Below are 144,179 nucleotides of genomic sequence, written 5' to 3'. Positions count from 1 at the left end.
TCACAAAAATAATGCTTCATTGCTAGCCTGCAAACAAATAAATGTTTTTTAAAAAGGAGGGGTCAGGAGAGATTTCAATTTCAACCCCCTCTTCATTTCAATGACCGGTGAGAGCATTAGCAAAAAAACAAAAACTGCTTTAAAATTCAGCATATTTCATGTCAAAATCAAAATGGGTTTAAAAACATTGATTCTGAAGCTACCTATTTTATGGATTAAATTTCAATAGGAATTTGTGGATTAATTCAGCACATTTCTGTACAGTTGCAGAAAATGCTGCTGCATCTGTCAAATGGAACATAAATGTTTATAGATACAAAGTTGCAGTACAAACTTACTCTGGATCCTGCTTTTTGTGATTGTCACAAAAAAGTAGGCACGATAATGGTCCTCCATCATGGGGCTTCCACTCATGAAGACACCTGGCAAAAGATCCGAATGAGCAGGGAACAATGAAACAGGAGATGCATTTCAAAAGCATTTCACATAACAGGAATCATATGAATTTACTAACCTGGATAATTCTGAAGGTGATGAGTGATCAACAGATTCTTATCTTTGTCAGCTTTTCATTTAAACTGTGTATTGGAATTGGATGTATAAAATCTCTCTCTTACTTCATTTCTCCACTTAAGGGACAATTTAGCGTAGCCAATCCACCGACCATGCACATCTTTTGGGGTGAGACCCACGCAGACACGGGGAGAATGTGCAAACTCCAAACGGACAGTGACCTGGGGCTGGGTTCGAACCTGGGTCCTCAGTGCCGAGACGCAGCAGTGTTAACCATATAAAATCTTTCTCAACAGTCAGGCAAAATGAATCCTAACACCTGATCAGCATCCAGGAATAAAAAATCACTATGGCAACTGGCTAAGGAGCTCACTAAAGAAACCCTCACCTCAGGAAATTCATGCTTGTAAAATATTGTCTGCTGAAAGCTCACTAGCAGATCTCTACAAATAATGTTACAGTGAAAACAACTGGAAGAAGAAAAACAAGTGCTTCCATTTAAGGAATTTCAAGAAAATATTTATGTTAAGTATAAAACTGAGACAAAACCCACATCATTATGTTATATTCTTGGGCAGAGGTAATGGAGAATTGTTTGCAATAACTAGCCAGTTCCCATATTAATTGCATACGTGATTATAACGAAGAGGAATTACTCTATATATTTTATAAACAGTTCTTCTGAGAACAGGTCAGTTACCCAGTCTTGATTAGGGAATCATGCAAAGTGCAACTCAACCTAATTCAGCTGAAAATAAAATGTGCAACGGGGGTGCAGTGCACATAGGTTACAGAAAGTAGGAAACAACAATTTAGCTGGACAGAGGGCAGCACAGTGGTGAAGTGCTTAGCACTGCTGCCTCATGGCACCGAGTACCCAGGTTCGATCATGGCCCCAGGTCACCGCCCTTGTGGAGTTTGCACATTCTCCCGTGTTTGCGTGGGTCTCACCCCCACAACCCAAAGATGTGCAGGGTAGATGGATTGGCCACGCTAAATTACCCCTTAATGGGGGAAAGATAATTGTGTACTCAAATTTATTTTTAAAAGGGGCAAAAAAGCAATTTAGTTGTACAAAAATTATCCAATGGAATATTAAAAGATCAAAATTAAATCCGGGTTATATTTATACAAGTTGTTGAAAGCCCAGCAAATTTCAGCATCACCAGAATCCAGTATCCTCTCCAACAGTTGCAACAGACAAATACAAATCTCACTGTCGAGAAACAAGTGATGGCTGTATTTCACTCATCTAGAAAGTTGGGTAAATAGAGATCAAGAGATCAACTCTGAACTATGCACAACAAGAAGGTAGAATGGTCACTGGAAACAGCTTAATTAATTATATTTGCGACCCAATCTCAAACGAGCACTACCATCAGCTCTAACATAGAATCACACCACATAATGTCACAGTTGATTCTAACAGTTTAACTACATACCCCTTCAAGTCCCACAGAAAAAACTTCACAGGTAAAAAGATGTTAATGTTACCATGTGCACTAAATTGAAGTACAAATTAGAGAAGCAGAATACACTATGGGTTGATTGAGCTTTGCAATTTATTTTGTATAAACACACATCATGCAGTTGAAACTATTTTTTCTATCACGTACCCACACTGTGCTCAGAGCCAAAGCAAGATTACAAAAAATGTTACTAAGATGAAGACATTGTGATAAATAAAATGAAGGCTGAGCATTCCTCAAAACCCATTGCTCTGGCCATCATGTTCCTCAGCAGCTGAGACATCACTTTACACAATAGGATCAAATGAACGTGTTTTTCATTTTATAACCATGCAGAACTTTGTGCTAAAATTAGACTGGCAATTCACACTCCAAGGAGCATAAAAACAAGTCAAAGAAAGCTATTTACCACTATTAAACCTCAAAGGGTTTAAAGCAATTAAATATCCACCATGCATCTGCTCAAAATGTTGAAGTTTTCTTTGTGTAATCTGCCTTTACTTCTTTACATCTCAAAATTGCCTTTTTGAAACAAATTTTAATTTGCAGAATTTGTTAAATCAAAGAAACAGTTAGCTTTAGCCAAAATTACACATCAGTACCTCGGTTGATCTTGCCCCTCTATGTAGATTTGCCAGAATTTTACATATCCATCATGACTCGCAGTTGCAAGGACTGTTCCATCTGGGGATAATGCACCTTCACTGATTCGCTGGAAAGAAAGACTATTTAGAAATGTTTCTGCAAATACTGGTTACAATCATTTGCAAATGTATATACAGCACTGAAAGCTTTAGTAGCTATTTAGCTATTAACAACACAATGACACAAAGATAAGTAATACTGTCAACTGTGTAGACGGATATCATAAAATTATAAAGAGATATTGATAAAGTGAATGGGCAAAACTGTGACGAATGGATTTCAATGTAGGCAAAACCCCAAAACACAGGTCATAAGATTCAGGCACAAAAAGAACAATAAAAAGTCATGAATAGGTACAGAAAATAAGCAAAAACCGCAACAGAATGCTGGCCTTTATATCCAGAGGACTAAAATACAAGGGGCTAGATGTTACGATTCTGCTGTACAAAGTCCGTTTGACCACACTTGGGAGGACTGTCAGCAGTACAGGGCACCACACAATGTAAAGGAAAAAATGGTCCTGGGAGGGAGCGCAATGATACCTCAACTGAGTTAAACTTAGTGGAAGAGATTACAAACAAATGAAAGGCAACAGATTGGGGAAAAAAATCTATTTCCGCTGTTTGTGGAAGTCTAGGTCATGAAGACATAGTCTAAAAATTTGAGCTAGGCCGAACAGGAGTGAAATTAGGAAATGATTCTACATGCAAATGATGGTAGAACTGCATTCCGCAAATGGAAACTAATACTAGATTAATTGTTAAATTTAAAATCTGAAGTTGATACGATTTTTGTTAATCAACGATATAAAAAGGTGTTGGGGTAAAAATGTAGGTATATGGAGTTAAGTCGCAGATTAGCTTTGATCTCACTGAATGACCTACTCAGCTTCCTAAAAACTGGACAGACACTTAATTTGATTCTTTAAGTACTAAGCAGTCATTCTTTAAAGGCGTGTGGGTGCCTGCAAAGAAATCTACTTCAGAAATGTCAAAGACTTGTTTTAAAAAAACTTAGAAACACCTCAACAGAAAATGCAGGGTTCACTCTCAGTCCGCGTAAGAAAGGGTGTCCTGGTCGGAAAGAAAGGATTGATCAGAGCAATACCAACCACAAAACTGGGACTACATACTATCTGTAATTCTTGTTATGCTAGGTGTTCGCCAAGAAAAGCAGGCCTCACTTCTATGTTAGTCAAAGCTCAGTATTTCCAATAATGCAATCCATCATTAATGCACACACCTCAGAACCATGTTATTTTTGAAATCCATTCCCTCAGAAGACAACTCTTCTCAGTGTAAAGTTAACAAGAACCATCAGCACAATTGTTTGCTTTTTTTAAAAAGAGTAGCCAGTATCACAATATATATTTGTCCTGGTTAAGACCATACCTGGACTCCTGTATGCTGTTTTATTCTCCCTATTTCAAAAATGATGTTTAATTATTGAAGAAGGTACAGAGAAGGACTGAATGTTTTATCCCAGAACTTAAGGGACAGTATGTGAGAAAAAAAAAAAGTTAGCCAAATGAAGTGTTTTTAGAATGCAGACACTTTTACAAGGTAGAAAACATGGCAGCCAACTTACACACAGCAAGCTCCCACAAACAGCAACACAATAACAACCAGATTTTGAAGGGAAAAAATGGGGTTGGTTGAGGAATAAATATTAGTCAGAATAATAAATAATAATAACCGCTTATTGTCACAAGTAGGCTTCGATGAAGTTACTGTGAAAAACCCCTAGTCGCCACGTTCCGGCACCTTTTCGGGGAGGCTGGTACGGGGTTTGAACCCGCACTGCTGGCATTGTTCTGCATTACAAGCAGCTGTTTAACCCACTGTGCTAAACTAGCCCCTGGTTTACTAAGAAAAGTTACTAATACTAAGAAAAACTCCCTTGCTCTTCCCTTGCGGTGACGTGGGCTCTTTCTAGTCTACCCGAGGGAGAAGATGGGCCTTTGACATCTCCCCTGAAATATAGCACCCCCTATCCACGCAGCACTCCCTCAGTATCGCACTGGAACGTCCAATTAGATTGTGCTCGAGTGGTCAGGCGAGAATGCGATCAACTGAGCCACTGCTGACAGTAAGGCGGAACTAGCCACGTTCCGATTAGCAAGTGGGATTCAGGATTATCAGAAATACACCAGGAGCAGCATGGTGGCACAGTGGTTAGCACTGCTGCTTCATGGCGCTGAGGACCCAGGTTCGATCCCAGCCCCAGGTCACTGTCTGTATGGAGTTTGCACATTCTCCCTGTGCCTGCATGGGTTTCACCCCCACAACCCAAAGATGTGCAGAGTAGGTGAATTGGCCACGCTAAATTGTCACTTAATTGGAAAAAAAGATTTGGATACTCGAAATTTTAAAAAACAAAATAAATAAACCAAAGAAATACTGCAGATAGATGGACTAGTGGTCTTCTCCAACATGAAACAGTTACCATATTCCATCTCTCCAACACGTGCCTCAAGACACTTCGTAAAACCTGTGACTGCAATCAAACATTTGGTCAGCTGCCTTCATATCTTCCCACAGTTCACAACACTCCTGCAACTAAGTGTCTTAGGAAGTTTTGCAACATATAAATACAGGTAGTTATGTTACTCAAAAATCATATTGTGTTACTGGAAAAATCACCACAAGAGTTTCTGAGTTCTGTTTTATGGTAACCGTTTTCAACTATTCAACAACATGCAGGAAATACATTGTATGAAGCTTTGCAGAAAAATGTTTTGGCATAAATTTAGAGTACCCAATTCATTTTTTCCAATTAACATAGAACATTACAGCGCAGTACAGGTCCTTCGGCCCTCGATGTTGCGCCGACCTGTGAAACCCCTCTAAAGCCCATCTACACTATTCCCTTATCGTCCATATGCCTATCCAATGACCATTTGAATGCGTTTAGTGTTGGCGAGTCCACTACTGTTGCAGGCAGGGCAGTCCACGCCCTTACTACTCTCGGAGTAAAGAACCTACCTCTGACATCTGTCCGATATCTATCTCCCCTCAATTTAAAGCTATGTCCCCTCATGCTGGACATCACCATCCGAGGAAAAAGGCTCTCGATGTCCACCCTATCTAATCCTCTGATCATCTTGTATGCATCAATTAAGTCACCTCTTAACCTTCTTCTCTCTAATGAAAAACAGCCTCAAGTCCCTCAGCCTTTTTCCTCGTAAGATCTTCCCTCCATACCAGGCAACATCCTGGTAAATCTCCTCTGTACCCTTTCCAATGCTTCCACATCCTTCCTATAATGCGGCGACCAGAACTGCACGCAATACTCCAAATGCGGCTGCACCAGAGTTTTGTACAACAGCAACATGACCTCATGGCTCCGAAACTCAATTCCTCTACCAATAAAAGCTAACACACCGTAAGCCTTCTTAACAACCCTCTCAACCTGGGTGGCAACTTTCAGGGATCTATGGACATGGACACAGAGATCTCTCAGCTCATCCACACTACCAAGAATCTTACCATTAGCCCAGTACTCTGTCTTCCTGTTATTCCTTCCAAAATGAATCACCTCACACTTTTCTGCATTAAACTCCATTTGCCACCTGTCAGCCCAGCTCTGCAGCTTATCTATGTCCCTCTGTAACTTGTAACATCCTTCTGCACTGTCCACAACTCCACCGATTTTAGCGTCATCTGCAAATTTACTTCTACGCCCTCCTCCAGGTTATTTATAAAAATGACAAACAGCAGCGGCCCCAAAACAGATCCTTGTGGTACACCACTAGTAACTGGACACCAGTCTGAACATTTCCCATCAACCACCCTTTATCTTCTTCCAGCTAGACAATTTCTGATCCAAACTGCTAAATCACCCCGAATCCCATGCCTCCGTATTTTCTGCAATAGCCGACCGTGGAGAACCTCATCAAACGCTTTACTGAAATCCATATACACCACATCAACTGCTTTATCCTCATCCACCTGTTTGGTCACCTTCTCAAAGAACTCAATAAGGTTTGTGAGGCACAACCTACCCTTCACAAAACCATGTTGACTATCCCTAATCAAATTATTCCTTTCCAGATGATTATACATCCTATCTCTTATAAACCTTTCCAAGACTTTGCTCACAACAGAAGTAAGGCTTACTGGTCTATAGTTACCGGGGTTATCTCTACTCCCCTTCTTGAACAAGGGGACAACATTTGCTATCCTCCAGTCTTCTGGCACTATTCCTGAAGACAAAGATGACTTAAAGATCAAAACCAAAGGCTCAGCAATCTCCTCCCTAGCTTCCCAGAGAATCCTAGGATAAATCCCATCTGGCTCAGGGGACTTATCTATTTTAACACTTTCCAGAATCACTAACACCTCCTCCTTATGTAGCTCAAGCCCTTCTAGTCTAGTAGCCTGTATCTCAGTATTCTCATCTACAACATTGTCTTTTTCCTGTGTGAATACGGACGAAAAATACTCATTTAGCACCTCTCCTATCTCCTCTGACTCCACGCACAACTTCCCACTAATGTCCTAGACTGGTCCTACTCTTACCCTAGTCATTCTTTTATTCCTGACATATCTATAGAAAGCTTTAGGGTTATCCTTGATCCTACCTGCCAAAGACTTCTCATGTCCCCTCCTTGCTCGTCTTAGCTCTCTCTTTAGATCCTTCCTCGCTTCCTTGTAACTCTCAAGCGCCCTAACTGAACCATCACGTCTCATCATTACATAAGCCTCCTTCTTCCTCTTGGCAAGTGTTTCAACTGCTTTGGTAAACCATGGTTCCCTCGCTCGACCACTTCCTCCCTGCCCGACAGGTACATACTTATCAAGGACACGCAGTAGCTGTTCCTTGAACATGCTCCACATTTCCATAGTGCCCATCCCCTGAAGTTTTCCTCTCCAGTCGATGCATTCTAAGTCTTGCCTCATCGCATCATAATTGCCTTTCCCCCAGATATGACTCTTGCCTTGCGGTATATATCCATCCTTTTCCATCACTAAAGTAAACATAATCAAATTGTGGTCACTATCACCAAAGTGCTCACCTACCTCCAAATCTAACACCTGTCCTGGTTCATTACCCAGTACCAAACCCAATACGGCCTCTCATTGGCCTATCTACATACTTGGGCAGGAAACCCTCCTGCACACATTGGACAAAAACGGATCCATCTAAAGTACTCGAACTATAGTGTTTCCAGTCAATATTTGGAAAGTTAAAGTCCCCCATAACAACTACCCTGTTACTTTCGCTCCTATCCAGAATCATCTTTGCAATTCTTTCCTCTACATCTCTGGAACTTTTCGGAGGCCTATAGAAAACGCCCAACAGGGTGACCTCTCCTTTCCGGTTTCTAAACTCAGCCCATACTACCTCAGTAGTCGAGTCCTCATCAAACGTCCTCTCAGCCACCAGAATACTGTCCTTGACTAACAATGCCACCCCTTCCCCTCTCTTACCACTTTCCCTGAGCTTACCGAAATATCTAAACCCCGGCACCTGCAACAACCATTCCTCTCCCTGCTCTATCCATGTCTCCAAAATGGCCACAACATCGAAGTCCCAGGTACCAACCCATGCCGCAAGCTCACCCACCTTATTCCGGATGCTCCTGGCATTGAAGTAGACGCACTTTAAACCACCTTCCTTCCTGCCGATACACTCCTGCAACTTTGAAACCTTACTTATGACCTCACTACTTTCAACCTCTTGTGTACTGGAGCTACAATTCAGGTTCCCAATCCCCTGCAGAACTAGTTTAAACCCTCCCGAAGAGCATTAGCAAACTTCCCCCCCAGGATATTAGTACCCCTCTGGTCCAGGTGTAGACCATCCCGTTTGTAGAGGTCCCACCTAATCCAGAATGAGCCCCAATTGTCCAGGAATCTGAAACCCTCCCTCCTTCACCATCCCTGCAGCCACGTGATCAACTGCTCTCTCTCCCTATTCCTCGACTCGCTAGCACGTGCCACGGGTAACAACCCAGAGATAATAACTCTGTTTGTCCTGGATCTAAGTTTCCACCCTAGCTCCCTGAATTCCTGCCTTACATCCCTATCGCTTTTCCTACCTATGTCGTTGGTATCTATGTGGACCACAACTTGGGGCTGCTCCCCCTCCCCTTTAAGGATCCTGAAAACATGATCCGAGACATCGCGGACCCTGGCACCTGGGAGGCAACACACCAACCGCGGGTTTCTCTCGTTCCCACAGAATCTCCTATCTATCCCCCTAACTATGGAGTCTCCAATGACTAATGTTCTTCTCTCCCCCCTTCCCTTCGGAGCAAAAGGGACAGACTCTGTGCCAGAGACCTGTACCCCATGGCTGACCCCTGGTAAGTCCCCTCCCCACCAACAGTATCCAAAGCGGTGTACCTGTTACTAAGGGGAATGATCACAGTGGATCCCTGTACTGACTGCTTCCCCCCAGCCCCTCTCACCGTCACCCATCTATCTTTATTTTTTGACGTAACTACCTCCCTGAAGCTTCTATCTATGACCACCTCTGCCTCCCGAATGATCCGAAGTTCATCCAGCTCCAGAACACGGTTTTCGAGGAGCTGAAGTTGGGTGCACTTCCCACGGATGAAATCAGCAGGGACACGGACAGCGTCCCTCACCTCAAACATTCTGAAGGAGGAGCATTGTACTGCCTTCCCTGCCATCCCTAGATAAAAACAAGAAAAAAGAAGAGCTTACCTGATATTCCCTCAACCCCTTAGGTTAGAGGAGGTGGAAGGGTGGGGGACACTAGTGTAGTATCTCGGGTTTAGCAACTGCCCAACTTATATACAGGTACTCACCTTCCCGACAGGCCCTTGCTCCCGCCGAAAATCCGGAGACCGCTCCCGCTGAAAAGGAAGTGAATTTAAAGGCCCACACACCTTCCCGACAGGCCCCTGCTCCCGCCGAAAATCCGGAGACCGCTCCCGCTGAAAAGGAAGTGAATTTAAAGGCCCACACACCTTCCCGACAGGCCCCTGCTCCCGCCGAAAATTAAGGGGCAATTTAGCGTGGCATTCCACCTAGCTTCCACATCTTTGGGTTGTGGGGGCAAAACCCACGCAAACACGGGGAGAACGTGCAAACTTCACACAGTCAGTGACCCAGAACCGGGATCGAACCTGGGACCTCGGTGGCATGAGGCAGCAGTGCTATCCACAGGGCAGCACGGTGGCCTAGTGGTTAGCACAACCGCCTCACGGCGCTGAGGTCCCAGGTTCGATCCCGGCTCTGGGTCACTGTCCGTGTGGAGTTTGCACATTCTCCCCGTGTCTGCGTGGGTTTCGCCCCCACAACCCAAAAATGTGCAGAGTAGGTGGATTGGACACGCTAAATTGCCCCTTAATTGGAAAAAATAATTGGGTAATCTAAATTTTATTTAAAAAGCAGTGCTATCCACTGAGCCATCGTGCTGCCCAGCAATATAAAATATAAAAGTACTCCATTCATGCATATCAACATTTTCTTCCTTTTGTAAGATTTGTCATTGCTAAACCTGTCACAAAGATGATTAATCGGAAAATTAGCAAATATAACAACTCATTCATTTTGACAAAATGTTCAACAGATAACCAACCACAAGTTAAATTCATTTAAGACTATACTTACTGCGGTGTGCCCTTTCACAATGATAAAGCCTTCTTTTATATCTGTTGCTTCAATGGGCCAAACACTATTACTGTTTCTTAGTATATCCAGATCCCAAACTTCAGCCTACACAAAGTGACAAGCATAAAACAGTCAAAACATTAAAGAATTGAAAATTCAGCCATTCAACAACTCAAATTCTTCCAATGATTCATTGAAATGCTAAACAATGAAAATCAGGACCATCCAAAAGCTTCGACCTTATCAATTCAAACTTCAGGAAAATTTTGCTTCCTTAATGTAGTTATTAAAGTTACCATAAAAACGGGACAGGGGAGCAGCTAATAAAGAATAATATTTTGTTATCTTGATTAGCAGAAGAGCTTGTGCTCCAGATTCAAAACTGCCATGAGTAACAGAGATTAGCTAGTTGTTTTTTTTTTTTTAAATAGCCACTGTAAAAGTCCTAATCTTACTGATTTCAAAATATTCCTATTCAACTTACCCTATCTTCGTGCAAAACAGCAAGTGTTTGATTTCCTTCATCATTTTCATCATTCTCCTCTGGAATAAAAGGGCACCAGATGACCCTCCTATTTGTGTTTAACGGTGTTCCCTCAGGTCTCTTGATGTGCACTACAATTTTTTCCCTGAATATTAAGTATAGGAACCGTTTATTTACAACTGAATTGCAAAAGATGTCATTTTTTTGGCTGTTTCAACTTGCTCAAGTTTCTGACTTTCTCACAGTCAAAATTGGAGTCTGGATTCAGAAAAGGTGGTCTTGTCCCTGCAAACTCAAAAGCATCCAACTCATCCAAAATACCAGCCCGGTATTGGGGGCGGCCCTGCGGATATGGGGCCAGTGGAGGAGGTCTGTCTGGGCTCCAATATGTAATAATCATCGATTTGCCCCCGGAAACATGGATGGGGGGGTTTCGAGCATGGCGGCGGGTGGGGGTGAAGAGGATGGGCGATATGTTCCTGGAGGGGAGCTTTGCGAGTTTGAGGGGCTTGTTGGAGAAATTTGGGCTGGTACGGGGAAATGACTTTAGGTACTTACAGATGCGGGACTTTGTCCGCAGACAGGTCCCATCCTTCCCACGCCTCCCGCCAATAGGGATCCAAGACAGAATAGTCTCTAGAGGAGAAGGAGGAGAGGGTAGAGTCTCGGATATTTTCAAGGTGCTCATGATGGAGGAAAGAGTCCCAGACGGAGGAACTGAAACTCAAATGGGAGGAGGAGCTTGGCAGGGAGATGGACGACGGGCTGTGGGCAGAAGCCCCGAGTAGGATAAACTCAACCGCAACATGTGCCAGGCTCGGCCTGATTCAATTTAAGGTCGTTTACCGGGCCCACGTGACAGTAGCTCGGATGAGCAAATTGCAAATTCTTTGGGGTAGAGGATAAGTGCGCTAGATGCACGGGGAGGACCAGCGAACCACGTTCACATGTTTTGGGCATGTCCTAAGCTTAGGGGGTACTGGGAGGGATTTGCGAGGATCATGTCCCGGGTGCTAAAAACAAGGGTGGTAATTTTCGGGGTTTCGGAAGACCCGGGAGTCCAGAGATAAAGAGGCCGATGTTTTGGCCTTTGCTTCCCTAATAGCCCGGCGGCCAATACTGCTGGCATGGAGGGACTCAAAACCCCCAAAGACCGAACTATGGCTTTCGGACATGTCAAGTTTTCTGGGTATGGAAAAAATTAAATTCGCCTTGAGGTGATCTGGACTGGGGTTCGCCCGAAGGTGGCAACCATTCATCGACTTCTTTGCGGGGGAGTGAACGTCAGCAAGGGGGAGGAGAGAGATTAGAGTAGAGCAAGAGGGATAAATAGGCGGGTAATGTCTATGGGAGAGGAGGCCTGTGCAGTATGGTTGGATTGAAGTATTGATTTCACGTTGATGTTTGCGCATTTTTGCTCTTTTTTTTGTTATCTGTAATGTTTACATTTCCGAAAAATACCTCAGTAAAATGGTTTGTTTAAAAAAAAAAATCCATGCTGACTGCCCTTGATTAAACCACTGCTTTCTTCATGACAATTAATATTCAGGTTTATATTCTCAAATACTACCTGACAATTCACTTCACCCAAATTAGACCAAAGTTCCTAACTTCTTCCATACTCAGTCTGCAGCAACTGAGCTTCCTAGCTGCCACACATCTCTGCAAACCCATACACTTGCAGCATTAATACATGAGGAACTTTGTACGGTAACGATAGCAATCAACTTCATAACAAATAATGCAGATTAATTGTCTATACAAGGATACTGTATTTTCCCATTTTCTTCATTAAGTTGCCAGACGAACAGGTTGCCGGCCTCATCGACGCAGGCTAGTTGATTTGAGTTGAGGTGTGCAAAACTCAAATCAGCAACTCCCCCAGTAAATCCTTTCAGTAAAGTCCGTTCAGCCATTCCAACGCTCAATACACGTACCATTCCAATGCCATTAGCCCCTGTGCCAACCAAATTAAAAACATTCAGCTTCCATGTAAACATATAAATCAAAGCTGTTCAACCATATAAAACTATGAATTAACACAGTGTTCAAGTTACACTTTGATATAAACACTTTACATAACAGTAATTTAATTTCATAGTTATTCAATACACAAATCAAATTGCTTTAAATGTATCTATAACTAAATGTATACACTAATTCCAGAATACCAACAGGTAGGCTCTTCAGGATTTTTCCAAAATGTCTCAATGCTATTCTAATTCTCAAACATTACATAATTATTAAAAACTACTGCCAAATTCAAATGTAGTTTCATGGGGTACTCGTGGTATTCTCTCGGTTCCAGAGGAATTTTAGATTTTGCAATCCTAAATATTCCCACTAAAATAGCGAGTCTAGCCGACAGTTCATGAAACCATGCACGGTTCTTTTGGAAGAGCCACGTCTATTTACTAGGTATGCATCATTCTCACCTCTGATGACATATGCCAGATACTGATTGGACACTGCTATGAGATTACCATAGTAGTATTTCTGCTCCCATTCATACTTTGCCACGGGTTGTATTTTCACCTGAAAAAGAATACATCAGTTAGTTTGTCTGTCACAATAAGAACCTCCCAACATTCATGACACTCAATCTCATCTTTCTAGCCTTCCAATGTAGAACCATAGAATTCTACAGTGCAGGAGGCAGCCATTTGGCCCATCAATCACGTCTGCACCAACCCTCTGAAAGAGCGCCCTACATAGGTCCACCCCTCACCCTATCTCTGTAACCCAACCCAACTTGCACATCTTTGGACACAGAGGAGAAATTTAAGCATGGCCAATTCACCTAACCTGCACATCTTTGGACTGTGGGGGGAACCAGAGCCCATGGAGGAAACCCACGCAGACACGGGGAGAACGTGCAAACTCCAAAGCCGGAATCGAACCCGGGTCCCTGACGCTGTGAGGCAGCAGTGAAAGCCACTGTGCCGCCCCCAATATTTCTAGACCTGTTTTCTCACATCACTAAAAAAACTCAAGAGATAGATCATCTCTGTTGTTAATCTATCATGCTCTGCGCACTTCAGCACAAACTCGGGTGGAAAAGCTGCACATTTTTCTAATAATAATCAATAATCTTTATTATTGTCACAAGTAGGCTGACATTAACACTGCAATGAAGTTACTGTGAAAAGCCCCTAGTTGCCACATCACAGCGCCTGTTCGGGTACACAGAGGGAGAAGTCAGAATGTCCAATTCACCTAACAAGCATGTCTTTCCGGACTTGTGGGGGAAACCAGAGCACCCGGGAGGAAACCCACGCAGACACGGGGAGAACGTGCAGACTCCGCAAAGACAGTGACCCAAGCCGGAATCGAACCTGGGACCCTGGCGCTGTGAAGCAACAGTGCAAATCACTGTAATATCATGCCGCCCACTAAATTTATCCCATCATAGCAAGGAGGTTTAATTTGAGGTGCTGCAGTATGAAACCATTTGACCGTATTAAGACACGGAATGTACATTTCGAAGTAGTATTATTAAAATGTTAGTTTACATAATTTTATTTGCTCAAGCATTTTTCCTAAAATTCAGATCAAATATATCCTGCATCAAGAAATTGAAGCGTTGTGAACAAATAGGAGATTTCCACAGCAAACTCCCTGAGGAGTCAATCGCAATCTCTTCCAAGTTCATTGAAACGTACCAATGAAAGATTTTCCAATAGTAGGCTCTCCATTGTGAGCTGCAGCATGAACAGGACAATGCACATTCAACGGCTGGTCACAGTGGAACACAAATCAACATTGGCACTCACTACTAGAAAAGCACTACTCTTCAATTCTTGCAAATGCTTCACTCAAAATAATCAAGTTGAGATCAAACACTAAAATAAGCATTTTAATGTTTGGCTTCAATTTGTTTTCATCAACGCAGTTACAATTGAGCTTTCAGCCTGTGTAGAATACGAAAAAGGCTGCATTATACAGAGACTGTGCTGAGTTCATGCAAACATCACTTGAAGCAATATTGATTTTACATTGAAGATACATTACTATGTTGTTTGAAATCAGTACTGATTTACAGTAATCAACAATTTGGATGAACATTTTATTCCATTATATTGCCCTCAAAGATTACCATAGACCACAAAGTAAAGCCTCAAAAAAAACCCTTCCAGAAACAAGGTTTGATTTATACACCAAGGAGGAAACATGAACCAGCAGTGTTGGCATAGATGGTCACCATTTTTAAACGTGAAATTTTTAAAAATAGCACCGATCATTCAAATTAAATTATGTGACATTTTTATTGAATGAATTTATTCTTCAAGGATATCTTTAACCACCATGAAATAGTTTAAAAACCATCAATTTAATTGTCTTCGGCATCCAACACAAGGTTTGCATCAAATGAATTCCGTATCACTTCGGCTATGGCCTCATTCTGAGGATCCCACTCTGGATCAGATTTTGGTTTCAGAATCATCACTTCAGAACCAGTTATTTTCCTCTTCATTTGTCGAATTCAATGCTTTACATTTTTTTGAATAATCTGATGACAGCTTGGACATTAATAGCATTCCATGGTTTGATGACGAAACCATAAAACATCAAGCGGGGTTGCACAAATATTTCCAGTTTTTGAAGGTTTCCGCTGCATCAACCATCCATCTATTCGAATACTTGCCAAAGATCCCCCCCCCCCCCCCCCCCCCCGGCACCAAAACCCATTTTTAATGCTTGGAATTTGGTATGACCTCAGAGTGACGGCAAGGGTCGTGGCGGATCTGTTGTTGAGCATTGACAATTGGTTTTGTCCACAACAGTTTTGAAAACCTTGATGGGGCCGTGGACTAAGGGTAATGTAACGTCAGTACTGCTCCCGGGACTATCCAGCAGTGCACCAAGTACCTCCTCCAATAAGAGTATGTCCAAGGAAGTCCCTGATTGGTCAGAGCACTGAACGGCCAATCAAGGCACCGAAAAGATGACCAATCAGAGCAGCAAAATGCAGTCCCACAGAAACCATCTGAGAAGCAAAACTTATTGCCTGGCCAGAGTCTCCGCCTAACAATTGCCATTGCTGCCACAGAGCTTGCGACTCTGAATGATTGGCCCATGATCCCAACAGGGGAGGGGTCACAAGCCATGGATTGGGAACCCCCGACTTATTCCATGCAGTGCAAACATGACCCTTCAGATGCTTGCAGAGACACATATTAGACCCCCACCACCTCCCCCCAGGTTGAACTGCAATTTGGATGTTATTTCTTAGCAGGCCCCCTTAGATCTCATTGGTGACAAGCGATCTGAACAAATTGCTCACCCATAAGCCTTCTTTGCATGGGTCCTATGGACTCCTATTCCACATATTATATATCTAGAATTCCACTCCACCCTCATCTAACCAACTGCAGGGCACATGATTGCTGGCATGGTTTTACATTTGAAAATTACCACGGCTTTAATATTGTTCCATCAACCTCCTCTTCTTGGTCAGTCCCTCGACATCGAGGGTGACTGGCTTACACTCTGGGAATGGTTGGTTCTGCGGTGGCTGAACAGTTCAATCCTGGATCCGGAAGCTCTGCCACAGGTTTGGTAGGTGGTGCTTGATGATGTGGGACACTTTGCGCCCTCCTTCCGCTGCTTACACTTTGTTTCCACATGCTCCACCCTACGATGCTAGGAGGTGATTGGTGCCTTCGCGGATGTTTTTTCTTCAGTTTGTGCGTACGAAGGCAAGTGATTCCCACATATCGGTGGAGATGTTGCATTTATTTTGGGAGGCTTTCAGAGTGTCCTTATACCATTTCCGCTGCCCTACTAATGGTCTCTTGTATTGCAGAGCTCGGAGTAGACACTTGTTTTGAGAGTCTTGTGTCGGGCATGGGGGCAATGTGGCCCGCCCATCGCAGTTGTTCGAGAGTGATTAGTGCCTCGATACCTGGAGATATTGGCCTGTGAGAGGATGCTCACATTGGTATGCCTATCCTGCCAGTAGATTTGCAGGATTTTGCGGAGACAGCATCGGTGATATTTCTCCAAGGATTTGAGGTGTGTGCTGTACATTGTCCATGTTTTTGATGCATGCAGGAGGCCAAGGACCACGGCTGCTCTGTAGATCATGAGTTTGGTGATGGGTTTGAGGTCTTGGTCTTCGAAGACTCGGTTCCTCAAGCATCTGAAGACGGCACTGGTGCATTGGAGTCGATATTAGATTTCATCATCAATGTCTACTCGCATTGAGAGGTGTGGGAAATGATCCATATTGTTCAAGGGCTCACAGTGGATCTTGATGGTTGCCGGGGGGGGGGGGGGTTTGTGTGGCAGGAGCAGGCTTGTAGAGATCATTTGTTTTCCATATGTTTAGTCTGAGGCCCATTTTCTCATATACCTCAGCGAATGCATTGGCGATGGTTTGTTGCTCGGTCTCTGAATGTGCGCACACACACAGGTGACGTCCGAGTACTGCAGCTTGATGACAGAGGTTGGGGTGGTCTTGGTTCTGACCTGGAGGTGTCAGATGTTGAACAGTTTCCTGCTTGTCCAGTAGCTTAGCTCCACTCCAGCGAAGTGCTTCAGGGTGATGGGATGGAGTGTTACTGCAAAGAAGATGGAGAAGAGCGTTGGTGCAATGACGCAGCCCTCCTTGACCCAGTTTACACACATATTGGGTCTGTGGTGGTTCCGTTGGTGAGGAACACAGCTTTAATTTCATTGTGGAGCAGGCGGGGCATAGGAACGAATTTCCGCAGGCAGCCAAATGTGAGGAGGATGCTCCACTATCCCTCACGGTACACAAAGCTGAAGGCCTTTGCCAGATTGAAGGCGGCCATGTATACAGAGGTTGATGCTGCTCTCTGCACTTTTCCTGGATTTGTTGTGCAATGAAGATCATGTCCATTGAGCCACGGAAGCCGCGCTGAGATTCATGGATGTAGCTCTTCAGCCACTGGGAGGCAGCAGTCGAGGAGTATTCTCGTGATAACGTTTCCTATGGCAGAGAGTAGGGAAACCCCTCTGTAATTTCCACAGTTGGACCGGTCTCATTTCTTGAAGATGGTCACAATTAAGGCATCCAAGATCATCCGGCATGTTCTCTTCCTTCCAGACAAGGAGGAGGTTGTGGATTCTTGTCAAGAGTGCATCTCCGCCACATTTTAGCACTTCTGCAGGGATTCCATCTGCGCCAGAGGCCTTGTTGTACTTCAGCTGTTGGATGGCTTTTCGACCTCACGGCGAGCTGGGGCTACACTGGAGATGGTGGTGGGTAGTGTGTTGCAGGATGGCGTCGAGAACGCTCGTGTCAAAAGCTGTGTCTTGGTTGGAGGGCCTCGATGTGCTCTCTCCAGTGGGCGTTGCCTTTGGTGAGCGCCTCTGTTTTTGGCTCTCAGTGGAGTAGGTCCCCGAGTACTTGGACCGTAGATGGTTTTGATTGCACTGAAGAAGCCGCGCACATCATGGTTGTCGGCGAGTTGCTGAGTCTCCCGCGCTCTTTCCACCCACTATCTGTTCGTTAGGTCGCAGGTTCTTGGTCGCATCTCGGCCTTCAGTTGCAGATAGGTTTGTTTCATCTCACTCAGGTTTTAGTGGAGCTACCAGTTCAGGAACGCATTGCACTCAAGGAGATCCTGGATCTCCTGATCGTTCTCGTTGAACCAGTCTTGGTGTTTCTCGGTCGCGAGCCCAAGCGTCTGCTCAGAGGTGCTGCATGTCTTCACAGGTCTGCCCATTTCCTGTGGTTTTCATCAGAACTGTTTACGAACCTTTCCACTCCACTGGTTAGTAGCCGGGCTTATCAAAATTCATGGATATTTCAGCCACCTTGCCAATGTGACATAATGGAGAGTCCTATTTTTGCCGCTGTCTGATGATGAATCATTGGAAATTGGTCATTTTGGCACAGAGGCCTTTTCGTAGTCTCTGAGCGATGTTGGCCACCTGCTGCAACACTAAATGTACTGATCCCCTAAAGTAATGATGCCAGTTAATTGCTCTGAAATCTTTGCTGGACTCGGCATTTGATTTGACCCATGTAAGTGCCCATATACACACAGCATTTCTGGTGACAATGTGACAAATCGGACAATTTTCCAGAACCCACTGCGATACATGCTTCTCAGGATCAGGTCAGTGGCTGCTCCCTGTTCTCGTGGCACATTTGGTCTTGAGCATCTTTTTGGCTCGTTCTTTCTTCTTCCATTCTCACACCAGAGTTTCACTAACACCAAATTCCCTCATTGCAGCAGTCCTTTGGCAAGTTAGCAAATATTACAACTTTTAGTTTGAAAGCAACTTCACATTTGATTCTTTTTGCTGGAGGATCCTTTTCTGTTCGCTTTGTGTGGTCCACTGTGTGGGCACAGTTTAAACCCCTGCACATCACCTTGGCAACACCGCTCATATTACCTGCTTGATCCCATGCACCAACTATTAAATTAATGCATTTCGGAGGTGAGAAATTGAGGCCAATATTTAATGCAAGCATTGCAATCCTTGGCAGCAAAGAGGGGTTGGCATACCCAAAGTCTAAGCTTAAAAATTATTTTTTTGGCACCAAAGAGCATCTTATATGCCATGTGCTGCAGATGTGCCAACGTACAATATTTCAAATAAGTACATTACAGCACTAAATTTAAAAACAGTCAAAGGCTGTGTTTAGCATGTTGAACATTTAGTGTTGTTTAGTGTCTTACCTTGTTGCTACCCCTGGCCTTATTACTGATGCTAGAATCATTGCTTGCCACAATTTCCACTTCTTTAGCAGATATAACACAATTTGAACTGTCATCACCCGAGAGGTATCTGGAGAAAGATATAATCAAATTATCAGTACAGGCCTGCATCCTTAAAACAAAACAAGCATGCTGCCCAGTGGTGCAATGCATCGAATGATACATTAAGAACATTCTCCACAGAACAACAACATTTTAATTTTGGTTGGTGATTTCTCAATTCACATGAATGATCACAAATCAGATCTCAGCAGGGACAATATCTTTCCCGGGTAGGAAGTAGCAAAAAATTGGGAACCCAAACTCACAAAATGTGATTTTACACCCGAGAGATCACCAGCAAAACTCAAACAATCAGACTTTTGTGCACCCCTTCTGTTGGGGATTTATTTTCTCGGGAAGGACAGAGGTAGTAGGGAATAAAGTACATTAATTAAAAAAGGTACAATTTCCAAACAGAAAATTGTACATTTTACACTAAAATTTAAAAAGTATAACTCTTACATCTCCTGATTTTCCTGTATGTTCAGATTGTCCAAATTTGCACTGTTTGAGTCTCTAAGAATGGGCCCATCTCCAGCTGCAATGGGATCTGGAACCAGCAATCCATTCAGTTCTCCATTGTAAGACGCGGACGCGGATTTCTTTTGGTTGTCAATCGTAGACTCTGACGGAAGGAATTACATTAAATGATCAGAACTCTCAGTGCACCTCAAGTTTTTGATTTGCAAACCATAAAGCATGAAAAGTAGCAATGTTTAAAAAATGCAATTTTGGTTTGAATCAAGATGGTTTACAATTACAGCATGGAAGTGAATATGGATGTAATTATAGTCTTGGAAATTCACTCGATATCACAAATTGCAATAGCATACCATTGTAACTATTATACATTTGTCAAATAGAAGTCAAAATTTTAAGAGCTCAGAAGAGGAAATTTGGTCAGATTCCACAATGGAACTGTTAGACAAGGTATGGAGTTTGTGGAGGGACCAAAGGCAATTACATTAGTCCAAATAATGTTTGACCATTTTTTTTTTAATTTAGAGTACCCAATTCATTTTTTTATCCAATTAAGGGGCAATTTAGCGTGTTCAATTCCCCCTAGCCTGCACATCTTTTGGGTTGTGGGGGCGAAACCCACGCAAACACGGGGAAAACGTGCAAACTCCACACGAACAGTGACCCAGAACCGGGATCGAACCTGGGACCTCAGCACTGTGAGGCAGCAATGCTAACCCACTGCGCCACCGTGCTGCCCAACCAGACAAAATTGTGATTCATTTGAGATAAATAAAACCATACAGACAATTTTGGATGGCCACACTGGATGGAAGAGGGGAGCAGTTGGGTATCATAAACATTCACATGGAGGTTGACAATAATAATATTAATCTTTATTGTCACAAGTAGGCTTACATTAATACTGCAATGAAGTTACTGTGAAAAGCCTCGTCACCACATTCCGGCATCGGTTCGGGTACACAGAGGGAGAATTCAGAATGTCCAATTCACCTAACATGCACGTCTTTCGGGACTTATGAGAGCAAACTGGAGCACCTGGAGGAAACCCACACAGACATGGAGAGAACGTGTAGACTCCACAGTGACCCAGGCTGGGAATCAAACCTGGGACCCTGGCGCTGTGAAGCCACAGTCTTAACCACTGTGCTACCCGCTTGCTGACAATGTCATCAGGTGAAGCATGTAGATTAGGAAGAATAGACAGCAATGGTAATTCCATGGAGATTATGCAGGTAATGCTGCTTGGTTTGATTCTTCGTACTTGCAGCAATGACTTCTCTTCTGCATTACACCATCATCTCAGGACAAGCTTCATTTACAACATTCTGGAATGTTATGCCCCTGCACTCTTTGACCAGGAGGTGATGAGGTATAGTGGATTTCAATCCTAGCCCCTTTCTGGGATCAAGCATATTTCTCAGAAAATTTACTTGCAATTTAAGGTGAAGAAAGCAAAATCCAAAAGACACAATGGGTGTGGAGGTCTGGTCCAACTCTCGCCAAAGGAAAGAACAAGTTCAGAATATTACCACCCTCCAGACAGCTTTTTAACAAGTTCTAGTTAAATTATATCATCCCGGATATTGTAAGAGTCCAGGGATCTCTCCTTTGTAATGTACCTCTTCAGAGAAGAGTTTACATTCATGAGTTAATGACAAAGAAGACGATACAAATTCCAAGCTGTATAGAAGTCTATTAACTAACTGAATATGCAATTCACAGTAGCTAAAACAGTCAACTGCAATGCTGCCTTGTGGCATATTGGATGCAGGAGCAGAGTTATCCTGAAAGGGTTTTAGTCGTGAATGCTGGCAGCAAAGGTTGTCAAGAAGACTAGCCACAGACCCCAAAATCTGAAATTTTAAGATACAACCACAGAGCAAAAGTGAGACTTGAATTTATATGCTGCTTTTCACAACCACCGGACATCTCAAAGTGCTTTGCAGCCGATGAAAGGGGTCACTGTCGTAATGTAGGAAATAGAGTAACAAGTCTGTGCTCAGCAAAATCCCACAACAGAAATGGGATCTTGACCAGGCAATCTATTTTTATGATGTTGACTGTGGGATAAATAATGACCAGGGAAGCTCCCTGACTCATCAAAATAATGTTATGGGATCTATGGCGCTACACTACATACAGAAGCCACTGGGGCCTCAATTTAATGTTCCATCTAAAAGACAGAATGTTCGAAAGTACAGCACTGGAGTTTCAGCTTTGATTATTTTGTGCTCAAGCACTAAAGTGGGAATGTCTCCAAGATGGAGCAGTCGGACCAGAGATACGAAGTTCTAAAAAATAAACAGTAATAGAGAATTTGACATTCAATGTCTTCTACACCAGAAGCGCCATTTTATAGTGTAGAATGAGCCATTGAACTAGTAGCCGTGTTTTTATTTTGCATCGGTGCAAGTTGCAACAGCCTACCACATCTCACTCTCTTACCAGAAGGGTAGGTATGAGCTGGATTAGGAACTGTTGCCCTGATTTTACTAAAAATGAATCTGGAACTGCATGCAATTAATTTAAAAACACACCCAACTGCTTCATGCAGGGAGTTTCATCACTTCTCTAGGGCAATTAGGGATGGGCAATAAATGCTGGCAAAACCAGTGACGCCCACGAACAAATAAAAATAACAGGGACAGGAGAAGTGGTATTGCATCAACTCTGCAATTTCTTGGCAAATCTCAAATGCAGAATTCAACACCGCCCCATATCAGGGGATTACAGATCTGCATATGTTTGGCACTCAGGTCAACGTGCACACAAGGTTACTTTTCTTTGGTATTTTTATTTATAATAATCTTTACTAGTGTCACGAGCGGGCTTACATTAACACTGCAATGAAGTTACGGTGGAAATTCCCTAGTCGCCGCACTCCTGAGCCTGTTCATGCACACTGAGGGAGAATTCAGAATGTCCAATTTACCTTTGTATGCAAGATTGATTATTTTTAAACAAGTTGTGAGCTCCAAGTATAACCTTCAACCCCCCCCGCCCGCCGCAGAAAGCAAAGATATAGACCACAATCACATGCATGCCTATATAGTTTGCCTGTAAAGCACAGTGTGCTTGGAACCTTGAGGGTTTCCTTCACTGCAAATAAATTGTGTCCCATTGGAAAATACATCCACCTCATGGCCTGCTATGCAAATTTACTGTTGACTTATAATGGCAGGTCTATTTTGATAGGCACAATTAATACAGCATGTAAAATGAAACAATAAAACAAGGTGGCAAACATTAAGCAAACCATCAGTGCTTGTAATCATTTTCCACAAGGTTCAAAATTAAACTTGCTGAACACCCATGAGAATGCACAGGAGAAAAACACACAATTGTCTAGCAACATAATTCTAGATTATTTTGATAATTGTTAACCTCCAAGCTCATTGTATGTTGGTGCATACTGATCAACATTTTCTCCTTACAACATAATGGGAATCATAGAATCATTACAGTGCAGGAGGCCATTCGACCCATCAAGTCTGCACCAACCCTTTGGAAGGGTACCCTACCTAGGTACCTACTCCCTTAACCCAGCAACCTCACCTAACCTAACCTTTGAACACAAAGGGGCAATTTATCATGGCCAATCCCCCTAACCTGCACATCTTTGGACTGTGGGAGGAAACCGGAGCATCCAGAGGAAACCCATGCAGACACGGAGAGAACGTGCAAACTCTAAACAGACAGTCACCCGAGGCCAGAATTGAACCCGGGTCCCTGAAGCTGTGAGGCAATAATGCCAACCACTGTGCCACCATGATAACAATAATAATTGCTTATTGTCACAACTAGGCTTCAATGAAGTTACTGTGAAAAGCCCCTAGTCGGTTTCCAGAGTATGGGTGGGAGAGGGGAAGGTTTCGGACATCTATAAAGAACTCATGGAGTCAGTGGAAACGCAGACCGAGGAGCTGAAACACAAATGGGAAGAGGAGAGATAGAGGATGGTTTCTGGGCGGATGCGTTGACTAGAGTCAACGCGAAAACATCATGCGCCAGGTTCAGCCTGATACAATTTAAGGTCGTTCACCGGGCACATCTGACAGTGACCCAGATGAGCAGATTCTTTGGAATAGAAGACAGGTGTGCAGGAAGACCAGCAAACCATGTTTGTATATTCTGGGCATGCCCGAAGCTTAGGGGATTCTGGCAAAGGTTTGCGGATGTCATACCCAAGGTGTTAAAAACAAGGGTGAACCGAGTCCAGAGGCAACGATTTTCGGAGTGACGGAGGATCCAGGAGGAGAAAAAGGCAGACGTTCTGGCCTTTGCCTCCCTGGTAGCCAGTAGACGGATACTATTAGCTTGGAGGGACTCAAAGCCCCTGAAGTCAGAGACCCGTCTCACTGACATGGCTAAGGGTAATAATAATAATCGATGGCTTTTATAGCAGACCCAGGCAGGCCAGCAGCACGGTTCAATTCCCGTACCAGCCTCCCCGAACAGGCGCCGGAATGTGGCGACTAGGGGCTTTTCACAGTAACTTAATTGAAGCCTACTCGTGACAATAAGCGATTTTCATTTCATTTTTTCCAAATGTCACTATCGTCCCTGCTTCCACCACCTCCTCCGGCAGCGAGTTCCAGGCACCCACTACCCTCTGTGTAAAAAAAAAACTTACTTTGTACATCTCCTCTAAACCTTGCCCCTCGCACCTTAAACCTATGTCCCCTAGTAATTGACCCCTCTACTCTAGGAAAAAATCTCTGACTATCTACTCTGTCTACACCCCTCAATTTTGTCAACCTCTATCAGGTCGCCCCTCAACCTCCTTTGTTCCAGTGGGAACAAACCAAGTTTATTCAACTTCTCCTCATAGCTAACGCCCTCCATATCAGACAACGTTCTGGTAAATTTCTTCTGCACCCTCTCTAAAGCCACCACATCCTTCTGGTAGTGTGGTGACCAGAATTGAACACTCTACTCCAAGTTTGGCCTAACTAAAGGTTCTACATAGCTGCAACATGACTTGCCAATTTTTATACTCAATGCCCCGGCCAGTGAAGGCAAGCATGCCGTATGCCTTCTTGACTATCTTCTCCATCTGTGTTGCCCCTTTCAGTGACCTGTACACCAAGATCTCTCTGACCGTCAATACTCTTGAGGGTTCTACCATTCATTGTACGTTCCCTACCTGTATTGGACCTTCCAAAATGCATTACCTCAAATTTGTCCGAATTAAACTCCATCTGCCATCTCTTCGTCCAAGTCTCCAAACGATCTAAATCCTGCTGCATCCTCCGACAGTCCTCATCGCTACCCGCAATTCCACCAACCATCGTGTCGTCCGCAAACTTACTAATCAGACCAGTTACATTTTCCTCCAAATCATTTATATATAGTACGAACAGCAAAGGTCCCAGCACTGATCCCTGCAGAACACCACTAGTCACAGCCCTCCAATCAGAAAAGCACCCTTCCATTGCTACTCTCTGCCTTCTATGACCTAGCCAGTTCTGTATCCGTCTTGCCAGCTCACCTCTGATCCTGTGTGACTTCACTTTTTGTACCAGTCTGCCATGAGGGGCCTTGTCAAAGGCCTTACTGAAGTCCATGTAGACAACATCCACTGCCCTACGTGCAATCATCTTTGTGACCTCCTCAATCAAGTTAGTGAGACACGATCTCCCCTTCACAAAACCATGCTGCCTCTCACTAATATGACCCCTTGCTTCCAAATGGGAGTAGATCCTGTCTCCAAAAATTCTCTCCAGTAATTTCCAAACTACTGGCGCAAGGCTCACCAGCCTGTAGTTCACTGGATTATCCTTGCTACCCTTCTTAAACAAAGGAACAACATTGGCTATTCTCCAGTCCTCCGGGACATCACCTGAAGACAGTGAGGATCCAAAGACTTCTGTCAAGGACTCAGCAATTTCCTCTCTAGTCTCCTTCAGTATTCTGGGGTAGATCCCATCAGGCCCTGGGGACTTATCCACTATATTTTTCAAGACGCCCATCATCTCGTCTTTTTGGATCTCAATGTGACCCAGGCTATCTACACACCCTTCGCCAGACTCGGCATCCACCAATTCTCTCTCTTTGGTGAATACTGTGCAAAATATTCATTTAGTACCTCGCCCATTTCTTCTGGCTCCACACATGGATTCCCTCCCATGTCCTTCAATGGGCCAACCCTTTCCCTGGCTACCCTGTTGCTTTTTATGTACGTGTAAAAAGCATTGGGATTTTCCTTAACCCTATTTGCCAATGACTTTCATGGCCCCTTTTAGGTCTCCTGGCTCCTTGCTACTTTCCTTACATTCCACACAGGCTTTGTCTGTTCCCAGCCTTTTCACCCTGACAAATGCCCCCTTTTTCTTTTTTGGCGAGGCCTACAACATCCCTCGTTATCCAAGGATCCCGAAATTTGCCATATTTATCTTTCTTCCTCACAGGAACATGCCAGTCCTGAATTCCTTTCAACTGTCATTTGAAAGCTTCCCACATGTCAGATGTTGATTTATCCTCAAACATCCACTCCCAATCTAGGTTCTTTAGTTCATGCCAGTATTGTTGTAATTAGCCTTCCCCCAATTTAGCACATTCACCGGAGGACCACTCTTATCCTTGTCCACCAGCACTTTAAAACTTACTGAATTGTGGTCATTGTTCCAGAAATGCTCCCCTACTGAAACTTCTACCACCTGGCCGGGCTCATTCCCCAATACCAGGTCCAGTACAGCCCCTTCCCTAGTCGGACTATCTACATATTGTTTTAAGAAGCCCTCCTGGATGCTCCTTACAAACTCAGCCCTGTCCAAGCCCCTAGCACTAAGTGAGTCCCACTCAATATTGGGGAAGTTGAAGTCTCCCATCACAACAACCATGTTGCTTTTACTCCTTTCCAAAATCTGTCTACCTATCTGCTCCTCTATCTCCCGCTGGCTGTTGGATGGCCTGGAGTAAACCCCCAACATAGTGACAGCTCCCTTTTTATTCCTGATTTCTACCCATATAGCCTCGCTGCCCTCCGAGTGTCCTCCCGCAGTACAGCTGTGATATTCTCCCTAACCAGTAGCGCAACTCCGCCACCCCTTTTACATCCCCCTCTATCCCACCTGAAATATCTAAATCCTGGAATGTTTAGCTGCCAATCCTGTCCTTCCCTCAATCAGGTCTCTGTAATGGCAACAACATCATAGTTCCAAGTACTAATCCAAGATTTAAATTCATCTGCCTTACCTGTTATACTTCTTGCATCAAAACATATGCACATCAGGCCACCAGTCCCACTGTTTTCAGCAACATCTCCCTGTCTGCTCTTCCTCAGAGCCATAGTGGCCCTATTTCCTAGATCTCCCTGAATTTTTTCACCTTCTGACATATTGCTCTGGTGCCCACCCCCCTGCCATACTAGTTTAAACCCTCCCATGTGACACGAGCAAACCTCGCGGCCAGGATATTTATGACTCACCAGTTTAAGTGCAACCCGTCCTTCTTATACAGGTCACACCTGCCCCGGAAGAGCTCCCAGTGGTCCAGATAACTGAAACCCATCCTCCTACACCAGCTGTTTAGCCACGTGTTTAGCTGCTCTATCTTCCTATTTCTAGCCTCACTGGCACGTGGCACAGGGAATAATCCCGAGATTACAACCCTAGAGGTCCTTTCTTTTAACTTTCTGCCTAGCTCCCTGAACTCCTGCTGCAGGACCTCATGCCCCTTCCTGCCTATGCCGTTAGTACCAATATGTACCTCGACCTCTGTCTTTTGGCCCTCCCCCTTCAGGATGCCCACTACCCATTCCGAAATATCCTGGACCCTGACACCAGGGAGACAACATATCATCCTAGAGTCTCTTTCATGGCCACAGAAGCGCCTATCTGTGCCCCTGACTATAGAGTCCCCTATGACTATTGCTCTTCTGCACTTTGACCCGCCCTGCTGAATATCAGAGCCAGCCGTGGTGCCACTGCTCTGGCTGCTGCTGTTTCCCCTGATAGGCTATTCCCCCCCCTAACAGTATCCAAAGAAGTGTGCCTGTTCGAGAGGGGCCAACCACAGGGAATTTCTGCACTAACTGCCTGCCCCTTCTGGTGGTCACCAATTTCTCTGCCTGCACCTTGGGTGTGACCACATTTATATGACTGCTATCTATGACACTTTCCGCCACCTGCATGCTCCTAAGTGCATCCAACTGCTGCTCCAACCGAACCATGCAGTCTGTGAGGAGCTCCAGTTGGGTGCACTTTCTGCAGATAAAGCCATCCGGGACGCTGGAAGCCTCCTGGACTTGCCACATCTCACAGTCAGAGCACTGCACCCCTCTAATTGACATTGCATTAATTAATTAGTAAATTAAATTTTTTAAATTTTGAAAAAGTTACTGTTAACTAGATGTTTCCTAGCACTAGATTTCTACTACAAATGTAAAAGCTAAATACAGTACTCTCCGATCTCTGGCTTAGATACCCCTCTAAATGATGATTAAGTAATTAATTATTATGTTTAATTAGTTTAGCCATGTTTAATTTTTAAATTTAGTGCAGATCCCTATCAGCCATTCAGGTCATGGCTTTCTTGTGATGTCAGTTTTCAGTTCCCCAGGCGGATCACTCAGAATAGCAGAATATCTATCACTTACCTGTTCCCAAGCTGCTCCCCAGCTCTCTCTCTCCTCTGAAAATGAAGGCCACTGGAACCTGGGGTTAAGATTTTATGTCACCTACCTTCCCAGGGTGATCCCTGGTTTTCTCTCTGCTTCCCGGAATGCACTCTGGGTCTCTCCCTGCTGATTACCAGTTACAAAGCCAAACGAAGGAAACAGAACAAAAAGGGAAACAGCACCGCCCCCCACTCCACACCGAATTACCGCACTGCCCAAATTACCAAGTTCCAATCTAGCTGTACCTCACTCACTGAGGCTTTGTCTCCTTCACCTCCGCAAAGCTTATCGAGTACACTTTCTGGCTGTCTTTTCTACAGAACCCAGCTAAACAAGATGAGTCACACTATTTAAGCTTCAAACGGAAGAATACAATGTACACCCTTGTGCCACTAAACAGGCCTCAGGTGACTGATAACTGCCTCTCAGCAATTAGGGTGGGGGGCAGCTTCAGCCAATCAGACACTGACCTTTTAACTGAAAAACAGTTTTGAAGATTTGAATTCACCACTTGCCTCTTTAATTACCACACTGCCCAAATTATCAAGTTCCAATTCCCACTCTAGCTGTGTCTCACTCACTCAGGCTGTGTCTCCTTCACCTGCACAAAGCTTATGGTCTAATACCAAATGTCATGGGATATAGTTAGGACATTTCTGGCCATACGCAGGGCTATTAATACCGCTGTTCCAAAAATCGAAACTGAAAGTGAATTGTTTGATCAGGTAAATATGTTCACTCAATACCCGGCACCAGCCAAGGAACCTCCCCGCTGGAATAGGTCTGTTGGCGCCGCCATCCCACCGCCGACAAACGAACAAGAAACCTGGAGCAGGTCCCCCGACTCCAGGGGCAGGGAGCCTGCTGTCCTGGAGAGAAGTATCCTCTTTCAGGGTGAGTAATCCCGGGCAGGGCCGAGCCTATTGCCGGGAGAGGGGGTGGTCCGGTCCCTGTTATATTGGTCGGGGGGGTGGGGCGGTCACCCACCCCCTCCTGGGTCTCCGCAGCGTGTCTGTCTGGAGCCTCTAACCTGAGCTCCCGGCTCTATCCTTACCGCTGACCCGGTCCAGCTTCAGCATGTCCCGCAGGTGTTGCGTCGCGTTCTCGATGTCCATCTTGGAAGCCGGACTGGGTGGCGACGCCATGGCGGCAGCGGCCCGAAAACTAGGGAGTGCGCGCGCAGCCGCACCCGCCAAACTGCCGGCAGCGCCACCGGCAATCTCGTCCCTTCCGGTGTAACCATGAACTCTCCCTCCAACCACCAACCCCCCAGTGCAACATGTCCGCCCTGAACAGCGCAGCTCAGCTCAGCTCATCAATAAATGATAAACCCAGGAGGGATGGGAAGGGACAGGGATTGCAAAAACATTTTTAAAAATTCACAATGAACAATTTTATTTGTTTACATTGTGTTTAAAGGCTTTCATTTTTAAGGCACTTTTCGCAACATCAGGACATCACAATGTGCTTGGCCAAAGGGTACTTTTGAAGCGTAGCCACTGTTGTAAGAAAACCAGCCACTAAATTGTGCACAGCAAGTTCCCCACAACCAGCAGCATGATAATGACCAGATAATCTGTCCACTAAGGGATAAATATTGGCCTGGATACCAGAGATCACTTTCCTGCTCTTTGAAAAATGTCACATGATCTTTCACATCTCTCACCTGAGAGAGGCCAAGGGGTCTCATTTTCACGTCACGTTGGAAATACAGCACGTTCAACAGTGAAGAGCTAACTCAGTGTTGTGGTATAATGGTGTTTGGGTTAGTGAGGGTTAATGTAGGACTGAAGAAACAGGACCACCCACATTTTGATGTAGAGTCACATGATACGGTAGAACATAAGAACTAGGAGCAGGAGTAGGCCATCTGGCCCCTCGAGCCTGCTCCGCCATTCAATGAGATCATGGCTAATCTTTTTTGGACTCCGCTCCACTTTCCAGCCTGAACACCATAACCCTTAATCCCCGATTACCAGTTACAAAGCATGAAGATAGCACCTAGTTAGTGATACTATGGAGATAGATGTATAATTGTGTTAACAATAATTAAGAAAGGCAGCACAGTGGTTAGCACTGCTGCTTCATGGCGTTAAGGACCCAGGTTTGATCCTGGCCCGGGTCACTGTCCGTGTGGAGTTTACACATTCTTTACACAAGTCTACAAAATTATGAGTGGCATAGACAGTGGATAGTCAGAGACTTTGTCCCCAGGGTAGCAGGGTCAATTACTAGGGGGCATAGGTTTAAGGTACGAGGGGCAAGGTTTAGAGGAGATGTACAAAGTAAGTTTTTTTTTACACAGAGGGTAGTGGGTCCCTGGAACTCGCTGCCGGAGGAAGTGGTAGAAGCAGGGACGATAGTGACGTTTAAGGGGCATCTTGACAAATAATGAATAGGATGGGAATAGAGGGATACGGACCCCGGAAGTGTAGAAGATTTTAGTTTAGACGGGCAGCATGGTCGGTGCAGGCTTGGAGGGCCAAAGGGCCTGTTCCTGTGCTGTAATTTTCTTTGTTCTTCCGTGCCTCACCCCCACAACCCAAAAAGATGTGCAGGGTTGGTGAATTGGCCAGGCTAAATTGTCCCTGTGGTAAAACCACTAGTAACACATTGCATGTATTACGGTACTGCCACTGTATTACAGGTACCACAGTAAATCCCAGCCTGCTGGCTCCTCCCAGCAGGCGCATTCTGGTTCCAGCTGCAGGAGGCACAACATCTTGTGCAATAAAGCCTCGATTGTTTCACCATTCTCGTCTCGTGGTAATTGACGGTACATCTGTCCCTTAATTGGAAAAAAAAATTGGGTACTCTAAATTTATTTTAAAGATAGATAAATAAATAAATAAGAGACCTTAGAACATGAAGGCAGCTGGTGAGGAATCCCAAAAATCCATGAAAAAAATAAACAAACTACAGTCTGACCTGAGACAAGTGTACCTAAATTAAAGACTCAGCTGGAAGTTGCTTAAGAAAGCCCCATTGCAGATCTGGAAGCTGAAGGGCAGAAGAAAAGTCCAATGAGCAGCTGAAAATATACTCCACCAGAGCTCGTGGTGGTCCATTGCTAGACCTGATCGGATGTTGAAGCAAAGAACCTAGCCAGATCACAAAAGGGTGAGTAAAATTCACTAAAAGCCTGAACTAACCTTTGAAAAATAATCAGGACACTAATCTGGCGGAACATACCAATTTTTCAACGTGACCAGCTGGAAGAACACAGCAATCAGGTCCAGAGTCAGTGTCATGGCATGTGGTGGCCAAGCTCAAATGAATGAAAACAAATTTGAAACAGAAAGCGGAAAGAAAATCGCCTTCAAATCAATTTCCCAAGCTCAGACAGGAAAATTGCTTGCCAAAATTATTAATTTAATAGATTTCCTGCAGAATTGATAGTTTTTGTAGACAAATCTGAGATAACAATGGGAGCCCACTGAAACCAGGAGGAAGTAGAGGAAGAAGAGAAAGAAACGGTTACTGCAATACCATCTGGAAAAAATAAATAAAACTATCCTCCCCTGTTATGAAAAACACTCATAGATAGCAAATCAAAACTACCAGACAAATTTAAGCTCATGCAAGGGCCAAGCCAGAAGCAAAATTGGTCATCACGGAGAAGAAAATGTTTAGATTACAGGAGTACGTCAGGGTTCAATAGGAAATCTGACAAAGTACAAGTTAATACTTTCTTGTGCTCATTTGATTCTTGTATTTATTTGATGAAGTTGTCGAAAAGGTCATCCTAAGATGAGATCTAGATGAATCTTCAACCACACTTGGTGAGGGATTAAAAGCCTCTGACAAGTATTTTAAACTCTCAAGTTATGGAGACTGCATACCTTTAAAAAGGTATAGAACACACAGTAAAATACTAAACGGGCAAGAAACCCTTAGGTGAAAAACTTTCTGCTTTCTGTCCCTTAGCCAATTTCATATGCATGCTGTCACAGTCACTTTACTTCTCTGTGCTTTATAGGTATTTGGTCAAACGCCATTTGAAAATCCTTATACAAGCTTCTTTTTAAAGAAAATGAATTTAGAGTACCCAATTCTTTTTTTTTCCAATCAAGGGGCAATTTAGCGTGGCCAATCCACCTACCTGCACATCTTTGGGTTGTGGGGGTGAGACCCACGCAAACTGGGGGAAGAATGTGTAAACTCCACATGGACAGTGACCAAGGGCCGGTTTATATGAGCCTCTGTATGTTTGGGGCCAGGAGCACACTTGAGGGAGGCAGCACTGAGCGGTTTTTCGCATTGTGTCTGAACTCCAATGCACTCCAATAATGGAAATATTGAACATGGAATTTACTAAACAGGGGCATCCCACAGCATACCCCATTTGTGAGACAATTTCCCTCATGCTTCAGCTTGAAGTGTTTTGCCCTGGAAATTGCTGGAAGTGAAAGCCGATAATGGAGCATCTGAGACCTTGGGGAATGGCAGGAAAACAGACAATCTCCTTAACCAATGAGATTGAAGGATTGAGAAACAAACAAAGCAACAACAGAGAAGGAAATAGGATGGATGAGTTGAATTACGTACATAAGTAAAATATAGGGACAGAGTGATTGAATTCTGAGGAAAAAAAAGACACAAATTAAAAGCAATAAACAAATATAAAAAGCGCAAATATAAATGTTTTAAACACTTTAGGAACAATTTTATAATAATAAACTTAATTATTGTCACAAGTAGGCTTACATTAACACTGCAATGAAGTTACTGTGAAAATCTCCTAGTCGCCACATTCCACCCCGCCTGTTCAGGTACACAGAATTCAGAATGTCCAATTCACCTAACAGCACATCTTTCGGGATTTGTGGGAGGAAACCGGAGCACCTGGTGGAAACCCACCCAGACAAGGGGAGAACGCGCAGACTCCTCACAGTGACAGTGACCCAAGCCAGGAATCAAATCTGGGACCCTGGCGCTGTGAAGCAACAGTGCTACCCACTATTTTATATCCACATAAGAATACCATGCCGCCCGTACAAGAATGAGACTCCACAGATCAATAGCCAAACATATCAAAGAGAAAGAGGAATGGAGACCTATTGTATCAATGACACTGCCTTGAGATTTCCAGCCTTTTGCCAAATGGTGTGGTTGGGTCTGTGTTGGTGGTCACCGCAGGCCCAGCATTAAGCTGCAGATGATGTAGGAAAGGTTTCAGTGGTCCTTCCATCTCACTTCTCTCTGGCTTCATCTATGGAATGTCCAAATGAGAGGCATTTAAAAAGCTGGCAGTGGAGTTTTCACCAGGATCCACAGCTCAAGAGAGTTTCCACAGATGGGCTTCCAAAGATCCATCAAGGCAGAAGCCCAGGCAAGGTTAGTTAGTGATTTCCTGCCCCCAGCACTACGTTCAGCCATCAGCTTCAGCCAGAGGGTCCCAATGCCAGTTACCAGTATAGCAGTCACAGGCCAGCCACAATGCTCCTGTTTCTGCCGCAACCCCAGGGGGCAGACTGCACCAGGAGGCTGCATGGCCATGGAAATTTCCCTCGACAGGGATATCGTCTCACTTGTAGCTCGAGGGAAGATTTGATTCAAGTGTACAATACTAGGACAGGTTTAGATAAGATAGACAAGAAAGGCTATCCATCAAGGTTTGTGTCGCCTGCTCCTTGATGATACAAGGACTAGGGCAATACAGGTTACAAGTTTTGAGCAGTAGATAAAGGGAAGTTGTGAGGAAGAACTTTTTTCTGTAGTTAGCAGTAATGAGCTAGTAGTGTGACCCTATAAAAGGAGCAGTAATGGGCTGGGATTCACTCCCAATGAGGGTCATTGAAGCAAAGGTGATGAATGGTTTCAGAAAAGCAGCAAGATGGCACAGTGGTCAGCACTGCTGCCCCACAGCGCCAGGGACCCGGGTTCAATTCCAACCTTGGGTGACTGTCTGTGTGGACTTTGCTCGTTCTCCCCGTGTCTGCATGGGTTTCCTCCGGGTGCTCCAGTTTCCTCCCACAGTCCAAAGATATGCAAGTTAGGTGGAATGGCCACCTAAAATTGTCCCTTAGTGTCCAAAGGTATGCAGGTGAGGTGGAGTTGCAGGAATAGGGCGGGGGAGTGGACCTCGTTGAGGTGCTCTTTCGGAGGGTTGGTGCAGAATCAAGGGGTCGAATGGCTTCCTCCTGCATTGTAGGGATGCTGTGGAAGGAAATTGGATGAGTACTTGCCGGGCTACAGGGATAATATGGTGAAATGGGTCTGGATTGCTCTACAGAGAACCAGCATGGACTTGATGGGCCTTCCTCTGTGCCATTATGTCTCTGTAATTCTAAGTATCTGCATTTCACTGTACGTACCTGGCTCCTGGAACAGTTCAAAATGGAAAATTTGTCTCCATTTCCCATTTCAAAACTGGCTAACGAATGGTAGCTTCCATCTCCATTTAGCCATTTCTCCTTATTTTGTCACAATCGTGACTAGCTGCAAAATAGTGACAAAATGGATCACACGAGTCACCATACTTACTGCTCATATTCGAAAAATTGTAGGAACTTTCCTCTAATAAATGCCGACAAGTTTGTCCGTGTGCTAGATTGGTTGCACAGCCATGAGATCACAGGGATAAATGTAATACTTGCAGTTCATTGAGCAAGCCGAAGTGGGACATCTGATTCTGCTGTTGTAAATAAATATTGGCAGCAGATTCACTGGTGCGCCAATTTTGTGACACTTTAAATTTGGCTGACCTAAGTCATGTCCAGTGAGCTGCCCAAATATCTTACCTGATGTCAGAATCTCATCTTGGTTCCAGTGCAGCAAGTGGCTGAGCAAAATGGTTCAAACTTCTGTAGGGTAGCTCAACAAGCATTCAAATCATAGAATCCCTGCAGTGCAGAAGGAGGCCATTCAGTCACGAGTCTGCAGCAACCCTCTAAAAGAGCACCTTACCCAGACCCTAGGCCCACACCCTGCTCTATCCCTGTAATCCCACCTAACCTTCAGAAACCAAGGGGAATTTAGCATGGCCAGTCCACCTAACCTGCACATCTTTGGACTGTAGGAGGAAACCGGAGAATCGGAGGAAACCCACACAGACACAGGGAGAACGCAGACAGTCACCCAAGTTTGGAATTGAACCTTAGTTCCTGGCAGTGTGAGGCATCAGTACGAACCACTGTGCCAACGTGCCACCTGTTGATCTGTTGATCACTATTGTCATAAAGTCCAAATCATTTTAGGCCAAAATATTGATAATTAAGTTTTGGTGTTTAGTAAATTGGTTTCTTCCAAAATTTGGAGCGTTATTGTTTTCAAGGAACTCTTAAAGAAGCTCTTGCAAATGTGGGCAAGTATAACACTACTGGCATGAATGAGATAGTATTGTGCATTGTAACCCATTTACCGCAGCTCTCTATGTTGATACTGCCAAGGAAGATTGAGTGAAAGAAAACTGGGTGATGCAATGTTGTGAGAAACTGTATCAACATAGACTAGAAAAGTGGGCAGCACAGTGGCGCAGTGAGAGTAGTGGTGCCTCACGGCGCCGAGGTCCCAGGTTCAATCCCGGCTCTGGGTCACTGTCCATGTGGAATTTGCTCATTCTCCTCGTGTTTGCGTGGGTTTCGCCCCCCCCCCCCCCCCCCCCCCCCCAACCCAAAGATGTGCAGGGTAGGTAAATTGGTCACGCTCAATTGCCTCTTAATTAGAAAAAATGAATTGGGTACTCTAAATTTATTTTAAAAAACAGATTAGAAAATAGTAAAAGAAAAATTTGTAATTAAGCTCGACTGCACTGTAATATTTCAGAAGAATTATTATTGCAGAGACTCCAGGTATTACATCACAGTACAAGCTTAATTAATCAATTCATACTTAGATGCTAAAAATATTATTATGCACACATCTCCACCAAGTCCTAGCTCCCAAAAAACAATCAAACTTCAGAGTGTTTTGACGTACCTTCCAAATGGCCCCTTAGCTTCAACTTATCCTTATCTAATGCAGACTGGTTGTATGTGGAACCCCCTGCACTACAAATCCCATCATTAAACACTGTTTACACAGATAGTGCCCAGAAAAGTATTAATGCAATGACATTTGAGGTAAGACACGTTTTGCAGAAAGCAGTGAAGTAAGGCGCGAGTTTTCTGAGTGCTGTTGAAACAAAAATGTACTACATGTACCACATCCTTCTGCTCTTTCTTGTCCAAATAAGCAACAGTCTACGCTGCTTTAAACCCTGAATAATATGTAGATTATTGCTATTTTACCTGAGTATATTTTGTCAGTTATTAAAGAACAAGTACAAGTGTACCACCAATTACAATTAAGTGATTACAGAAATCGGCTCCATTATTAATTTGAAAATTATATTGTTTCTTTCATGCATTACCTTTGACCTATTAGAGTCTAAGCCATTTCTATTTGTTTCTGCTTTGCTAATTGTGCAGAAACTGTCCTTATAGTGTTTTCTCATAACCTCTTTTCTTGATCCAATATAATAATCTTGGAACTCTAATTTTTACCAGGAACATAAATTGAGGTGATCTTGAAGAAAAAGAAGGAGCTGGAACCCTATTCTCAGCCTGCCATCTAGTGAGAGGAGCTAGGAACTCACTATGAGGGTCATTGAAGTACTGATGATCAATGGTTTCAGAAGGATGGGCACTTCCCCGGGCTACAGGCAGAGTGCGGTGAAATGGCAATAGACCTCTCCACAGAGAACCAGCATTGACTCAACGGGCCCAATATCCATAATGCCTTTATGACTCTGATTGTTTGGCTTATGGGCCACTGAAAATAAATTCCAAGCATTTTGAAAAAAATAGATATGTTGTTTACCAATGCAATTACGTTACACATAAATCTAAGGCATATCTCACATTCCATCCCCAAAATGAATATAACTGAATTGAATTATAATGAGGTTTGAACAGTAGTATTCTTCCAAGATTAGACTTTATGAATAAATAGCTGATTTCTGACACCCATGTTTTCTTGTCCTTCACTGTTGCATCACACTGGGCATAGATCTTCAACATTATATTCTCGAGAAGTTACCTCTTCTGCTCACCTGGGTCCAGTTAAATGCCCATTAACATCTGCTAGTTCAGCCAAGGGGAACTATCTGAACGTGGAAGTGGGTTGGACCATGCACAATCTCTCTCCCTGAGCGAGAAGATATGGGCCCTGAAATTTCTGGGCTGGGAGAGGGTTTAAGTCAGGATGTGCAACTTCGTCCTATGTTGGTAATTTGGGACAGATCTTAGCTCCATCCCAAAGGCCCCTAATAAATTCTGTCAGCTTTCAGACTGGGCTGAAAAGTGGCAAATATATGCCCTATTCCAATTCATGCAAACTTTACTGATTGTACCATTTTGTACACCAAGTTTCACTTCTCCATTACTCCTTTCTTCACTGATTTACATTGGCTCCCAGTCCTCCCTTGCCTCAAAATTGTAATTTGTACCTTTGCTTGTCAATCTTCCTGGAGCTGTGCCTATCTCTATCCTTGTAACTCATCTCTAAATCCATCTTTGAGTTTGCCCCTCCCCCCTCTTCATCTCACCATACATCTCATTTATTATGGAACTCCATTCTCCAACTTGGCCTCCCCATTGTTTTCTCTCTCTCTCTCTCTCCTTCTTGAGGTACATCTCTGATCAAGTTTTCAGTCATCACTTTTAATCTCTCTTTCTTTGGCTAGGGATCATCCTTTTTCTTCCCCTATGTTTCCCCTTCATTAAAGGGTCCTATATAAATACAAGCAGCAGTTGTATTGGTGCTATTTTCTGATGGACACTAGCTTGATGGGACAGTGCAGACAATAAAAGAATGACATTGCAAACATATTTGGTTTGGCACATTTAGAGAGGTTACAAAAAATGGAATTTTGTTTAGGTAGGAAACCAATTTGACAATTTCAAGTAACTGTGATGCGTGTCAGGGAATCTGTTAAAAAATACACTAATTGGCATAACCAATCTTGAGGTGTTCCACTTCATGATCAAAACACATGATTTGTAGGGCACCACGGTGGCGCAGTGGGTTAGCCCTGCTGCCTCACAGCGCCGAGGTCCCAGGTTCGATCCCGGCTCTGGGTCACTGTCCTTGTGGAGTTTGCACATTCTCCCCATGTTTGTGTGGGTTTCGCCCCCACAACCCAAAGATGTGCAGGTTAGGTGGATTGGCCATGCTAAATTGCTCTTTAATTGGGAAAAATGAATTGGGTACTCTAAATTTTATTTTTTTTTAAACACATGATTTGTACATAATGGCAATGCTGCACATTGAGGGGTTAACGAATCAGAGTAAAGATGACATTAAAATCTTTGTTAGGACACAAGAAGTTTGTGGAATAGACAAAAATTGGTCGGGTGGTAAATCGTGAGGAGGATTGCCAGAGACTGCAGGAGGATATCAATGGACTGGTCAGGTGGGTAGAGCAGTGGCAAATGGAATTCAATCTGGAAAATGTACTTGGGGAGGGCTAACAAGGCAAAGGATTACATTATGAATGGTAGGACCCTGGAAAGTACTTTTTTTTTTTTTTTAAATAAATTTAGTGTACCCAATCATTTTTCCAATTAAGGGGCAATTTAGCATGGCCACCTAGCTTGCACGTTTTTTTTTGGGTTGTGGGGGCGAAACCCACGCAGACACGGGGAGAATGTGCAAACTCCACACGGACAGTGACCCAGAGCCGGGATCGATCCTGGGACCTCAGCGCCGTGAGGCGGTTGTGCTAACCACTAGGCCACCGTGCTGCCCTACCCTGGAAAGTACTGACAATTAGCAGGACCTTGGAGTGCATATCCACAGATCTCTGCAGGACAGGTAGATAAGGTGGTTAAGTAGGCGTATGGGATACTTGCCTTTTTTTTAGCTGAGGCATAGAATACAAGAGCATGGAGGTCATGTTTGAACTGTATAAAACACTGGTTGGATTACAACTGAAGTACTGTGTGCAGTTCTCGTCACCACATTGTAGGAAGGATGTAACTGTACTGGAGAAGGTGCAGAGAAGATTTATCAATGTGCTGGATGATCTGAGCTACAAGGAAGGATTTGATAAGCTGGGCTGTTTTCCTTAGAACAGCAAAGGATGAGGGGAGACCTGATAGAGCTGTATAAGATGAGAGGCATAGATAGGGTGGATAAGAAGGCACTTTTCCCATTAGCAGACGGGTCAATAACCAGGGGCATAGGTTTAAGGTTAGAGGTAGAAGGTTAAGAGGGGAGTTGAAAGAGAAGATCTTTCACTCGGAAGGTGGCGGAAGTCTGGAGCTCACTGCCTGAAAGGGTGGTTGAGTCAGAAACTCTCGCAACATTTAAAAGTGTTCAGGTATACGGGCAGCACGGCGGCGCAGTGGGTTAGCCCTGCTGTCTCAGGGCACCGAGCTCCCAGGTTCTATCCCAGCTCTGGGTCACTGTACATGTGGAGTTTGCACATTCTCCCCGTGTTTGCGTGGGTTTCGCCCCCACAGCCCAAAGATGTGCATGGTAGGATTGGCCACGCTAAATTGCCCCTTAATTGGAAAAAATGAATTGGGTACTCTAATGTATTTTTTAAAAGTGTTCACGTATTCACTTGCACTGCCATCACTTCCAAGGCTATGGGCCAAGTGCTGGAAAATAGGATTAGTGCAGTCAGATCTTTGTTGACCCAATGGGCCAAATGGCCTCCTTCTGTGCTGTAAAAGTCTATGAATCTATGATACATTGTTCATGATCCCATGTAGAAAAACAAAAATAGAAACACAGAGGGTGCAATTCTCCCAAAAGATTTTGAAGTGTGATCTCTGGCGGGAAACGCGGTGCAATTCCCGTTGGGTGGATCACAATCGCAATCCACCAACATTACAAAATTTCTTTGGGGGGTGCAGAGTTTTACACTGGCACGGAGAGGGGCAGGGCCTAAACACTTCAGCAAGTCCGCCTTCACAGAGATCGGATCTCAAAGTGTCAGTAAAGGTCCGTCTCCACCACCATCACCAGCATCAGGAATTCATCGCTTCATTGCACTCCTATCACCACCCCACACCCCCCAACCATCCATGACAGCACCAATCTCCACTTATCGTCGGCATTAGGGCCCTCTCAATGGGTCTCCCTTCAGGCCCCACTCCCCACCAGCATCTGGCCACCCACCCCCCAAAATGCTAGTACCAGCGCTCCCCACTCCCAGTTGAGGGAAATCATGCCATGGGGCCATGCCCCTCCCTTCATGCCCTGTCCCTTTCAGCTCTCTGCCTTGGCACTGTCAATCTGACATTTCCCCTAGCACCCTGACAGTGCCAACCTGGCAGGGTGCTGGGGTAGTGCCATGGCACAGCCCTGCCATGTCCCCGATCACCCGGGGGCTACAATGTCCTCAGAGCCCCCGGCATGGTCATCTCCGGTGGTGAAGACCAGTAGTGATACTCATTCACTTCACACCGTGCCAACAGGAAGGAGAACACCAGGAGCCGGGAGGATCCTGCTTCAAACTGTCCCGGGATATTTAAACAGTGATTTAAATATGCTAATCTGGTTGAGACCCAGCAAGAGCATGAACCAGATTATGTCAGCTGCAATAGGCTGGGAGCATCACACACTATTCGATGCTCGCCGCAAATCCCATTTACAGACTCTCCCGCTATTTTCCCGACACAGCAGGGTTTACACCGGAGAATCGACACCGTGTCAAAAACGGCAACCTCGGGACCAAGGCTGCACCAGATATCAGATCCTGCTGGATTTCCGGGTTCGTGGGATTGGGCTGTGGGCTCTTCAGGCCTTGCCAGGTTGGTTGGGGTCAAGGGTTGCTTTGATTACAGGAAGAGACCAGCACGCAAGTGGCGAAGCCACACCATGCCAATGCAGCAGCTACTGAAGTTTTTTTTTTAAACTCAATTAAAATTGATACATGGCACTTTCTAAAAATGTCTGGTTTTCGGATAGCCAGAATTGAGACTGTGTGTCTCTGGAGTAAGTGAAGGTTTTAAATGAAGGGAGCACAAAGTTAAGCGATACAAAACAATGATTGGAGGATACATTTGTCATGCTGGCAGTATGTCCCGAGAAGACTTTTTGGTTGAGTGTCGGAGAAAAATTACCAAGAAATCTGCTGATAAAAGGGATCAGTCGGATGCATGGGGGTGAGACACCTTCTCAACATGGTGACCTGATCGCTTCTCGGCCTTTTGGCTAAGGTGAGCGTGAGGTCAGGTGTAATGCCTGGATCTTGTCTGTCTCTCTTGTGGGAACCATGATTGGATTCAATTTGAATTTGAATTGTTTTTTTGGAGCAAGCAAGGAGCTGGATTCGGGGTTTCCCCCTGTCCACACTCTGAGCTCTGGCTTTGTAACTCTGATAAAGTAAAAAACATGGTGACCTGATCCTTGAGCAGGCTGTCGACCCGGCGTTTTTGAAGACTCTGCAAATGATGACCGCGAGTATTATCAGAGTAATCGATGACAAACTTGGCTTGTTGATGCAGAAGATAGGTGCCCTTGAGACCGAGCTGCAGAATACAAATAAAGGGCGCAGTGAAATGGAGGAAAGAATCCTGAACATCAAAAATGTTGCTTCCTCAGCCGTAGCTCACATTTAAATCCTTGGATGGCCAGATCAAAAAACTATTGTGATGGCCAGGAATCAAACCCAGGTCAACTGCTTGGAAGGCAGCTACGTCGCCACTACACCACCACCGCTCACCTTGGATGGCCAGATGCGTGGTATGTCTGACATCCTGGAGGATCTGGAGAACCAAGGCCAGAGGAAGAATGTCCCGGTTATTAGTCTGCGAGAAGGAGTAGAGGGTAAGATCCAGGCTAAGTTTTTTGAGTGCCGGCTACCACGTCTCCTTCAGCTGGATGTGAATGCTGGGTGCTTCAAGTTGGAAAGGGCGCATCGTATCCTGTCTTTGAGGCCTAGGGACAATGAACACCTCAGGGCCATAATCATTCGCTTTCACAACTTCAAAGATCGGCAGAAGGTTCTGGAGGTGGCGAGACATGGCGGGACCTGGCTCCATGAGGGCGGGGGGGGGGCTTAGGCAAGGATCTAATTTTTCCAAGACTTCTGGGTAATGACACCGCTGAAGTGTAGGAGGCTTCGAAAAAGTTAGGAAACAGCTCAAGGCAGTAGGAATGAATTATGCCCAGTTTTATCTTACAACATTGCTGGTGGTATCCAGCAACTCCGTTTAAGGTTTTTTTATAATCTGGCGAGTAAAGTCCCCAGGTGACAAGGATTTGAATTGAAAGTCTGCAGCTCGTTGAAATATTCTCCATTATAATGCCTTTTGTCTGATCTTATATTGTCATATATCATGTTTATTGGGAGGTGTTAACAATTGAGGGCTACACTGAAATTTTTATCCTGAAGAAACTCAGGGTCCTTCATTTATGGGAGCTGTGTGTTAGTTATCTGTCATTTTCTCTTCTTATCCATATCTTTATGATGGTAAGACTGACTGGTATCGTTTCGTTAATCATGATAGGATTGACCAAAATCATCGCTGGGAGATGGGTGAAATCTCATGGCTGGGCCCAAAATGAGGGAGGAACCTTTGGCTTCCATTCTCTTTTTGGCTGATCTCTTCTCCTTTTCAAGGAGTATGTCTTCTGCTGATAATGCTGGTATGGCCGTAGGGTTAGCCTTATGGGTCCTCGCTTGAGGAATATCCCTCAGAATTATTATGGTAGTGATTTTTTTTGTTTTTGTGTTGGGGTTTGTACGGTGTTGACTGGATCTTGTAATGGTCCAGACAAGTTACTTATCCAAGAAAATAATACGATAAGGACTTTGTGTGTTTCTGGTGTGAATTGAAACGGGGGAGGTGTGTTTTGGAGCACACCCAAATGTGGCGTGAAAATCGTATCCTATATTTCTTCTGGTGGATTGTGCAATGGCGGTAGTTAATTTAAAACTATGCTCTTTGTGGGGAATTAGTCATCCTATCAAAAGGAAAAAGATCTTATCCTTCCTTCAAAGGAAAATGGATATAGCCTTGTTCCAGGAAACTCATTTGAATGACAGGGAGCACTTAAAGTTAAAGTGGGAATGGGTGGGGCAGGTTTTCTTTGCCTCGTTCTCGACCAGTAGTCGGGGAGTTGCAAGTTTGGTCAATAAAAATGTTCCCTTCAAGGTGGAAAATTGTGTGAAGGGTAAGGGTCTTGTATTGAGACTCATACAGAGTGGGGATTGAAACTTGGTAATTTGGTGCAGTGAGGTAAATCAGCAAAGGTAAGTGGAAAATCTAATTCTGCTGTTTTTCAGTTAAAAGTGCAGTGTGGAGCTTAGTGTCTGATTGGTTGAAGCTGCCCCCACCCTAATTGCTGAGAGGCAGTTATCTGTCAATCACCTGAGGCCTGTTGAGGCCTGTTTAGGGGCACATTGTATTATTCTCTTTGAAGTTAAGATTTTTTTTGAGTCATCGGTTAGCTGAGGTCTGTATAAAAGATAGACAGAGAGCGCACGCAGTAAGTGAGCACTTTTCCAGGAGACTCATCCGGAGTGAGACTCATACAGAGTGGGGATTGAAACTTGGTAATTTGGTGCAGTGAGGTAATTCGGTGCAGAGTGTGAGGAGGTGCTTTTTAACCCTGGTAAGTGACTGGTAAGTAGTCTCTCTTTTTCTTTTCATTGTCTAATTTTTTTAATTTTTTTTTGAGATTCTAGTTGTTTAAGTTTACCAAGGGTTTAAGACATGGCAGGAGATCCCAGACCCGTGTCATGCTCCTTGTGTGCGATGTGGGAGCTCAGGGACACGTCCACTGTCCCTGGCTCCTTCACGTGCAAGAAGTGTGTTCAGTTGCAGCTCTTGTTAGACCGCTTGACGGCTCTGGAGCTGCGGATGGACTCACTTTGGAGCATCCGCGATGCTGAGGAGGTCGTGGATAGCACGTTTAGCGAGTTGGTCACACCGCAGGTGAAGGTTACTGAGGGAGATAGAAAATGGGTGACCAAAAGACAGAGCAAGAGTAGGAAGGCAGTGCAGGTGTCCCCTGCGGTCATCTCCCTGCAAAACAGATATACCGCTTTGGATACTGTTGAGGAAGATGGCTCACCAGGGGAAGGCAGCAGCAGCCAGGTTCATGGCACCGTGGCTGGCTCTGCTGCACAGCAGGGCAGGAAGAAAAATGGCAGGGCTATAGTGATAGGGGACTCGATCGTAAGGGGAATAGACAGGCGGTTCTGTGGACACAATCGAGACTCCAGGATGATATGTTGCCTCCCTGGTGCAAGGGTCAAGGATGTCTCGGAGCGGCTGCAGGACATTCTGGGGGGGGGGGGGGGGGGGGTGGGTGAACAGCCAGCTGTCGTGGTGCACATAGGCACCAACGATATAGGTAAAAAACGGGATGAGGTCCTACAAGCGGAATTCAGGGAGTTAGGAGTTAAACTAAAAAGTAGGACCTCAAAGGTAGTAATCTCAGGATTGCTACCAGTGCCACGAGCTAGTCAGAGTAGGAATGTCAGGATAGATAGGATGAATGCGTGGCTTGAGAGATGGTGCAAGAGGGAGGGATTCAAATTCCTGGGGCATTGGGACCGGTTCTGGGGGAGGTGGGACCAGTACAAACCGGACGGTCTGCACTTGGGCAGGACTGGAACCGATGTCCTAGGGGGGGGTGTTTTCTAGAGCTGTTAGGGAGGGTTTAAACTAATGTGGCAGGGGGATGGGAACCAATGCTGGAAGTTGGAAGGTAGTAAAACAGGGACAGAAAAAGGAAGTAAGGGGAAAAGTGCAAGGCAGAGAAGACATAGTCAGAAATCCATAAGGGCGACAGTACAAGGTACAGTGACTGAGGGGAGCACAGTGAATAGGCCCAGTAATAACAAAAGGAATAAAACTGGAGATGTTAAGATTCAAAACAGAGGTAAAAAAACCAACATAAGTGTACTTTACCTGAATGCTCGTAGTATTCGGAATAAAGTAAATGAGTTGGTGGCACAAATCATCGTAAATGACTATGATTTAGTGGCCATTACTGAAACATGGTTAAAGGATGGTCACGACTGGGAGTTAAATATCCGAGGGTATCAAACTATTCGGAAGGACAGAGTGGATGGTAAGGGAGGTGGTGTTGCTCTGTTATTTAAGGATGACATCCGGGCAATAGTAAGGGATGACATCGGTGCTATGGAGGATAAGGTTGAATCCATTTGGGTGGAAATCAGGAATAGTAAGGCGAAAAAGTCACTGATAGGAGTAGTCTATCGGCCACCAAATAGTAACGAGATGGTGGGGCAGGCAATAAACAAAGAAATAACTGATGCATGTAGAAATGGTGCAGCAGTTATCATGGGGGATTTTAATCTACATGTCGATTGGTTTAACCAGGTCGGTCAAGGCAACCGTGAGGAGGAGTTTATAGAATGTATCCGCGATAGTTTCCTAGAACAGTATGTAATGGAACCTACGAGGGAACAAGCGGTCCTAGATCTTGTCCTGTGTAATGAGACAGGATTGATTCATGATCTCATAGTTAGGGATCCTCTCGGAAGGAGCGATCACAATATGGTGGAATTTAAAATACAGATGGAGGGTGAGAAAGTAAAATCAAATACTAGTGTTTTGTGTTTAAACAAAGGAGATTACAAGGGGATGAGAGAAGAACTAGCTAAGGTAGACTGGGAGCTAAGACTTTATGGTGGAACAGTTGAGGAACAGTGGTAAACCTTCCAAGCGATTTTTCACAGTGCTCAGCAAAGGTTTATACCAACAAAAAGGAAGGACGGAAGAAAGAGGGAAAATCGACCGTGGATATCTAAGGAAATAAGGGAGAGTATCAAATTGAAGGAAAAAGCATATAAAGTGGCAAAGATTGCTGGGAGATTAGAGGACTGGGAAATCTTTAGGGGGCAACAGAAAGCTACTAAAAAAGCTATAAGAAGAGTAAGATAGAGTATGAGAGTAAACTTGCTCAGAATATAAAAACAGACAGTAAAAGTTTTTACAAATATATAAGACAAAAAAGAGTGGCTAAGGTAAATATTGGTCCTTTAGAGGATGAGAAGGGAGTTTTAATAATGGGAAATGAGGAAATGGCTGAGGAACTGAACAGGTTTTTTGGGTAGGTCTTCACAGTGGAAGACACAAATAACATGCCAGCGACTGATAGAAATGAGGCTATGACAGGTGAGGACCTTGAGAGGATTGTTATCACTAAGGAGGGAGTGATGGGCAAGCTAATGGGGCTAAAGGTAGACAAGTCTCCTGGCCCTGATGGAATGCATCCCAGAGTGCTAAAAGAGATGGCTAGGGAAATTGCAGATGCACTATTGATAATTTACCGAAATTCACTAGACTCTGGGGTGGTCCCGGTGGATTGGAAATTAGCAAACGTGACGCCACTGTTTAAAAAAGGAGGTAGGCAGAAAGCAGGAAATTATAGGCCAGTGAGTTTAACTTCGGTAATAGGGAAGATGCTGGAATCTATCATCAAGGAAGAAATTGCGAGGCATCTGGATAGAAATTGTCCCATTGGGCAGACGCAGCATGGGTTCGTAAAAGGCAGGTCATGCCTAACTAATTTAGTGGAATTTTTTGAGGACATTACCAGTGCAGTAGATAACGGGGAGCCGATGGATGTGGTATATCTGGATTTCCAGAAAGCCTTTGACAAGGTGCCACACAAAAGGTTGCTGCATAAGATAAAGATGCATGGCATTAAGGGTAAAGTAGTAGCATGGATAGAGGACTGGTTAATTAATAGAAAGCAAAGAGTTGGGATAAATGGGTGTTTCTCTGGTTGGCAATCAGTAGCTAGTGGTGTCCCTCAGGGATCCGTGTTGGGCCCACAATTGTTCACAATTTACATTGATGATTTGCAGTTGGGGACCAAGGGCAATGTGTCCAAGTTTGCAGATGACACTAAGATGAGTGGTAAAGCGAAAAGTGCAGAGGATACTGGAAGTCTGCAGAGGGATTTGGATAGGTTAAGTGAATGGGCTCGGGTCTGGCAGATGGAATACAATGTTGACAAATGTGAGGTTATCCATTTTGGTAGGAATAACAGCAAACGGGATTATTATTTAAACGATAAAATATTAAAGCATGCCGCTGTTCAGAGAGACTTGGGTGTGCTAGTGCATGAGTCACAGAAGGTTGGTTTACAAGTGCAACAGGTGATTAAGAAGGCAAATGGAATTTTGTCCTTCATTGCTAGAGGGATGGAGTTTAAGACTAGGGAGGTTATGTTGCAATTGTATAAGGTGTTAGTGCGGCCACACCTGGAGTATTGTGGTCAGTTTTGGTCTCCTTACTTGAGAAAGGACGTACTGGCGCTGGAGGGTGTGCAGAGGAGATTCACTAAGTTAATCCCAGAGCTGAAGGGGTTGGATTATGAGGAGAGGTTGAGTAGACTGGGACTGTACTCATTGGAATTTAGAAGGATGAGGGGGGATCTTATAGAAACATTTAAAATTATGAAGGGAATAGATAGGATAGATGCGGGCAGGTTGTTTCCACTGGCGGGTGACAGCAGAACTAGGGGGCATAGCCTCAAAATAAGGGGAAGTAGATTTAGGACTGAGTTTAGGAGGAACTTCTTCACCCAAAGGGTTGTGAATCTATGGAATTCCTTGCCCAGTGAAGCAGTTGATGCTCCTTCATTACATGTTTTTAAGGTAAAGATAGATAGTTTTTTGAAGAATAAAGGGATTAAGGGTTATGGTGTTCGGGCCGGAAAGTGGAGCTGAGTCCACAAAAGATCAGCCATGATCTAATTGAATGGCGGAGCAGGCTCGAGGGGCCAGATGGCCTACTCCTGCTCCTAGTTCTTATGTTCTTATTTCGAGAAATTGTTTCGATAATGAATGATATGGCCCTCCAAATCATTCCCCAGAGTTTGTCACTAAAGTCTTCATGGACATTGCAGAGTTGGTCTCAGCTAATCCTTTTGTGGGTGGGGCCTTTAATTGCCACTTAAACCTCTCGATGGATAAGCTCCCAGTAACCATAAATCCTCCAACTCTTCAGGCAAGGTTGTTGGTGTCAGTGTTTGAGAAGGTAGGGTATTTAGATGTCTGTAGAATACTACATCCTAGAGATAAAGAATTCACATTTTTCTCAACTCTTCATCAATATCATACTGGAACTGACTATTTCTTCATACCTACAGCAATCCTACATTTGGTGTCCTCCTGCTTTATTGGTAGCATTTGATCTCTGACCCCATGCTCTTGTTTTCCTTGAGTTTTTACTCAAAGGCCTTCACCCCTAATCTAGGCCATGGCTTTTCAACACATCCTTGCTTAAGGATAAATCCTTTACTCCGTATTTAAAGGAGTTTGAGCATTTTTACTCCGTCAACTCCCTTTCTGATGTTACACCCTCCATTTTGTGGGAGAGTTGCAAGGGGGCTGGTTATTTCCTATAGTCACCAAAAGGCATAGAATGTTGGAAAATCAGCACTGGATGTTAGATTGGCCGAAGCGAAGGAGTATGGGGGGAACCCCAACCAGCAAAATATTGAGGGAGATGAAGACGGCTTGGTCTTGGAGATGAAGGTGCTTGATTCCTTGCTGACCCAGCAAACGGAGAGGAATTAAGTTGTGAAGCAAAACTCGGGTTTTGGGAAAAATCTGAGTAAATACTTGGCTTTCTTGATGAAGAGGACTTCTAGAGCCATCCCTCTGTATGTGATTCCAGGGGTAATAGATTAGTAAAACTGTGGACATAAGGCATTTAGGAATTTAAATAAATGAATAATCTTTATTGTAACAAGTAGGCTTACATTAACACTGCGATGAAGTTACTGTGAAAAGCCCCGAGTCGCCACATTTATTTTTATGCTAAGCTACATAAGACAGGCTAGCCTGGAGATGTATTGACACGTATGGAGCAATTATTTTCTTCCCTTGAGCTTCCTACAGCATTAGAGGACCAATAACTGTTCCTCGAAGGAACCTCTCTAGAAGGGAGGTGGTTGTGGCCATTAGGAAGCTCCAACCAGATAAGGCTCCTAGGCTAGGTGGTTCTGGGTGTGAGCTTTACTGAGAATTTAAGGACTTGCTCATAGGTACATTAATTGGTATGTATTGTCATTCATTTGAAGCATATTTGCTACCACCAACACTCTGATCACTTCTTCAACCAAGTTCACAAGAGGAGACGGCAAGGTGCATATCAGGTGCAGTGTTCAGCCGATTCCTTTGTGCCATCTTCATCTTTGCGAGAATGGAAAATCCAAACTTGCCCATGTAGTTTAACGTGGCAGGCAATACCAGCAAAATGCTCGTTTTACTCAGCACTGGATACTCCTCAGCGATGCTACTCCAGAATGCTGACAACCGCATGGCTTGTGGCGTGATTTTAATGTGCTATCAAATGAATGAAATGAAATGAATGAAAATCGCTTATTGTCACGAGTAGGCTTCAATGAAGTTACTGTGAAAAGCCCCTAGTCGCCACATTCCGGCGCCTATCCGGGGAGGCTGGTACGGGAATCGAACCGTGCTGCTGCCCTGCTTGGTCTGCTTTAAAAGCCAGCGATTTAGCCTTGTGAGCTAAACCAGCCCCTCAGGCAGAGAGGTTCAGTTTCCTCATTTGGAATCAACTGTAAGTTAATTAATTCTGGGGGTGGGGGCAGCACAGTGGCACAGTGCGTTAGCTCTGCTACCTCATGGCGCCAAGGTCCCAGGTTCGATCCCAGCTCTGGATCACTGTCTGTGTGGTTTGCACATTCTCCCCGTTTGCGTGGGTTTCACCCCCACAACCCGAAAATGTGCAGGCTAGGTGGACTGGCCATGCTAAATTGCCCCTTAATTGGGAAAAATGAATTGGGTACTCTAAATTTATAAAAAAAACAAATTAACTCTGGGGTCTCAAACTCAGATCTTTCACCCACTATTTCTCTTTCAAAATCTGAAACTTCTCCTCTACAAACTAGTGACAAAAACTGTTGATCAGTGTAGCCAGATGCAACTGAATAAGGCTTGACTGTTCCCTTACTAACACTGGTTTCTTCTATTAGGCATAGCAGTATGGGGAACATGTAGTAGTTTTCGCTTTTCTTTGCACTTTCCAAACTGTCAATGGCTTTTGAAAAGCATCTATTTCTTCACAGTGCCAAAAGCAAACATCATCCTTGCCTTGCAATTTGAGGTTCAGCTTATTTAGAATTGAAAAGATGTCTGCAAGGTAACACATAGTTAGCATCCAAGATTCATCATCAAATGAATCAGCCGGAGGGGAAGATTTCTCTTTTTCTTTGTTTTTTTAAAAATAAATTTAAGAGTACCCAATTATATATTTTTTCCAATGAAGGGGAAGTTTAGAGTAGCCAATCCACCAAAGCTGCACATCTTTGGGTTGTGGGGGTGAGACCCACGCAAAAGGGATGAATTCTCAAGGAGGAAAGGGTGGATTTCATACTTCTGTTCGTAAACGCGCTGCGTTTAATGAAATAACCACTGCGCCACCCTACTATTCTTGATTACACTTCCCCCAAACCTAATAGTTTTCTTTCCTCAGTGAAGGAGTAATTAGAACATAGAACATAGAACGATACAGCGCAGTACAGGCCCTTCGGCCCTCGATGTTGCACCGACATGGAAAAAAAACTAAAGGCCATCTAACCTACACTATGCCCTTATCGTCCATATGTTTATCCAATAAATTTTTTAATGCCCTCAATGTTGGCGAGTTCACTACTGTTGCAGGTAGGGCATTCCACGGCCTCACCACTCTTTGCGTAAAAAACCCACCTCTGACCTCTGTCCTATATCTATTACCCCTCAATTTAAGGCTATGTCCCCTCGTGCTAGCCACCTCCATCCGCGGGAGAAGGCTCTCGCTGTCCACCCTATCTAACCCTCTGATCATTTTGTATGCCTCTATTAAGTCACCTCTTAACCTTCTTCTCTCTAACGAAAACAACCTCAAGTCCATCAGCCTTTCCTCATAAGATTTTCCCTCCATACCAGGCAACATCCTGGTAAATCTCCTCTGCACCCGTTCCAAAGCTTCCACATCCTTCCTATAATGAGGCGACCAGAACTGTACGCAATACTCCAAATGCGGCCGTACTAGAGTTTTGTACAACTGCAACATGACCTCATGGCTCCGGAACTCAATCCCTCTACCAATAAAGGCCAACACACCATAGGCCTTCTTCACAACCCTATCAACCTGGGTGGCAACTTTCAGGGATCTATGTACATGGACACCGAGATCCCTCTGCTCATCCACACTACCAAGAATTTTACCATTAGCCAAATATTCCTTATTCCTGTTATTCTTTCCAAAGTGAATCGCCTCACACTTCTCCACATTAAACTCCATTTGCCACCTCTCAGCCCAGGTCTGCAGCTTATCTATGTCCCTCTGTAACCTGCAACATCCTTCCGCACTGTCTACAACTCCACAATTAGGCTCCTTCCTTCTGATTGCAAAGTCATGCTATATTTTTTAAAGTCCCAGCTTAAGACATACCAGCCAACTTCTTACTGTCAAGTACTTGTAGGACAACTTCTTTTAAAGCAGAGGTCAAAATAATTGTTTATGCTAATAAATAATTATCTGTGAACAAGTTCATAAGAAATGGGGACCGGGAACAAAGCATGGTTAAAACTATGTTGAGGAGATCTTAGGATACCATGATCGTAGAGGAACTGTGTTTTTTTAAATAATTAAATTTTGAAATTTGAAGCTGTAGCAGATTGTGAAAAGTGTCTCCGAAACAGTTATGCTGCCTCAGTTGGCTACTTAATCTTTCTAGAGCATTGCCTATTGAAATGCCTTTCCTTTCATTTCTTAAATTTTGTTACCCTGCATGGATTAGATTAACAATACGTTGTGGATGTTCCTTGCTGCTAAGAAAGGAGATACTGCAGTACAGTACTTAAACCCTTTCCTCAATAACGAAAATTAGTGGTTCGGTGGTTCAAGATGAACAGATGTTGACCTGGTTGAAACTATTTTCAAGATATGAAATTAAGGTAAATAAAGTTGCATTCATCAAATGTAGTAATTGTCTGAACTATAGATATTTTGAGTTGGGAATTTCTCCACTCTTCTTAGATTGTACATTTTGTATCTCTGCTTTCTAATGTATACTATATGCGTGTCAACCATACATTGCTAAGAGAAGCAGTAAACAATTTTCGTAAAAATCCTTAGACTCCCTACAGTGCAGGAGGCAGCCATTTAGCCCATCAAATCTGCACCTCCTAAAGATCACCCTTCCCAGACCCAGTCCTATCCCTGTAACCCCACCTAACCCGCACATTTTGGGAAACGAAAGGCTAATTTAGCATGGCCAATCCATCTATTAATTTAGGAAGAGAATCCACCCATCAATCTAGGAAGATAATTTGGTGAATGCAAATAATGATTCAAAGTGCAAATACATAAAGATATTATTTAAAGTGTTACATTTCCTGTAAAGACTGATAACTTTTGAAAAGAGATTTGAATTTCCAGTGACTGACTGAAATATCACACAACAAAGTTCATGTTTAAGATTTTGACAAACATCAACATCAACCAAACAGGACTTAGTGAGCACTGAACACATCCCTGTTGAACCTCCAAAACAGAAAATCTCACACCACATTGATACATTACACTGCACTCTCTACAAAATTAGACTTTACAGGAACCAGTCTGCAGTTACTCCCAGCTTTCAATAGGCTCACTTCTCCCAATTTCAAGGCGTTGTAACATCCAGGGTCCAATGAATGTTGTTTCTCTCAGTTTTCTGTGGTTCCCCAATTTGACTTCCAGCAGCTAAGACCATTCCAGCATGATTTCCTTCCAGTCAGGGTAAAATTTTCCAGTGTAGTTAAATCATTGTAGGTCCCAGCTCTTCAACCAGAGAATGGACTGTCACCATATTCTGCCACGTGGCTAGAGAGCAGCCATTTGTTCTGCTGGTTTGCTCTCCCTCTCTCTCTATCTATCTATCCAGGGGCTCTGATTCAATAAACGAAACTCTAAGTCTACCCAAAGTAAAGCTCCCTTTTTTGGTACTCAGATATAAAATCTGAGTTTGATAGAACTTGCCTCGAGCCCCCAGTCTCATGGCAGCCAGGACACATTGGCTTATTGCTGGGCAGATCTAGGAGGAGGTTAAATGCTCCATTTTACCTTGAATTATAAGAGATAGTTTAAAACTTAACAATTTTATATAGCCTCACAGGTAGAATTAATAGGCTGACAGGAAAATGTTAAATCAGAACAAGCATTAGGAACTGGTCTCTAAGGTGATTCGCTATTGAAAGTAATTTTTCTACTTAAATTAGATGCAAATATAAACAATTAGATTCCATGTGTTATATTAAATGATATTAGATGGGAATACTGTTTTGTGTAAAAGGAGATGATTTGGATTAGTGTCTTTTTGCTAGGAAGCCTCACTGCCAGATATTAAACTGATGGGAGTATTTCAAGTGGAAACAAAATGCTTGTTGGAGGATGATATTCACAAGGAAATAATGAACTACCTGAAGATATTAGTGAGAGGAAAAGAAGGGTTCTGGATCGCACCAGCCATTGTTCTAGAGTATCAGGTATCTGCCTATGCAGCGATCATGTGCTTTTATTCTCGGTAAAGGATTTTCTAACAGTACGACATCCAATCACCTTTGTAAAGAGATTTAATATTATTACAAGAATAAAACATAATACTGTTAGGAAATGGAAATAGATATAGTTTTAAGTCATTTATATTTGTGTGTTATAACCCGTGGCTTCAAGTTTACTTTATATTTCTGCAGTTCTGTGTTAAGAGATCATGTCTAAACAAAAAATAAAAGTTGAGATCTATCAAGTCAGGTTCCATTCTGGGACCTGATATGTCTAATAGTATCAGCTGGAATCTTATCAATGTAAAAAGGCATTAGAAAACTTGCCAACTGCAGTTAAATAGCAAATGAAATAATGCATTTTGGCAGGGAAAAAAAAAGAAACATTGCTTAAACTAAAAATAAGCAACTTATGAGGTTGAAGAACAAAGGGATCGAGGGATACTTGCCTTGTCTTTCATCCTCCTTGTTTGAAGTTGGCCACACTATGAACAATGTTTCTTCACTGATTTCTATTCTCCACTGCCCTCACTTCTTGTGTTATGATCCCAGTTTAGGATCCTGAACAAGCTCCCATTTCTCATCAAGTCTGCTCCCCACAGCTTTCTCTCGAACTTGGAGCCAATTGCTCTACTCCTTACTTTTAACTGTCTTTACCAGGACCTGTTTCAGATTCCTGTCTTTGTCTCCTGGACTTCCTATTGGGATCTTCTCCCTGTAATCCTCTCGTGTACTGCTCCTTGAGCCGCTTCTCAAATGGTATTCCTCTTCAAGTCACTTGTCTTCCTTTCTGCACAGGGCCAGTTCCCAATCTGAAGCAATAAAAAAAAATGAACTGTATATGTGCATAGGGCTGTTTTCCAGCCTGCAGATGTGAAAGTCAACATAGTGCACATGTGCAGTCATTCTCCAGCCGGTTCATGCGCAGAAACAGCGCATGTGCAATCATTCTACAGCTAGTGCATGCGCAGAAACCCCAAGACCCTCTGGGGACTGTCTGGAGTTACCAGTCTCTGATGGGCGGCACAGTGGTTAGCACTGGTGCTTCACAGCACCACAGTCCCAGGTTCGATTCCCAGTGAGATTCCACCTCACCTGTACATCTTTAGGTTATGGGGGTGAAACTCATGCAGACACAGGGAGAATGTGCAAACTCCATATGGACAGTGACCCAGGGCCGGGATCAAACCCGGGTCCTCAGCACTGAGGCAGCAGTGCTAACCACTGTGTCGCCCCTAAAAAAGATTCTGGACCACCAATTTAAATTTAACTATTTTTCTTTTCCTTGGGGTTCGTCATACTTGCCCCATTGAGGCCAATACATATTCTGATATTATCCATCCATATCTCTGTGGTTCTTGTTTGGACATTTCCCAGGTGTTTTGTTGTGCACTACCTCTTTTGCCAAACACTTTTCCCTCCTGTTCACATCACATGTCCAAATTATGTGAACTTTTGATATCATGGTCTCACACAAGTTCTTCTTTATACCAGCTTTCTCGAACAACCCGTGTTTCTAAATACAAGTAAAGAAAAATCAGAAATACCAATAAATGGTAAAACAAAAAAGCACTGGGATTTATTTAGAGTGCTACAGAATTCCTTTGTGTATGGGATCTAGGTTAGGGCACACTTAAGTGTACTGAAGCAGTTCTGGTCTCCATACCAGGAAAAGAGGACATCAAAGCACTAAAAAAATTGCAAACATAACAGAACCATGAGATTACAGCTACTAGGAAAGTTTAAATAAGAAAATTTGATTGCATTTATATAGCACCTTTCATGACCAAAGGGCATCTTAAAGCATTTTACAGCCAATTGAGTCATTTTGAAGAAGAGTTGCTGTTGCAATGTATGAATGTGGTGCTATTTTCTTAATAAGAGGGGAAAGATATCTTTAAAATTGATATGGGTATGCAAAGACAAGCTAGAAAGTGGAGATTAGATTGGCAAAATGGTAAGAAACTCTCAGAGTATAACCACCAGAAATGTTCCCTTTTAAATTGCACATGTGAACAGGCATGCAGCAGATGCGACAACACCAGGATGACCTCTCACAAGCTGTCCCCGTTAAGATAACATATGTGCAAGATTGTGCAGAAACAGTTTAAAGACAATTTAGAGGGATCATTTAACACCAGCAGATTAGTTGGGCTGAATGGCTTGTTTTTGTGCAGTATATTCCATAAATATATGAGACTATAGGCCACCATGCTTATCAAGTTGTCATTTGATGTTTTATAGGACATATCTCAGTTCCAAGACTCCTGTTCACAACAGTACTCCGCATGATATAATAAATCAGTAAAGTCAATTTATATGAATACATATAACACTTATGATCATTTAAAGATCTTGAGCTCTCCTCAACAGAGTGTAGTCAGGGTTAAAATAAACAATGAAGCTAATCAGAGAAGTGAGGGTCATATTATTTATTTGTGTAGCTACTGCTTTGTAACATTGTGTCAAAAAATTAACACAAATGCACATTGCAACCACATTTAGTTTGTCAGATTCAAATTTTCTTACTCTTATTGTAGTTTTTGGCATTTGAATGAAAATATTTTTTCATAGTCTAACTGTGTATTGTATAATCGTATCTTATTTCAAGTTAACATTCAAGTAAAGCTAAATCAAATCTACTTTGGAAATTATGCCAATGTCTGCTGAGACATTGGGCAGCACGGTAGCACAAGTGATTAACACTGTAGCTTCACAGTGCCAGGGTCCCAGGTTTGATTCCCTTCTGGGTCACTATCTGTGCGGAGTCTGCACCTTCTCCCAGTGTCTGCGTGGGTTTCCTCCCACAGTCCAACAATGTGCAGGTTAGGTGGATTGGCCATGATAAATTGCCTTTCGGTGACCAAAAAAAGTTAGGAGGTGTTACGGAGATAGGGAGGAAGTGAGGGGTTAAGTGGGTCGGTGCAGACTCGATTTGCCGAATGGCCTCCTTCTGCACTGTATGTTCTATGTCTATGTCAACACCCGAGAAATGCAAGGTGCTCTGGGGACTGGAGCAGGGAGAGGTTGGCAGAAGATGTCACCCATTCACCCTTGGATGTCAGTTCCATAATTACCCCTCCAAAGGGATTGTATGAATCCAATCAGACAAACTCCAGATTCCACTCCACTATTCTGCCTATCTGGAGATTCCCCTCTACGTAAGTGCCAGAGAGCAGGATCTTCACTCTACTCCTGCCAAACCCCGAACATCTGAGTGTATGACCAAAGCACAGGTTCAGACCTTCCTTTCCTTCACCCTCCAACTGTGCTGCCATACCCCACTCTCCCAGGCCCAAACAGCTAAATATCAAGTACCTACCCTCAACTGAAGCACCTTGCTATGTATGCTCTGCCTAAAAACATTACAGTATAAAATAGAAAATACATAAGGAATACTACACCTCTTTCCACAAGCTACCAAAAATAATGGAGGATTATGGAGTTCAATCCAAAAATTTTTAAACATTTTTTTAAAAAGAGGCAATTTGATTTACTCAGTCACCTTAAATTAGTTGTCCCAAAGTTGTGTCACATATGGAGTATCATTGATGAAAAAACAGCATACCTTCTGATTATTGAGCAACATCACCACTTAGGGTGGCATAGTGAGCCAGAAATATTTTGGCAATACAATAAATTTCTACCCTGCAACACATTCAAATTTGTAATAATAATGTGGACTGATGCTTAGAATTAAATTGAAAAGCATAAGGCACCTGATGTTCTGTTTGGACATCAGAATTAAACAATAAATAGAATGATCATAGTTCAGAATGATCATGGAATTTTGCCCAAAAGATAGACCTATGCAACTCAGTTATGATTGAATTATACTCCTCACTTTGGAATAAGCTGCATGTTCAACAGTTAGCAAGCTCTATACACAGAGCAATTTTACAAAAATACACAATGTTAGTGGGGTAGTCGGAGCGCAATACATACAACACTTATGATCAGAATACTTTCAGGAAGGGAATAAAGCAAGATTACTCTAGCGGGAAAGGCAGAGATAAAGAAAGCCCTAATTCATCTGCTTTAAATCAAATAGAACTATTCAGTTTCACTCTTCATTCCAATTGCATCCTATCCTACATTGTACATGTTAAGTATTACCACCATTCTGATTTTGCATATTTGGTAAGGTAATTCAGATTTCTTCCCCTTTTTAAAAATATCCTTTCCTGTGAGTACTCACTGGGCTTTTGTTCTTTGGCACCATGGATAATTCTAATTCATGTGCATGTTTGAACAATAAGTTTCAATAGGCTACTCACCCTTGGGGAGAATAACCTGGGTCACTGGAGAGCAATATTTCCATTATCCAGACATTGTATATCACAACCAAACAATTGAGCACGCATATTTGAAGAAAATACACATCACGTTATGCTTCAGATAAACAAAACGTTTGCAATTACTTTAAAATCCATGTGAATTATTTTAAGCTTGATTTAATCTAAACTGAACCACTGTACCACAAATTCTAGCCTCTTGGTCAAACCAATTATCGTAATGCAATATATACTACAATCAAAATGAAATAATGGTACTTTCACCATCAGTTTTGCACATTTACTTATTTGATTAGGACAAATGACAGATTTAACAAAACTAAAAGAATGGATTATGAGAAAATTAACAGAACCCATGAAGTATCAACTGATGAATGGGAAATCTTCAAATATCGTCAATATTCAATATATCAATGCTCTAGCCTGAAACCACATACCACAATGCCGTAATCCAGTTTTCAGCTGAAGCAATAACGTTAAGTACAATGAGAAAGCTGTTTGATAAAGTTTATTTTAGAAACCAACAAAACAATGATTTTACACTGCAATAAAATCAATGTGTACCAGTTATTACTGAAAGCAGAGCTTTCACTTTCCAAAAATAGGTCATCAGAAGTTTGAGTCTGCATACATAAGCCTGAAAAAGTATCACAGCTTCAGTAACATCAACTGGCCCAAGATTCTTTGTTATGTCTGGGACTGCGAGAGCACCTGAAAGCTGTGCTCTTGTCAACCTACACCATACAGCAAAGGAAAAAAAAGACTAAATTGATATCTAAGAAAATAGTTTTAGATCAAGATTTTTTTTTTATAAACAGCAAAATATCTAAGGCAAAACAACATATCCTTAGTATGGCACAAAGTAACATATTTAAATAATTTCCAAATGTAGTCCTTTGACACAAATTCACAGTACAATAGGTGTAAGCTGCACATGGTGCTTTACAGTTGCTAAGAATTCTGCTGAAAGCAGCTTTCAGTTACATCCATATGAAAGGCAATATCAATTAATTCACCCAAATATCCACTTTTCTGCACGTTTGCTTTTGATGTACCTTTCTTTAATTTATTTTTCAGCAACTCCAAAACATTCCAAAATATACACCGTTGATGTATTTCAACATTAAGCTTCATGTTTTGCAGTTCATTAAATTTTACAATGTAGTTATAATTCCACAACAGTATCCTTATAAATTACCAATTTAATTGGAACTGGTTTTTTACTCATTCAATGCTTACACTTAAATTGTCAGCTTTTTATGCATCATTGCAGTAATATTTCCAAAAATTGGTTGAAATGATGAGTTATTTTGTTATATGATAAAAAGGTTGCACACCTTAATGTATTCTTAAATTTGCTTAAATACAACAATGAAAAAGACCAGAAAGGAAACTAAGCTTACACTAAAGAATAAGACAAACTAAAAACTAGGTAAACCTTTTCTTCAAACTGACTGATTACATTCCATAGCCAGATTGGAAATTAATAACTTTCAATGATGTTTTAATTCAAACAGGAGCTTAATGGGAGTTCTCGACTCTGAATAGAATAGATTCATATTAAGTATAGCGGAGATTAGGGCTAGTATTTCAACCTTGTAGGCCAAGTCACGAATGCTGATATAGAAGCACCAGTCGTTAAGCTACCAGCAATCTCCCGAGAAGCTTTAAAAAAAAAAATCAGATGGTCCAGCAGTTACCACGCTCAAAGTTCGTAAGTAAGCCACTTGAATCTGTCAACCTTAATTGTGGGGAAATTCTTGGTCAAATTGTCACATACAAGAAGAAACTGTATTGTTGCTTCGGCATTGGGCAGTTTATATGTACCACCAGCAAATCATGGAGTCATTTTTGTTTTGATCATTGTAAAATTAATGACCTCCATTGCATTCCTATAGCTGAAACAGAATGGGTGTGGAAAAGCCAACAGAATGCAAAATAAACTAATACTCTTCTCTTTCCAGTTCCTCAAGTGGAAAAGGATCCTACAAATTAGAGAAAAACATGGTTATATCAGAATATGTTCGTAAAAAGGAATTAGATGATTCCTGGATTTACTTGAAGGCTGAGTTACTTTTTAATAGTAGTGTGCTATAGTGTTCTTTTAAATTTACATCAGATATTATTCCATCCATAGAATGAACGGTGTGACTACAATTAATATTTTACGATATAAATAATGCTTCTATGGAACACATGTCCCATGTTTTGACCATTTAAGAAATGTATAGTAACAAAAGGTAAATAGACACCATTGAATCACAAGTAGATTACAAAAGAAACTGCTCCTTGATAAATGGTGTCTCAATTACACCACTGTACATATGCCTTTAAAAAAAACTGCTTTTACAATACTGAGACACAAAATTCTCACTTGAATTAGACAAATTTGCTTTGCCCCAAACTTTCCTCAGTACTCAACATGGTTAATTTCAGCGTGTGCATTCATTATTGCAACATATACCCAAATTGATTCAACGTAGGGCAAGGCACAGAGTTGAGTTTGAAACTGTGATAGCCATCACCTTTAATTGGAATAAAAGGTCAATGAACTAGAATCTATCAAATTAGAATTAACTGACTTTATTCATTTTATAGAAACTTTACATGCAGTTATGAAAACAAAACTTTTTATGGGACACGAAAGACATTAAATTATTGTCCACAAAATATTAGATACCTCTGGATATCTAAATTTAGAATTATGTTTGGGACAGTCCCCAATATACTTCATTATGTATTATATCAGATTCAAATTTAAAAATTCTAATTCAGCACGTTGCTCGGTATAACATATTTAGTTAATGTAACTGCATTTTGTAACCTATGTTGTACAGTTGCCTGCATCACATGAATGCTTCTTACCATGACAAACATGAGGTTTAATACTTTACAGTATGACTGCCAACATCACCAAATTGCACAATAATATTCAAGCTGTGGGTATGATCTGTAAATTGTGTATTTGTCACTGTGTCAAGACTCAGATTTAACTCTCCAAACATTTTCCTGGCAGTGAGCTCATAAACTGCTGCTTTCTGTTTTCAGATCTGGGTAACCATACTTAAAAAATGGCACCATCTAACAGGATTTTGCACCCCTTTGAATGTATTAGAGATTTATTAGAGATTAATCCTATCGGTTCAGGAGAAAATATGTTGCCTCCAAAACAAACATGCATTTCCACTTTCAAGAAGAACACATTCTCAGAGAAATCACACTGCATTGTTAAAATCAAGATGATGTTTCCCAAATTGAGATTCTATATCTGTGCAAATGGCCTCACACAAATGCAGTTCCCATAAAATCCATAATGTAAATGAATCCAGTGTCAAAAGTTATTTTATAAATATTGTATTTAAAAGAAAAGCTTTCATTTTGAAACATACAGACCCAAAAGGTTGCGTGCTCAAACCATGGCATGGCAGAATGGAAATTCCTACTCCTTATAGCTATTCAATTACTGTTTTTGGAAATGAACTATTTCTAGAATTTAGACAGGAGCTACTTGGTGAGATGCCAGATGGCCCAGTGATCACGGAACTGCACTTCCAACATGCATCACTAATCAAGAAAAGAAAACCCCCAAATCTGCAACATAAAACCTATGCATACTAAATATATTAGGAGAAAAAAATCCAGCATTCTTAAAGACACTATCAGTAATATTCACATAATTCTTTAAGATAAATGCTAGTTTTTATTTTGTTCACAAATGCTTATTGCATTACTAGTTTTTTTTGCATTATACAGTAATCCATAGCTCTGGTACCAAGTGATACAGTCCAACATGAATGAATGGCCTCCATTTTCCTTATTACATTGTGATAATTTACTTGGATCTATTTCAATCATAAATTTCATAAAAGAAATAGATGACGCAGAGCACAAGTTTTCCAATTTTGTGGTCATAAGCTTAAATGTTGGAGGACCATGATACTAGAATCCACAACGGTGAAGAATTTCCAGAGACGGAAAACTGACATTCTTAATCCACTTCTAGCTCAACCGACAACTGACCAAAGTGCAGCACTGGCAGCAGCAGCCATTGAAAAGGTCAGTTAACACTGCTTCATCCTTCAAGCTGACGGAAATCACATGTTTAGGAGAATAGCAAATGAGGGAGAATTGACAAAAGATGAATATCCACAATAAGTACAACCTAATATTCCAATTACTGGTTTGTTTCACTGAAACCTTCAAAATTTGAAACGTTTAAGCAATATAACTTTCAAGTTCAAATACAGAAATGTGTTGCTTTAAACAAATTCAATGTTTACACATCATGTTGAATATTGTACATCACAGCTATAAAAGACTTATGTCACTATTTTACTCTTTTATAGCCTCAATTTGCAGTCAAAAATAGTCTTCAGTCGAACCGAAACAAGTTAGATCATGATATACAAGGTAGAACCCAAATAACAATGTTTGAGTTCACTTGTGTTATATCTGTCCTTTGATAAGGTAAGTGACTAAAATCTTTGCACCAGCACAAAACACCCAAATGCAATTTTTTTCCTTCAACCAGATTATATGGTCAAATACATTTTTTAATAAAAGAAATGTCCTTAAACCTGCTAGTAAACTAAATGAAACAATTTCCATCTTAAGAAAAGTACATGGTTTATTGTATCATGAGTCAACAAAAGGTATGAACAATTCAAAAAGTTGGACAGGTAGTTGCTGTTATTTATTTTGATTCTTTGGATTGCTAGAGCAACTGACCGGTACACAGAGGAAGAAAGAAAGTGTGGTATGACATCTTCTAAGGCATGCTGGTACAACACACACTGTCAGCCCATGTCAGCTAAAGTAACATTTTTCCAAACATCATGCACAAATGTCTAAATTCAAGCAAACTGTGATTAGATACTACGCAGGTTGCAGATTTTACTGTTGCGTACACGCTTGTGTATGATATTTGGAATCCAGTTATTGTGATTAATAGCAGATTAGAAGAGTGGATGTAAGGATGTGCTTGAGGCAGAAGTCTCAGCCAAAGTTATGCAGTGCTAGCCTGAAGACATCATTGGTGCAGACCCAAGCGTCGTTGATGTTTTTCAGTAGAAATATCTGGTGAAATCCCATAACAGGGTCTTCATCAGCCTGAAAGGAAACAAAACAGATTTAGGTTCTGAAGAAACAAATATTTCCTCGATTTGTTTGAACTTGCAGTGTGAACAGCTAAACCTGTTAGCATAAAGCTCCTAATATCACAATCGAGTTACGTGAGAAAATTCAATATATTGGTCCTTTGAAGTTCCTGGTTGAATCGACCAGAAAACATAAGGGACCCATTTAGAAGCCTTCAAGTTGATTCTAGACTTCTCTGGTTGGTTTTGTAAAGAAGCAGAGCTTATGTAATCGGCTTCAAGGGCAAAGACATCCAATACTGAGACTTACCAAGGCTAATAGCCTCCATGCTGGCACAAAGGAGTCATATGGGAGTGTCAGTGAGAAGCAGCAGCCTGGACTCCAGAAAGCTATCTTGTCAAATATACTTCACCTTTCATTACAGGCATGTATCAGATTGTGATTGTAGTGCTACACGAGCTTACAAAACCATATAAATTAAGAAATGTCCTGCAAACTCCACTGAAATTGTGGCCTGCAGATCTTTGGCCACCTACCTTACTTAAAATTGCTGAGATGTTTTGAGATGCAAGTGTTATGGGCCAGGGTTTAAAGAACCCCAAAGTGTATCATGGAGTTCACCTGACCCACAACTTTTAATAAATTGTGGTATGGGGAGCACATGGCCCACTCTCCAGGTGTGGTATAGCAGAAATGGAAAAGTATATTTTAAAGCAAAACAATGTTTATTCTATGAACTCAAGTTAACCTTTTTAAAACAAACAGTGAACATCTTAGCAACCATTAATTCAAATACAACCCCCAAAGAATACGACACTAAGTAAACCTTTGAGCTTTCCTTTTTAACATCCATACGACTTAAAAACAAAACCTTTATCAGCAGCACATCAGGTTAAAGTCACTACTGAAAACATTTATAATTCTGAATTCACTCAATGATCAAGAGATAGTCTTTTGATAGCAGAGAGAACAGCAGTCCTCCTGCTTGGTCTGGCTTCAGCTCCAACACTGAAAATGAAACTAAAACACACCCTGCAGCCTGCTCAAAAACGAAAGTAAAAAGTTGACAGGGAGCCCAGCTCCACCCACTCGCTGACATCACTGCAGTAGTAAACACCCATTTCTTAAAGGTACTCTCACTACAGATATTTATATACACACCCATTTATAAACACCCATTTCTTAAAGGTACTCCCACATGACACCTTCCCCCTCCCCCCCAAAAGAAAAAAAACAAACCATCAACTTCAAGATGGTTTCATTTTTCACCTTTTCGCCATCCTTAAAGAAATGCATACAGTAAATATACTTTTTCGTTTAAAAAAAATAACATGCAAGCAGGTATAATCCAACTGAAATCCTTCTCGATCAGACAACTGAAGTATTGAAGGACTAATATCCCGGGATTTTTCCGGATTGTGTAGTAACAAGGTCGAAAGTCACAGGTTAAGACAAGAGGAGAAATCGAAGAGTGAAGGTGAAGTGCAATTATCAGAAACGATTTTTGATCAGATGGTTGAAAAAGAACAAGAACAGGTGGAGGATGAACAAGAAGATCTCTGCACGTTCCATTCATTTCTCTACACCTCGCCATTTCTCTTTAAAGTCAGATACGTTAGTTCAATCTGATCACAGAGTCCCTTGTAATTCTCCACCACAGGAGCATTGATTATTACAGCTTTCAGGCAGTCAAATGCCTGTTTACACTCCGCTGTCCACTGGAATTTGTTACGCTTCTTCAGCAAGTCCATCAGTGGAGCAATCACGCGGAAAAACTTTTGCACAAATGTTTGATCAAATCCACTCATGCCAAGAATTCGCATTATTTCCCTTTGTCTCAAGGGTATTGAAAACTCCTCAAGGAAAGTGACTTGGGCTTTTCAAAATTCACTTTTGGCTAGGTTTATCACCAAACCCACCTCCTGAAGTCGATCAAATAACTCCATCAGATGTTTTAAATGTTCTTTTCATATCTGGCTGAAAATTACCAGATGGTCAATGTATAACGCACAATTGGGTAATCCTGAAACAACTTTGTTAGTCAACTGTTAAAAGGGGCTGGTGCGCTTTTCATGCCAAATGGCATAACTTTGAATTGGTATATACCATCTGGAGTCACAAAAGCCGAAATCTCCTTCGCCCTTTCGGATAAAGATACCTGCCAGTAACCTTTAAGTAAATTCAGTTTGTAAATAAAAGCTGAATGTCCCACGTTCTCAATGCAATCCTCCAAACGTGGGATAGGGTAAGAGTCCGTTCTTACAACTGCATTAACCTTTCTATAATCCACACACAACCGTTGGGCACTGTCTGGTTTAGGTACCATCACTATGGGTGAGCTCCATTGGCTGCAACCCACTTCAATTATGCCATTTTTAAGCATACTCGCAATCTCTTTGTTAACCTGTGCCAATTTTAAAGGGTCAAGTCTTTATAGATGTTGTTTGATTGGAGCATCATTTCCCACATCTACATCCTGTATAGCCATTTTAGTACTTCCCAATTTATCCCCACAAACTTGCCCATGTGATATCAATAACTCTTTCAGGACGACTTCCGGTTGCGGCTATGACTAGCTAAGTCGCACGTTTGGCGGCTCCTGCTACAAAGGTGTTTTCGGGCCGACTGGAGGGCCCCAACGGCGCTGGAAGGACAAATCCCGGTGGGGGAAGGCTCCCTGAGGAGAACCAGACCAACTTTATGGTCGGTACCCGGAGTGGGGTGGCAAAGAAAGCAACAGCAGCTCCCCAAAAAAAGCGGGGGAAGAAGACCAAAATGGCGGCCGGTGGCGCACCCGAAGAATGGAGGAAATGGGCGGAGGAGCAGCAGGCCGCTCTCCTGCGCTTCTTTACGGAGCTGAAAGTGGAGCTCCTGGAGTCAATGAATGCGACGACCACCAGGCTGATGGGAGCCCAGGCGACCCAAGAGGCGTCGATTCGGGAGCTGCAGCAGGAGATGACTGCGAGGGAGGAGGAGGCCACGGTCCTCGTGGGAAAGGTAGAGGTGCACGAGGCACTCCACCTGAAATGGCAGAGCCGTTTTGAGGAGCTGGATACCCGAATGAGGCGGAAGAACCTGAGGATCTTGGGCCTGGCAGAAGGCCTGGAGGGGTCAGACCTCCCGGGATACGTAGCAGAAATGCTGAGCTCCCTGATGGGGGCAGGGGCCGTCCCTTCGCCCCTGGAGCTGGAAGAGGCCTACAGGGTCATGGCTAGGAAGCCAAGAGCAAATGAGCCCCCGAGGGCGGTGCTGGTGCGGTTCCAGCGACTCAGCGATCGTGAGAGAGTGCTGGAGTGGGCCAAGAGGGAAAGGAGCAGCAAGTGGGAGAACTCGACGGTGAGGGTGTACCAGGACTGGAGTGCGGAGGTGGCAAAGCGGCGGGCCCGGTACAACCGGACGAAGGCGGTGCTACATGCAAAACGGATCAGGTTCGGAATGCTGCAGCCAGCGCGCTTGTGGGTCACCTACAAGAACCAACACCACTATTTTGAGTCCCCAGAGGAGGCGTGGGCCTTTGTACAGGAAGAGAAACTGGACTCGAATTAGACCCAGGGGATACTTGGCGGCCGTAGCCGCTCGGGTACTTTCAGCTGAACAAGCGGTTCTTTTTCGGCTGGGTCGGAACTGGGCAACCCTTATTGGAACGGTTTCCTTTTTTTTTTCCCTTTCTCTGTTTGGATCTTGAACTCTTGCTTTGGTTATTCTTTTGATGTTTTTTCCCCCCTTTGCCAACTTCCCTTAGTTATTGTTATTGGGGTTATTCATGGTTATTTATGGTTATTTATATTGTTTCGTAGAGGGCGACTGTTAAGTACATTGTTATTTGTTATCTATCTGTTATTCATAATGTTAAGTTGGGGAGGCGGGACGGGGGGGAGAGCAGATCGGGGATATGGGCTCCTAGGGGGGGTTTTTTACAGGCATGGATGGGGACGGGGGTGGAACTGAAGATGGCGGGGTGGGGTGTGGCAGGGCGAAAGCGCGGGCTTTCCTCTGTTTTCCCGCACGCGGGGCAGAGGAGGGGGGGAGGGGAGGAGCGCGGGGCGTGGCTAGCAATGGCGACCTTTCCCGCGTTGGAGCGGGGCCAGGGAGGGACACCGGGTTGCTGCTGGAAAGACCAGGAACGGGAAGTGGAGGACTGGAGGGGTGGGGGGGAGGGGGCCATCGCCATGGGGAGCGGGTCAGAAGGGGAGGGTCGACCCGGGGCGAGCAGGGAACAGGACATGGCTAATCGGCAGGGGAAGGGGGCGGGTCGTCCCGCGACCCGGCTGATCACTTGGAACGTGAGGGGGCTGAATGGGCCGGTCAAGAGATCAAGGGTATTCTCACACCTGAAGGGACTGAAGGCTGATGTAGCAATGTTACAGGAGACCCATTTGAAGGTAGCGGACCAGGTTCGCCTGAGAAGGGGGTGGGTGGGACAGGTGTTCCACTCTGGATTGGACGCAAAGAACCGGGGGGGTGGCGATTCTGGTGGGAAAGAGGGTGTCGTTCGTGGCGGAGGAGGTGGTGGCGGATAAGGAGGGTAGGTATGTGATGGTGAAGGGTAAGCTGCAGGGGGAGAAAGTGGTGATGGTCAACGTATATGCCCCGAACTGGGATGACGCGGGTTTTATGAGGCGCCTATTGGCCTCATTCCGGGACTGGAGGCAGGGGGCTTGATCATGGGGGGGGGACTTTAACACAGTGCTGGACCCCGGGCTAGACAGATCGAGCTCAAGGACCAATAGGAGGCCGGCAGCGGCAGAAGTGCTGAGGGGGTACATGGAGCAGATGGGAGGAGTAGACCCATGGAGGTTTGGTAGGCCGAGGGCGAGGGAGTATTCCTTTTTCTCCCACGTCCATAGAGTGTACTCCAGAATCGATTTCTTCGTGTTGAGCAGGGGGCTGATCCCGAGGGTACGGGAAGCTGAGTACTCGGCCATTGCGATCTCTGATCATGCACCACATGGGTGGATGTGGAAATGGGGGAGGCGCGGGACCAGCGCCCGCTGTGGCGGCTGGATGTGGGGCTGTTAGCGGATGACGAGGTGTGTAAAAGGGTCCGGAAGAGCATTGAGAGCTATCTGGACTTGAATGACACGGGTGAGGTGCAGGTGGGGATGGTCTGGGAGGCCCTGAAGGCAGTGATCAGGGGAGAGCTGATCTCCATAAGGGCACACAGAGAAAGAAAGGAGAGGCAGGAGAGGGAGAGGCTGGTGGGGGAGCTATTGGAAGTGGATAGGAGATATGCGGAGGCACCAGAGGAGGGGCTGCTGGGAGAACGGCGCAGCCTGCAGGCCAAGTTCGACCTGCTGACCACCAGGAAGGCAGAGACGCAGTGGAGAAGGGCGCAGGGCGCCGTCTATGAGTATGGGGAGAAGGCGAGCAGGATGCTGGCACACCAGCTTCGCAAACGAGATGCGGCTAGGGAGATTGGGGGAGTGAAGGAGAGGGGCGGGAAGGTAGTGCAGAAGGGGCAAGAAGTGAACGGGGTCTTCAGGGATTTTTACAAGGAGTTGTATCGGTCTGAGCCGCCGACGAGGAGAGGGGGAATGGAGGACTTCCTAAACAAATTGAGGTTCCCAAGGGTCCAGGAGGGGCTGGTAGAAGGGCTGGGGGCGCCAATAGGGCTAGAGGAGCTAGTCAAGGGAATAGGTCAGATGCAGGCGGGGAAGGCGCCGGGGCCAGATGGGTTCCCGGTGGAATTCTATAAGAAAAATGTGGACTTGGTGGGACCGGTACTGGTACGAGCCTTTAATGAGGCGCGAGAGGGGGGGGGTTCTGCCCCCGACAATGTCGCAGGCTCTGATCTCCCTGATATTGAAGCGGGATAAAGACCCCGTGCAGTGCGGGTCCTACAGGCCTATCTCGCTTCTGAACGTGGATGCCAAGTTGCTGGCAAAGATCCTGGCAGCTAGAATAGAGGATTGTGTGCCGGGGTAATCCATGAGGACCAGACGGGGTTCGTGAAGGGGCGGCAGCTCAACACGAACGTGCGGAGATTGCTGAATGTAATTATGATGCCGGCAGTGGAGGGGGAGGCTGAGATAGTGGTAGCGCTGGACGAGGAGAAGGCATTCGATAGGGTGGAGTGGGAGTACCTGTGGGAGACGTTGGAACGGTTTGGGTTTGGGGAAGGGTTTATTAAGTGGGTGAAGTTGCTCTACTCGGCCCGACGGCGAGTGTAGTGACAAACGGGAGGAGGTCGGAGTATTTCGGGCTCCACCGAGGGACCAGGCAGGGATGTCCCCTATCCCCCTTACTTTTCGCACTGGCGATTGAACCGTTGGCGATGGCACTGAGGGGTTCAGGGGGGTGGAGAGGACTGACTAGGGGAGGGGAGGAACATCGGGTATCGCTGTATGCGGATGATCTACTGCTGTACGTGGCAGACCCAGAAGGGGGAATGCCGGAGATAATGGAACTATTAGCAGAGTTTGGGGACTTTTCGGGGTACAAACTAAATTTGGGCAAAAGCGAGGTTTTTGTGATACACCCGGGGGACCAGGGAGAGGGTATTGGGAGACTCCCCTTCAAGCGAGCAGGAAAGAGCTTTAGGTACTTAGGGGTGCAGGTGGCAAGGAACTGGGGGACCCTCCACAAGTGAACTTTTCCAGGCTGGTGGAACAGATGGAGGAGGAATTTAAGAGGTGGGACATGGTACCGCTGTCGCTGGCGGGGAGGGTGCAGTCAATCAAAATGACGGTCCTCCCAAGGTTCTTGTTTTTATTTCAGTGCTTGCCCATCTTCCTCCCTAGGGCCTTCTTCAAAAAGGTGACGAGTAGCATCATGAGCTACGTGTGGGCGCACGGCACCCCAAGGGTGAGGAGGGTCTTTTTGGAGCGGAGTAGGGACAGTGGAGGGCTGGCACTACCCAATCTCTCGGGGTATTACTGGGCGGCAAATGTGTCAATGGTGCGCAAGTGGATGATGGAAGGGGAGGGGGCAGCTTGGAAACGAATGGAGAGGGCGTCCTGTGGCAACACAAGCCTGGGGGCCCTAGTAACGGCACCATGGCCGCTCCCCCCCACGAGGTACACCACGAGCCCGGTGGTGGCGGCCACCCTCAAGATATGGGGGCAGTGGAGGCGACACAGGGGGGAAATGGGAGGTCTGTTGGCGGCGCCAATAAGAGGGAACCATAGATTCATCCCGGGGAACATCGACGGGGGATTTCAGAGCTGGTACAGGGTGGGCATACGGCAGCTGAAGGACCTGTTTATAGAGGGGAGGTTTGCGAGCCTGGGAGGGCTGGAGGAGAAGTTTGAGCTCCCCCCGGGAAACATGTTCAGATATTTACAAGTGAAGGCATTTGCTAGGCGGCAGGTGGAGGGGTTCCCCCTGCTCCCCAGTAAGGGGGCGAGTGATAGGGTGCTCTCGGGGGTCTGGGTCGGAGGGGGGAAGATATCAGACATCTACAAGATAATGCAGGAGGCGGAAGAAGCATCAGGGGAGGAGCTGAAAGCCAAGTGGGAAGGGGAGCTGGGAGAGCAGATAGAAGACGGGATGTGGGCGGATGCACTGGAGAAGGTCAATTCTTCCTCCTCGTGTGCGAGGCTGAGCCTCATTCAATTTAAGGTGCTGCATAGAGCTCACATGACGGGGACAAGGATGAGCCGGTTCTTTGGGGGTGAGGACAGGTGTGTCAGATGTCTGGGAAGCCCAGCGAACCATGTGCATATGTTCTGGGCATGTCCGGTGCTGGAAGGGTTCTGGAAGGGGGTGGCAAGGACGGTGTCGAAGGTGGTGGGGTCCAGGGTCAAACCAGGATGGGGGCTTGCGATCTTTGGGGTCGGGGTAGAACCGGGGGTACAGGAGGCTAGGGAGGCCGGAATACTGGCCTTTGCGTCCCTAGTGGCTCGACGAAGGATACTAATTCAATGGAAGGACGCGAGGCCTCCAAGCGTTGAAACTTGGATTAACGATACGGCTAGCTATATTCAGCTAGAAAGGATCAAATTTGCCCTGAGAGGGTCGGTACAGGGATTCTCCAGGCGGTGGCAACCTTTCCTTGACTTTTTAGATCAGAGATAGGCGTTCGGGGTCGTGGCAGCAGCAACCCGGGGGGGGGGCAGCAATGGTCGTGGGGGGGCATGCACGACTGTAACGCGGGCAAGTCTGCTCGCTGCTCATGTCTGAAACTGTAGGCTGCCTTGTTTGTTAAGTTGTTGCTTGGGGGGGGGTGGGGGGGAGGAATGGTGCGCGCGAGAGGGCGGGCGAGGGAGGGATATTTGCCTAGAGGGATTGTGTTGTAAATAATTTAAAAATTAGTAGGGGTAAATGTCTGTGTGGAAAAACTCTTTCAATAAAAATTATTTTTAAAAAAAAAATAACTCTTTCAGGTCAGTCCGTTATTCTTCTGGAAGTTAACTCTACAATTTATCCCAATTTTTAAAAACATCCTCATTTTTCAATTTAATTTGAGGTATGTCAAATTCACAGTCATCTGGATTTGGTTTGTTAGTTTGAGTTACAATCATTAAAAACTCCTTTTCTTCTCCTTCCCTTTCATAGTACTTTTTAAGCATATGCACATGACACACTCTGTGCGTCTTCCTTCTAACTGGTGTTTTTTACCACAAAATTCACCTCACTTAATTTCCTTTCAATCTGATACGGTCCACAAAATCTTGCTTTTAAAGGTTCACCTACCACTGGTAACAATACTAAAACTTTATCTCCACTGGCAAAACTACGAACTTTGGATTTCTTGTCCGCTACCCGTTTCATCACATTTTGTGCAACTTTTAAATGTTGTCTAGCCAATTCACCTGCTCTATTTAATCGTTCCCTAAAATTTGACACGTAATCCAATAATGTAATTTCCGATTTCTCACTCACCAATTTTTCCTTAATCAATTTAAATGGTCCTCTTACCTCATGACCAAAAATTAGTTCAAAAGAACTAAATTTGGTTGACTCATTAGGTGCATCCCTAATTGCAAACAGTACGAATGGAATTCCTTTATCCCAATCCTCTGGATAATCGTGACAATAAGCCCTCAACATTGTCTTTAATGTCTGTTGCCACCTTTCTAACGCTCCCTGCGATTCTGGATGGTGCGCAGTTGATTTAAATTGTTTTATTCCTAAGCTTTCCATAACTTCTTTGAATGACCTTGAGGTAAAATTTGACCCGATTGTACTTCTATAGGTAGTCCATATCTAGTAAAGAATTTAAATAACTCCTCCACAATCTTTTTAGCTGTAATAATACGTACTGGAACCTAGTAGACAGATCCATTATCGTCAAAAGATATTGATTCCCACTTTTCATTTTAGGAAGCGGTCCTACGCAATCAATTAGGACCCTTGTACAAGGTTCCTCAAATGCTGGAATGGGTATTAAGGGTGCTGGTTTTATCACGGCTTGAGGTTTCCCTATCACTTGACATGTGTGACATGATTGACAAAATTTAACTACATTTTTATGTAGTCCAGGCCAATAAAAATGCTTTTGGATTTTAGCTCGAGTTTCCTTATTCCCAAATGACCTCCCACTGGTACCTCATGTGCAATTCGCAACACCGCCTTTCTATACCCTACCGGCAATACTACTTGATGAACTTCTGCCCACTTTTCATCCGCCTGCATATGTAAAGGTCTCCATTTTCTCATCAATACATCACAGTAATAACATTCTGGTATACACTCAGATTCCTCTTCCGTATATGCTTTCTGATAAATCCGTTTTATTTCTACATCATTCTGTTGTAACTCTGCCAATTTTCCTGAACTAAAAATATCTGCCGCATCCTCCACCTGTTCTTGTTCTTTTTCAACCACCTGATCAAAAATCGTTTTGGATCATTGCAGTTCAACTTTATCTTCACTCTTTGATTTCTCCTCTTGTCTTAACCTGTAACTTTGCAACCTTGTTACTCCACAATCTGGAAAAATCCCAGGATATTCGTCCTTCAACACTGGCTTATCAATCACAGTAGGCATCACTCCCACCTGCGATCCAGCTATATCATTACCCAAGATAAACTGTATTCCTGAACAAGATAGCTTCTCTATTACATCTACTACCACTTCACTGGACTTTCCAACCTTACCTTATATAATGGAAAACTACTCCTTTCACCCTGAATTCCACATATTACTACCTTTTCTGGCAATATTCTTCCCAAACTACATAACTTCTCATCTCTTACCATTAAAGATTGACTAGCTCCCATATCACTTAAAATTGTGACTTCTTTACCTCCTACTCCTGATACACATGAGTAAACTTTACCCACATAAGTAAATTCTTTAAAGAGATCTGGCACCTTCTTATCAATCACCTCTTGATCAGGCTGTACAATCTTTTGCACCTCTTTCGCTTCACTTGGGCTTTCCTTTACCACTTTAACAACCCCCCACTGTCTTATCACGACAGATATTTATACACACCCATAAACACCCATTTCTCAAAGGTATTCTCACATGACACAAGGCAAGGCTTAGCAAGTATTTTGTATCTTTGTGTACAGAAAGTAAGAGGATGCTGACAAAATATCAGCAGGAGCAGAGACAGTAGAGGTTAATGGATAGAGTGAAAATTAATTGGCAGAATGTACTGGAAAGACTGGCTAAGCTTAGAGTGGATATATTGCACTGTTCAAATAGCTTGTGCCCCAGGTTGCTATAGGAAATGGGGGAGATACAGCAGAAGGGCTCATCATAATTTTCCAATCCTCCCTAGATACGGGACAGAGCGAAGGAAAGTGGCAATGTGTCACCCTTGTTAAAGAAAGGGTATAACAATAATCTTACAAGCCATTCAGTCTAACATCAGTAAGGTTCTAGAGACAATGAGGAAAAGAACAGGCGCTTGAGAAGTTTGAGTGAACCAAGGAGAGCACAGATTTGCAAATGGCAGGTTAGGTTTAACTAAACTAGAACATAAGAGTTCAGAAGGAGGCCATTCAGCCCATCGAGTCTGCACCACTTAAGCCCTCACTTCCACCCTATCCCCACAACCCAGTAACCCCTCCTAACCTTTTTGGTCACGAAGGGCAATTTATCATGGCCAATCTACCTAACCTGCACGTCTTTGGACTATGGGAGGAAACCGGAGCACCCGGAGGAAACCCTCGAAGACACGAGAACGTGCAGACTCCGCAAAGACAGTGACCCAACGGGGAAATCGAACCTGAGACCCTGGCGCTGTGAAGCCACAGTGCTAGCCACTTGTGCTACCGTGCTGCCCATTGGTTGTAACAATTGAGACGTTTAATGAAGGGAATGCACTGGATGTTGCAGATATGCATTTTAAGAAAGCATTTGACAAGTACAAGAAAAAAAGGCTGATTAACAGGAAGTGGTTGTTTCAGACTGAAGCATGGTAAGTTTTTTTTAAAACACCTGTATAGATATTGGAATACAGAGTACAATTTCAAAATTTGTCAATTATACCAAATTTGGACTGACAAAGTAAGGATGGTACAAATTAACTTCAACAGGACATAGGCTAGCAAAATGAGCAGACAAGTGGCTGATGCAATTTAATGCTGAAAAGTGTGAGGTGTTGTAATTTGGCAGGATAGGGAAAGGCAATATCTACTTAATGTCATAGTTCTAAAGTGTGCAGCGTCAGTGGGACCTGGGCTGCATATGCATTGATCTTTGAAGGCAGCAGGACATATTGAGAGAGCGTTCATAAAACATATAGGATTTTAGGCACTGAATATAAAATTTGTTTACCTTCTATTACCGTCAAGGTCATGGACCAATGCATTTGGTATCAAATCACCAAAGCGACCTCAGCATTTCAACATTTAATGAATTTAGGGCATAAAGTACAGGATGATATCCATACTAACAGAACATGACTTTGCTGGATTATGCATATGTGAAGCGAAACAAAGGACTATGGTAGTGCTTCAGAAACTATTTTCCAATGTTACGCCATTTTAACTCACCACCACCATCTCGAGGACGATTAGACATGGACAACAAATGCTGACCTTGCCATTATTACCGACATTCCACAAACGAATATATTTTAAAAATTCTTGGAAATTAGCACCAGCCCAGACACCAGTAAAACCAAAATAGCACTAAAACAGCAGAGTAATATTAAATATATAATTATCACATACTATAGACCATATAATACATAATATAAATATGAAAATCTGTTTCAAATGTACTTGCCAAAATATGATTTACATGTATACAGGTTTCCACCAAGCTCTCCATATTTCCTGGTTAAAGATTTAGTGAAGTCCCTCTCCCCTATCACATATACATAGTAATTAGGCCCCTTATCTCCCCCCCCCCCCCCCCCCCCAACAACCTTTTACCCCAACTCATACTCACTCTGTGACCCCTCTTCCCAATACCGCCCCCTTCACACTCGCAGCCTTGCTTCTCAAATATTACCCCCCTCTGCCAAACTCACACAGCAGCTTTCCCTTTCCAACAGTCGTATAGCAACAGTGAGTACCTCTGGCACCCCACAGGTCCTTTAGATGGCCAGATACCAACTGACAAATGGTGCAGCCAGACTCTGCAGCACCACCTGTGTAGCTAGTTGTACTGTCAAAGCACATTGCCTAACATTTCAATTTTATCCTATTTTAATTCTCATTGGGACTTGATTCAACAAAGAACTCAATTTATCAACAAGAAATTATAAATCCGAATTAACAGCGGAGCAAGTTGCCAAATTAGTTCTGGAATACTAATTCATCAAAACAAAGTTGTTCCTAATCTAGTTCTTAAAGAACATTGGTTAATTAATAACTCTTCACAATAACTGCATGCATGATTCTCAATATGCTGATGTTGCATTCAGATACATTTTAATCATAGAATTTACAGTGCAGGAGGCCATTCAGCCCATCGAGTCTGCACCGGCTCTTGGAAAGAGCACCCTACCCAAGGTCAACAACTCCACCCTATCCCCATAACCCAGTAACCCCACCCAACACTAAGGGCAATTTTGGACGCTTAGGGCAATTTATCATGGCCAATCCACCTAACCTGCCATCTTTGGACTGTGGGAAGAAACCGCAGCACCCGGAGGAAACCCATGCACACACGGGGAGGATGTGCAGACTCCGCACAGACAGTGACCCAACCCGGAATCGAACCTGGGACCCTGGAGCTGTGAAGCGATTGTGCTGTCCACAATGGTACCGTGCTGGAGAGGGACAGGGCCATACGGCAGGGCAAGGTTTATAATTGGGGGAGGAGTAATTATGATGCGATTAGGCAAGACTTCGGGAGCAAAAAATGGGAACAGAAACTGTCAGGGAAAGGCACAAATGAAAAGTGGAGCTTGTTCAAGAAACAAATACTGCGTGTCCTTGATAGTATGTCCCTGTCAGGCAGGAAGGAAATGGCCGTGTGAGGGAACCATGGTTCACAAAAGAGGTTGAATGTCTTGTCAAGAGGAAAAAGGAAGAGTATGAAGGCATGAGAAAACAACGTTCATTTGGGTCGCTTGACGGTGAGGTAGCAAGGAATGAGCTTTAAAAAAGGGCTTAGGAGAGCTCGGAGGGGGCATGAGAAGTCCTTGGTGGGTCGGATCAAGGAAAACCCCAAGGCTTATTACTCTTATGTGAGAAATAAAAGAATGACCAGGGTGAGGGTAGGGCCAGTCAAGGATGGTAGTGGGAACTTGTTCATGGAGTCAGAAGAAATAGGAGGCATGAATGAATACTTTTCTTCAGTGTCCACTAAGGAGGGGCCATGTTTTTGAGGATGAGAGTGTGATACAGGCGGGTAGGCTAGAGGAGGTAGATGTTCTGAGGAAGGATGTGTTAGCAATTTTGAAAAACCTGAGGGTCGACAAGTCCCCTGGGCCAGATGGGATATATCCAAGGATTCTTTGGGAGTCAAGGGATGAGGTTGCAGAGCCTTTGGCTTTGAACTTTGGGTCCTCACTGTCCACGGGGATAGTGCCAGATGACTGGAGTGGCGAAGGTTGTTCCTCTGTTCAAGAAAGGGAATAGGAATGACCCTGGTAATTATAGGCCAGTTAGTCTTACTTTGGTGGTCGGCAAGTTAATGGAAAAGGTCCTGAGGATAGGATTTATGACTATTTGGAAAGATGCAGCTTAATCCGGGATAGTCAACACTGATTCGTGAAGGATAACACTTGCGGCATAAATTTGATTGAATTCTTTGAGGAGGTAACTAAGTGTGTAGATGAAGGTAGAGCAGCTGATGTCGTACACATGGATTTTAGTAACACATTTGATAAGGTTCCCCATGGTCAGCTCATGAAGAAAGTAAGGAGGTGTGGGATAGAGGGAAATTTGGCCAATTGGATAAGTAACAACTGGCTATCACATAGAAGGCAGAGGGTGGTGGTGGATGGAAAATTTTCTGACTGGAGACCAGTTACCAGCGGTGTACCACAGGGATCAGTGCTGGGTCCTCTGCTATTTGTGATTTTTAACAATGACTTGGAGGAGGGGGCTGAAGGGTGGGTCAGTAAATTTGCTGATGACACCAAGATTGGTGGAGTAGTGGATGAGGTGGAGGGCTGTTGTAGGCTGCAAAGAGACATTGATAGGATGCAGAGCCGGGCCAAAAAATGGCAGATGGAGTTTAACCCTGATTCGTGCAAGGTGATTCATTTTGGTAGAAAAAAATTAAATGCGGATTACAGGGTCAACGGCAGGGTTCTGAGGAATGTGGAGGAACAGAGAGATCTTGGGGTTCATGTCCACAGATCTCTGAAGGTTGCCACTCATGTGGATAGAGCTGTGAAGAAGGCTTATAGTGTGTTAGCGTTTATTAACAGGGGACTTGAGTTTAAGAGCCGCGGGGTTATGCTGCAACTATACATGACCCTGGTGAGACCACATTTGGAGTATTGTGTGCAGTTCTGGTCACCTCATTACAGGAAGGATGTGGAAGCATTGGAAAGGGTGCAAAGGAGATTTACCAGGATGCTGCCTGGTTTGCAGGATAGGTCTTATGAGGAAAGGTTGAGGGAGCTAGGGCTTTTCTCCTTGGAGTGGAGGAGGATGAGAGGCGAATTAATAGAGGTTTATAAGATGATGAGGGGGATAGATAGAGTGGACGTTCAGAGACTATTTCCTCGGCTGAATGTAGCTGTTACAAGGGGGCATAACTATAAGATTCAGGGTGGGAGATATAGGAGGGATGTCCGAGGTAGGTTCTTTACTCGGAGTGTTTAGGGTGTGGAATGGACTGCCTGCTGTGATAGTGGAGTAGGACACTTTAGGAACTTTCAAGCGATTATTGGATAGGCGCATGGAGCACACCAGACTGACAGGGAGTGGGATAGCTTGATCTTGGTTTCGGACAATGCTCGGCACAACATCGAGGGCCGAAGGGCCTGTTCTGTGCTGTTCTATGTTCTTCCACTTCCGGTGGCAGTCATGGAGAGAGTGGTCACACACAGAGCAGCTCCAGCTCGAAGGCTGCTTTACCTGAAAGTGAGGCAATTTTGACAGGAAAGTGTAGCAGGTGTGGAGATGCCCCTTCCCCCGTGAGTGCCACGTCTACTGGTTACCTAACCGCCAAAAAACAATTAAGGGTCTGGCCGAGGAACTGGAGGAAACCTGTGGCAGAGGAGGAAGAGTCGTCACAAGTGGGAAAGCCCCAGATGGAGCAGTTGATGGCATTTATCAGAGCAGAATTCTGCCAGCAAAAAAGGCGATGCAGGAGGACCGGTTGAAAGGCCATTGAGAGAGCAATAGCACCCCTGAAAGGAACAATGGAGCCAGTAGAGTAATGCCTCGAGGCATAGGGGTCGCAGATATGGGAGGTGAAGAAGATGGTGTCCGATCATAGGGATCGGGTGGTGTCGTTGCAGGCGGAGGTGGGGATCCTGGGGACCTTTGCAAGTAGCTGAGGGCAAAGGTAGTGGAACAGGAGAACAGGTCCAAAAGGCAGAATCTACATATCGTTGGTCTGCCAGAGGTGTGCAAGGTACCAGCGCCACAAAATACATTGCAAGGATGCTGGAGGATACAGTAGGTGCAGGACAGAGGTGGATAGGGCGCACAGGTCCCTAAGGCAGAAGCCAAGAGTGGGGGAGGCCCGCGGGCGGTGATTGTGAAGCCCCACAAGTTTGTGGAGAAGCAGAAAATCCTGCAGTGGGTCAGGGAGAAGCAGAACTGTGAATAGGAGGGTACTGGGTCCAGGATATTGGCACAAAGCTGGCGAATAGGCGTGCCGGATTTAACAAGGCCGGGGCCGTGTTATGGAAGGCAGATTCGGTTCAGAGTACTGTACCCGGCGAAACTGTGGGTCACTTACGATAGTTGGGAGTGCTATTTTGAAACGTTAGAAGAGGTCAATGACTTCATAAGAGACCATAAATTGGGGGAAAACTGAATGTCGACAGGAGATGGAGGATCTGGATCAGCAGAGGTCGGATGATGTGGATATTAAGACCATAAGACATAGGAGTGGAAGTAAGGCCATTCGGCCCATCGAGTCCACTCCGCCATTCAATCATGACTGATGGGCATTTCAACTCCACCTACCAGCATTCTCCCCGTAGCCCTTAATTCCTCGCGACATCAAGAATTTATCTATCTCTGTCTTGAAGCCATTTAGCGTCCCGGCCTCCACTGCACTCCGCGGCAATGAATTCCACAGGCCCACCACTCTCTGGCTGAAGAAATGTCTCCGCATTTCTGTTCTGAATTTACCCCCTCTAATTCTAAGGCTGTGCCCACGGGTCCTCGTCTCCTCGCCTAACGGAAACAGTTTCTTTGCGTCCACCCTTTCTAAGCCATGTATTATCTTGTAAGTTTCTATTAGATCTCCCCTTAACCTTCTAAACTCCAATGAATACAATCCCAGGATCCTCAGCCGTTCATCATATGTTAGACCCGCCATTCCAGGGATCATCCGTGTGAATCTCCGCTGGACACGCTCCAGTGCCAGTATGTCCTTCCTGAGATGTGGGGCCCAAAACTGGACACAGTACTCCAAATGGGGCCTAACCAGAGCCTTATAAAGGCTCAGTAGCACATCGCTGCTTTTATATTCCAACCCTCTTGAGATAAATGACAACATTGCATTCGCTTTCTTAATCACAGATTCAACCTGCATGTTTACCTTTAGGGAATCCTCGACTAGCACTCCCAGATCCCTTTGTACTTTGGCATTATGAATTTTCTCACCGTTTAGAAAGTAGTCTATGCTTGGATTCTTTTTTCCAAAGTGCAAGACCTCACATTTTCTCACGTTGAATTGCATCAGCCATTTCCTGCACCACTCTCCCAAACTGTCTAGATCCTTCTGCAGCCTCCCCACTTCCTCAGCACTACCTGCCTGACCACCTAACTTCGTATCATCGGCAAACTTCGCTAGAATTCCCCCAGTCCCTTCATCCAGATCATTAAAATTGGGGGGGTCGGAGTGTGTTTTTTTTTGTGTTTTGTGCTTTTACCTTTTTTCAGTGGGCTATAGGTTTGTAAAGGAGCAACTGACAAAACCAATGACACCATAAGGGAGACCCCTTTTTTTTAAATATAAACGCAGCGAGTGGTTGTGAACTAGAATGCACTGCTTGAGAGTATGTTGGAGGCATATTCAATTCAGGTATTTAAAGGAGAATTGGATAATTACGTGAAGAGAAAACATTTGAAGAGCTGTGGGAAAAAAATGCAGGAGAGTGGCACTTGCAGAGATATGGACTGAATGGTTACAATACAGAAAGACGACAATCTATGATATGATGATAACAGCAATGGCTATCTTTCAGAAATACTTCATCGGCTTTAAAGTGTATTGAGATGTCCGATGGTGAAGAAAAATGCTACATGAATGCATGCATGTCTTTCTTTTTTATTTTATTTGTGAATGTTAAACTTAGGACACTATTTGTCGGATTATATTTAGTGCATTAATTTTGGAAAGCATGCCCTGTAGTCATATTCCATATGCTCATAATCCAAAAACTGTTTTACTGTTCTGTTTCCATTGATTACATTGAAGATAAATACAATTATGGATAAGAAGTAGTCAGGAATACAGTACTTTGAAGAAGGGTCTGCACTGTCTTCACTGCCTGCTTCTGAAGAACAAATTACTTTGTATTTATATAATCTCGTATGCTCTCAGGGTCTTCTGAAGACTGTCTGTGTGAAGTGCGCACGTTCTCCCAGTGTCTGCGTGGGTTTCCTCCAGGTGCTCCGGTTTCCTCCCACAGTCCAAAGATGTACAGGTTAGGTGGATTGGCCATGCAAAATTCCCCCTTGGTGTCCAAATGTTTAGGTGGGCTTACGGGGATAGGATGGGGGTGTGGACCTAGCTAGGGTGCGCCTTCGGAAGGTCGAGGCAGATGGGCCGAACGGCCTCCCCCTGCACTGTAGGGATTCTATGATACTAAAATCACGACAACCAGTGAACCATTTTTAAAGAGCAGCCAATTTGTACGCAGCAAAATCCGAATGGCAAAGAGATAGATTATCAGTTACTCTATTTTGTGATTTTAATTGAAGGATAAATGCTGGCCAGAACATTTGGAAAATGACGCTGCTCTTCTTCCAATAGTGCCATGGGATCTTGTGTCCACAACAGACTTCAGAAGCTTGGTATGATATTAGTACAGACTAAATCTCACATGCAGACAGCAAAGATGGCAGGACTTTTGCTCTATAAGCTTTCAGCTTGGGAGGCATATTTACTACTCTTTGTTCCTGGACTGATGCTGGAAGTCGACATATGTTGCACTTGCTTCAGCAATTCTCATGTATCTCGTTAACCAGGGTGGGGACTCGCGATTTTTGGAGTTGCGGTAGAGCCGGGAGTGCAGGAGGCAAAAGAGGCCGGTGTCCTGGCCTTTGCGTCCCTAGTAGCCCGTCGAAGGATTCTGCCACAGTGGAAGGATGCAAGGCCCCCAAGCGTGGAGACCTGGATCAGTGACATGGCGGGATTTATAAAACTGGAAAGGGTCAAATTTGCCCTGAGAGGATCAATACAAGGGTTCTGTAAACAATGGCAGCCTTTTCTGGACTTCCTGGCGCAAAGATAGGTATCTTGGTCAATAGCAGTAGCAACCGGGGGGGGGGGGGGGGGGGGGGGGTTCCTTATTGTAGTTTCTATTCTGTAACTTTATATTGTGTTAATTTGCGTTGTTGTTAAAATGCTGTGTTGTGCATGGGGGTGGGGCGAATGTTTATGATTGTTAATATTATTGTTATTTTTGGTATTTTACTATGGTGCGTTATTGTTGTATAAATTCAAAATTTTTCAATAAAAATTATTTTTTTTTTAAAAATATTGACAGCACAAGAGAACAACTTTGGCCATATGATTAGCACAAAGAAAACGTAAGTAATGTATCAGCCTGCTCCAGAAAAGCTCTATCACAAGCCCGAGGTGTCAGTCCTTGACCAAACTTGCCAGCAGTAGGTAAGTTCCGGTGGCATGGTGGTGCAGCGGTTAGCCTAAGGAGCTAAGGACAGTTCGATCCCTATTATACAGACAAAGTCAAAGATGCAAGATGATGCTTTAAATGTGAGCATTTGCAGGTAATTAAGTCTTTACAGATCCAGAGAGAGGGGTAATCCCAGGTTAAAGAGGTGTGAATTGTCTCAAGCCAGGACAGTTGGTAAGATTTTGCAAGCCCAGGCCAGATGGTGTGGGGGTGAATGTAATGCGTCATAAATCCAAGGTCCCGGTTGAGACCATACTCATGTGTGCGGAACTTGGCTATAAAGTTTCTGTTCGGCGATTCTGCATTGTCGCGCGTCCAGAAGGCCGCCTTGGAGAACGCTCACCCTGAGATCAGAGGCTGAATGCCCTTGACTGCTGAAGTGTTCCCCAACTGGAAGGGAACTTTCCTGCCTGGCAATTGTCGTGCGATGTCTGTTCATCCGTTGTCGCAGCATCTGCATGGTCTCGCCAATGTACCACGCTTTGGGACATCCTTTCCTGAAGCGTATGAGGTAGACAACGTTGGCCGAGTTGCACGAGTATGTACCACGTGGTGTTCTCATGCGTAATGGTGGTACCAATGTTGATGATCTGGCACATCTTGCAGAGATTGCCATGGCAGGGTTGTGTGGTGTTATGGTCGCTGTTCTGAAGACTGGGTAGTTTGCTGCAAACAATGGTTTGTTTCAGGTTGCGCGGTTGTTTGAAGGCAAGTATTTGGGGTGTGGGGATGACCTTGGCAAGATGTTTGTCTTCATCGATAACATGTTGAAGGCTGCGAAGATGATGTCGTAGTTTCTCCATTCCAGGGAAGGACTGGACGACAAAGGGTACTCTGTCGGTTGTATCCAGTGTTTGTCTTCTAAGGAGGTTGGTGCATTTTTTTTCTGTGGCGCGTTGGAACTGTCAATTGATGAGTTGAGTGCCATATCCAGTTCATACGAGGGCATTTTTCAGCGTCTGTAGATGTCTGTTATGCTCCTCCTCGTCTGAGAAGATCCTGTGTATACGGAGGGCCTGTCCATTAGGGATGGCTTCTTTAATGCGTTTAGGGTGGAAGCTGGAGAAGTGGAGCATCGTGAGGTTTTCCATGGACCAGTTGAACCAGGAACATTCCTCATCACAATGGACATCTCGGCACTCTACACCAGCATTCCCTAGGACGATAACATTGCTGCAACAGCCTCAGTACTCAACACCGACAACTGCCAATCTCCAGACACAATTCTGCAACTCATCCGCTTCATTCTGGATCACAACGTCTTCACCTTCGACAACAAGTTCTTCATCCAGACACATGGAACAGCTATGGGGACCAAATTCGCACATCAAATGCCAACATCTTCATGAACAAGTTTGAACAAGACCTCCTCACCGCACAGGACCTTCAACCCATGTTATACACCACATACATCGATGACATTTTATTCCTTTGGACCCACGGCGAAGAATCACTGAAATGACTACACGATGACATCAATAGGTTCCATCCCATCAGACTCACCATGGACTACTCTCCAAAATCGGTTGCATTCTTGGATACACTCATTTCTATCATGGACGGTCACTTCAGCACTTTGCTTTACCACAAGCCCATGGATCACCTCACGATGCTCCACTTCTCCAGCTTCCTCCCTAAACACATTAAAGAAGCCATCCCCAATGGACAAGTCCTCCATATACACAGGATCTGCTCAGACAAGGGGGAGTGTAACAGACATCTACAGATGCTGAAAGATGCCCTTGTACGAACGGGATATGGCGCTCGACTCATCGATCGACAGTTCCAACGCAATACAGCAAAAAACCGCACCGACCTCCTCAAAAAAGATACACAGGACACAACCGACAGTGTACCCTTCGCCGTCCAGTACTTCCCCGGAGCGGAGAAACTGCAACATCTTCTTTGCAGCCTTCAGCACGTCATCGATGAAGACAAACATCTTGCCACGGTCATCTCCACACCCCCACTACTTGCCTTCAAACAACCGCGCAACCTGAAACAAACCATTGTTTGCAGCAAACTACCCAGCACCCAGCCTTCAGAACAGCGACCACGACACCTCACAACCCCGCCATGGCAATCTCTGCAAGACGTGCCAGATCATCAACATGCGATCTTTACACGCGAGAACACCACCCACCAGGTATGCGGTACATAATCGTGCGACTCGGCCAACGTTGTCTACCTCATACGCTGCAGGAAAGCATGGTACATTGGCGAGACCATGCAGACGCTGCGACAACGGATGAACGGACATCGCGCAACAATCGCCAGGCAGGAACGTTCCCTTCTAGTCGGGGAACACTTTAGCAGTTAAGGGCATTCAGCCTCTGATCTCCGGGTAAGCATTCTCCAAGGCGGCCTTCAGGACGTGCGACAATGCAGAATCGCCCAACAGAAACGTATATCCAAGTTCCGCCTCAACCGGGACCTTGGATTCATGTCGCATTACATTCACCCCCCACCATTTGGCCTGGGATTGCAAAATTTTACTAACTGTCCTGGTTTAGCACAGGGCTAAATAGTTGGCTTTTAGAGCAGACCAAGGTGTGACAATAAGCAATTTCCATTTCATTTTCATTTCACTTTGAGGCAATTCACACCTCTTTAACCTGAAATTACCCCTCCCTCTGGATCTGTAAAGACTTAATTACCTGCAAATGCTCGCATTCAAAGCATCATCTTGCATCTTTGACTTTGTCTACATATATGTTTCTGGAACCTACCTCTTCATTCATCTGAGGAAGGAGCAGTGCTCCGAAAGTGAGTGATTTGAAACAAACCTGTTGGACTTTAACCTGGTGTTGTAAGACTTCTTACTATACTTGTTTTTCATAATTGTACAAGATTTGATTGATCCTGAATGTTCTTTGAAAAGCTCCACTTAAGAATATTTCCATAACAAAAACCTTATTTTCTGGTATAATTTTAATGAATATTTACTTACCATTTGTACAGTTCCAATAACAGTGAGCACTGAAGAATCACAGCAGATAGGGGCCATTTGGCCCATCAAGTCAACGTGGCTCTTTAAATGAGCAATTGGTCTCACCCTCCTCTATACCCCTGTAATCTTTTCTCCTTCGAAGTAGTTATCCAATTCCCTTTTGAAGGCTAAAGAATCCTAGAATCCCAGCAGTGCAGAAGGAGGCTATTTGACCCATCGAGTCTGCACCAACCTCCCAAAAGAGCACTCTACCTAGGCTCAGTTCCCTAACCACCGCATCGATGATAGCAATCCACCTACCTGCACATCTGTGGACTCAGAGGAAAACGGAGCACCCGGAAGAAACCCACGCTACTGTTAGATCTATATCCAACCACCCTATCACGCAGTACATTCCAAATCCTAACTATTAGTTCTGCTAAAATGCTTTTCCATGTTACTTACTGCAAGCCACATTCAATCCACGGCCTAAATTCTTGATGCAAGTTCAACAAAAGGCAGGGGAGTGAGACTAACTCAGTTGCTCTTCTAGGGAGCCGTCACAGACGCAACAGGTGGGGGCCTCCTTCTGTGCTGTAACCAATCTATAAAAGTAAAGAAGTCGTATTACAATTGTACTGGGGATTTGTGAGGCCACACATGGAGTACCATGATCAGTTTTGGTCCTTTTATCTAAAGGAGGACATAATTTCCCGAGATGGAGTACCGTGTTCAGTTTTGGTCTTTTTATCTAAAGGAGATCATTTCCCTACAGCAAATATAACATTTCCACTAGACTGGGATAAGGGATTGATTCGAGTAGGCCTATTTTCCATTCTTTACTGTTATACTCAAATCTTTTTTGTGATGTGAAAGAACAAAGACTATGAAGTTAACAGGGAACAAGTGGAGCTTGGAAAGCACAGGGACAATAGGAATAATGTATCCAATAAATGTGTAATGCATTGGGTATAGAGAAATGATTAAGAGTGCATAGGGTAAGTCAATCCTCAAGGGGGAAAACATAGGGATGATAGGAATATTGAAAACACCATCCAGTCTGCCTGACCCATCAACTCCCAGCAATTCCTTACTTCCTTATGTATATCGTTTATTTCAAATCCTGTTCAACTTGAATAACGTGCATTTTGGTCAGTGTCAATTCAGCCCGCTTTGCTCAACCATGACTCTCACTCCATCATCCTGCACTATCCTTAAGAAGGATGGTCTCATAAATCAGTCACTAAATTCAATTTTAAGACTCATAATTGAAAAGCTATCCTTTGGTATGTTACTGGAGAACACCTGGCACCCATGGCAACATTACCCTGGATAATCTGAAGAAGCGAGGAGAGATAACTGAAGAAAAACAGATGAACTTTGAGCAACAAGTCTGAATACACTTGACCAACTGGTTCTGAAGCCATTACATACGTTAAGTTTTGTAACAACTGGTATCCACTCTGTCAAGATAGAATTACTGTTGCCACTGCAAACTGCTGGTTGATATTGTGTTTCATTTACATAGTTAATGTTTTCCAGTGTTTCCAGATGGTCAATTGCTTGCCATGGATGAAAAACATTTCTACTTTGGACAGAAATGCATAGGTTAAATCAGCATAGATTTTATTATACTAATCTGGTGTTTCCTCTGCATTCTTGCCCAGATCCACAAATAAATAAAAACGGGGGACCTAGTTTCAGGATAAGGATTAGACTGTTTTAAGACTGAGATGAGGAGGCGTTTCTTCACTCAGAGGGTGTGAATCTTTGGAATTCTCTACCCCAGTGAGCTGTGGAAACTCAAATCATTTAGTATGTTCAAGACAGAAATCGACAGATTTCTGGAGAGTGACATCAAGGGATATGGGATAGTGGCTTTGAGGTAGATGATCAGCCACGGGGAGGTGGTAGCATGGTGGTATTGTCGCTGAGGTAGTAATCCAGAGACCCAGGATAATGATCTGGGAACCCGGGTTTGAATCCCACCGGCAGGTGATGGAATTTAAAATAAAATATCTGGAATTGAGAGTCCAATGATGACCATGAAATCATTGTCAATTGTCGTAAAAACTGATCAGGTTCACTAATGGCCTACATGTGACTCCACAGTAATGTGGTTGACTCTTAACTGCCCCCTCAAGGGCAATTAGGGATGCGTAATAAATGCTGGCATAACCTGCGGCGCCCATGTCCCATGAACAAATTTTTTAAAAATCTAAATGAATGACAGAACAGGCTCGACAAGCTGAATGGTCTTCTATGTTCCTATAAATTGGGTGCAAGATAATTAAGTGGCTTGAAAGATCATGGAACTTTGGCCAATATGGATATATATCCCTAGTCTTTTATGCCTGTCATCTGAACAAATCTATCTACTAAACTGGCCATGTCCCTGTCTAAGATAGGAGAAAATCTGCTTTTTTGGGGAATAGTTTCAACAGTGAATAGATTTTCAGGCATGGCAAAAAAAAGTCATTTAATTTTGTCTTTTAATTGTAATTTTTGAAGCATTTTAATAAAATATATCCTCACCTCAGTGACACTAATTTATTTTAATGTTCTGTTATGACAACGAGCAAATCAAATTAAAAAGCTCCCATCAGGCTCTTATATATGTTGTGACTTTTGTTCATGAGTGATGGTTGAATTGAGTTGAAATGTTTTAAGAACCAGACTCCAAAGTCTGATACGGTTTAATCACCTCATGGAACATACAGTGCATAAGAGGCCATTCAGCCTATCGAGTCTGCACCGATCCAATTAAGCTCTCACTTCCACCCTATCCCCGTAACCCAATAACCCCCCCTAACCTTTTGGACACTAAGGGCAATTTAGAATGGCCAATCCACCTAACCTGCACGTCTTTGGACTCGACCTCGACCTGACATTCAATGGCATCACCCTCACCAACATCCACTCAATCATTAATATTATGGTTACAAGAGGAGACATAGGCTAAGTATTCCACAGGCAGAGACTCAGCTCCAAACTCGCCAAAGCCTTCACACAACTTACAAGGGCAAAGTCAGGAGTACATTGGAATTCTCTCCACTTGCCTGGATGAGTGCATCTCCAAAAACATGCAAGAAGTTCAACACCAGAAGTCCATTCGATTTGAACCCCATCCTCACCTTGAACATTTAATTCCTCTACCACGAGCGCACCATGTTTGTAGTGTGTACCACCAACAAGATGCACTGTATGAAACTCATCCAAGGTTGCTTAGGAAGCACCTCTCAAATCTGCACCCATTGCCTCCTTGATGGACAAGGATAGCAGGTGCATAAGAATAAAATCACTAACTTCCTGCCCAATTCTCATACTATCATGTTATGGAAATATATCACCATTCCTTCATCACATAGCGTCACATTCCACTCTACTGCAGTAGTTCACTATTACCTCCAGGACAATTAGGGATGGCAATAAATGTGGGGTTTACCAGCGGAGCCAACAACCTATGACTAAAAAGGCATGGCTGGCAATTCTGATTTATGCAAATTCAATGTTTGAGCATATTCTGATGAGGTCGAGAGAATACATCGGTCCCGGCTCCTTGGCATCAACAGAATGGGTCAAATTTTAGGTTGCACCCAAAGACAAAAAACTACAAATCATTGTGGACAATATCTGACACTCTACAACCAGCACATCTTTTACTGGTTATTTTTGTTTCTCATCAGTCAACAATTGTCTCTTTTATATATGATTCATATTAAATCACTTCAAGCCTGCAAAATCTGCAAAATCTCACACTCTCCATAAAAAAAAGTATACTTACACAGCAGTTTATTAAAGATCAAGGTTTAGGTTCGTGCAAAATGAATGCCCCATTCTAATTATCAATAAACAGTTAACACATTCAGCAACCACACACAAATAACACGTGCAAATTAGCTGATGGTACTGATGCAATGGCATTAAATTGACATGGGTTTTATATACTTTTTTTCTTTTATTTTAATTTAGAGCATCCAATAATTTTTTCCAATTAAGGGGCATTTAGTGTGCCAAATCACCTGCCCTGCACATCTTTTTGGGTTGTGAGGGTGAGACCCCGCGAAGACACGGAGAGAATGTGCAAACTCCACAGTGACCCAGGACCGGGATCGAACCCGGGTCCTAGGCGCTGTGAGGCAGCAATACTAGCACATCCTGGCACAGGATGGTATACATCCAAAGCTTATGTTTTGCACATTGGAGGTACAAATTATAATCAGTTATATTCACAAACTATGAAATTATTAAAATTCAACGCAATATTCAAGATAAGAAAAACTCACATGGACAAGATCATGATGCAATGTCCTGCAAAGGTCACACACATGCAAAACTGCAAAAATTAATGCTTACTGGCAAGGAGGAAAGACAAACAGAGGAGAGAGGTGTTCATTTATTAAAAGTTGTGAAGTGCTAGCCTGAAGACCTCATTGGTACACACCCAGGTATCACTAAGACATTTCAACAAAAATGTTTGTTGAAAGCCTATAACTTGGTCGTCATCTGCCTGAGCAAAAGATGAAATAACAAATGGTTACCAAGTTTCATTTCATATTCCTGCATTCTTCAATTACTATCTATTAGAAGATTCCATATCAAAAGCTAACAGGTTTATGATTTTTCCCTCTATAAACCCCAGGATATATTTTTATTAACAATAATCCAAAGAAGAAACAAATGAGGAAGAGTAAAACCTACAGGTGATCAGTTTGAGGATGTGAAACATGATGATTTCCAAAGTCGACCTGACCCCCAGATCAGTCCCAATTCCAGTACATTTCAGCCAACATATTCACACTAAACTAGTACAAATGATCCATGGATTTGATTCTCATGCATACAATTTTTAGAAACTGGCAGGGAGTCAAGAGTGAATTACCCCTGCTGCACTTGGTCAATTCTCTCACTCTGCCCCTGGATTCTTGCTATCTTCTACAATTCCAGCTGTTTTAATTGAAAAAGTCAAGTAATTTTTCTGTGGAGGTTAACAAGCACAAAGTAAAATTAGATTAAAATTTCAAGTGAGTAGCTGACCTACTGCAAACATCAAGTCGAAGTCAGACATCATTCATCCAATCTATGCAAATTTGTGACAGAGTGCAAGTGAATAATCTACAGGTTTAAATGCATAAATTCTTTTTTTAATTTCAAGTCCCCAATTCTTTTTTCCCCCCACCTTAATCATTAGCACATATAAAGAAGAGCAATCGTCCCAACATTGTGAAAACATTCATTATCTATCAGTTTTGTGACCTTTGACCAAACATGTCACATTCCCTTCAATACCATGTGTCTTAATTTTACTGACTTTTTTCTAAGCACCTAAACTATTTGAAAATGAACATGGCTATTCAAGCAGAGATTGCAACATTTATAGTTTTTTTAAAAATAAATGTAAATAACCCAATTTTTTTTCCAATCAAGGGGCAATTTAGCATGGCCAATCCACATCTTTGAATTGTGGGGGTGAGACCCATGCAAGCACGGGGAGTACGTGCAAACTCCATACAGACAGTGATCCGGATCCGGGATCGAACCCGGGTCCTCGGCGCTGTAGGGCAGCAGTGCTAACCACTGCACCACCGTGCCGCCCAGATTCATAGATTTTTTTAAAAGGTGACAATGCATTTAAAAAAGATAAAAAGACAAAATAGTTTGTGTTTTCCATTTAGGTGTATTGAATATAAATGGAAACCATAGATTTGAGCCAGGGACGTGGGATGGAAATTTTCAGAGATGAGAGGAGAAAGGAATTAGGACACTAAAAGATTTGTTTCTTGGGGGTCGATTTGCGGGATTGAGGGAGTTGGGAGCGAAGTATGGGCTGGAGCAGGGGGAAATATTTAGATACATGCAGGTTCGAGACTTTGCGAGAAAGGAGCTACAGAGTTCCCAGTAGAGCTGGCTTCCACATTGCTGCAGGAGACGCTGACGGCAGGGGGACCGGAGAAGGGGGTAGTATCGGCGGTTTACGGGGCTATTTTGGAGGAAGAGAAGGCACCGCTAGAAGGGGTCAAGACAAAGTGGGAGGAAAAGTTGGGAAGAGGGTATGGAGGAGGGGTTCTGGTGTGATGTGCTCCGGAGGGTGAATGCCTCCACCTCCTGTGCAAGGTTGGGGCTGATACAACTGAAGGTGGAGTACAGAGCTCACCTTACAAGGGCAAGGATGAGCCGGCTCTTTCAGGGGGTAGATGATGTGTGTCAACGTAGCGAGGGGGGGGGGGGGGCGCGGAGGTTGTTGAATGTCATCATGATGCCGGCGATTGAGGGGGAGGCTGAGATAGTGGTGGCGCTGGATGTGGAGAAGGCCTTCGATAGAGTGGAGTGGGGGTACTTATGGGAGGTGTTGGGGAGGTTTGGATTTGGTGAAGGGTTTATTAGATGGGTGAGGCTGCTATATGAGGCCCCGATGGCGTGTGTGGCCACGAATGGGAGGAGGTAGGTGTACTTCCGGCTTTACCGAGGGACCAGGCAGGGTTGCCCCCTGTCCCCCTTGTTGTTTGTATTGGCAATCGAATCGTTGCCGATGGCGTTGAGGGATTCAGGGAGGTGGAGGGGTTTGGTGCGGGGTGGGGAGGAACATAGGGTGTCGTTGTATGCCGATGACCTGCTGCTGTATGTGGCGGACCCGGTGGGAGGGATGCCGGGGGTGATGGAGCTGCTAGCTGAGTTTGGGACCTTTTCAGGCTATAAACTAAATCTAGGCAAGAGTGAGGTGTTTGTGATGCATCCTGGGGACCAGGAGGGGGGAATTGGTAGGCTCCCGCTTAAGAGGGCAGGGGAGAGTTTTAGGTACCTGGGGGTGCAGGTGGCCAGGGACTGGGGGACTCTTCACAAGCATAATTTCACCAGGCTTGTGGATCAGATGGAGGAGGAGTTCAAGAGGTGGGACATGCTGCCATTGTCGTTGGCGGGGAGGGTGCAGTCCGTCAAAATGACGGTGCTTCCGAGGTTCTTGTTCCTCTTTCAGTGCCTGCCCATCTTCATCCCCAGGGCCTTCTTTAGGAGGGTGACTAGCAGTATTTTGAGCTTTGTGTGGGCACATGGGACTCCGAGAGTGAAGAGGGTTTCCTGGAGCGAGGGAGGGATAGTGGCGGGCTGGCGCGGCCCAACCTTTTGGGGTACTATTGGGCGGCCAATGTGTCAATGGTGCGTAAATGGGTGGTGGTGGTTGTTGGGGGGGGGGGGGGGCAGCGTGGAAAAGAATGGAGATGGCGTCTTGTAGAGGTACGAGCCTGGGTGCCCTGGTAACGGCACCGTTGCCCCTCTCTCCTAAGAGGTATACCACGAGCCCGGTGGTGGCGGCGAACCTAAGAATCTGGGGACAGTGGAGACGGCATAGGGGGGAAACAGGGGGCTCAATGGAGGCTCCATTAGGTGGAAATCATCGGTTCATCCCAGGGAACACTGATGGGAGATTTAGGGGGTGGCAAAGGGTGGGCATCAGTAAATTGAGAGACCTGTTTATTGGCGGGAGGTTTGCGGGTCTGGGCGAACTGGAAGATAAATTTGGGCTCCCCCAAGGGAACATGTTCAGATACTTGCAGGTAAAGGCGTTTGCTAGGCGACAGGTGGAGGAATTTCCTTTGCTTCCCTCGTGGGGGGCGATGGACAGAGTGCTTTCGGGGGTGTGGGTCGGAGAGGGGAAGGTGTCTGACATTTATACGGTAATGCAGGAGGTGGAGGAGTCGTCAGTGGAGGAGCTGAAGGCTAAATGGGAGGGGGAACTAGGGGAGCAGATAGAGGATGGGACTTGGGCGGATGCCTTGGAGAGGGTCAATTCTTCCTCTTCATGTGCGAGGCTTAGTCTCATCCAATTCAAGGTGCTGCATCGGTGTCGAGGGTGGTTGGATCCAGGGTCAAACCAAGTTGGACTCGTGATTTTTGGAGTTGCGGCGGAGCCGGGAATGCAGGAGGCGAAAGAGGCCGGTGTTTTGGCCTTTGCGTCCCTAGTAGCCCGGCGGAGGATCTTGATGCAGTGGAAGTGTGGAGACCTGGATCAGTGACATGGCGGGATTTATAAAATTGGAGAGGGTCAAATTTACCCTGAGAGGATCGGGGGGGGGGGGGGGGGGGGGGGGGGGGGGTGTCCTTTATTATTGTTTCTATTTTTTCTATGGTTATTTAACTTAATATTGTGTTAATTTAAGTTGTTGTTAATATGTTTTGTTGTTCATTGAGGATGGGCAAATGTTTATGACTCATCATTATTGCTATTGTTGGTATTTTATTGCAGTTCATTGTTGTTATATAAATACAAAATTTTTCAATAAAAATTATTTTTAAAAAAGAAAAAAAAAGAATAATAGTAGGAGAGAAAGATTATAATCCTGAAGAAAGACTCGAGAAGTTGGGGCTTGTTTTACAATTAGAAGTTTATAATAACCTTAATAGATATTTCACATGTGAATTACGTGATTTTGAAATGTTTGTGATGCTAAACAGCAAAGAAGGTTTCTATTGGTCAGAAATTAAATAACAGGGAAAATAGACTCACTAGTCACATAATAATTAAGAGGTAAATTTAGAACTCTTATCTCACAGGGGATTATTAAACATGATTTTTAAAATTCTTTCAGAGGATCTGGATGTCACTGGCTCGGACAGCATTTATTGCCCATCCCTAACTGCCCTCAAGGTGGTGGTGGCGAGCCACCTTCTTGAACTGCTGCAATTCATCTGGTGTAGATACACTCAGTGTCATTAGGAAGGGAGTTCCAGAATTTTGGCCCAGTAAGTGAAGGAACGGCAATATAATTCCAATTGAGGATGGTGTGGGGCTTGGAGGGAAACTTGGTGGGATCCCCAAGCACCTGCTGCTCTGGTCATTGAATCATAGAATCCCGACAGTGCAGAAGGCGGCAATTCGGCCCAGCGAGTCTGCACCAACCCTCAAAGAGCACCCTACCCAGGCCCAACCTATTCACGTAATCCCCACCTAGGGGAAATTCAGTTTAGTCAATCCACCTAACCTGCACATCTTTGGACTGTGGGAGGAAACCCAGGCAGATACAGGAAGAATATGCAAACTCCACAGTCTCCCGAGGTTGGAATCCAACCTGGGTCCCTGGTGCTGTGAGGCAGCAGTGCTAACCACCGTGCACTTTGTCTTTATTGGTGGCAGACGTTGCGGGTTTGGAAGGTGCTTTTGAAGGAGCCTCGGATTGCTGCAGCGCATCTTGTAGATGGTACACAATGCTGCTACTGCGCGTCAGCGGTGAAGGGAGTGAATATTTAAGATGGTGGATTTGCCAGTCAAGCTGGCTGCTTTGATCTGGATGGTGTCAAATTCTTGCATATTGTTGGAGCTGCACTCATCGAGGCAAGTGGTGAGTATTCCATTACACTCCTGACTTGTGCCTTGTAGCTGGTTCGGCAGTCACTCGCACAAAATTCCCACCCTCTGACATGCTCTTGTACCCACACTATTTATATAGCTGGTCCAAACTTCCAGGATATTGATAGTGGGGGAATTGAACATTGGCAATGTGCCACTGAACCATCATGGGGAGATGGCTAGATTCTCTATAAAAGCAAATTACTGCAGATGCTGGAATCTGAAACGAAAGACAAAATGCTGGAAAATCTCAGGTCTGGCAGATCTGGAGGAAGAGAAAAGAACTAACGTTTCGAGTCCGATGACTCTTTGTTAAAGCTAACAGACAGAGAAAGTGGGAAATATTTATATTGCGGCGTGAGAATGAAAGATCTGAATGTTATCCAGTCTTGCTGCATGTGTAAATGGACTGCTTCAGTATCTGAGGAGTCGTGAATGGTACTGAACATTATACAATCATCAGCAAACATTCCCATTTCTGACCTTATGATGTAGGGAAAGACATTAATAAAAGAGCCAAAGATGGTTGGGCCTGGGACACTATCCGAAGAAATTCCTGCAGTGATATCCCCGGAACTGAGATGATTGACACCCAACAGCTATACCATTTTGTGCTAGGTATGAGTCCAACCAGTCCAACCCCTTCCCCTCATCACCGATTCCTATTGACTGCAGCTAGGGCTCATTGATGCCACCACAAATTATATCAAATGCTGTCTTGATGTCAAGGGCAGCCACTCTCACCTCACCTCGTGTTCAGCTCTTTTGTCCATGTTTGGACGAAGGCTGTAATGAGGTCAGGAGCTTACAGACTCTGGTGGAACGGAGGGTATACCATAATTGTAGAAGCATTCTAATAATTATTTGAAAAAGGAAGAACACAGAAAGATACAAGGACAAGAAAACATGATTGGGGAGATTACAGTAGTTAAAATGATAAGGAATCATCAGTCACTCCAAATGGCTCCTGTTCTTAAAGTTCTATGATTACGTACCTACAGAGTTCAATTACAGTCCTTGGCCAGGAAGCTGTGGCATAACTTTACTTAACACAATAGAAATAAACTCTTATGACAAAAAGATGACCCAGAAAGAAACTACTTGAACAGCATGGTTTGCTATTTTATCTAAGGAACACAAAACTGAAACAGCCCATCAATGGTTATTTCTGTTTAAGTTTTCTACACAACTTAAAAGCTTCACTAGTCAGATCAGAAAACGTACAACGTAAGCCCTTCAGTTGGCACGTTAATCATTCATGGTATAATCATAATTATTTCCATTATGTAACTGTTAGCTGCCTTTGTCAGTGATATAGCAATTATGTAAATATAACTGAGCCACAAAATTATAACATAAATTATTCCTGTGAGCTATTAAAAAAGAAAAAAATACATTAAGCAAAATGTATCTACATCAAACCAAAACACTTTTCACAATTCATCTCATTGGTTATTCAGATGTTACATTATCCATCAATCATTAAAGCAAACACATCGCTAAGCACGGTCAGGAAAGATGGCAGTATCTAACTCACTCTAAACTTAGAGAATCATTCTATTCTGCTGCCTACTTCTCAAATTCACTCTCAGAACAAATTTCTCCTTGCCCTCAGATCTACACCATGCAAAATTTACTTCCGGAGACAGATTTCCTCAGTTTTGTAGTTGCAAACCATCCGGTGCTTTGTCCAATGGTTACTCTAACTACAATCTTCCTTTTATTCTTCCTGTTTTTTCTTCTTGCATGTTTGTGGAGTATTAAGTTGGGTTATTTCTGACTCGTGGCAAGTTCTGCTCCATGAACTGACAGGCTATCCACCCCTACTTGGTTGAACTCAGTTGGATTCATCTAGAATTTTGGTTTTCAACTCCGTCCTTTCTGGAACCTTATCTGTAATTCTTCTACTCCAGTGTAATATGGCTTTTTTGATACACATTGTACAGTCATTGCACAGCTCACTTAAAGCCTTTGGCAAGATACATTCTTCTATACTGCCCGTTTCATTGTGATTTTCATTATAAAAATGAGACAACGAGCGGACAACTGTTCAAAGGCCTCTGACAATGGCATATGAGTGGAATGGAGGAATGCACTGGACTATTAAAGACCAACTGCATTCCGCAGAATTGTTACAGCGCAGAAGGAGCTCATTCAGACCAGTGTGTCTGCAACAGCTCTCTGAATGAGCAATTCACTTGGTGGCATTCTCCCAACTTAGATCATAGAACAGTACGCACAGAACAGGCCCTTCGGCCCTCGATGTTGTGCCGAGCAATGATCACCCTACTCAAACCCATGTATCCACCCTATACCCGTAACCCAAGCAACCCCCCCTTAACCTTACTTTTTAGGACACTACCGGCAATTTAGCATGGCCAATCCACCTAACCCGCACATCTTTGGACTTCTCCCTGTGACCATGCATTCTTCCTTTTAAGGCGACAGTCTAGTTCCCCTTTGAATAAACCCATCTCCATCACACTCTCAGGCAACGAATTCCAGATGTTAGCTATTCGTTGAGTCAAAAAAAAAATCTCAGATCATTTTTGCTTTTTTTGTCAATTATGTTCGATCTGTGTCCTCTTGCTCTCAATCCTTTCACAAGTGGGAACACATTTTCCTGATCTACTCTGTCTAAACTCCTCTTTATTTTGAACATTATCTCACTGGATCCAGTAGAAATACCTTCAGAGGATGAGGCATCATCCAATTGTTTCCCAACCCTCAATTAGCTGTCATATAAAAAGAAACGGCCTAGTGGTGATTCTGACAAAAGTAAATTCCACAACCATGATATATAGTAGAAGAACAGGCCCATCATAGTACTCTCAGCTACCGATCCTTTGATACATGAAGAAACTCTGCAACTTCTTTAGAGTTACTCATTTAAAAAAAAAAATACAGCTACATATCCAACTATGGTGCAGAGCAAGTTAATGCAGGCCAGGCCACCCCATCTGTCACATCTAAACATCTTATCTTGCTTGTGCAGAAACATTTGTCACATGAATAAGGAGCTGTAACTTGAGTTGCAATACTCCACTAAACTTTGCTAGATTGAAACCTGTTGCCATACTAAATACTCGACTATAGACTCACATTTCTGCGAGATCATGTTTCCTCAAAGTGGAAACGGGAAAGTAGAGTGTTCCAAAATGGCAATGGCTGTCCATCAGGGACACATAACTCAAAGAAAGAGAATTATTAAACTTATTTTAAAAGATATTTTAATGACTAACAATTAACTATCAAGAATTACCATTAGTTATCTATGGTATTTAATTCAAAGATTGGATGCAGGTTTTAATATCATGATTTTAGACCATACTTCTATTGAAGAACATATTCAGAAAACGCGTTTGAATTTCTTACTGTGAATCCACGCAGATGAATATAAACTTTTTTTTTATAAAAAAAGGTTTACACACCATTCTCTTTGCACAATAGGAAATGGAGAAAAAGGCTTAATAAACACTCACTGAACATCAATGTGGGTTAAAGATTTAAATAAAACTCAAGACCATCAACAGAGGCACTCTTACCTGAAGTTGTCCTACTACCATACTCAGGATGCAACTATCTGGAGTGGGTTGGTGGTCTTGTGCAGTTATGCTGTGTTGTATTTTACGAAATGGAAGGCCCTGTGTTTAAAATGATAAACCTAATGAGAAGAACGACTCCAATTTTATTTGCTGAGAAAACATCATGGTGCACTGCAAATTATGAATACATGTCTAATAGTACTACTCCTTCAAACTAGACATTATGTTTAAAATGCAAAAAAACTCAGCAGCAATGTATCACTTCGTTTTGTCAACAATTTAATGCATACAAACAAAAAGTGCTTGGCAATTACTCACTGTTTGCAATCTTATGAACAGCACTATCCATAACCTTTTGGACAGTACTATCTAAACTACAGCAAAAGTATATTTAATGAAACAAACATGTATATATCCAAAATTGAGAGATACTAAACAGGGTTGTATTTAAGAACATTTTCAGAAGAGTCTTCAGGTATTTGCTGTATTGACGTCAGGTTCTGTATAATACATAAACACTAAAATTATATTCAAATGACAGATTGAGCTGCTAACACCATTCTAACGCTCAAATTTATTTTTTAAACGCAAACTGGTTGCTACTGTCACGTTCAATTAAAAAGATATTAGCAGATTCAGCCTTTTGTTTTGTGTTGCAACAACGGCTGTATTAAAGAATGTATGTAAAGGAGAACTTTCTGCAAAAAAATGGATCATTCTTAGAAAAAAAAATTATGATCTTAACAGATTCTTTTGACCTTGTTTTTGAAAAGTAAATGTTATGCAAATTTGTGAAAGGGTCACCTTTCCATCCACTATACTGCTGCTGTTAAACAAATTACAATAGGTATCGCACAGCATTCCAAGCAGAATCAATGCAGTCTCCTGTCCCTGGAAAGCCTTGAATAGTTATCAAACTAATATACCTCAAAATTACATTTTAAACATTTTTTTTAAAAACCTTGAAATATCCATCCTCCCATTCAGTGCTTTGCATTTTATAGTCATAGAGGTCGACAGCATAGTTAAGGTCCTTTGGCCCATCATGCCTGCGTTGGTCAAAAACCATCAAGTATTCTAATCCCATTTTCCAGCACTTTGCCCATAGCTTTGTATGCCTTGGGATCACAAGTGCACACCTAAATACTTCTTAAATGTTATACGGGTCTCTGCTTCAACCGCCATTTCAGACAGTGAGTTCCAGACTCCCACCACCCTCTGGATGAAACGTTTCTCCTAACATCCCCTATAAATCTCCCATCCCTTACCTTAAGTTCAGCTGCCCGGTTATTGATCCCTCTACCAAGGGGAAAAGTTTCTTCCTATCTACTCTATCAATGCCCCTCACAATTTACATATCTCAATCGTGTCCCCCCTCAGTCTCCTCTGCTCCAAGGAAAACAACCCCAGTCTATCCAATCTACCTTCATAGCTTAAACTCTCCAGCCCAGGCAACATCCTGGTAATCTCCTCTGCACCCCTTCCAGTGCTGCCACATCCCCCCTATAATGTGGATTCCAGAACTGCACACAATGCTCTAGCTGAGGCCTAACCAGCATTCTATATTGTTCCAACATAACCTCTCTGCTCCTAAACTCTAATCCTCAGCTAATAAAGGCAAGTACACCATTTATAAGGCTAAGTATAAGATTTTGTCATTTGCCTCAGCCAATAGAAACCCTGTCCTGCTCTCATATTTTATCCATGGACAGTTGGGGCATGAAGTTGTGGGTAGGGAGTCATGACACTTCAGCATGCGGCCAGAGAAACCTAAAGAGATAGTGACGGTCAGCTTCACAAGAGTTAAGTTTCTAAAAGAAAAGTTCCATTTGTTTCCTTTTTAACATTTTATACTCATTAATGGGATGCGGCCATCTCTGGCTAGGCCAGCATTTATTGCACACCCCTATTTGCTCTAGAGAAGGTGGTGAGCTGTCTTCTTGAACTGCTGCAAACCCTATGGTGTTGGTACACCCACAGAGCTGTTAAAGGAGTAGTTCAGGAGCTTGACCCAGCACAGTGAAGGAACAGTGATATATTTCCAAGCCAGGATGGTGAGCAACTTGGATGGGAGCATTCAGGTGGTGCTGCTCACGTATGTCTGCTGTCCTTGACCTTCTAGATGGCAGCGGCTGTGGGTTTGGAAGATGCTGCCTCAGGAGACTTGGCGAGTTACTGCAGTGCATTTTGCAGATGGTACACGCTGCTGCCACTGGTCGTCGTTGGTGGAGGAAATTAATATTTGTGGAAAGGGTGCCAATTAACACGGTTGCCTTGTCCTAGTTAGTGTTGAGCATGTCGAGTGTTGTTGGAACTGCATCATTCAGGCAAGTGGAGAGTACCTTCGCACTCTTGACTTGTTCCTTGCAGAGGGTGGACAGGTTTTGGAGGCGAGGTACTCGCAGCACAACCCTAGCCTCTGACCTGTAATGCAGCCGCAGTATTTAGTGGTTCAGTTGAGTTTCTGGTCAATGGTAACCCCCAGGATGTTGATAGTGGGGTTTCAATGATGGTAATGACATTTCATAATGTCATGGGGCGATGGTTTGATTCTCACTTCCTGGAAATGGTCATTGTCTAGCACTTTTGTGGCACTAATATTAGGACTCCTTGATGCCACATTCAGTCAGATGCTGCCTTGATGTCAAGGACAGTCACTTTCACCTCAACTCAGAATTCAGGGGTACGGCTGTAATGAGGTCAGGAGCTGAGTGACCCTTTCAGGACCCAAACTGAACACGATGAGCAGGTTATTGCCAAGCAGGTGCTGCTTGGTAGCATTGCTGATGACCCCCTATGTCACTTTACTAATGATGGAGTGTAGACTGGTGGGGCGGTAATTGGCTGGGTTGGATCTCTCCTGCTTTTTGTGTATTGAACATACCTGGGCAATTATCCACATTGCCAGGTAGATGCCAGCTTTGTAGCTGTACTGGAACAGCTTGCTAGGGGCGTGGCAAGTTCTAGAGCACAGGTTTTCAGTACCATTGCCGGAATATTGTCAGCACCCATACACTTTACCGTACCCAGTGCCTTTAGCTATTTCTTGATATCACATGGAGTGAACTGAATTGTTTGAAGACTGGCATCTGAGGTGGAGACCTCTGGAGGAGGCCAAGATGGATCATCCACTCACTGAAAATTGTTGCGAATGCTTCAGCCTTATCTTTTGCACTGCTGTGCTGGGCTGCTTCATCGTTGAGGATGGGGATAATTGTAAAGCCTCCTTCTCCAGTGAGTTTAATTGTCCACCACCATCCACAACTGGAAGTGGCAGGACTGCCGAGCTTAGATCTGATCCGTTGGTTGTGGGATCGTTTAGTTCTGTCTATTACTGTCAGCTTACTGTTTTTTGGCACAAAAGTAGTCCTATGTTTTGAAGCTTCACACCTCATTTTTAGGCATGCATGGTGCTGCTCCTAGCATGCCCTCCTGAACTTTTCAGTGAACCAGGATTGTTCCCTGGCTTTATTGTAATGGTAGAGTGGTAGATATGCCAGGTGATGAGATTAGAGATTGTACTGGAGTACAATTCTGCTGCTGCTGATGGCCCACAACACTTCATGAATTGAGATGCTAGATCTGTTCAAAATCTATCCCATTTAGCACAATGGTAGTGCCGCACAACACAATGGAGGGTATCCTCAATGTGAAGACAGCACTTTGTCTCCACAAGGACTGAGCGGTGGTCACTTCCATCGACACTGACATGGATAGATGCATCTGCAGCAGGCAGGTTGGTGAGGATGTGGTAGAGTTTGTTTTCCCTCTTGTTGCTTCTCTCAGCACCTGTCGCAGACCCAGTTTAGCAGTTACATCCTTTAGGATCCGGCCAGTTCGGTCTGTGGTGGTGCTACCACACCACTGTTGGTGATGGACATTGAAGTATCCCACCCAGAGTTCAATCTGTATCCTTGCACCCTTGGTAATCATTAGATTTCCTTGCCCACGTTTGATGTAAAATCACGAGACTTCGTGGGATCCAGAATCAATGTTGAGGATTCCCAAGGCAACTCCCTACCGACTGTTTACCACTGTGCTTCCATCTCTTGTGAGTCTGCCCTGATGGTGGGACAGGAGATACCCAGGGGTGGTGGTATCTGGGACATTGTCTGTAAAGTATAATATGATATATTCCTCGGACAACGCGACTTCTGCAGCAATTTTACTTTCCTTTTTAATTATCTTTTCAGATACATTATAGTTCAAAGGCTTCTCTATACAACCAGGAAGTGGAATTGAAACTGATGTATGCTGCTGATAACATCAGGTAGGGGATCTTCAGAGCTTGGGAACATTCCGCAAGGGTTCCCCCATTAGCACTTATTACCCTCACTTCTATTTAATTGAAATGCATTTCTTTCAATATCAAACCCACAAATAAGAAAGATGGAAAAGTAAAAAGCTGTTCTCTAAATATTGATCATAAGGGACAAAAATATTGCCCTTCTTTCTTTAAAATGTCATTAATCACTAGCTTCTAAACAATTATCAATTTACATAGAATTATCTTTTAAACAAAACAAAACATTTGCCATTACAAATTTCAGGCACCAGTTATTTTAAGTCAGCAGAATCTACACTTGATCTTAGCCAAAAGGCCGAGAAGCGATAAGTCAGCAGAATCAGGCACTCTTGTAATGTCAACCCAATGGCTCCTCTGTTCAGTTTAACTTACTTTACTTCCCAACGTATGGACATAATGGAACACAAGGATAGGGATCGGGTTACTGAACGTTTTCATTGTGCAAACTAGATAGTAAATGGAAAATGGCTAGTTTGTCCATAATTTTAAACTATTTCATAAAACTCATGACATAGAAGAATAAAGCATGCCATATTATCTATTAGCAGGATAAATTTACACCTCTGATCATCAATTCGCCAAGTAGTTTACCCATTTTAAGATCAACTCTCACTCACTCTAACGGACTTTTATTCCAGATTACTACAAACTGGTCAGTTTGTTCCACCTTGACAGGAAGCTGAAGATTTGACCACTGATCTTCCTCCAGCTCTTTATATTCAGGATTGGCCAATTAATCAAATCAAATAAACTAGATGTGGGTTATACGGGAAGATTTCTCATTCCCTCCTCCTCTTGGGGGCGGCACGGCGTCACAGTGGTTAGCACTGCTCCTTACAGCACAAGGAACCTAGGGTGACTGACTGAAGTTTGCACATTCTCCCAGCGTCTGCAGGGGTTTCCTCCAGGTACTTCGGTTTCTTCCCACAGTCCAACAATGTGCAGGTGAGGTGTACTGGCCATACTAAATTGCCCCTTAGTATCCAAAGATGCACAGGCTAGGTGGGGTTGCGGGATAAGGTGGGGGAGTGGGCCTAATGGGTGCTCTTTCAGAGGATCGGTGCAGATTCAATGGGCCGAACAGCCTCCTTCTGCACTATAGGAAATCTATGAATCAATTCTTTGTACCCCTGCACACCACTCAGTCCACGACATTCAGATGAATTCTAACACTTACAAAGCAATTTTCTCTCTGGAATGTGATAAATTATCAAATTGAAGAAAAATAAGCTTCATGGGGAACTCATTTGAATTTCATAAAGTAATTATCCCTTGAGCTGAATAAACCTTAACACCAACATTTAAACAAAAAGTACCACAAATTCCTCCAACGGTCATTTATTTTACACTCTAGAACATGGGTGGGCAAACTACGGCCCGCCAAAGGTCTTTATGCAGCCCACCAGTCATTTTTTTAAAAAAAAATTTTAATTAAAAAATTTTTTTATTTTTTTTTTAATTAATTTTTTTTTTAAGGTTAATGGGGGGGGGGGCTGTTGGGTTACTTATTGGTATAGGGTGGATACGTTGACTTGAGTAGGGTGATCATTGCTCGGCACAACATCGAGGGCCGAAGGGCCTGTTTTGTGCTGTACTGTTCTATGTTCTATATGAGGCGCCCAGAATCATAACCGGGTGAAGTAATTATTTTACTTAATATACTATGCGGCCCTTTAAAATTGTGAATTTCTGAATGTGGCCCTTGCACGGAAAAGTTTGCCCACCCCTGCTCTAGAACTTTCCTGTAAAGTTGGGTTCACCTAAAAACGTATACATATTATTCACAGCACAAATCCCATTGTTTGTTGTTCACGATCTGAAGCTGCTGTTGCATACTTAAAGAGCACAAGAGACCCAAGCTGCCTGAAATTCCAACTAGTCAATATTTAAGCAACATTGTGACAAGTGTTTTCAATTCATTGTCCTAAATTATTGCCCTAAAGAACAAATTATTCCCTCATCATCACTAAATTTAATAGTTCAGGCAGGGAAATTATACCTATGGGAGACATTCAAGTGATACTAATCTTGTTCATATACCTTCACAAATTCTACTTAGAATCACAACGTCATTATGTTTACAGCATGGAAACAGGCCCTTTGGCCCAGCTTGTCCATGTCGCCCAGTTTCTATCACTAAGCTAGTCCCACTTGCCTGCATAACTCAGACCATCAAGTCTGGTAACATCCTCATAAATCTCTTCTGTACTCTTTCTAACAATATCCTTCCTATAATAGGGTGACCAGAACTGAACACAGTATTCCATGTGTGGTCTTACCATTGTCTTGTACAACTTCAACAAGATGTCCCAACTCCTGCATTCAATATTCTGACCAATAAAACCGACCGTGCCGAGTGCCTTCTTCACCACCCTGTCCACCTGAAACTCCACCTTCAAGGAGCTATGAACCTGTACCCCTAGATCTCTTTGTTCTGTAACACTCTCCAACTCCCGACCATTAACTGAGTAGATCCTGCCCTGATTTGATCTCCCAAAGTCACCTCACATTTATTTAAATTAAACGCCATCTGCCATTCACGGCCCACTGGCCCAATTGGTCAAGATTCTGTTGCAATCTTATATAACCTTCTTCACAACCACTATGCCACCTATCTTGATGTCATCTGCAAACTTACTAACCATGCCTCCTACATTCGCATCCAAAAAATTAATAAAGATAACAAATAACAGTGGACCCAGCACTGATCCCCAAGGCACACCGCTGGTCACAGGCCTCGGTCGCCAAGCCAATTCTGTATCCAATTGGCTACCTCACCCTGGATTCCGTGAGATTTAAACTTTTGCAACAACCTACCATGCGGTACCTTGTCAAAGCCTTGCTAAAGTCCATATGGACAATGTCGACTGCACTGCCCTTATCTACCTTCTTGGTTACCCATTCAAAAAACTCAATCAAATACGTGAGACTTTCCCCTTACAAAGCCATGCTGACTTTCCCTAATTAGCCCTTGCCTGTCTAAATGCCTGTAGATCCTGTCTCTCAGAATACCTTCTAACAATTTACGCACTACAGAAGTACGGCTAACCGGTCTGTAGTTTGCAGGCTTATCCCCTACAGCCCTTCTTAAACAACAACACAACATTTGCTACCCTCCAATCTTCAGGCGCCTCTTCTGTGGCTGTCGATGACTCAAATATCTCAGCTATGGGGCCGGCAATTTCCTCCCTAGCCTCCCACAACGTCCTGGGACACATTTCATCGGGTCCTGGGGATTTATCTATCTTGATGCGCTTTAATACCTCCAGCACCTCCTTCTCTGTAATATGTACACTACTCAAGACATTACTTATTTTTTCCCCAATTTTCCTAACATTCATGCCTTTCTCAACAGTAAATATTGACGAGAAATATTCATTTAGGACCTTTCCCATCCCTTGTGGATCTGCATATAAATGATCTTGTTTATCCTTAAGAGGCCTTACCCTCTCCCTAGTCACCCTTTTACCCTTTATGTATCTGTAAAAGCTCTTTGGGTCTTTCTTTGCCTTATCTGCCAAGACAATCTCATGTCCCCTTTTTGCCCTCCTGATTTCTCTCTTAACTCTACTCCGACAAGCTGTCCACTTGCCTGCAAACAGGCACCCCCAATCAACTTTTGAAAGTTCACGCCTAATACCCTCGAAATTGGCCCAATTTAGAATTTTAACTTTTGAGCCAGAACTATCATTCTCCATAGCTATCTTAAAACTAATGGAATTATGGTCACTGGTCCCAAAGTGATCCTCACCAACATTTCTGTCACCTGCCCTTCTTTAGTCCCCAAGCGGAGGTCAAGTTTTGCCCCCTCTCTAGTCGGGCCATCCACATATTGAATGAGGAATTCTTACTGAATACACTCGACAAATTTCTCTTCCTCCAAACCGCCTAGTGCTATGGCTGTCCCAGTTAATGTTGGGAAAGTTAAAGTCCCCAACTATTACCACCCTATTTTTCCGGTAGCTGTCTGAAATCTCTTTACATATTTGCTCCCCAATATCTCGTTGGCTATTTGGGCCTATAATAGTCCTATCAAAGTGGTCTCACCCTTCTTATTTTTCAATTCTACCCATATAGACTCAGTGGGCGAACCTTCGGATATATCCTCTCTCTGTACTGCGGTGATACTGCCCCTAATCAAAAATGCAACTCCCCCTCCTCTCCTATCTCCTGGTCTATCTTTCCTATAGCATGTGTACCCGGAAACATTGAGCTGCCAGTCCTGCCCCTTCTTTAGCCATGTTTCAGTAATAGCTATAATATCCCTGTCCCATGTACCTATCCATGCCCTGAGTTCATCTGCCTTGCCCGTTAGGCCTCTTGCATTGAAATAAACACAGTTCAATCTATTTCTCTGCCTTCCACTTTTCTCCTTACTGACTTTTGTTTCTATCTTCTCTTTATTACCCGCCGACTTCCTGCATTGGTTCCCATTTCCCTTCCACATTACTTTAAACCTTCCCCAACAACGCTTGCAAACAACCCCCCTAGAGGGGTCAGTCCGGCCCAGGTGTAGACCATCCAATTTGTAATGGTCCCACCTCTCCCAGAGCTCGTTCCAATGTCCCAAAAATCTGAATCCCTCCCTCCTGCACCATCTCTCAAGCTACGCATTCATCCTGTCTATCTGTCATTCCTACTCTGACTAGCACGTGGTACTGGTAGCAATCCCGAGATTACTACCTTTGAGGTCGTACCTTACTCCCTAAATTCATGTAGGAGCTCATCCTGTTTTTACCTATATCTTCGGTACCTATATGCACCACAACAGCTGGCTGTTCACCCTCCCCCTTTAGAATGTCCTGCCGCCTCTCTGAGACATCCAGGACTCTTGCACCTGGGAGGCAACATACCTTCCTGGAGTCTCATTTGCTTCCGCAGAAATGCCTGTCTACTCCCCTTACAATCGAATCCCCCATCACTATAGCTCTACCACTCTTTTTCCTGCCCTCCTGCAAAGCAGAGCCAGCCACGGTGCCATGAACTTGGCTACTGCTGCCTTCCCCTGGGGAGCTATCTTCCTCAACAGGATCCAAAATGGTATACCTGTTTTGCAGGGAGAAGACTGCAGGGGACCCTGCACTTCCTTCCGACTCTTCCTGTCTTATGGTCACCCATTTCCTATCTCCCTCAGTAGTCTTTATCTGCGGTGTGAGCAACGCGCTAAATGTGCTATCCACGACTTCCTCAGCATCGTGGATGCTCCAAAGCGAGTCAATTCGCAGCTGCAGCTGGACCCACATCTTGCACGTGAAGGAGCCAGGGACAGTGAACGTGTCCCTGAACTCCCACATCGCACAAGCGGAGCATGACACAGGTCTAGGATCTCCCACCATGTCTTAAACTCAGGTTAACTTGTACAACTACAATGCCAAAAAAAACCATATCACTGGGCCATAATTTTCTGCCAAAGTAACAGTGAGGCTAATGATGCTGGCATTATCTATGTGCAAGTGGTACAGCAAATACAGGTGAGGCAGATGAGAGGTTTTACATGGAAATTCAAAGTTGCTGGTGTAGGTGCTTTGCTCCAGCATTAACATCACAAATAGGGTGTCTCGCGGTCTGGCTCACCATTGAAATGTACACATGGATTTTCTAGGAGGAAGCAAACTGGTAACCTGTCCATGGGGATACGAAGTTCAATTACATGTCAACAAGATGGCTGTGTCATGCCGATATCTGATGAGAAATCATAGATTTTACAGGGCAGAAAGAGGCCATTCAGCCCATCGAGTCTGCACCGGCCCTTGGAAAGGGCACCCAAATTAAGCCCACACCGCCACCCTATCCCCATAACCCAGTAACCCCACCTAACTTTTTTTTGGACACTAAGGGCAATTTAGCATGGCCAATCCACCTAACCTGCACATCTTTGGACTGTGGGAGGAAACCGGAGCATCCGGAGGAAACCCATGCGCACACGGGGAGAACGTGCAAACTCCGCACAGACAGTGACCCAAGCTGGGTATCGAACCTGGGACCATGGTGCGGTGAAGCAACAGTGCTAACCACTGTGCTACTGTGCCGCCCCATTTTGCTCGTGTGATCTATACAATACAGTTCAACACCAAGAATCGTCTGCAGCCATTTGTCATCTGTATGTTGTAAGTATTTTCAGTTAAAAATACATAATAATAATAATCTTTAATTTGGGAGAAAATGTGAAAAAGGAGACTAAAAATATTTTTTTATAATAACAATAATCTTTATTATTGTCACAAGTAAGCTTACATTAACACTGAAATGAAGTTGTGAAAAGCTCTTAGTAGCCATACTTCGGTGCCTGTTCGGGTACACGGCGGGAGAATTCAGAATGTCCAATTCACCCAACAGCATGTCTTTCGGGACTTGTGGGAGGAAACTGGAGCACCCGGAAGAAACCCACGCAGACACGGGGAGAACGTGCAAACTCCGCACAAACAGTGACCCAAGGCGGGAATCGGACCTGGGACCCTGGCGCTGTGAAGCAACAGTGCTAACCACTGTGCTACTGTGCCGCCCCATTTTGCTTAGAGGTTTTGAATAAAATTCTACAAAAAAATTGTTAAAAATTAAAACTCACCCCTATTATTTTCTGAACTATGCCACAGCGCATTGTTCAATGATCAGTTTTAATATCAAAGAAGCAACTCAACAATTTACCATAAGAAAAGAATTAAATGTAGAGTTTGGCACTTATTTTTTAAAATAAATTTAGAGTACTCAATTCAGGAGCAATTTAGCGCGGCCAATCCACCTGCCCTGCACATCTTTTGGGTTGTGAGGACGAAACCCACGCAAACACGGGGAGAATGTGCAAACTCCACACGATCCCAGAGCCGGGATCGAACCTGGGACCAAGGCGCCATGAGGCAGCAGGGCCAACCTACTGCGCCACCATGCTGCCCGAGTTTGGCACTTATAATATGAAGCAGAAAATTGAATTTGGTTCAATTCAAATTTACACGTGTCCATATGAGTGTCTATTCAAACATTATTACTGCTCTGAACAGTTATTTTATTCCAAAATACTTACAATTATTTTTTCCACAATGGCTGTTTTACCTTGGAACTGCTGTCCTTCCCAACTTAGGCATGATGCGTCAATCTACAGCAAAAATACATGTAAGCAATTAAATCGGTTTATGAATTATCTCCCAAGACGTATGCAAAGTAACAATTGCTCTCTCAGAGCAAACTTGTATATCGCAAGTAGAGAAACTACCTTTTCCTTTGGAAGGAGGCACTATGCTTAAATTTAGAGTTTAAGTTTAGAAAATAAATGCTCTGCTTGTCACCCAAGGGTCAACGCTGAACATGCCGAGATTAACCGCAAAATAAACTAAATATAGAATAAAACCTGCTGTATAATTTGCCAACAATGCATCTTAACCGGAATCTCATGAAGTGCAAAGGCCCAGCTGATGTCCAGTGACAAAAAAAGTCTTACAGTCCCATATAAAAATATTCTACTTTTAATTAAAGTTGCTTAATTCAAATTATCTGACCATTATAGCACTGTGCTAGTCGTTACATTATTTACTGTACAATCCAAAAGCGGCATATAATTATCAGGAGTAACTACTATACATTAAGATCAGAAACACAGAAGTAAATCTTATGGAAATAGGACAGGAACAGAGTGTTGTGATTGAAACTATCTGCAAAGGAATGAGGGTTGACTTGAAATTAAATTAAATCAATAAAATCCTTTAATGTTTTAATTCTTAGTAGAAAAGCAATACTTAGTGTCCAAGCATCTCTACAGAAGTGTTACATGTAAAAATGTCTTCATTTTCTTGAATCAAGTCACATCAAAGAAACAATAAAGTAGGTAGGACCCAGTTCATACTTACATATAATGATCCTAGTTGGCTCCTGTCTGCATCAAAAACTTGATAGTAATGTTGTACAAAGCCACTTCCAATCTGCTCCCAGAGAGGCTTGTCACCCATTCTGATCACAGCCACAGGCACTAAAAACAGAGCAGAACAAAGATTCAGTATGCCACTAACTTAAAATGACTAATGTTCATTTGTTACTGCATTTCCTTTTTTTAATCCAAGAGAACATGAAAACGATAGGTCACAGGGTTTTCCACTGTTTTCATTAATGCAATGCAGTAGTCGCCTGAAAAGATCCATGTAAATCCATAGATCCCGACAGTGCAGAAGGAAGACATTCAGCCCAGCGCGTCTGCACTGACCCTCCCAAACTCACTTAACCTGCAAATCTTTGGACAACAAGAGACTATTCTAGCATGGCCAATCCACCTAACCTGTGCTTTTGTGGACTGTGGGGGGTAACTGGAGCACCTGGAGGAAACCCACGCACACACGGCGAGAATATGCAAAATCCACAGTCACCCAAGGTCAGAATTGAACCCGGGCTCCTGGCGCTGTGCCACCCTATGGACCCAGATGGACTGGAAGATCCACCCGAACAGTCTTCCCATTCACATATGTAAAATTTTGAATCCATCCTGCTGCATGTAGGACAGGTAAATTGAAATTGCAAGTTAACACTGGGATCTGAATGTGATCCCCAAATCTGAGATTGGAAAGATGAATCCCTAGGATTAGAATCCCTAGGATTAAATACTCCACCCAGAATTCAATGTTCTACTAACAGAACAAATACAGACTCAAAAGAGTTGTCAATTTTTTAAAAATTATAAATGTAGAGTACTCAATTCTTTTTTTCCAAATAAGTGGCAATTTAGCGTAGCCAATTCACCTACCCGGCACATTTTTTTGGGGTTGTGGGGGCGAGACCCACCCAGACATGGGCAGAATGTGCAAACTCAACATAGACAGTGACCCAGGGCCGGGATCGAACCCAGATCCTCTGCGATGAGGCAGCAGTGCTAGCCACTACACTACTATGCTGCCCAGAGTTGTCAAATTAAGATGTTTCAAATAAAAATTAAATTAAAAGAATAAAAATGTGCACAAATAAAATGTCTCACAGCCAGGAAAGAGCAAAACCATTTGGGCTTGAAGGGACTATATAAATTTACTGACCAAGGTGGGTTCGGGCAATGATCAGATAGGAGGAACAGCCGCACAGAAAAATAAAGCATGGTTTGCCTTCTGCCATCAGTTGCATGATACAATAACAAACTTGCTGACTAATCAGAAAGGTCAATCCCTATCAACTAACTTACAACATATCCAGAGAGGGGGGTGAAAAAATTCTCAGCGGTGGAAACCAATTGGAACCATTGGTCCAACAACTTGTTACGGTATTTGGAATGGATTGTTATTGCACTTTATATGTTGCCTTTAACTTAGTACAACATCCCCATGCGCTTCACAACAACATTGTCAAATATTTGACACCAAGTCACACAAGAGAATATTAGGACCAGAAACCTAGTTAGATGTAGGCTTTAAAGCAGCATCTGAAATAGAGTGTGCAGTTGAGGGAGATAGGGAGAGAATTTCACTGCATCGAGCCAAAAGTGATGCTCTGCTGCTGACATCACCAAATCCCATGAATAAACATTGGAAAAAAAGGCAATAAAATCAGTATTCCAAGCTGGTTGCGATTAACTTACGATATTAAATATACAGGAACAGTGTTGTGACTAAACTATCTGCAAAAGGGATGAGGGTTGACTTGAAATTAAATTCAATCCAATCAATAAAATCCTTCAATACAGCAGTTTTAATTCTTTGTAGCAAAACTCACAAAGGAGTTATCAACATGCTATCAGCGGTACCTACCCGGCAATAACCTGCTCACGGACGCTCAATTTGGGTTTCACCAGGGTCACTCAGCTCCTGACCTCATTGCAGCATTGGTTCAAACATGGACAAAAGAGCCGAATGCCAGATGTGAGGCGAGAGTGACTGCCCTTGACATCAAGGCAGCAATTGACCCAGTACGACATCAAGGAGCCCTAGCAAAACTGAGTCAATGGGAATTGAGGAAAACTCTCTGCTGGTTGGAGTCAAACCTGGCATAAAGGAAGATGGTTGTAGTGTTGGAGGTCAATCATCTCAGCTCCATACATAGGGTTTACTCCCGAATAGATTTTTTCGTCCTGAGCAGGGGATTGATCCCGAAGGTGCAGGATGCCGAGTATTCGGCCATAACAATTTCAGACCATGCCCAGATCACTGGGTTGATCTGGAGATGGAGGAGGCGCGGGACCAGCGCCCGCTGTGGCGCCTGGATGTGGGGATGCTGCCTGATGAGGTATGTAGGAGGGTCCGGGGAAGTATTGAGGGGTATCTTGAGACCAACGACATGGGGGAGGTCCGGGTGGGGATGATCTGGGAGGCTCTGAAAGCAGTGATCCGGGGGGAGCTGATTTCCATCCGGGCCCATAGGGAAAGGAGGGAGATGGAGAGACTGGTGGGGGAGCTCCTGGACATGGATAGGAGGTACACGGAGGCCCCGGAGGAGGGGTTGCTGGGGGAACGGTGTAGTTTGCAGACCAAGTTCGACAGGAGGAGCTGGTGGAGGGGCTGGGGGCACCGATAGAGTTGGAGGAGCTAGTCAGGGGGATTGGTCAAATGCAGTCAGATAAGGCGCCGGGGCCGGATGGGTTCCTGGTTATAAGAAGTATGCGGATCTGGTGAGCCCCCTGTTGGTGCGAGCCTTCAATGAGGCATGGGAGGGGAGGGGCTTTGCCGCCGCCGATGTCACGGGCGCTGATCTCTCTGATCCTGAAGCGGGATAAGGACCCCTTGCAGTGTGGATCATACAGGCCAATCTCACTCCTCAATGTTGATGCTAAGTTGCTGGCGAAGATCCTGGCCACCAGGATAGAGGACTGTGTGCCAGGGGTGATACACGAGGATCAGACAGGATTTGTCAAGGGAAGACAGCTTAACACGAATGTGCGGAGATTGTTAAATGTTATTATGATGCCGGCGGTGGAGGGGGAGGCGGAGATAGTGATGGTGCTGGATGCAGAGAAGGCGTTTGATAGAGTTGAGTGGGGGTACCTGTGGGAGGTGCTGGAGCGGTTCGGATTCGGGGAGGGGTTCATCAAATGGGTGAGGTTGCTCTACGAGGCCCCGATGGCGAGTGTAGTTACCAATGGAAGGAGATCAGAGTACTTCAGGCTCTACCGTGGGACCAGGCAGGGGTGCCCCCTGTCCCCCTTGCTTTTTGCACTGGCGATAGAACCTTCGGCTTTGGCACTGAGGGAGTCGGGGAGGTGGAGGGGCCTGGTGCGGGGTGGGGAAGAACATAGGGTATTGCTGTATGCGGACGACCTGCTGTTGTATGTGGCGGACCCAGAGGGGGGAATGCCGGGGGTGATGGAGCTGTTGGCTGAGTTTGGGAGCTTCTCGGGCTACAAGTTAAATCTGGGCAAGAGTGAGGTATTTGTAGTACACCTGGGTGATCAGGAGGAGGGAATTGGGAGGCTCCCGTTTAAGAGGGCAGTGAAGAGTTTCAGATACCTGGGGGTGCAGGTGGCCAGGAATTGGGGGACGCTCCATAAGCTGAATTTTACCAGGCTTGTGGAGCAGATGGAGGAGGAATTTAAAAGGTGGGACATGGTGCCGCTATCGCTGGCGGGTGAGTGCAGTCTGTCAAAATGACGGTTCTCCCGAGGTTCTTGTTCCTTTTTCAGTGTTTGCCCATCTTTATCCCTAGGGCCTTTTTTAGGAGGGTGACTAGCAGCATCATGAGCTTTGTTTGGGCGCATGGGAACCCGAGGGTGAAGAGGGTCTTCCTGGAGCGGGGTAGAGATGTTGGGGGGCTGGCGTTACCCAACCTCTCGGGGTATTATTGGGCGGCCAATGTGTCGATGGTGCGCAAGTGGGTGATGGAGGGGGAGGGGGCAGCATGGAAACGGTTGGAGATGGCGTCCTGTGGAGGCACAAGCCTGGGGGCCCTGGTAACAGCGCCGTATCTGCAGGTAAAGGCGTTTGCTAGGCGGCAGGTGAAGGGACTCCCTTTGCTTCCCGCGAGGGGGGTGAGTGACAGGGTGCTTTCGGGGGTCTGGGTCGGGGATGGGAGCTAAACGCTAAGTGGGAGAGGGAACTGGGGGAACAGATCAAAGGTGGGACATGGGCTGATGTCCTGGAGAGGGTTAACTCTTCCTCCTCATGTGCGCAGCTTAGCCTCATCCAATTCAAGGTGCTGCACCGGGCCCACATGACTGGGACGAGGGTGAGTAGGTTCTTTGGGGGTGAAGACAGGTGTGTCAGGTGCTCGGGGAGTCCAGCGAACCATGCCCATATGTTCTGGGCATGCCTGGCACTGGAGGAGTTCTGGAAGGGGGTGGCGAGGACGGTATCGAGGGTGGTAGGATCCAGGGTCAAGCCAGGCTGGGGACTCGCGATTTTTGGGGTTGGGATGGAGCCGGGAGTGCAGGAGGCAAAAGAGGCCGGTGTGCTGGACTTTGCATCCCTAGTAGCCCGGCGGAGGATCTTGCTACAGTGGAAGGATGCGAGACCCCCAAGCGTGAAGACCTGGATCAATGACATGGCGGGATTTATGGGGGGGTGGTGTGATACATGCGTTGATACGGTCTTGGGGGTGTTACAGTTATTATGGTGTTTTAGTGTTGCTTTTCATTGTTTGTTGTTATATTTTCTGTAAAAAATGTCAATAAAAATTTTTTTTTTTTTAAATCATCTCAACCCCACGACATCACTGCAGAAGGCCGAGGCCCAACCATCTTCAGCTGCTTCATCAATGACTCCCCTTCCATCATAAGGTCAGAAGTGGGGATGTTTGGGGATGACTGCACAATGTTCAGCACCATTCACAACTCCTCAGATAATGAAGCAGTCCATGTCCAAATGCAGCAATTCACCTGAGGAAGGAGCAGTGCTCCAAAAGCTAGTGTTTGAAACAAACATGTTGGACTTTAACCTGGTGTTGTAAGACTTCTTACTGTGCTCACCCCAGTCCAACGCTGGCATCTCCACATCACAAATGCAGCAAGACCTGGACAATATCCAGGCTTGGGTTGACAAGTGGCAAGTTACATTCGCGGCATACATGTACCAGGCAATGACCATCTCCTACAAGAGAGGATCTAACCACCGCCCCTTGACATTCAGTGGCATTACCATCGCTGAATCCCCCACAATCAACATCCTGGGGGTTACCATTAATCAGAAACTGAACTGGAATAGCCACATTCATACTGTGGCTACCAGGGCAGGTCAAAGGCTAGGAATCCTATGGCGAGTAACTCACCTCCTGACACTCCCCCAAAGCCTGTCCACCAGCTACGTGGCACAAGTCAGGAGTGTAATGGAATACTCTCCACTTGCCTGGATGAGTGCATCTCCAACAATACTCAAGAAGCTCGACACCAGGGCAGCATGGTGGCTCAGTGGGTTAGCCCTGTAGCCTCACGGCGCCGAGGTCCCAGGTTCGATCCCGGCTCTGGGTCACTGCCCATGTGGAGTTTGCACATTCTCCCCGTGTTTGCGTGGGTTTCACCCCCACAACCCAAAGATGTGCAGGCTAGGTGGATTGGCCAGGCTAAATTGCCCCTTAATTGGAAAAAATGAATTGGGTACTCTAAATTTAAAAAAAAAAAGCTCGACGCCTTCTAGGGCAAAGCCCTGATTGTTACCCCTTCCACAAACATTCAGACACTCCTCCACTGCCAAACAGTGGCAGCCGTGTGTACTATGCACAAGATGCACTGCAGTAATGCACCAAGGTTCCTTAGACAACGCCTTCCAAACCCACAACCACTACCATCTAGAAGAACAAGAGCAGCAGATACCTGGGAACTCCACCACCTGGAGGCTCCCCTCCAGGTCACTCACCATCCTGACTTGGAAATATATCGCCGCTCCTTCACTGTCGCTGGAGCAACTTCCTGGAACTCCTTCCCTAACAGCACAGTGGGTGTATCTACACCTCAATGACTGCAGTGGTTCAAGAAGGCAACTCACCACCATTTTCTGAAGGGCAACTAGGGTTGGGCAATAGATGCTGGCCTAACCAGCTACACCCACATCCCGTAAATGAATTTTAAAAAAGACCAAACAAATGGAAAACACTTGGGGATAAGATTACATGCTGCAGGAACAAATTTGCTCTTTTAAGATCAGTTCAGAGCGCAGCACGGTGGTGCAGTGAGTTAGCACTTCGGCCTCACGGCGCCGAGGTCCCAGGTTGGATCCCAGCTCTGGGTCACTGTCCGTGTGAAGTTTGCACATTCTCCCCGTATTTGCATGGGTTTCGCCTCCACAACCCAAAACTGTGCAAGCTAGATGGATTGGCCACACAAAATTGCCACTTAATTGGAAAAAATGAATTGAGTACTCTAAAAAAAATTTTTTAATCAGTTCAGCTTCTGTTGTACTGAAGTGGCAAGTATGTGGAGCTTCAGTTCCAATTTAAAAAACTTCAAACCTTCCAAAAAATTTCAAACATTTCCAAAAGCTAAAACCAGATTTAAACCAAACCATTTCAAAGTAAAATAAACTCTGATCACTGAAGTTACAGGAGATGTAGCCCTCCACATTAACCTAATGTATCTTCATTAGTAATTTTTATTCTTACTCATTTTCTCTCCTAAGAATAATTCCACTCTCACCTTCCCCAAGTGGCCATTACTGTGAGCCCTGACATTACTGGCCGAAAACATGGGGGAGGGAGACGACAACAGCTCAACTGGATTCCATCTCCAAACATGTGCAATTCAAGCTCCTGAATGATGATCACAAGTTAAGGCATGAATGTTTTTCTTTCGCAATTTAGAGACGCAGAAACTAATTCCAGAACCACGACCACCCCAGTGGACGTCAGCAGATACAAACTGAATATGGGACCCGACTGGCTCAGATATTCATAACATGCATAACCTCAAAATCCTGAGAAGGCTGGACCCCATCTGGTCCTTTTTTATCTCTGGTCATCTGCACTCAATTACAAAAGATAGCCAGATATTTATGTTTCCTGTTAAGATTGTCAATTTTGTGGCAAATCATGGGTACTCTGCTACATGAAGCTTATTTTTGTACACCCTCGGAAGCTAATGACTTGAGATGAAAAGAAAGAATGCTGGAAATGATGGTTTCTCTCACTACAGATAGTGCCAAACCTGCTGGGTTTTTCCAGCGTTCTCGGATTTTGTTCCAGATTCCAACATTTTGTTTTTATATTACTGTTGATTTGGGAGAACTGAAAGCCACATTTTATGGCAGAAAAGACATTGTACCAATGCAATACACCCAAGTTTGGGCTCCAAGCTTGATCAATGTCATATTGTGAACACAGGAATAACATCACCAAACATTTTTGTACTTGGGATTTAAAGGCAGCTGTTCAGTTTACATAGAACATAGAACGATACAGCGCAGTACAGGCCCTTCGGCCCTCGATGTTGCACCGACATGGAAAAAATCTAAAGGCCATCTAACCTACACTATGCCCTTATCATCCATATGCTTATCCAATAAATTTTTAAATGCCCTCAATGTTGGCGTGTTCACTACTGTTGCAGGTAGGGCATTCCACAGCCTCACCACTCTTTGCGTAAAAAACCCACCTCTGACCTCTGTCCTATATCTATTACCCCTCAATTTAAGGCTATGTCCCCTCGTGCTAGCCACCTCCATCCGCGGGAGAAGGCTCTCGCTGTCCACCCTATTTAACCCTCTGATCATTTTGTATGCCTCTATTAAGTCACCTCTTAACCTTCTTCTCTCTAACGAAAACAACCTCAAGTCCATCAGCCTTTCCTCATAAGATTTTCCCTCCATACCAGGCAACATCCTGGTAAATCTCCTCTACACCCGTTCCAAAGCTTCCACGTCCTTCCTATAATGAGGCGACCAGAACTGTACGCAATACTCCAAATGCGGCCGTACTAGAGTTTTGTACAACTGCAACATGACCTCATGGCTCCGGAACTCAATCCCTCTACCAATAAAGGCCAACACACCATAGGCCTTCTTCACAACCCTATCAACCTGGGTGGCAACTTTCAGGGATCTATGTACATGGACACCGAGATCCCTCTGCTCATCAACACTACCAAGAATTTTACCATTAGCCAAATATTCCGCATTTCTGTTATTCTTTCCAAAGTGAATCACCTCACACTTCTCCACATTAAACTCCATTTGCCACCTCTCAGCCCAGCTCTGCAGCTTATCTATGTCCCTCTGTAACCTGCAACATCCTTCCGCACTGTCTACAACTCCACCGACTTTAGTGTCGTCTGCAAATTTACTCACCCATCCTTCTGCGCCCTCCTCTAGGTCATTTATAAAAATGACAAACAGCAACGGCCCCAGAACAGATCCTTGTGGTACGCCACTCGTAACTGAACTCCATTCTGAACATTTCCCATCAACTACCACTCTCTGTCTTCTTTCAACTAGCCAATTTCTGATCCACATCTCTAAATCACCCTCAATCCCCAGCCTCCGTATTTTCTGCAATAGCCGACCGTGGGGAACCTTATCAAACGCTTTACTGAAATCCATATACACCACATCAACTGCTCTACCCTCGTCTACCTGTTCAGTCACCTTCTCAAAGAACTCGATAAGGTTTGTGAGGCATGACCTACCCTTCACAAAACCATGCTGACTGTCCCTAATCATATTATTCCTATCTAGATGATTATAAATCGTATCTTTTATAATCCTCTCCAAGACTTTACCCACCACAGACGTTAGGCTCACCGGCCTATAGTTACCGGGGTTATCTCTACTCCCCTTCTTGAACAAAGGGACCACATTTGCTATCCTCCAGTTTCTAGACAATTGTAACAAAAATACTTGCTACTCAGTAAAAAGCTGTATTTTTATTGTGCCTTTCATGGCCTTAGGACACCCCAAAGCTTAGGGCGGCACAATGGCGCAGTGGTTAACACTGCTGCCTATAGCGCTGAGGACTCGAGTTCGATCCCAGAACACTGTCCATGTGGAGTTTGCACATTCTTCCCGTGTCTGTACAGGTTTCACCTCCACAACCTAAAGATGTGCAGGTTAGGTGGATTGGCCAAATTGCCCCATAATTGGAAAAAAATAACGGGGTACTCTAAATATATTTTATTTTTTAAGAAGGACCCCCCCCCCCCCCCCGAAAAAGCTCTTTGCACCTAATGAAGTGGTTCTAAAGTTCAGTCATTATTGTAATATGGAAAACCCAGCAGAAAATTTTTGTGTAGGAAGCACCACCCACAAACAGCAATATGAGATATGACTGAAGAATAAATATTGGCTTTGACACCAGGATAATGCCCCTACTCTTCTTTGAGAAAGTGCGATCAAGAACAAACAATAAAGAAAAGTACAGCACAGGAACAGGCCCTTCAAGCCTGCGCCGACCATGCTGCCTGTCTAAACTACAATCTTCTACACTTCCGGGATCCGTATCCCTCTATTCCCATCCTATTCATGTATTTGTCAAGATGCCCCTTAAACGTCACTATCGTCCCTGCTTCCACCACCTCCTCCGGCAGTGAGTTCCAGGCACCCACTACCCTGTGTGTAAAAAACCTGCCTCGTACATCTCCTCTAAACCTTCCCCCCCCCCCCCCCCCCCCCCCTCGCACCTTAAACCTATGTCCCCTAGTAATTGGCCCCTCTACTCTGAGAAAAAGCCTCTGACTATCCGCACTGTTTATGCCCCTCATAATTTTGTCGACTTCTATCAGGTCACCCCTCAACCTCCGTCGTTCCAGTGAGGACAAACCGAGTTTATTCAACCTCTCAACATACCTAAAAATTGATCGCTTATGTACGTTCGAACGGGCAGGCGAGGCCTCGGTTTAACATCACATCCTTAAGATTGCACCTTCCACAGTGCAACCCTCCCTTAATATTGTACTGGATTGTCAGCCTAGATATTTGTGCTCAAATCTCTGTTGTTACATTCACTCCCAACTTGAAAAAAAATAAATTTAGAGTACCCAATTCATTTTTTCCAATTAAGGGGCAGTTTTAGCGTGGCCAATTCACCTCGGTAGCGATTTGTCAATGGACTCGGAGATCAGTTCTGTTCACTGCATACGTCAACAATTTCAATATAAGCTAGAGGGAACAGTCTTCAAATGTTTAAGACAATAATAAAAGAGACACAAGTAATTTTGAGGATCAAAGGAGCTGCTTAGGATGATAGGATGGTGGGATGGACAAAACATGGCACATCAAATCCAATGTCAGTTAATGAGAGTGGTATAATTTTGAATTGGGGAAGGATGGATGAAGTGCTAAAATTGTAAGATTTAGGCATTCAGGTTTACAAAGCTATTAGTAGCAGCATCACAAATACTGCCACAAGAAGGATGAGATTTAGCGCAAGTGATTTATTTAAACATTGGATTTGGAATGCACGACTAGAGTTAGTGATTGTATGTGAGACCGTATCAACACTGAAGAATAGGCAAGTGGTTGAAGAATACGGGAACATGGAAAGCATACAGGGCAAGGACTACAGGTTTACACCAGCTAGAGCTGCTTGGGCCATATGGCCTGTTTTAATTTTGTAATTTCCATGCAATTCAAATAATGAAATGACTGATGCAGCAATGACTATGTAAGATAACCTGCAACCCTGCAGGATTTGAAGTCTCCCAGAATAGAAAATTAATGGCAGCACGGTAGCAGTGGGTAGCACTGTTGCTTCATAGTGCCAGGGTCCTAGGTTCAATTCCTGGCTTGGATCAGTTTGTGCGGAGTCTGCACATTCTCCCCTTGTCTGCATGGGTTTCCTCCCGGTGATCCGGTTTCCTCCCACAAGTCCCGAAAGATGTGCTGTTAGGTAATTTGGACATTCTGAATTCTCCCTCTGTGTACCTGAGCAGGTGCATGTGGCGACTTGGGGCTTTTCACAGTAACTTCATTGCAGTGTTAATGTAAGCCTACTTGTGACAATAAAGATTACTATATCCTGGGCACTGTCATTAACAAACCAGGAGATAATTCTGCAGTTCACACTTGCATGCCTCCATATGTCTCATGAAAGAGATATCCGTGCACCAGCTGAAATCCTTCCAGCCCCGGAGGGTGTAGCCCCAGCTCTGCTTGCAGCTGTCTATCTAGGCTCCTACCTATTCCCTGTCTACCATTTTAATAAACAGGCCGGAATTTCTTGATGGTTGGTCATGCACAGCTGTGGTAACCTCAGCCCCAGTTAAGTTTTGATGGCAGAGTTGAATCAGTTAGCCACAAGAAAATTGCTATTAAACTGTGAAACTAAATTATTAAATGAAATCAAACCACGCGATTAAATGATCAAAAGTGCAACCTGAAAGTTCTGAAACTGCTTAGCAAATTAACTGAAGCTTGGAGGTGACTAGCCTCTTTATTATGCAAGATCTGACAACTGTGGATATCGCACTGCTCATTCTTTTTAAATGAACAGTCCAGGGTACCAGGCAGATTTCTTCTTTAGTTCATTATACATTTTGTCCCCTTTCCAACCCCACCTCAAAAATGTTGAAAACGTGTAACTTGAATTTAAAAATAATTTTTACATTTCACAACGATGTTCTCAAAGATATGCTTGTACGGCCAAATTAAATGAGTTACAAGTGTCTGCAGTTGCCAATTCTCACAAGCTGTCCGGCATGAAACTGATTAAAGATACTCAACTGCAGCAATCTAAATCTTTATGATGTAAATACAAAAATATTTACAAGTTACAGACAATTTCCACACAATCAGATGACACTTGATCAAGTGTCACACGATTAACAACCTCCAGAATCATTAACCCTACATGTAGTACATAATGACTTTCAAAGTTTGAATGACAAAATATTAGCGTCTACTTGTTTGCGACAATTTGATTATGTCAAATTCTATTCATTCAAATAAGACATCATTGGCTTCAAATAGCGATGGATGTTGAATGAAGATAGAGTGAAAGATTACGGAGATTGACAGATACTCCAGCACTGAAAACTATGAAGATGCATCCCTCTCCCATGTAAAATGCAAATTTAGTATATAATTGGTTACAAATGAAATGAACATGTCTCAGCTGCCTCCCAAGTGTTAGGATATCTGCATTTCAATTGCTGTACATAACAAATTGGTTGCTGGTATTGTACAGTTAAGGCCTTGATCTGCTTTGTCAGGGCCCATACATCAAAAGTATCAGTCATCTTTTGTTGAATGTTTTGCCGAGTGAACACTTCATCCCCTAATCCTGACTAACCAGAAGCTGTATGAGCTCCATATTATCAACTTTGGCATGGAGAAAATTGCTACACTGATCAAAAGCACTCATTGCTACTCGTTTATGCAAACATGCGTTTGCAAAAATCACAAGAAAAGTATAAACTGAGCAAATAAGTTTTGAAAACATGGAGACAGGAAACTTATATGATTAAAAGTGAAAAAAAGATATAACAGCAAAGGGAGAATAGGGTTATCCCAAGCATAGAGTCAAGAAAGGATGGAAAACACACACTTTCCATATCAGAAACCCATGAACTGCTCAGCTTTTACATTCGCAACAATAAGATAACACATGATCAGAAATGGGCAAACCAAACAAATTTCAAATTGTCAGATTAGGTGGTATAATAGTGATATTAACAGACAGTGAAAGATGCATTTGTTACAAGTTCCAATTATTCCTTGCTTGATGCACTTTGCAATGACAGAACTACTGTCATGGATCTTATAAATTCTCCAACGTGTTTTCTGACCCTTGTTATTCTTAATCTCCATTTATCTATAAACCATTCTATATTTGTACCACTATTCATCTATGTTACTGCAAAAGCTATGCACAATTTTTTTAAAATACTATGTGTACAGACCTGATGCACAACTACTTTAAACTTTATCCCTATCTGTCCCATTCAGCTTGCATTTACCCAAATTGCTATACCATTCTATTGTCTTGACTTTTCGATTGAGATTTCTAAATCTCACCTTACCTAAATCTTCCCCACACCTTTTTCATGTACAGCCATATCCATAACCCTCGCAATACAATTCACCAGAACACTGACGGCAGCCAGTTTTAAGTGGAGCCCATCCCAACGGAACAGCTCCCTCTTACCCCAGTATTGGTATCAGTGCACCATGAATCAAAATCCCATCGTCCTTCATTACTCTTGGGAGTCGCACGTTTAACCGTCTTATCTGCTTGAACATGTCAATTGGTGTATGCCTCGGTTTACGAGGGAGGGACAAAGACATAGAGGTCCACTTCTCTGCTATATCCCTTTAAGCTTTTCTTTATTAACCATTATTCTGAATGCTCTACGAAGTTCAGCAACAATCAGTTCTTGTAGAAAGTGTTGCAAATTCGGATAATTGCATGAAAATCTTCTTCCAACTCATGAGCCACTAGAACAATCCAATGTCCTATGTGACCTCAGATCACTATCCAATGATTCTTACTGGAAAAACAAGATGACAGATAAAGACATGACCATGGTTGGGTGCAATGTCTCTCATGGTAAAATAGCTGGGTTCACATGAAAAGGGCAAAGCACGAATGCCCTGCATTGTCTGGCGAAACCCTTCAGATGATATTGGTAAAGTGTTATGGACCAGGGCTTAGAACCTCCACCGTGTATTATGAAGCTCACCTGACCTATAATGTTGAATTTGGCTGGAAAGTGCACAAGGGCCTTCAAGTCAGGTGTGATTCATCAAACTTCCTAGGCACTTTTATCAAAAGAAAATTTATTATAAGAATGTAGTTAACATATATAAAACACTTATCAAGAATTTATCAAGGGGCAGCACGGTGGCACAGTGGTTAGCATTGCTGCCTACGGTGCTGAGGACCCGGGTTCAAATCCCGGCTCTGGGTCACTGTCAGTGAGGAGTTTGCACATTCTCCCCGTGTCTGCGTGGTTTCACTCCCACAACCCAAAAGATGTGCAGGATAGGTGGATTGGCCATGCTAAATTGCCCCTTAATTGGAAAAAATAATTAGGTACTCTAAATTTATTTTTTTTTAAAGAATTTGTTATCAATTGGGTTTCGTCCCTACAGCCCAAAAGATGTGGAAGTGGATTGGCAATGCTAAATTGCCCCTTAATTGGAAAAAAGTGAATTGGGTACCCTAAATATAAAAAAAATATATCAATTATAAACAAGCAAAAACACACAACAGCTACAGTAATCTATGTACATAATTCTTAATGAATCCATCTTATTAGCTGTTCCAATTCAATACAAAATCCAATAAACCAAAACCCCTTTCTTTTTTTAAATAAATTTAGAGTACCCAATTATTTTTTCCAATTAAGGGGCAATTTAGCATAGCCAATCCACCTATCCTGCACATCTTTTGGGTTGTGGGGGCGAAACCCACAGACATGGGGAGAATGTGCAAACTCCACACGGACAGTGACGCAGGGCCGGGATTCGAACCTGGGTCCTCAGTGCCGTAGGCAGCAATGCTAACCACTGTGCCACAATGCTGCCCAACACACTGTACTCTCACTTGAATGGGACTGGTCCTTTCCTTGAGATTCTGGTCCAGCCTCCAACCAGCAGATTCAAAACTCCTTCCGGAAAGCAATTCTATCTTTAAAGTTACCACAGAAATTTGCCATACCCAATGTGCTTTCAGTTCACTGGAACAGCTTTCAAATAAAAACAGAAAAAACAAGGAAGCTGAAACCCAAACACTAAACCCCTTCTCACCTGACAGCCACAGCCCAGCTCCACCCACAAATGGCATCACTGAAGTCGTGCTATAAGCCATGTGGTAAAAACAAAATCTTTCTTAAAGGGACACTCATATGACTAAAGCAGGGGTGGGCAAACTACGGCCCACGGGCCGCATGCGGCCCGACAAAGGTTTTTATGCGGCCCGCCAATGAGGTGCCCAGAATCATAACCGGCATTTTTGAAAAGCCGCTGGGGAAAAGCCGCTGAAGTAAATGCGCTTATTCAATAAGCGCATTTACTTCAGCGGCTTTTCCCCGGCGGCTTTTCAAAAATGCCGGTTATGATTCCGGGCACCTCATTGGCGGGCCGCATAAAAACGCGCGTAGTGGGGTGGATGAGTGGGGCTGTCTCATTGGTCGGTTTAGTTGGGTGTGCGACCAATAGGAGTCCAGGTTACAAACAATAAGCCTTATTATTGTTTGTAACCTGGACTCCTATTGGTCGCACACCCAACTAAACCGACCAATAAGGCAGCCCCACTCATCCACCCCACTACGCGCGTTTTTATCATTGACAGAAGCACAGCCTGGCCGAGTCAGTGTTAAGGATCAGCACAAGCAACTTGACACCTGATTTCAACAAACTGGTAAATGACTGCAGTCAGATGCATCATTCTCATTGACATTGTTCTGTTACTTACTGAGTTACTTTGTTTTTCAAATAAATGTGCTTTTTTTTCTTTAAAGGCCTTTTATTTTGGCTATTTTAAATATTAATTATTTTACTTAATACACTATGCGGCCCTTTAAAATTGTGAATTTCTGAATCTGGCCCTTGCACGGAAACGTTTGCCCACCCCTGGACTAAAGGGAAGATGTGAGAAGTTTTTAGACCCGAATTTTCACCCCCCCCCCCCCCCCGCCAACACCAACCGTTACCATTATCCACCCCATACAATCAGAAATCCTGTACTTTCAACTTAAAGGCGGAGAAAAAATATGCACCTTGAATTTTTTGTAAAGCAATTCAGTGGCTAGACAAAAAAAAGAATGAAAAATTATTGAAGAATATAAGAAGTGTTATATTGTCTGGATGAAATGCGTAGAATCCTTATAGTGCAGGAGGCCACTCAGACCAAGTCTGCATCGACCCTCCAAAAGAGTGACGACTAGACCCACTCAACCGCCCTATTCCCATAACCAAACCTGCATATTTTTGGACTATGGGAGGAGACCGGAGCACCCAGAGGAAACTCATGCAGACATAGGGAAAATGAGCAAAGTCCACACAACCTTGGGTAACAAGGTTGGAATCAAACCCAGGTCCCTGGTGCTGCGAGGCAGTAGTGCTGACCACTGTACTGGAAATGTACATCATTTAATTATTTTCTTTAAAAAGACCTTCAATGTAGTCGACGACGTTGAGAAGATACCACCGCTGGATTAGAAACAAGCTCATTCCATATCTATATTCAGGACATGGACAAAATCTAATTCAAGACAGTCAAATCCATCAGATTAACATCAATATCTCATAATAATGAAATTGTGCATCAGGAACAAACCTGATCAGTACCTCTTATGAAAATAATGTAATAATAATCAAGGTTTTGAAGACTCAATATCCTATTTCACAAACCTTCTTGACTTTAAGTGAAACTCCAAACGGACAATGGAAATCATATCACGTGGTGAATTTAAGATTATCAGAAAGCTTTTCTTTAAAGTTTGAAAGGTTTGCTCCTGAAACTGAAAGCATTGGGAAAGTCACCATAAAACCTGGTTGACATTGTAAAACTGTGAAAGGAAGACAGCTTCTCGGAATTGCCAGTGAAGTTGGGGAAGTGGAGAGTTACTCCAAAACACCACGCTGAGATCACCCTTTCTAACCGACAATGATAATTTATAAAGAAAGATTTTATTTACTAACCATGAGACGTCCCAAAGAACGTTCTACAGTAGTCATTGTTGTAATGCAGGAATCACAGCGGCCAATTTGCTCACAGCCTGGTCCAACACACAATGGAACAATAACAAGATAATCTTTCCAAAATAGTGTCATGGGATATTTTATTAGGACAGACAGAACCCTGACTTAATGTCTCATCAGAAAGTCAGCACCTTGAACAGCACTATACACTGCAGCTTGTCAGTCTAGATGGTTGTTGAACTTGAACGCACAACCTTCTGCTTCAGAGAAAAGAGTGCTATCCACAGAGGCACAGCTGTCAAGACTGCCAAAGACCCAGGGTGGCATGTGGCACAGTGGTTAGCAATGCAGCCTACAGCGCTGAGGACCCGGGTTCGAATCCCAGCCCTGGGTCAGTTTGCACATTCTCCCCGTGTCTGCGTGGGTTTCACCCCCACAACCCAAAGATGTGTAGGTTAGGTGGAATTGCCATGTTAAATTGCCCCTTAATTGGAAAAAAATAATAATTAGGTACTCTAAATTTATTTTTTTAAAAGACTGCCAAAGACCCAAATAGAAGGCGATGGATAAAATCATCAACAGGCTAATCAGTGACAGTTCAATAGGCAAGTGCAATCATTGCACCCTTGTAGGAAACCTGCATGGCATTGGTGCATGCTATGCAGAAATTGCAATAGAAGAGAAAAAGAATCTGGTTGTGATTGCAAATTTAACATTTAACATCTCAAATGACTGCGAAACAGCAACAAAATAAGTGAAAAGAATAATTGCTAGGGTGGTTTAATATAAAATGAAAGATATCATGCAATAAAGGTACAATGCCTTGGACAGGATGTACTGACTTATGGTCAGATTTGATCACCTAGGAGGAAACATTCAAACAATCGAAGTGGTGCAGAGAAATGTCACACAACCGATGACATGTGTGAAAGGATTCAATTACATAAAAGGACTTGAGAAATTGAGGCTTCTATAGTCTTGAAAGGAGAGTAAATGTGATCTTAAAAATAAACAAGATGTTAGAGGTCTGGCCAGGGCATCCACAATGCAGAACATAATTTTCTCTTACTTTACTGGTTTATGTTGCATTTATCAACTGAATTCTACCTCCAATCCCTTTTATCAGCAATTAGCTGCTTTGCCTGCCTTAAAAGTACCCTTTTCCCATTCAACTAAACCAAGCCCAATACAGTAGAGTTTGCATTAGACTTTTGTACGGTCGTTAATTTGATCAGCAGAACAATGACACAAACATGAATCCGAGAGTACTTCAAGGTATCCCATGATCATGAAATTATTCGAGCACAGGAGGAGGCTATTCAGCCCATTGTGCCTGTGTCGGTTCTTTGGTGGAGCAATTCATTCAATTTCATCTCCCTCTCTCCCTTTAGCCCTGTAAATATGGTATTTATCCAGTTCTCTTTTGAATGTTACGACAGAATCTGCTTCCACCATTCGTTTCGGCAGATTAAAAGAGATAGATTTCAGATCACAACAAAAGTATTAAAAAAGTTTCATGTTGCCTGTAGCTCAGGTTTAGCACAGTGGGCTAAACAGCTGGCTTGTAATGCAGAACAAGACCAGCAGCACAGGTTCAATTCCTGTACCGGCTTCCCCAAACAGGGGCCGGAATGTGGCGACTAGCTGCTTTTCACAGTAATTTCATTGAAGCCTACTTGTGACAATATTATTCTTTTGCCACTGGGAACACAAATTTAATTTATTCGATTAAAACCATTCATGATTTTAACCAAGTCCATCAAATCTCCTCTTAACCTTAATACAAAAAGAAAATAATGTGGATGCTGGAAATGTAAAATAAAAACAGAAAATGTTGGAAATACTCAGCAAGTCGGGCAGCATCTGTGGAGAGAAACAGGGTTAATGTTTCAGGTCTGTGGCCTTTAAACAGAGGAGGTCTGTGATCTTTCCTCTTAACGTTTACTGCTTTAAGCAGAACACTCCACGCTCCTCCAGTCTCTCCACATGACTGAAAATCCCTCATTCCTGGTATCATTCTAGTCAATCTATTTTGCACCTTGGATCTTGAAATCCTTCCAAAGGATGGTGCCCACAATTCAATACAATATTCAAGCTGATGCTTAACCAATTTTTAAAGAAAGGTTTAGGATATCATTCCTCTAGTAATAAATCCAACAATGCCTTTGTTTAAAAACTATCTTCCTAACTTGTCCAGCCACCTGCAAAGATTTGCATTCATATACCCCCATGTCGGTCCGTTTCTGCAACCCCTTTAAAATTGTACCAAATAGTCATATTGTTTCTCCTCAATGTTCTTAGATCATAGAATTTACAGTGCAGGAGGAGGCCATTCGGCCCATCGAGTCTGCACCGGCTCTTGGAAAGAGCACCCTACCCAAGGTCAACACCTCCACCCTATCCCCATAACCCCGTAACCCCACCCAACACTAAGGGCAATTTTGGACACTAAGGGCAATTTAGCACGGCCAATCCACCTAACCTGCACATCTTTGGACTAACAAACTGCATCACTTCACATTTCCCTGCATTAAATTTGATCTAAGATGTGTCTTCCCCATTTCATCAGTCTATGTCCTCCTGAAGTTATACTCACTGTTTACTACATTACTGAATTTCATATCAATATTATTGGTAAACTGAAATTATGGCCTGCCTACCCATGTCCAGGTCCTCACACCAACTCCAGAAGATATTGCTAAAGGTCCTCACACCAACTCCAGGGGAACACCACCATTAAGTCTCCCTCCAGTCTGAACTAGGTCCAACACTGCTTCCTTCCTCATTGGGCTGGAAACACATTGATCAAAAAGTTATTTTGCAGATGTTTCAGGAATTTCCACATCTCTTTACCTTTTACATGATTACAATCCCAGTCGATTACAGGATAAATTAAGACCCTTATTATTACCACTGTGTCGTTCTTGCATCGTTCTGTAATTCCCTCCTTTATTTCCTCTCCACCATTTTGTGCCTCTAATATACTCCCAATTGCAAAACAGCTCATTTCTAACCAAATAAGTTGGGGGGGGGGGGGGGGGGGGGTTTCCACCCTCAACTACATCACCCTTCTCCAGTACTGTAAATTCCTTGGATTATTTCTGCCATCAACTACACCACCTTTTATTCCTTCCATATCTTGCTTGAATGCCAGGAATATTAAGGTCCTCTAAGACCCCATTATTTTGTTATTACCTCTCTATCATAGGCCCATGTGTTGACTTGTGCTGGTAGCTCTTCAGCCATAATGATCACATTCCTGCATTTCTAATAATCTTTATTATTGTCACAAATAGGGTTATATTAACACTGCCATGAAGTTACTGCGAAAATTCCCTACTCACCACACTGCAGTGCCTGTTCGGGTACAATGAGGGAGAATTCAGAATGTCCAATTCTCCAAACAAGCACGTCTTTCGGGACTTGTGGGAGGAAACCGGAACACCCGGAGGAAACCCATGCAGACACAAGAGACCCAAGCCGGGAATCGAACCCGGGTCCCTGCTGCTGTTAAACAACAGTGCTAACCGCTGTGCTACCACATGTATGCTCACTACAAACTCATCTGAGAATTTGCCCATCTGATTCTTTCTATTTGAGCTAGTCTTTGGCTGCATTAGTTATTTACCTCTCTTTGCCCTCTTGTGTGCACCTTGTTTCCCTCTCTAATATCTCATACTTGTACACCTCCCCATGTAAAGTTAAACCCATCCCTATATTATTGATTAACCTCCCTGTGAGATCTTTAGTGCCATCTAGATAATAGAACAGGATGGGGGCAAAGGTTAAAACTGGTGAAAGGAAAATGTACAACAGGTAGCAGAAAAAACTTCACAAAGAGAGGTTAACACTTCCAATGGTTTTCCAGATATCATGGAAGATAGGGCAGAGTAGTAATGATGATATTAAAGACATTTGGTCCAAACTAGGTGTTACGAGCAGAATAAAGGTCAGCACTAAAAGCAAAACATGAGAACATGATACAGAAAGGCACCTTATATAATATAATAATCTTTATTGTGACAAGTAGGCTTACATTAACACTGCAATGAAGTTACTGTGAAAAGCCCCTAGTCGCCACATTCCGGTGCCTGTTCGGGTACACAGTGGGAGAATTCAGAATGTCCAAATTATCTAACAGCATATCTTTCGGGACTTGTGGGAGGAAACCCATGCTAACACGGGGAGAACGTGCAGACTCCACACAGACAGTGGCCCAAGCTGGAAACTGAACTGCGACCCTATTGGTATGAAGCAACAGTGCTAACAACTGTGCTACCGTGTGTTAAAATGGAGGACAGAGTTCAATGAATCATTAAATGTTTACGGCACAGAAAGAAGCCACCCAGCCTAATCCTACTTTCCAACGTTTGGCTTTTAGCCCTGCAGGTACAGCACATAAGGGGCATATCCAGGGAACTTTTAAATGAGTTGAGGGTTTCTGCCTCTCCTACCCTTTAAGGCAGCGAGTCTTGGATCTCCACAGTCCCCGGGGTGAAAATGTTGTTCCTCAGCCCCGTTCTCATCTTTTTACCAATCATTTTAAATCTTTGCCCCCCCCCCCCCCAGTCACTGACCTCTCTGCTAAAGTAAATAGGCCCTTCCCATCCATTCTATCCAAGTCCTTCATAATTTTGTACATGTCAACCAACCTCAGCTTCCTCTATTCCAAAGAGAACAAAATCTTTCCTCATTGCTGTGATTTTCCAGTCTTAGCAATATCCTCATAAATAATTTCTGTACCCTCTCTATTGCAATTACATCCTTTCTGTAATGAAGTGACCAGAACTGCACACGCTCCAATTATGGCCCAACTCATGTTGTGTACAGTTCCAGCATAATCTCCTTGTTCTAACTTTCCTCAGCTAATGAATTAAAGGATTCCATTTGCCTTCTTAACCACCTCACCAACCCATCTTCACTCCCCTTCACCTCTCAGTATTTTCCCATTTATTGCATAATCCTTTGCCTTGTTTGATCTCCCCAAATGCATCACCCCATACTTGGTTGATTTCCATTTGCTACTTTTCTGTCCACCTGACCTGTCAAGGGTCCAGTTCAAGGTCTGAAATAGTTGAACTTAAATGTCGAACAAGGGCCTGATCAGAAGATGAGATGCTGATCCTCCAGCTTGCATTGGGCTTCACTGGAACATTGTAACAGAACCGTAAGCAAGCACAAGATGGTGAATTGAAACGGCAAGTCACCAGAAGATCAGAGCTATGCTTGCAGACTGAGCAAAGGCTTTCTACATCGCGTTCACCTCGTCTGCACTTAGTCTCAATGTAGGGGAGGCCACACTCTGGGCAGCAAATACAGTAGACTAAATTGAAAGAAGAAGTGCAAGCAAATTGCTGGTTCACCTGGAAGGAATGTTTGAGGCCTTGGGTAGTGAGGATGGAGGAGGTTAAAAAGGAAGTAATTGAGCAGTGGACCAGGGTGTTGCAGAGGAACAGTCTCTTCGGAATTCTGACCGGGGTAGGGAGGGAAAGATATGTTTGGTGGTGGCATCGTTCTGCAGTTGGCAGAGTATAATCCTTTGAATACAGAAGCTGGTGGGGTGGAAAGTGAGGACGAGGGGAACCCTATCGATTTATGTTCCTCTCTCCGCGTTGCTGCCAGACCAGCCGAGTTTTTCCAGCACTGTTTTTGTTTAAACCCTAATGCTAACTGGTTAACTTCACTGATAGTACAAAGTTATGTTGGTGTGTTAAGGTAAAGCAGTGGAGTACTTACAAAATATAATATACCTAATATACCCTGTCACTAGCTATTATCATAACAATAAATGCAACAACATTTTAGTTCTAATAACATTTGGTGATCAAATAAAAGTTTCTTCAATTAACTACTTGGACAAAGGAGTAAACAACTTTTCAATGTATTACATTAAAAGACCCGTACCAAACTTACAATAAAGAAATAAGTAGATTGTCGTCCTTTAAAATGATTCACGTTTATTGGCTGGAAGGGATCTCTTCCAATACGCAAGGGTAGGCATCAAACCCAACCCTCAGAAAAACATTACGTTGAGTGGCATAAAACGCCCGAATAAGATGAAGGGGGAGGTGCAACTACAGAAATTCAAACATGTATCGTTATTCCAAGTATACTGCAAACCCCGGTGAAATGCCGAGAACTGAACAAATATAAAACGTGCAAGACAGAACAAAGTACATACAACGAACGTACTTCAATACTTAAAAAGGACGGATTATGGTCGATCCGACACAATGCGAAAATCCATGAATGAATGACCACTTATGGTTGCGAAGTGATCACGGTAACTAGACAAAAACCAAAACTCTTCCTACACAAAAAAAAATCAGCGGGTTCTTGTTGCGTTTGTGTCAACATGGGACGCTTAAATGTTAATTATTCTGAAACAAACAGCGGCATTTTCACAGGAGCTTGGGGTTGGGGAGGAGGTCCACTAATGTACCGGTGAAGACACACACTGGATTGGGCAAATACTTCAGCAAAATAAGATAGATTGGTTCCTCTTGAACAGAGAGAGGGAGAAATATGGTATTGTAGTGAAGTGAAGGGGTGGGGTAGATTGAGGACTGAAGTGACTGGAGCGGGCGGGGAATCTCGCCCTCTCTCTCTCTCAGACACTGAGGGAGGCGCGAGAAGCCACTCGCTCACCTCCAGCCGTTTACTTTTTTTTTAAATAGATGATTCAAACTTAATGGTGAAGCGCCATTACCGCCGGTAACAGCCTTACTGCCGGCCACTCAGACTCGCTCGTTTTCTCTCAGCCCAACGGAGCCAATCCTGAAGCCAGATCATTGCAAGTGTAGACTGGCAACCGAGGGACAGGCCGCCATCATTCAACCTAAAAATATCTCCGCTCTCTCTCTCTCCACCACCCGCCCCTTGACCAAGCCAGGCCCGACCCCCGCCGCCAGTGTCGGCACGTCGGCCGCCTCACACCGCATTGTCATGTGCGCAGCGCGCCCAATAAACCCGCCCGCTCGCCTCTCATTACGGACCCCCCTCCCTTCGCGGCCATTTCAGACCCTGACCATCGCAACACCTCGGCGGACTACGAAGGGAAAGGCAAAATAGGCAGACGCTTACCCCAGCGCCCCAAACTCCTGCCGATCGCAGTATGGCGACCAACGGCACCAGGCCCCTCCCAGCCCCTGTGTGGGGGGGTGGGGGGAAAGAGAGCAGAGAAGGAGGAGGCAACTTCTCGGCCGTTGGGGCACAGCGCATGCTCGAGGCGGCGCGGTGCACCGCGGGACCTGTTGTTCAGTCAGCCAGCCCAGAGCCGAGAGCGGGAGAGGGAGAAAACTACAATACCCAGGCTGCAATGCGAGCTCAACGTGTGGGGGCAAATCTCGAAAGTGGAGACAAATTTGGATGGTGCAAGTGTTAAATTGGGAATAGGCATGTTTTTAGCGTTTTATCGAATAAGATAGGTACTTGAAATACTGTATCATCAAACTTGTTTTTAACTTTTACTGTTCTGTTTTCCCCCTCGCCCACCAATTCCTAATCCAGTATTTCAAACGGGGGTAAAGTTTCAGAGCTAACAATAACTGGCCTCTTGTGTAACACCTAAATATCTACTCTTTCTGTCTGATTGTGCACAGGAGACATTTTACCTTCAACTTCCCTTGTGTTTTTCTATATTCCCTACGCTTAATTCATTAACCTTGAATTAAAGTTTGTGAATCCCAACCGAGGAGTTAAAAAATGATAGTCGTGATCCGTTCATCCAGTTGTAACTCCGAGCTGCTGTCCCTGATATCCCAATGGGCGTTCAGTTGCAGTGTTGAAGATTTGAGGACGCTTTTCAGTGCCTCGGTTCAGTTTTCTCCAACTTCGTATGAAATCCTTTAATGGGTTAATAACTAACTGCAATGTTTAGATCATACAGATAAGACAAATTGGAAGTTTGGTACCTGGTTTATACTAAATTAATGTACACACCTGGATTCCTGCTGTGGAATAGGATTATTTTTGATTGACTTCTTGTTTGAATAATTTACTGTTGAGTGTGATGTATGAAAGAATAAGCACTTCACCAATGTACTGAAATACAAAACAAACATCTGAAAACGTCTGAAAATAAAATTATATTGATACAATGTTCAATAAATAAATATTCATACACGATGACAGCACAATTTCGGTCAACATATAAACTTTTGCTCCTGAGTTCAAGTGCCTACTTCTCCAAAAAAAACATATGGAGCAGTAAAACTTGCAATATGAAAAGAAAGACTTGGATTGGATTTGTTTATTGTCACGTGTACCAAGGTACAGTGAAAAGTATTTTTCTGCGAGCAGCTCAACAGATCATTAAGTACATGGGAAGAAAAAGGAAGAAAAGGGACTTGCATTTATATGAGGTGTTCCACAACCCTATCACACAAATACTTTCTGGCTATAAAGAAACAGATCAGCTGAAACATCATTCCATTTTACAACAGTAACTTGCACTCATATAGTACCTTTGAAGTAGTTAAACAGCCCACGATGCTTCACAGGAATGTTATCAAACAAACACTGACACTGAGCCACATATGAAAATATTCAGGCAGGTGACCAAAAGCTTGCTCCAAAGAGCTGTGGTGTCAGGGACATCTTAAAGGAGAGAGAAGTTTACATAGAACAGTACAGCACAGAACAGGCCCTTTGGTCCTCGATGTTGTGCCGAGCAATGATCACCCTACTCAAATCCACGTATCCACCCTATACCCGTAACCCAACAAACCCCCCCCTTAACCTTACTTTTAAGGACACTACGGGCAATTTAGCATAGCCAATCCACCTAACCCGCACATCTTTGGACTGTGGGAGGAAACCGGAGCGCCCGGAGGAAACCCACGCACACACGGGGAGGACGTGCAGACTCCGCACAGACAGTGACCCAGCTGGGAACCGAACCTGGGACCCTGGAGCTGTGAAGCATTTATGCTAACCACCATGCTACCGTGCTGCAGGATTCGTAGACTTGCTGGGGTGGAGATCGGCCGCGAGCGAGGAAGTGAAACCATGCTTAGGTGTGGTTCCCTGTGCCATTTGTCAACCCGCCCCCAACACCATGCCCACCACCCTTGCCCCCACACCACCCTCACCCTAGCCACACAACCCTTACCCCCACGGACTGGCAGTGTCGTGGCGGGGTGCCTCAGGGGTTAGCCATTTGACGGTCAACAAGCAGAACAAGTTGGCACCACGCCACCGGGGACACCCGAGCAGCAGCCAGGCCCATCCAAGCCTGGTCGCCCCATAAAACAGCCACCAACGGGTCGCAGGGTGGGAATTGCAGCAGGCCACCTCCACTCCTGATATACCATCTGGAGATCCACCCAGACATAGTATTAGGGCCCGTAAGGCCTGAAAGTTAGACACCAGTTAAGTTGGCACGGGTGAGCGCGGCACAGTGGGTTAGAACTGACCTTCTGGGTTTGTTATTTGTGTGGCAGGCAGAACTTCTTTTTGACTTCATGGCAGCAGCCTGTTTGTGGTAAATACCTCTTGTATTGCTACTGCATTGTTTCCATTTTGGTGTACTTTCATCCTAAATCGAATGGGAAGCGGTATTTTCTGAGTTCGAATTCCTCTATTCCCAACCATCCTACTATCCACAAACCAGCATTCACTGAAAAGTCTGCACCCTTGAAAGCACACCGAGCTGACCTTGCACAGGTGTCTTATAGGATCCCGAATGGGCTGTCTGCTTTCCACATGCAGTGCAAATGCCATGAGGCATAAGACCAACCCAGACCTACACAGCTTTAAAACTGACAAAAAGATGGGAATAGACATCGTTAACAAGTGTGAATGCACGCCATTCCTAATGACAAGCCCAAATTCATAACCACTGCATCTGCCACTGAACATGACCGGGCTACCTTGCTCAAAAGTAAGCTTACAAAAATGCCTGGTGAACTCCTATAAGAGCAATGAGCTGTCACGCAACCTGTAAGACAGGGGTTGCCCTACGGCTCTCTGCACCCGCATATGTATGGGCTGCCCAAAACATACAAAAGTGATATCTCTTCACATCCTATCTTGTCTATTACCGGTTCTGCGCAACATGAAGTGATCAAATCGTTGGGCAAATTTTTACAACCAGCTTTGAACAAGTTTTCCACTTACACAGTGAAGGATTCCTTCGCATTTGCGAAGACCATAAAAGACTTGCATATCCAAAGGAATGCTGTGTTCGTGGCTGATTTTCCCATTTCACACTGCTAGTCTATTCACCAATGTTCCTTTTAAGGAGCCACTATATCATGGTGATCTAGACCCAGTACCATTGCGTGAATCAGTATTCATTGAACTTATGAACTCACCAACTCAGCCAGTTGAGCTCAGTTTTAATAGCACCATGTGTGTCCAAATAGATGGTGTTGCCATGGCGTCCTCTCTAGGCCGGGCTCTCGCAAACATCTTTATTGGGTTCCAGGAGAAACGTATCTTTGATGGAATGGCACCTAGTCTCCTAACCCCTGCATATTTCCGATATATGGACGATACATTTGCTATATTTAAATCTGCAGCTGCAGGTAATACTTTCCTTACATGTTTTAATGGGTTCCATCCTGCACTCAAATTTACCTTTGAAGTGAAGCAGTCAAATTAACTCAGTTTCCTTGAAGTACTAGTTGAGAAATCTACAAAAGGGTTCTCTACCAAGGTCTACCGCAAGCATACATTCATTGGTCAAAATACACGTTGGGATTCTTGCAGTTCCACACGGTATAAGATTAGCCTTATCGGCAACCTTGTAAATAAGGCATCAAACCTGCTCACCATGCAAGCTTGATGCTGAAGAGGGCATGTCAAATGCACCCTGCAGAATAACAGCTGCACCGATCAGATCATTTCATGCTGAATATCATGCAAATTCATGAATAAACCTAAGGCTGTCACTTTCAGCCCAGAAAAGTGCCCAGTCCACATCAGATTACGCTGAAGGACAAGTTATCTCAAAAATTTGAGCAGCATATAAAGCTAGCTATTTTATGCTGCTACGATGCAGTAGCAAAATAACTGGCATTCGCTATTAACAAGATGTTGCTGGAAAGCCAAAAAGTAATTCTGCCTATCACATACATGAGTAATATGGTATATGAATTTCAGGGCCAGTGTGATATCCGGTATGTAGGCTGTACTTACCAAAGACTGGCGGGTCATATCAAACAGCCCCTTCTGCTGTTCTCACCGGATGGGCAAGGTACAGATCATACCCAACCAACCCATGCTTGCAAAACTCAAAAGCACAGCTTCCAACATTAGTCGTAATTCCGCGATTATACTACATTTGCAAAATAATCCACAGTGTGCTAAGAATTACATCGACAGCCAATTTAAGATTGTTAGTTGAGCTCGCCGTCTGGTGTATTTTCATCTACTGGAATCTACATATATTAATACACTAGGCACTGTTCTTTGCAGACAGAAAGAACAGGTACACATATTGCGCCTGTTTCAGCTAAACAAGATAAGTGACAGATGTTCATTGATACATTCCTCAGGGTAATGCCATGATCAATCAGAAACAAGCTGCCTGTTTTTTTAATAAATGTTTTTTATTGGGTTTTTGCCTATTTTAAATTTCGAAAAATGCTTGGCAGGTAACTGTCAGTCACCATCAATTGGTGCATTTTCCATGGCAACTCCTCTACCAATTAGAGTCCACCTGCCAACCAATCAGCAATCTCTTCTCAGACAGTATAAATTTGTTAGTTCCCTTATATTGATATTCTTGCGAATTGTCCTGATGTGCGCACGATGAAAAGCTTTGACAAAAAAGTCTGTTTTTCCAGTAAATGATCATCTAGTATTTATTGTTTTCCCACTTCCAACTCTGAACTTATTAAATAAACACAGGTCATCCTTTGAATTGCAATTACTTTAGGTCTGTTTACCAGGCCCCCAAACTAGTTGTTTTCATTGTCCTATCTTGTAAAAAATTCAATCTCCACAAAACATAAAAGTCATGAAACAACATTTTTGCACAACCTGAATGTTAATGGTAAAGGATTCAGCGATGAGAATGACAAGGGAGGGTAGCAGGTGGTGCAGTGGGTTAGCACTTCGGCCTCACGGTGTCGAGGTCCCAGGTTCGATCCCAGCTCTGGGTCACTGTCCGTGTGGAGTTTGCACATTCTCCCCATGTTTGCGTGGATTTCGCCCCCACAACCCAAAAATGTGCAAGCTAGGTGGATTGGCCACGCTAAATTGCCCCTTAATTGGAAAAAATGAATTGGGTACTCTAAATTAAAAAACACAAAGAGAATGACAAGGGAAGATGGTTAGATTCCCTCCCATAGAAATTTTCATTGCCTGGAACTTTTGTGGCACTAATGTTACTTGCCACTTCTCAGCCCAAGCCTGAAAGTTACCCAGGTCTTGCTGTATGCAATCATTTATTATTCTAGCTGCTCACAGAAAGATGAGGTTATATATCAAAAGAGCCAGCTAAATGGTGGAGATAATTGGCTAGTTGAACGTTTCTGCCTTCTGAGTAGGGCAGATGGTGATTTTGATGTGTTTGTGTTAAGCACTATGGCAAAACACTCTAAAGTAGAGATGCACTGCGGCAACTCCCCAAGGCTTGTTTGGCAGCACCTTCCAAACCCCCAACCTCTACTGCCCAGAAGGACAAGGGTGGCAGAGGCTTGAGAACACCACCACTTGCAAGTTTCCCTCCAATCTACACACCAACCTGAGTCAGAGGACAGGAGGGAGATAAAGAACCTAGTGGTATGGTGCAACATCAACAATCTCTCCCTCAATATCAGCAAAACAAAGGAGCTGGTCATCGACTTCAGGAAGCGAAGTGTCGTACATGCCCCTGCCTACATCAATGGTACTGTGGTGGAGATGGTTGACAGTTTAAAATTCCTAGGTGTACCCATGGCCAACAATCTGTCCTGGTCCACCCACGTTGGCGCGATGACCAAGAAAGCACAATAGCGCCTATATTTTCTCAGAAAACTAAGAAATTCGGCATATCAGATGCATCATAAAAAGCACCCTATCCGGTTCCATCGCAGCCTGGTATGGCAACTGCTCGGCCCAAGGCCATAAGAAACTTCAGAGAGTTGTGAACACCGCCTGTCAATCAAGCAAACCCGCCACTCATCCGTTGACTCTCACTGCACTTCCCGCTGCCTTGGAAAAGAGGGCAGCATAATCAAGGACCCCTCCCATCGGGTTATTCTCTCTTCCAGCAGGCAGAAGATACAAAAGTCTGAGACTACGCACAAACAGATTCAAAAACAGCTTCTTCCCCGCTGTTACCAGACTCCTAAACAACTCTCTTCTGGACTGAACTGATCTCTCTACACATCTTCTCTAGTGTTGTCGCACTATACTCTGTAAGCTTCACCCTAAGTCTGTGTATTTACCTTGTGTATTTATCGTATGTCCTATGTTTTTCATGTATGGAATAATCTGCCTGGACTGTACGCAGAACGATTCTTTTCACTGTAACTTGGTACATGCGACAATAAATCTAAATTTCAATCTAAATCTTGGAATTTCACTATCACTGGGTCAAAACTCTGGAACTCCCTTCTTACCAACACTGTGATGTGCCTACACCAGATAGATTTCAGCGGTTCAAGAATGCGGCTCACCATCACCCTCGTAAGGACAATTAGGGATGAGCAACAGATCCTGGTCTTGCCAATGTTGCTCATATATGAAAGAATTTTCAAAATGTTTTAAAGGTAAAAAAAACATTCAAAAATTAAATATGGATGATTAAGCATTCAAGCTCCCATCCTTCGATGATTCAAAGAACATAAAACTAGTCATTTTTAATGAGACTTCACTTTCTAATGTTCCTGATGGGTTTTTTAGTGCAACTGATTTCATAATATCGCTGATGGGTAAGAATGGGAAATGTTCTTCAGCTTGAGAAAAGCTAAGAAAACAAAAAGATATTGTTAAAATTACTCCGACTGCTGAAACACTAGTTCTTGTGGAGGCAGTGGAAATGGGCTTTGTCAAATCTTTTTCGGAAGATTCTATACAATGGATGTGCCAAAGATCGTATATCCATCGAATATTATATAGGTAATTATTCCTGTGAGATAATGCGGACATACATACGAATTAGGAGCAGGAGTAGGCCATCCGTCCCCCACATGACTATTCTGCCATTCAATAAGATCGGCTCATTTTATTGTAGCCTCAACTCCACATTCTACATACATCTGATAACCTTTGACTCACTTGTTAATCAAGAATCTGCCTACCTCTGCGTTAAAAAATATTCAATGAGGGGCGGACGGTCAGAGGGCGGCCCGACACCAGGAACTAGCTGCCATCCATAAGGGTTTTGGCTTAGTGGTGGCCCAGTCCCAGAGGGAGATGGCAGCACGGTAGCACAAGTGGATAGCACTGTGGCTTCACAGTGCCAGGGTCCCAGGTTCAATTCCCCGCTGGGTCACTGTCTGTGCGGAGGCTGCAAGTTCTCCCCGTGTCTGCGTGGGTTTCCTCCGGGTGCTCCGGTTTCCTCTGACAGTCCAAAGACGTGCAGGTTAGGTGGATTGGCCATGATAAATTGCCCTTAGTGACCAAAAAGATTAGGAGGGTTATTGGGTTACGGGGATAGGGTGGAAGTGAGGGCTTAAGTGGGGCAGTGCAGACTCGATGGACCGAATGGCCTCCTTCTGCACTGTATGTATGTTCAATGTTCTATTTGGCACAGATCCAAAAGTGGTTAACACTGCTGCCTCACAGCTCTAGGGCTCGGGTTCAATTCCGGCCTTGGGTCTGTGTGGAGTTTGCACTTACTCCCCTTGCCTGCGGTGGTTTCCTCTGGGTGCTCCAATTTCCTCCCAGTGTCCAAAGATATGCAGGTTAGGTAGAAAGATAAAGGCCTGAATGCGCACCTCAAGCTGAAGACCCAGTTTGATGAGAAATAAGGGACGGGTTTGTCCGTTCCCAGGATGCCCAAAATGTGTTCCCCGATGGGACAGAGAATCGAGCGTCGTGCTAAAATCAGGATTGGTGCCAGGCACCGACCTGAATACCAAGCTCCAACCCCTTCCTGGTGGCATGAATGAGTTCTACACCACACACCAGCATTACGAGGGTTCTACACCGCACACCAGCCTGGAGATAAATGCAAATGGGTCATAACGACCACATCAAAGGGAGGTCGGTGCAGTGAAATCACATGTTCGAGTGATTAGAATGCACTTAGTTCACTTTAATCTCTTTGATGTGGGCAATGTTTACAAAAATTGGGATTTCACCACTTAGGCCACTGAAGCGTGAAGGGATATGAATGGATTAAAGCTGCAGATGGTTTTTATGAGCCATGAATGGATTGCAAATAATGGATGTGTAGGAACCAGAGCTGTTCTTCTTCAAAGTAAGCCCACGTGGAGCTGCAAATATCACAGCTGTAATGCCATCTAAAGTTCCTGTCTGGACTGCTCTTCAGCTTCCAAACAGGGCACCCTTTTCTGGAGGGGGGGTGGGGTCTGTGTATGGGAGCAATTTGTGGTGTGTGTTCCTTTAGGCTGGGGCTCTCTCGGGGTTAATGTGGGGGTCCCCCTATTACAGGGATCCCTGAGGGGTCCCCCTATTACAGAGGTCAATGTGGGGGGCCTCGTATTACAGGGGTCGATGTAGGGTTTTCACCTATTACAAGAAACCCTGGGGGGGAGGGGTCGTGTCACCCCTATACTTGGAGATAGGAGGCACCCAAGCAGTGCAGGTGTGGGGGGCGTGTTGGACCGATTTGCAGTGTGGGGGTAGGAGAGTGGGGGAGGCGGTGCCGACCTGCGGTGTGGGGGACAGGGCCAATTTGTGATGCAGCGGGGGTTAGCCAGCTGCGCAACTCTGAAATTAGGCTGCCCGCTCAAGATGGCTGCTAAATTTTGGGATTCCTCCAGGAATCTCTCGTATTCACCCAGGAATCTCTTGTATTCCATGGCATGCATAAATTTACATGATGTGCAACACTGAATTGCATCCCGCTTTACGATTGTAAAAGGGGATTGTAAAACTCGTGCAATTCAGCTCCAATGGCAGACCATAGTCTCCCAAACGGAGAATCCAGCCGAATGTATCTCTCCAGAACGCTTTCTGCCTGTGAGTACTGCATTTTGCAAACTACAGGGCCCTGAATGAATGACTGTACAAAGAAGACTATTACCGGCTGAAAACCAAACACTTTAATCAGCAAGCGTGCTGTGAAGAAAGTGCGCTAAAAAACACTTTCTGAAGCAAAGACTCTTAACTTTTGATCTTCATCCTTATTATTTTTTACCCCTTTCCATCCCTTTGTGTTTGTTTGACTTGTGTGTGTCTGAGTAGAGGGTGGGACAGTTAAGGTGGGTAGTAGGAATTAGCTTGTTAACCAGTTGTATTTCCTGCATATTTCATGATAGTCCTCGTTATAAATAACCAGTAATCGTGTTTATATTTACAAACCTGATTACTGGAATTATTGGGTAGCCCAGGGCCATTAGAGAATGATTGATTAATTCACTTGTGTTATGACTCCAGGGCATGTTGGGTAGGAATTGACTGCTGGAACAGAGAAGATTTTAAAAATAAATTTAGCGTACCCAATTCATCTTTTCCAATTAAGGAGCAATTTAGCAAGGCCAATCCACCTACCCTGTCCATCTTTGGGTTGTAGGGGCGAAACCCACACAAAAACGGGGAAAATATGCAAACTTCACACGGACAGTGACCCAGAGCCAGGACCGAACCTGAGACCTCAGCGCCATGAGGCAGCATTGCTAACCACTCCGCCACCTGTAACAGAGAAGTTAACCAGATGACCGTGAATCACTTCCGGTGGCGGCCATGCGATGAGCAGTCACTTGGCTCTCGTCTGCATTTT

At 43.9% G+C, this 144,179-nt stretch overlaps 2 protein-coding genes and 1 long non-coding RNA gene across 6 annotated transcripts in view; 1 reads left to right on the top strand and 2 right to left on the bottom strand.

Moving 5' to 3' along the window:
• Positions 1–29,748, bottom strand: part of edc4 (enhancer of mRNA decapping 4) — a 145,215-nt gene extending 115,467 nt beyond the window's left edge. Inside the window, 9 exon segments of the mRNA XM_038805995.1 lie at positions 339–422; positions 2,585–2,694; positions 10,214–10,318; positions 10,698–10,842; positions 12,468–12,654; positions 13,133–13,232; positions 19,355–19,463; positions 19,898–20,060; positions 29,593–29,748. Of these exon segments, the coding sequence (XP_038661923.1) occupies positions 339–422; positions 2,585–2,694; positions 10,214–10,318; positions 10,698–10,842; positions 12,468–12,654; positions 13,133–13,232; positions 19,355–19,463; positions 19,898–20,060; positions 29,593–29,683 (1,094 nt within the window). The 5' untranslated portion in view covers positions 29,684–29,748.
• A 1,560-nt stretch (positions 29,749–31,308) lies between these two features.
• On the top strand, positions 31,309–37,485 carry LOC119971369. Its single transcript, XR_005461827.1, has 2 exons — positions 31,309–31,658; positions 37,028–37,485. It is a non-coding gene; the product is annotated as an uncharacterized LOC119971369 (long non-coding RNA).
• A 21,324-nt stretch (positions 37,486–58,809) lies between these two features.
• nutf2 (nuclear transport factor 2) lies at positions 58,810–134,581 on the bottom strand. Of its 4 annotated transcripts, none has more exons than XM_038806811.1 (6): positions 134,420–134,547; positions 129,997–130,126; positions 110,723–110,841; positions 109,903–109,974; positions 98,579–98,677; positions 86,239–86,298 (listed from the first exon to the last, which is right to left on the bottom strand). In XM_038806811.1, the coding sequence occupies exons 2-6, from the start codon at positions 129,998–130,000 to the stop codon at positions 86,254–86,256; spliced, it is 339 nt and encodes a 112-aa protein (XP_038662739.1). In that variant the 5' UTR covers positions 130,001–130,126; positions 134,420–134,547; the 3' UTR covers positions 86,239–86,253. The 4 variants fall into 4 exon arrangements, with proteins under 4 accessions (XP_038662738.1, XP_038662736.1, XP_038662739.1 ...); XM_038806809.1 differs by lacking the exon at positions 86,239–86,298 and adding an exon at positions 90,050–90,203 and having other exon boundaries at positions 134,420–134,550; XM_038806810.1 differs by lacking the exons at positions 86,239–86,298; positions 129,997–130,126 and adding an exon at positions 58,810–63,425 and having other exon boundaries at positions 134,420–134,581.
• Between the last annotated feature and the right edge of the window lie 9,598 nt (positions 134,582–144,179).

This window comes from Scyliorhinus canicula, chromosome 9 (assembly GCF_902713615.1).
Source record: "Scyliorhinus canicula chromosome 9, sScyCan1.1, whole genome shotgun sequence".
Lineage (NCBI taxonomy): Eukaryota > Metazoa > Chordata > Chondrichthyes > Carcharhiniformes > Scyliorhinidae > Scyliorhinus > Scyliorhinus canicula.
Note: the sequence above shows the minus strand (reverse complement) of the source record. Positions and strands in the feature narration are given on the sequence as shown.

What these genes read in the sequence shown, in the direction of transcription:
- nutf2 (XM_038806808.1), bottom strand. An exon ending in GCCAACTAGGATCATTATAT is followed by an intron (nt 109,975 to 110,722) that starts GTAAGTATGAAC and finishes TTTTTGCTGTAG; the next exon opens with ATTGACGCATCATGCCTAAG. An exon ending in TGGTAGTAGGACAACTTCAG is followed by an intron (nt 63,426 to 98,578) that starts GTAAGAGTGCCT and finishes GTTTCCTTTCAG; the next exon opens with GCTGATGAAGACCCTGTTAT.